Source organism: Thermobia domestica, chromosome 1, assembly GCF_964235325.1.
Source record: "Thermobia domestica chromosome 1, izTheDome1.hap1.1, whole genome shotgun sequence".
Taxonomy (NCBI): domain Eukaryota; kingdom Metazoa; phylum Arthropoda; class Insecta; order Zygentoma; family Lepismatidae; genus Thermobia; species Thermobia domestica.
Genome location: NC_137454.1, coordinates 103,666,756 through 103,810,934, shown reverse-complemented (window position 1 = coordinate 103,810,934; position 144,179 = coordinate 103,666,756). Strand labels below are relative to the sequence as shown.

General features: G+C 35.7%; 1 protein-coding gene across 5 annotated transcripts; it reads right to left on the bottom strand.

Moving 5' to 3' along the window:
- Window positions 1–60,839: 60,839 nt before the first annotated feature.
- Window positions 60,840–141,749, bottom strand: mop (tyrosine-protein phosphatase non-receptor type protein myopic). 5 transcript variants are annotated; one of them, XM_081761312.1, is made up of 19 exons: window positions 141,190–141,746; window positions 134,366–134,568; window positions 130,231–130,408; window positions 125,175–125,319; window positions 122,967–123,079; window positions 120,091–120,267; window positions 117,331–117,572; window positions 113,915–114,047; window positions 111,023–111,157; window positions 110,096–110,330; window positions 107,784–107,983; window positions 99,794–102,676; window positions 98,375–98,596; window positions 96,127–96,270; window positions 90,644–90,772; window positions 88,689–88,873; window positions 73,741–74,045; window positions 72,612–72,734; window positions 60,840–65,209 (listed from the first exon to the last, which is right to left on the bottom strand). In XM_081761312.1, exons 1-19 carry the CDS (start codon window positions 141,274–141,276, stop codon window positions 64,791–64,793), a joined length of 6,258 nt encoding a protein of 2,085 aa, XP_081617438.1. In that variant the 5' UTR covers window positions 141,277–141,746; the 3' UTR covers window positions 60,840–64,790. The 5 variants fall into 5 exon arrangements, with proteins under 5 accessions (XP_081617438.1, XP_081617427.1, XP_081617444.1 ...); XM_081761301.1 differs by having other exon boundaries at window positions 72,591–72,734; window positions 141,190–141,745; XM_081761328.1 differs by having other exon boundaries at window positions 65,057–65,209; window positions 72,596–72,734; window positions 141,190–141,748.
- Between the last annotated feature and the right edge of the window lie 2,430 nt (window positions 141,750–144,179).

Here is a 144,179-nt window from a genome sequence, read left to right as displayed (position 1 = left end):
TGTGTTATTATCCTATATAGTTATATGGTCATGTGTAGGGGTCCATTACCTTTCATAAGATATGGGTATATTTGTGCACTCCTTTAAAAATTTGGGAGGGGTACTTTGGCCCACCCCTTAAATTTTGGAAATTGCCCAATTTAAACATTTGGTATTATAGTACCGGATCCTAACATGTATTATGATAAATTTGGATGGTCCACCTCGTTTCCTTCTAGGGGTACAAAATTGTCAAAATATAAACGTAAGCAATACGTTGTACCACGTGTTTGGTCTTTTGGCCCAATTTATCCTCTTGGATGAGGTTCTATTACCTTATATGGTTATATGGTTATGTATAGGGGTCTATTCCCTATCATAAGACATAGGTACATTTGTGCACTCCTTTAAAAATTTGGGAGGGGTACTTTGGCCCACCCCTTAAATTTTAGAAATTGCTCATTTTATATATTTGGTATTATAGTACTGGACCCTAACATGTATTATGATAAATTTGGGTGGTCCACCTCGTTCCCTTTTAGGGGTACAAATTGCCAAAATATAAACGTAAGCAATACGTTGTACCACGTGTTTGGTTTGACCTAAGTTATCCCCTTGGATGAGGTTCTATTACCTTATATGGTTATATGGTTATGTATAGGGGTCTATTCCCTATCATAAGACATAGGTACATTTGTGCACTCCTTTAAAAATTTGGGAGGGGTACTTTGGCCCACCCCTTTAATTTTGGAAATTGCCCCTTTTTACATGTTTGGTATTATAGTATAGAACCCTAATATATATTACTATAAATTTGGGTGGTTCACCACGTTTCCTTTGATGGGTACGAAATTGCCAAATTTTAGTACAACCACGTGTTTGGTTTTGGCTCAATTTATCCCCTTGGATGAGGTCCTATTACCTTATATGGTTATATGATCATGTATAGGGGTCCATTCCATATCCCCTTAAATTTTGGAAATTTTCCAATTTAAGCATTCGGTATCATAGTACATGACCTCAACATGTATCATGATAAATTTGGGTGGTCCATCTTGTTCCCTTTCATGGGTAAAAATTACTAAAATATAAACATAAGCAATATGTTGTACCATGCGTTTGGTTTTTGGCCCAATTTCTTCCCTTTGATGGGGTTCTATTACCTTATATGGTTATATGGTCATGTATATGGGTTCATTTCCTATCATAAGACATGGGTACATTGACGCACCCCTTGAAAAATTTGGGAGGGGTATCTTGGCTCATCCACTCGGTTTTAGAAATTGTTTTAATATAAACATTTGGTATCATACTACAGGACTTCAATATGTACCACTATAAATTTGGATGGTCCACATCGTTCCCTTTCATGGGTAAAGAACTACCAAAAATCGAATTTCGGAGGTTATTGACACCTATTTAGCACGTTATATGGTTTATTACCTTTATATGTTTATGTTCCCTTTTAAATTTGGGAATTATCAAATAACAAAATTCGGTAAACGTTTTCTAGGACCCATTGGTGTTCCTCTTATGGCCAAATATTCAAAATTTAAATGTTATTGACCGGCTTTATTATTGAATAAGTACAGGATTTATTACTTTTTTCATAAGACACAGGTGTATTTGTGTACCAATCTTAAATTTTGGGAGGGGGTACATTTCTTATTGTCATATCAATAATTGGTAAATGTTCTTTGGGTAAATCATTGTGATCACGTGATCAGTTATTGACCTATGATGGGATTAGGAGTCCAGGACATTGGTACATTGAAACTTTGTAGGATAATTTGAGAATGCGTCATTGGTATTGATTATTACAGCCAAATATAAACGTAAGCAAGACGTTGTACCACGTGATTGACCTTGAGTTTTAGAAATCTGATAGCTAACCTTATTGAATCTTATGACTCATAGTCTTAAGGGAATACATGCTACAACACTGGCAAAGTTATTGTTGATGCAATTTGATTGGCTGATCACTACCTTTCCTGCAATCTGATTGGTTGATCACTATCTTTCGTGCAATCTGATTGGTTGATGAGTTTTAAATCTTTGCTGTATTCAGTTTTTAAGTTTTGTTTTACATTTAAAAATCTTGTTTTACATTTTTAAATGTAAAACAAGATTTTTAAATGTAAAACAAAACTTAAAAACTGAATACAGCAAAGATTTAAAACTCATCAACCAATCAGATTGCACGAAAGATAGTGATCAACCAATCAGATTGCAGGAAAGGTAGTGATCAGCCAATCAAATTGCATCAACAATAACTTTGCCAGTGTTGTAGCATGTATTCCCTTAAGACTATGAGTCATAAGATTCAATAAGGTTAGCTATCAGATTTCTAAAACTCAAGGTCAATCACGTGGTACAACGTCTTGCTTACGTTTATATTTGGCTGTAATAATCAATACCAATGACGCATTCTCAAATTATCCTACAAAGTTTCAATGTACCAATGTCCTGGACTCCTAATCCCATCATAGGTCAATAACTGATCACGTGATCACAATGATTTACCCAAAGAACATTTACCAATTATTGATATGACAATAAGAAATGTACCCCCTCCCAAAATTTAAGATTGGTACACAAATACACCTGTGTCTTATGAAAAAAGTAATAAATCCTGTACTTATTCAATAATAAAGCCGGTCAATAACATTTAAATTTTGAATATTTGGCCATAAGAGGAACACCAATGGGTCCTAGAAAACGTTTACCGAATTTTGTTATTTGATAATTCCCAAATTTAAAAGGGAACATAAACATATAAAGGTAATAAACCATATAACGTGCTAAATAGGTGTCAATAACCTCCGAAATTCGATTTTTGGTAGTTCTTTACCCATGAAAGGGAACGATGTGGACCATCCAAATTTATAGTGGTACATATTGAAGTCCTGTAGTATGATACCAAATGTTTATATTAAAACAATTTCTAAAACCGAGTGGATGAGCCAAGATACCCCTCCCAAATTTTTCAAGGGGTGCGTCAATGTACCCATGTCTTATGATAGGAAATGAACCCATATACATGACCATATAACCATATAAGGTAATAGAACCCCATCAAAGGGAAGAAATTGGGCCAAAAACCAAACGCATGGTACAACATATTGCTTATGTTTATATTTTAGTAATTTTTACCCATGAAAGGGAACAAGATGGACCACCCAAATTTATCATGATACATGTTGAGGTCATGTACTATGATACCGAATGCTTAAATTGGAAAATTTCCAAAATTTAAGGGGATATGGAATGGACCCCTATACATGATCATATAACCATATAAGGTAATAGGACCTCATCCAAGGGGATAAATTGAGCCAAAACCAAACACGTGGTTGTACTAAAATTTGGCAATTTCGTACCCATCAAAGGAAACGTGGTGAACCACCCAAATTTATAGTAATATATATTAGGGTTCTATACTATAATACCAAACATGTAAAAAGGGGCAATTTCCAAAATTAAAGGGGTGGGCCAAAGTACCCCTCCCAAATTTTTAAAGGAGTGCACAAATGTACCTATGTCTTATGATAGGGAATAGACCCCTATACATAACCATATAACCATATAAGGTAATAGAACCTCATCCAAGGGGATAACTTAGGTCAAACCAAACACGTGGTACAACGTATTGCTTACGTTTATATTTTGGCAATTTGTACCCCTAAAAGGGAACGAGGTGGACCACCCAAATTTATCATAATACATGTTAGGGTCCAGTACTATAATACCAAATATATAAAATGAGCAATTTCTAAAATTTAAGGGGTGGGCCAAAGTACCCCTCCCAAATTTTTAAAGGAGTGCACAAATGTACCTATGTCTTATGATAGGGAATAGACCCCTATACATAACCATATAACCATATAAGGTAATAGAACCTCATCCAAGAGGATAAATTGGGCCAAAAGACCAAACACGTGGTACAACGTATTGCTTACGTTTATATTTTGACAATTTTGTACCCCTAGAAGGAAACGAGGTGGACCATCCAAATTTATCATAATACATGTTAGGATCCGGTACTATAATACCAAATGTTTAAATTGGGCAATTTCCAAAATTTAAGGGGTGGGCCAAAGTACCCCTCCCAAATTTTTAAAGGAGTGCACAAATATACCCATATCTTATGAAAGGTAATGGACCCCTATACATGACCATATAACTATATAGGATAATAACACATCATCAAAGGGAATAAAATCGACCAAAAACCAAACACGTGGTATAACGTATTGCTTACGTTTATATTTTGGCAATTTTGTACCCCTAGAAGGGAATGAGGTGGACCGCCCAAATTTATCAAGATACATATTAGGGTCCTGTGCTATAATACCCAATGTTTAAATTGGTCAATTTCCAAAATTTAAGGGGTGGGCCAAAGTACCCCTCCCAAAATTTTAAAGGAGTGCACAAATATACCCATATCTTATGAAAGGTAATGGACCCCTATACATGACCATATAACTATATAGGATAATAACACCTCATCAAAGGGGATAAAATCGACCAAAATCCAAACACGTGGTATAACGTATTGCTTACGTTTATATTTTGGCAATTTTGTACCCCTAGAAGGGAATGAGGTGGACCGCCCAAATTTATCACGATACATATTAGGGTCCTGTGCTATAATACCCAATGTTTAAATTGGTCAATTTCCAAAATTTAAGGGGTGGGCCAAGGTACCCCTCCCAAATTTTTAAAGGAATGCACAAATATACACATATCTTATGAAAGGTAATGGACCCCTGTATACGCCCATATAACTATATAAGGTAATAACATCTCATCCAAGGGGATAAATTAGGTCAAAAAACCCCGAAATTTGAATTTTTGGCAATTTTTTACCCATGAAAGGGAACGACATAGACACCCAATACTGATAGAGGTACATACTATGGTCCTAGGCTACCATACCAAATTTTTAGATTTGGCAATTTCCAAAATTTAAGGGGGGGTGGTCCTATGTACCCCTGCCAAAATTTAGGGGGTGGGCCATCCAAAAATTTAAAGGGGTGCACAAATGTACCTATGTCTTATGAAAGGAATGGACCCCTATACATGACCATATAATCATATAAGGTAATAGGACCTCATCCAAGGAGATAAATTAGGTCGAAAACCAAACACGTGGTACAACGTATTGCTTACGTTTATATTTTGACAATTTTGTACCCCTAGAAGGAAATGAGGTGGACCACCCAAATTTATCATAATAGATATTAGGGTCCTGTACTATAATACCCAATGTTTAAATTGGTCAATTTCCAAAATTTAAGGGGTGGGCCAAGGTACCCCTCCCAAATTTTTCAAGGGGTGCATTAATATACCCATGTCTTATGAAAGGTAATGAACCCCTGTATACGCCCATATAACTATATAAGGTAATAACACCTCATCCAAGGGGATAAATTAGGTCAAAAAAACCCGAAATTTGAATTTTTGGCAATTTTTTACCCATAAAAGGGAACGACATAGACACCCAATACTAATAGAGGTACATACTATGGTTCTAGGCTACCACACCAAATTTTTAGATTTGGCAATTTCCAAAATTTAAGGGGGGTGGTCCTATGTACCCCTGCCAAAATTTAGGGGGTGGGGCATGGTACCCCTGCCAAAATTTAGAGGGGGTGGTCCTAGGTACCCCTAGGTCATTGACCCCTGGCCAAGGTCATTGACCTTTGACCCCGGTCATAAAAGAGAGTGAGGATGAGTCATTCGGGCATAACGGGGCCACTACTACTATACTGAATGTTTACTAATGCACTTGCACAAATGTTTTCCTTATATATATATATATATATATATATATATATATATATATATATATATGGTGCCTTCCATTTCAACTCAGGCAGAGCATGTACCATCACCATCTCAGATATTGTTGAAACTTTTTTTATAGCAACTAGACATGTTTTTAAGAGACCCATATTTTTTTGTTTTGTCGAAAAAAATTTTCCCGCCAAGTAATGGGCCATCAAAGACGGGGAGTACAATTTATGAATTGTAGAAGACATGAAAAATGGTTAACTTCGGAGCCTCACCATTCGGCTATGGAGACAGGTAGAGTTATAATTCTTGTTGTGGTATGTACATAGGGATATAAATAAACTATATTTTATTATAGTTTGGTTTGCGCATGCGAATCTTTTTGTATATAAATTAACAAATGAACGTCAATTTATGTGAAAAGTCGAAGTTTGCGAATTTTTTTCGAGCACTTCCGGTTCGAATTTTAAAATTCTGTTTTCACGGTTGGTAAGACCTGGTTACCCGCTTTCCGAAAAATTTTTTGTGTCGCTTCTGTGTGCAACCGTTTTGTCGCAAAAAATTCGAGAAATTGTAAAATTTTCAAAAATCGCCATTTTTGGGCGCCATTTTCTCGAAAACACCATCTTTTAAAATTCTGAAATTTTGTCAGATGGTTCAACTTTACATGAATAATAAACACACCAAATACCATTCTCGACCAATGCTTCATGAATTAACTGCAGCCTTTTAAAGTTAGCGAAATTTTGTTAACTTTGATGTCACAGTTAGCAACACTGGGAACAATAAAAGTGCAATGGTTTGACGATGTTTGTGGTTCACATTCATTAAATGAAGAATAAAAAGTTTTCTTGACTGTTTTTTTATTATTTTTTGATCAAGAAGGCTCTCTGAAATAGTAAAATGAGCCTCCTCCGTTTTCTTAAACCAAAATAATCTGAGGTGGAAATTACGATTACGAAACACACAAATTTTAAGTTTACTTGAAATGGCCATCCAATAAATTCTGATGATCTACAAAAAGCCTGAACTATTACCTCAGTGATGATTTGGAATGCTCCAGACAAAGTCTCAATTAAGTGCGATGTCATTATAGTGATCGAAAAAGGACAAAAAGTTAAAAAAAAAATCTAAACGTTTTCTTACGCGTTCCAAAGAAATTTACTGACTTTTTAAACAGAACAATCCCAACATAAGAATGGATCACTCGGAATTTTACAGTATTCGACTAAAGTGGGTCAGTCCGCAACCTGCGAGGGAAGTGTGTATGTGTGTGTGTGTAATGTGCAAATTTTAAGTTAGCTGCTACTGCGTTGCTTCAAATCAAAGATGCAGCCTGTATTGAAACTGTCATGAGTGACCTATTTCCTTTAGTAGTATGATCCGTAGAAAATGACAACTGTCTTCTTCAAGAATGTGGTGAATGTCCTTGAATGGAAGGAATAAGTGTGGAGTCTTTAATTATTGATCCTGATGAAAATGAAAGTGTTACGTATGCCATATGGGAAAACTATAATCTCGTTAAAAAACTGTGCCACTTTCTGTTTTCGTATCGTACATTGCTTGTTTAACTGTAAGAATTGTAATTCATGACTACATCAAGAAAATCCAAAGAGAATTAATTGCTACCGAAAAGCACCGTATAAAATTTCAAGATACAAATTCTATTTTACTTCATGTGGACTTCGCTGAAAACTGGACTGTTATTCTGCAAAGTGAAATTCAGAATTATCACCGGAATATGAAACAACTGACAGTTTTGTTGTAATAAACGACGATAAAACACACGATTCGGCTCATGTACTCATAGCCATAGACAAGATTCTAAAAATACTCTATGGCGAAAGAAAAGCGAAAATATGTTTTATAGAAAAAGGTTTGAATACGAGAAAATAAGTGTGTACAATTACCCAAACCGTGTCAGTGATTTCTGATGGTGCTGCATCCCACGTTAAAAATCGCTTTCAGATGTTCGAGATGCAGACAGGTCCGATAAAGCAGTGGTTTTGCAGTGAAACCGGCCATGCAAGGGTTTCTGCGACGGTATTGAGGGGGGGAGGTGTAGAGAATGTGGCAACGACGCATAACCTTAGACAAATACAGATACACAGTATTAAAACCGCAGAAGAAGAAAAAAAAACGAAATGAAATCTTTACGTCCCATGCTTATGCCGGTTAGGCTAAAGGAGACGGTGATTATGAGAAATGAATGAAATGGTGGAATGCAGAAAGTGGGAGGAAACGGGATAACCCAGAGAAAACCCATGAGCACAGTGTTTGTCCATCACAAAGCCCACACGGCGCGAGCCGGAATTGAACCAGGGACCCCAAGCACCGGAAGTGAACGCTCTACCACTGAGCCACCGCGCCCCTACTAAAATCGCAGAAGAATTCGTGAGTATAGTGCAAGTACAAACTCCGGGTATTACTCTCGTTTTGTTGCCTGGAACTGAATCCGACGACTTCCGGAAGAAAAAAAGGGAAAGTATGCGACCGGTAACTGGTATTCAACGAAGTCATCTTTGGCTTTCGGGAAATGGCGAAGTTTTTATGGCAGTAACGGGTCACCATTAACTAACTTCATGCTTCCCCCAAAATCGAACTTCTGCAATTCAAAGTGTAGATTTAGGAAATCTGCAAAAAGGAACTTTTGTTACATACATATATGTATGATAACCAGTGGTGTGTAGCAGAATTATTATGAATAAGTCATGAATTACGTGAAGTTGAAGTGCTGTGTATGCTTCCACCAGCATTTGTGACTATCGACAATGTGCTACGCAGGGGCGGATCCAGGACGGACTTCGGTAATACTGCTACTTAGAGCTACTTTTAAGAGCTTCAAACTCTAAGATCGGTTTTATTTATATATAAAATGAAAAAGTTTCTTTCCCCTAGATCCACTCCTGAACGAGTTGTGAGTGAGCCAACACCTATTGGAGCACCTGCACGGTTACATGCTATTAGCGAAGAAGACACCAACCAAGCAAATGATTGGTCCATGTAAAAAATAAAATAATAAAAAAAACAGTGAAATTCTGTTTCCGAAGACCATTTTAAGTGAGTGAACTTGAAATTTGTGCGTTTCGTAATCGTAATTTCCACCTCAGATTATTTTGGTTTAAGAAAACGAAGGAGTAGGGGGAAGCTCATTTTACTATTTCAGAGAGCCTTCTTGATCAAAATAATAATAAAAAAACAGTCAAGAAAACTTTTTATTCTTCATTTAATGAATTTGAACCACAAACATCGCCAAATCATTGCACTTTTATTGTTCCCAGTGTTGCTAACTGTGACATCAAAGTTAACAAAACTTCGCTAACTTTAAAAGGCTGTAGTTAATTCATGAAGCATTGGTCGAGAATGGTATTTGGTGTGTTTATTATTCATGTAAAGTTGAACCATCTGACAAAATTTCAGAATTTTAAAAGATGGTGTTTTCGAGAAAATGGCTCCCAAAAATGGCGATTTTTGAAAATTTTACAAATTCTCGAATTTTTTGCGACAAAACGGTTGCACACAGAAGCGATACAAAATTTTTTTCGGAAAGCGGGTAACCAGGTCTTACCAACCGTGAAAACAGAATTTTAAAATTCGAACCGGAAGTGCTCGAAAAAAATTCGCAAACTTCGACTTTTCAGATAAATTGACGTTCATTCGTTAATTTATATACAAAAAGATTCGCATGCGCAAACCAAACTATAATAAAATATAGTTTATTTATATCCCTATGTACATACCACAACAAGAATTATAACTCTACCTGTCTCCATAGCCGAATGGTGAGGCTCCGAAGTTAACCATTTTTCATGTCTTCTACAATTCATAAATTGTACTCCCCGTCTTTGATGGCCCATTACTTGGCGGGAAAATTTTTTTCGACAAAACAAAAAAATATGGGTCTCTTAAAAACATGTCTAGTTGCTATAAAAAAAGTTTCAACAATATCTGAGATGGTGATGGTACAATTTTATATTTTTTTGCCTGAGTTGAAATGGAAGGCACCATATATATATATATATATATATATATATATATATATATATATATATATATATATATATATATATATATAGAGAGAGAGAGAGAGAGAGAGAGAGAGAGAGAGAGAGAGATTGATATAGATATATATTGTAATATCCTATGTGATGTCGTAAACAAACAATTCCACGCATCAGTGTTTACAAACACCACCACGTGGTTCGGCAAGAGGATCTCCTACCAGATGGACCTACAATCACATGCAAACGACGGCTTCTGGCCTCTCCCACGGAGCAGAAGACGACATCGGAGTAGCAGCGCCACCGTCACCCAAAGGACCCTATAAATTGGATGGACGAAGACAGCTCGATACCAGTTTTCTGGTGACCTTCCTCTAGTCTGCTACGGGACTTTTGGAGTAACCTAACCCCAGGCCTCTAGTCTGCTACGGGGCTCTGTTGGCCACTTAACCCGCCTCTGCTTGCTACGGAACATTGGTTCCTTAATTCTACTCCTCTTAGCCTGCTACGGGGCTCTGTTGGAGATCCTGTCTGCTACCTTACGGTCAAAGACCACCTATAACTAACCTTTGATTCTAGAGAGATTAATTTCTATAGTATTTTGTGAAAATATTTTTATAGTGGAAGCTTATATAATAAAACTGATAGTGGGAGTCGATTCCGAACGCTCTTTTTATTAAATGCTCTACCCACAAAACCTATATGAGACAAAGTTTTACATGGTAGAGGCTTTGACCGGCTCAGTATCGATCTGAATACTCCCCTACCGGACAGTATTTTTATTACTTGAAAGTGATTTTTTTTTTTTTTTTTAGGTATGTGATTTTTTTAAGTGTGCAATTAGTGAATCAGACTTGACTTTATTTTAGCGCACGCCTCAAACTAGAACTGGAAAGAACACTTTCCCGGAGGACGGTACAGATATGGAGCAGAATTCGCGCCCTTCTTTTAATGTTCCACACCTCACTAAGTATTTGGGACACGTTACGCAGGATCCCGAATAAAGTTTTACAATATAATATATAGTCTTCTAAATCATTACGTTTGTAAGTTAACATGCAATTTTATTTTAAATGTTAAATCTGGTGCAAAGTAACCTTGTCTTACGGTACTGTAACTTTAACCTAAGTCTAATTATTTATTTTTTTAAAAAAATGACTTACAATATTGAAACTTTAACCTAAGTCTGAATCTTTCTTTTTTAAAAAAGCTACTTACACTACTGTAACTTAAACCTAAGCTTTACTTTGTGAAAGGTGACTTACGCTACTGTAACTTTAACCTAGGTCTTTCTTTCTGAAAAAGTAACTTATACTGAAAAAGTGTCCTACAGTACTGTAACTTTAACCTAAGTCAAAGTCTTCCTTTTTGAAAAAGTGAATTACACTAGTGTAACTTAATTCTAAATCAACATGCACGGCAGTGTATGGCAGTCAAGTTTCGCGAAGAAAATGAAAACTGGCCTGCTCTGTCGTATTATACATGAACAAGAGTTTTGGGTAAAATCGCCCATTTCGAGGGTCTGTAAAAACGATTCTACTACGGGTAGAAACATGATATTTAGAAGTTAAGGAGATATCCGAGAAATGTGCTAACACACCAAATGTCACATCCCTACCTTCAACCATATTTAAGTACTGGACCCCTAAAATATGCAGTTTTCAGGCTCACTGACTCACTGAGTCACTAATCAAATTAATTAGGCACCTTCCAATGAGAGAGAGACGTGAAATTTTGCATAAACGTACCTTGTAATAACTTGAGTATGAAAAAAGTCCGAAATTTGAGGAATGTGCATTGCGAAATTTTTTATGGGTGAAAAATTGTCCTTAACAAAGCAAGAAATCGTTTCACTCACTCATTCATCAAATTCATTGGCTACTTACCAATGAGATAGACACGTGAAACTCTACATAAAGGTACCTTATAACGACTGGAGTATGGAAAAAGTCCGAAATGTGAGAAATGTCCTATGGAAAATTTTATATGGGCCAAAAACTGCCCATAGCCAAGAAGAAATTGCTTCATTCTCTCACTCATCAAATTGATTAGGTACTTCCCAATGAGATAGAGACGTGAAACTTTGCATAAAGGTACCCTATAATGACTTGAGTATGGAAAAGTCTGCAATGTGATAAATGTGGTGTGGGGAATTTTTATGGGCAAAAAACTGTCCTTAGCCAAGCAGAAATCAGTTCATTCTCTCACTCATCAAATTGGTAGGTACTTCCCAATGAGACAGAGACGTGAAGCTCTGCATAAAGGTAACTTATAATGACTTAAGAGTAAACAAATTCCGAAATATCAGGAATGTGCGATGGGAATTTTTTCATGGATGAAAAGCTGTCCTTAGCAAAGCAGAAATCGGTTCATTCATTCACTCATCACATTGATTTGCTAATTTCTAATGAGATAGAGACGTGAAACTCTGCATAAAAGTACCTTATAGTGACTTGGGTGTGAAAAAATTCTTAAATGTGAGGAATGTGCTATGGAATTTTTTTAGCGGTGAAAAACTGTTTCTCGCCAAACAGAAATCGGTTCATTCACTTACTCGTCACATTCATTAAGTACTTCTTAATGAAATAGAGACTTAAAACTCTGTATATTTGTAGCTTATAATGACTTGAGTGTGGAAAAGGTCTGAAATTTAAGGAATGTGCTACGGGAAATTTTTATTGGCAAAAAACTGTCCTTAGCTAATCAGAAATCGGTTCACTCATTGATTGACTCACTCATAGCATTGATTAGGCACTTCTCAATGAGATAGAAGCATGGATCTCTGCATAAAGGTACCTTATAATGACCTGAGTATGGAAAAAGTCCGAAATTTGAGGAATGTGCTATGGAAAATTTCTTACCGGCGAGAAATTGTCCTTATTCAAACAGAGATCGGTTCATTCACTCACTCGTAATTGATTATGTACTTCCAAATGAGATAGAGACTTGAAACTCTGCATAATGGTACCTGCCTTGTAGTGCCCTTAGTAATTGTGTCATCTTATAATGGTAATATTTTTAAGTAGTATTGTTAATTCTCTTTTGTAAGATCTGGCAACATTGATACTTCCGCTTCTGTGGAGGGAAGACGAGGGGGTGACTTCCGCGGGGGACTAGGAAGAAAGAGATTGTGTACCGCATGGCTTCTCGATATCTGTAAAAATGAAGCCTAAAATTATAGTTAATCTAGGTCTCTCGTAGCCATCCTCCTTTTATTAGTAATCAACAGTTTTGACAGAGCAACATTGAGTGTAAGTGAAGCTTTACGGTTACTTTTTCATCATAATTTTGGTGTGCAATTTCCAAGAGGAATTTATAAAGAAGAGCAAGTGGTCTCCCACGTGTTTTGTTACAGCTACAAGTTTTTGTCTGTCAGTGTGTGCCTCTCCATTAATTATATTTCAAGTTTCTGTGTTCGTCCTAGTGACATTCTCCATTTAATACGATAATGGCAATTTTCGTGAAGTTTTTCTTAGTTGTGATAATGTATGAAATCATAATGAAGCACTAAAACTTCTGTGGGAACCCGCCCCATGCACGCTCTGTCCGGTACCATATCAGTGAAGGAAGCAATGTATTCAACCTCTAGCACAGAATCATCAAGAGTCCAGATCTTTACAAGGATTGTAACGAATCGGCAATGTACCTTCCCAGGAAGTAACTTGGTTTTCACGTACAAACGACTTAAATGCTGATTCCCATTCATATATTTGTTACAGCACTACTTCCTTGAACTTAAACATGTTCTTCAACAAAATGTGGCTTCTTTACATTCTAGTGTACTTGTTACTGTACCAAGTATTGGATTCTATAGCTACTTATGGCATTTTAGTAGCAAGTAGCATGTTTATTCCAAACCAATATCCTTTCATATGTGTTGTTGTGAACCAGTGCAGTTTCTTAAGTGAGCAGTATTAGTCTATTAACGAGCAGCTTGTAGAGTGGTGCAGGATTTATGCCAAACGCATATTCAGTTGGAATAATTTAGAGGCATTTTAGTGGCCCATAGCCCAGGTGAATGAGCAGCATGAAGAATCCACCCGTTATTTTCGCCGCCGCTCGCTCAGTGTTTAGTTGGCCACTCGCATTTTAGTGCAGTTGTGTTGTTTACACAAAAGTGTCTTTATCTTATCTTATCTTATTGAGCATCAATCCTGAATACATGCATCATTCATTAGTAAATATGCTTTGTGCATATTCTCAGGTAAGAATCACAATGTTGAATAAACAAGCTTAACGCTACATGTGTTCATGACAGCTTCACTCTCACCGGGGTGGAGCATAATGTTGCCAGTTCAATCAAGAAAAGGGCACAGAATGCCCATATGCGGAATGTAAATCTCATAGTAACAGGTAATCAGTCTCAATGGGTTATTAGATGAATGTGTATAATTTTATTGCATACCTTTTCTTAGTGGTAACAATTTTAATACTGAGTTTGCACTTATGTATGGATAGTGCACAGGTAGGCGCGCACCCGATGGTGGGTATACGCTGGCTAGTACCTTATAGCTATATTATTATCCTTTAAGTCTAGTTGCAGTGTACAACAATTAACAATTATGATACGATATTATCTTTTGCATAATGATCTAACGAATTATTTTTATTAGTTTCAGTGAAATATTTAATAGCGTTAGTAACAACTGTCCTGAAAATGTTATAGTTAGATTTCCTTTTACAAAATAAAATTATCAATTTTACAGTTTATGTATGATTTAAAATTTTAGTTAGTAATTAATGTTTTTGGAGCTTCTACACAAGAACACATGTGGAACGGCCAAACTAATTTATTGAGGCCGTTAAAATTCGACGGTTGGCAAGTTAAATAACTATTCATATGTTTCCTATTTCAAACATATTGTATGACCCATAACAACAGCCATGAAAGAAGAAATTTTGTGAATTATGAACTTTTAATACTGTAACATCATGCTCAAAATATCGTTAATGATATGAGATTTTCTTTTAGTTCAACGTCCCACTGTTATGCTCTTTAGATTAAAGGAGACCAAATAGCCATTTATGACGATTTTGTAAACAAAACTCACATTAAATTCTACAAAACCTCACAATAAAATGTTTCTAAAACGGAGAACGAGGTTTAAGCGAAATTTTGTACAAAAGTAAAAATATTTTTGTATCTGTTTCTCGGTTTATGGTGCTATTTTTTTTTCTTGCTTGCCAGTTTTCATTTAGGCAAGTCGTAAAACATATCAAGTTGTATAACTTTCAGGAACTTGATGGTAGGTAGGCAATCAAAACGGCACCTTTGATGTAGTGAGATTCATAAGTTACATTTGCTGGCAAACCACCCAATATGAGTTTGAAAAGCTATCAAGATAACCAGATCTCAGAACATATGACACTCAAGTACTGAATGTTGTAGAGGCACTCTTTTAAATTGTAGAATGTACTACAGGAAAATAAAAGTGATACTTGAATGAAATAATCGTGAATAGCCTTAAAAGCAAACATTGCTGTTATATACATACATATATATATATATATATATATATATATATATATATATATATATACATTAAAAAAACAGTTTCTTTAAATGAAAAAGATCTATCCCACAGAAGTAAGCATTTTACATCTCTACTGTTCATTCCAAGACCCACAAGACAATTAAAAAAGAATCTTCCTAATACTTCTTTCATTATTCCTATCCATCAATTTTATTTTACGTTCACAACTAATATTGTTACCTAGATACTGAATACTAGTCACCTGTTTATTTTCTCCTCCCAGCTTCTATCTAATTAGCGTCCTCTTTTCTCCTATCCGTTTTAAAATATCTTCGTTTGTTATTCTCTCTGTCCATTTTATTTTTTCCATCCTTCTCCAACCCAAATTTCTTCTCTAACTTCCGTCCAAGACTGAATCATATAACCCAATACTTCATATATAGCACTTGACCAACTTCTTCCTTAGTCCAATATTAAGCCTGCTAGATAAGCTATTAAGCCTATCTTTTCTTGTTAAATGCTTCTTTAGCTATGGTACATCATTGTGAAGAAATTGTCTTCTTCATATCGCCGTAGAAGGAAAGATGAAAGGAAAGCAAGGAAATAGAAGAAGAAGAACACAACTGATCGATGATTTAAAAAATAGAAGAAAATATTGGAAATAAAAAGGGGAAGCTCAAGAAACACAGAAGAAACATTTCCAGGCCCAAACCTAAATTAAAAAAAAAAATCGTTTGTCGCAGGACCTGCCAACAGGCAGTATGCATAATAATAATAATAATAATAATAATAATAATAATAATAATAATAAAGAAAACCTTATTAGTCTTACGATATGCCAAAAGGCAGAAGAAAAGGCAAATAGTAGTAATAGCTTCTGATACAAGATACAAACAAATCCACTTCATTCCGATTACCACAACTTTTATATTTTTATAATTTATTTTCATGTAATATTTTTCACAGCTTTTCCTCAAGTTTTCCAACACCATACTAATTTTCTGTTTAGATTTTGCAATAAGAGCTAACTCTGTCGTGGTTATATTGTTAGTGTACACGCATTTGGCGCAGTTGATCTAGGTTCGATCTCTGGCGATAGCTCATGTGGTTTGAATCCCACCTTAAGCTGTAGGTCACGTCTCATATTAGTTTTTTGTTGAAAGGGATGCTAGATTTCAAATGAATCAGTCAACTGCAATGAGAACGATGACGTCTTGCAAGCGTATGCACTTAATCTTTCTTCCTCGTATCAAAATTGTTTTTCGTCTCTGTTTCAGGAAGATGTCAAATAACGTAGGTAAAGGATGGAATATCCATCGAATTCCTCTTACAGTTATCCGCTGAATTCATCGTCTGTAATTTCTTCCTTTATTAGAATCACGCAAGAGAGACTTGTTAAGATTCTAATGTTATCACTAGGGGTAAAAATTGGTCTGAAAGGGTAGGGGGACGCATGACGCATGAAGGTGAATATGTCTGCGGAAACTTTTCAGATTTCCGGTCCACAAGTGAAGATGCCTATGTCAGTAGTTTCAAAAACTTTTTCCCTCCTCATTTAGTGTTTAAATTTATCTTCATTGTCCTTATCGTGGACTTTGTGATAATAGATTATATGTCATCGGGAAGCGGCGTATGGGGAGAAGTTTGAAAGGACTTCACTACGAATCCCCCCACTTAAAAAAAAAGCAATAGTGAGTAACTTAGACATAATGAGTAACATGAAAAAAAATAGAAACTGAATTATAAAGTGAAAGAAAGTGAATAAATTATAAAAATATAAAAGTAGTAAAAGTAGTAGTAATATAAAAATATAAATTATAAAAATATAATCGGAATGGAGTGGCTTTGTCTGTATCAGAAGCTATTATTACTATTAAGTGTTCTGCCATTTGGCATATCCTAAGACTAATAAGGTTTTCTTCATTCTTCTTCTTCTTCTTCTTCTTCTTCTTCTTCTTATTATTATTATTATTATTATTATTATTATTATTATTATTATTATTATTATTATTATTATTATTATTATTATTATTATTATTATGCATATTGGCTGTTGGCAGGTCCTGCGACAAACGATTTTTTTTAAAATTTAGGTTTGGGCCTGGAAATGTTTCTTCTGTGTTTCTTGAGCTTCCCCTTTTTATTTCCAATATTTTCTTCTATTTTTTAAATCATCGATCAGTTGTGTTCTTCTTCTTCTATTTCCTTGCTTTCCTTTCATCTTTCCTTCTACGGCGATATGAAGAAGACAATTTCTTCACAATGATGTACCATAGCTAAAGAAGCATTTAACAAGAAAAGATAGGCTTAATAGCTTATCTAGCAGGCTTAATATTGGACTAAGGAAGAAGTTGGTCAAGTACTATATATGAAGTATTGGGTTATATGATTCAGAGTCTTGGACGGAAGTTAGAGAAGAAATTTGGGTTGGAGAAGGACGGAGAAAATAAAATAGAGAGAGAGAATAACAAACGAAGATGTTTTAAAACGGATAGGAGAAAAGAGGACGCTTTTAGCCAATATCCGTCGTAGGCTAATTAGATAGAAGCTGGGAGGAGAAAATAAACAGGTAACTAGTATTCAGTATCTAGGTAACAATATTAGTTGTGAACATAAAATAAAATTGATGGATAGGAATAATGAAAGAAGTATTGGGAAGATTTCTTTTTAATTGTCTTGTGGGTCTTGGAATGAACAGTAGAGATGTAAAATGCTTACTTCTGTGGGATAGATCTTTTTCATTTAAAGAAACTGTTTTTAATATATATATATATATATATATATATATATATATATATATATATATATATATATATATATATATATATATATATATAACAGTAATGTTTGCTTTTAAGGCTATTCACGATTTTTTCATTCAAGTACCACTTTTATTTTCCTGTAGTACATTCTACAATTTAAAAGAGTGCCTCTACAACATTCAGTACTTGAGTGTCATATGTTTAGTCTGAGATCTGGTTATCTTGATAGCTTTTCAAACTCAGCAAATGTAACTTATGAATCTCAATACATCAAAGGTGCCGTTTTGGTTGCCTACCTACCTTATCAAGTTCCTGAAAGTTATACAACTTGATATGTTTTACAAATTGCCTAAATGAAAACTGGCAAGCAAGAAAAAAAAAATAGCACCATAAACCGAGAAACAGATACAAAAATATTTTTACTTTGGTACAAAATTTCGCTTAAATCTCGTTCTCCGTTTTAAAAACATTTTCTTGTAAGGTTTTGTAGAACTTAATGTGAGTTCTGTTTACAAAATCGTCATAAATGGCGATTTGGTCTCCTTTAATCTAAAGAGCATAACAGTGGGACGTTGAACTAAAAGAAAATCTTATATCATAAATGATATTTTGAGCATGGTGTTACAGTATTAAAAGTTCATAATTCACAGCATTTCTTCTTTCGTGGCTGTTGTAACGGTCATACAATACGTTTGAAATAGGAAACATATGAATATTTATTTAACTTGCCAACCCTCGAATTTTAACGGCCTCAATAAATTAGTTTGGCCGTTCTACATGTGCTCTTGTGTATGAGCTACGAAAACATTAATTACTAACTAAAATTTTAAATCATACATAAACTGTAAAATTGATAATTTTATTTTGTAAAAGGAAATCTAACTATAACATTTTTAGGACCGTTGTTACTAACGCTATTAAATATTTCACTAAAACTATTCACTAATAGCTCTACAAACAATTCGTTAGATCTGGAAAACCCACTGTCCACAGAAATGCTCACTTTTTTTTCCCTATGGAATGACCAATTTTCTTTGATTCCTGATTTTTATTTCTCTCTTTCTCTTCAGAATACATTAATCAAATGTTTGCGTGTGTGTGTGTTTGTGTTATAATGAAAAGAAAAAGTGAAACGTCAGTTATATCATTAAAGTTGAAACGTTTAAAAAGCACCAAGATTTCCAAGACAAAAAAGACATGAAAACTTCGTTTTTTGAAAAATACTTTTTTGTACGCTTGCATCTTTAATTAACTTTTTATAAATCATAAATTGCTTTTGTTTTATTCTTTACGGGGCACAAACATTGGGAGTACGCAAAAACGATGAAAAGTAGTAAGTCTTTTCCGAAATGTGAGTGTGGAGAAAAATGAAAAATAGCTTTCCAACGGAGAACTAATGAGTAACTATTCAGAATAGTAGTAAGAAGAGTGATATTGAATGTAATTGAAGAGGCACATAAAATTAACAATAAATGGTCTTTATTACACAATAGTTGAACTGACTGTTTGTTGATCCTAGAAAATCACCTCCCGCTTTCCTCCTATTTTAAGTTTGTTGTTAATTCTGGCCACGGCTATATGCATTACTAACTTTAACTCGTATCTCAAGAATTCATTCATCCTCTTGAGTTATAATCTACTTTGCAAGACATTTTTATTTGTGAGGGTGAATATCTCTGCGAAAACTTTAGATTTCCGGTCCACAAGTGAAGATGACTATGTCAGTGGTTTCAAAAACTTTCCCCCCTCCTCATTTATTGTTTAGATTCATTTTCATTGTCCTTATTGTCGACTTTGTGATAATAGATGATACGTCATCGGGAAACGGCGTATGGGAAGAAGTTTTAAGGGACTTCACTACGAAACCTCTCCCTTAAAAAAAAAGAAACATAATAGCAAGTAACTTAAACATAATGAGTTACATGAAAAAAAAAAATAGAAAGTGAGTCAGATCAGATAGTAAATGCTTTGAAATCTGCTCGTAGTTGTTTTTAGAACTTTAGTATGACACAGAAATGTGAATACTTGCCATTATCTGTACACGTCAAACTTTCGTTTATATAAAAATAAAGTTCGGAAACAGGTTTCAGCTTATTTAATAGCATTTTGTAGACACTACGCAATTCACATTAAAAAAATATATATTTAATCGCAGTGGTGTACCGTGTATAACTTTTTCAAAAAGAAAGACTTAGGTTAAAGTTACAGTAGTGTAAGTCACTTTTTTAAAAGGACTTAGACTTAGGGGAAAATTACAGTTAGTGTAAGTTACTTTTTCCAGAAGAACGAAAGAAATACTTAGGTTAAAATTACAGTAGCGTTCTAAGTCACTTTTCACTAAGTAAGATTTTGATTTAGGTTCAAGTTACAGTAGTGTAAGTCGCTTTTTAAAAAAGAAAGATTCAGACTTGGTTAAAGTTTCAATATTGTAAGTCATTTTTTTTTTTAAAAAAAGAAAGATTTAGACCTAGGTTAAAGTTACAGTACCGTAAGACAAGGTTACTTTGCACCAGATTTAAGTATTTCAAATAAAATTGCATGTAACTTACAAACGTAATGATTTAGAAGACTGTATTTTAAACATATAATAGCTATATATATAAAACCAAAAAGTATGTTCAACATACGAACATAATGCTTCTGTGCAGTATTATATTTTCCCTCCAGTATTTATACCTTTTACTTCCTATATAAAACTACATACAGTCTACAAATATTGATACTAGAATGATGATACCGGTATAAGTGCTTAGTATGAATTATCGATATTTGTAAAAAAAAAAAAAAAAATGTATTTTCTGGTACGACACATTAACCACATTCTGATAGTTTAGCATACGTCCCACAAAAATGCCAACTCAGGAAGAGAGAGAAAAAAAAAAACATGAACTGATTTGCCTTGGTTGCTCTTTATGTCCAAGAATATCATTCCAACCGTAATCAGTGGAGAATTTATGGGATTTGGGGCTTTCAGTCTGAAGCCCACTCAAAATGCATGATTTCTTTTCTTTTTAAAAATCTAATGTTAGTCATTGCACTGTAAAAACTGTATAGTTGGAATAACCCAGAATTCTGGGTTGAAAAAGTGACAACCACGCCGTATTGTCTTAGAAATCAGAAAATATGGTTATAATAACAATACGAGAAGTCAAAACTAGTAAAAAATAAAAACCTCTGGCATGACCTGGATTCGAACTCATACCGCGCGGCTGTTAAGCGCGTGCGTTATCCACCAGACCAACCGGAATCTTAGTTCAGGCTGTGTGATAACAAGAATTACAGCATACTTTGGAAGCAATTGTTTAGTCACTGAATTTAAAACAAGTCAATTAAAAAAACTAAACCAAACCAAACATCACCCGGAATATTGAATCAATGCCATTAAAAGCTAGTTTAGTACAGCAGCTATTTATCAATGTTAACGTATGTTTTGAGAGAAATTTTCTTCACTCTTGGCGAAGTGCACTGCAGTTCACTCAGTACACTTCGCCAAGAGTGAAGAAAATTTCTCTCAAAACATACGTTAACATTGATAAATAGCTGCTGTACTAAACTAGCTTTTAATGGCATTGATTCAATATTCCGGGTGATGTTTGGTTTGGTTTAGTTTTTTTAATTGACTTGTTTTAAATTCAAAGTGACTAAACAATTGCTTCCAAAGTATGCTGTAATTCTTGTTATCACACAGCCTAAACTAAGATTCCGGTTGGTCTGGTGGATAACGCACGCGCTTAACAGCCGCGCGGTGTGAGTTCGAATCCAGGTCATGCCAGAGGTTTTTATTTTTTACTAGTTTTGACTTCTCGTATTGTTATTATAACCATATTTTCTGATTTCTAAGACAATACGGCGTGGTTGTCACTTTTTCAACCCAGAATTCTGGGTTATTCCAACTATACAGTTTTTACAGTGTGCTATGCGTATAAGATTCAAGTCCCCCCACAAGTCTAACGATTTCTTAAAAAAAAAAAAGAAAAAGAAAAAAGCCTTTCTGAGTGAAGCCCCTCTCAAACTATTTTTCTGAGATAACTATTTTTCTGTTCGTAATTTATTTTTCAACGAGAAATCCATTCCGGCATATACCTAAATAGGGAATTTACTTAAAATTAGAGGTAAGGTTGTGCTAGAGGTACCTATCGACTATTTCCCTGAATCGACTAAGAAGTTTAGTAGTGTAAAGAGATGACAAGATTTGTTTATTGGTTGGATTGGAGTTTAGTGTCCCTTTCACCACCGAGGCTATGGAAACGCTTTCCTACAGCTTATTGTAAGATCCAAAGTACATAAGCTCCCACATGGAATCGAACCGAATCTCACACACCGAGAAGGACTAGTGCTTGCATGCGTGTGTCACCCAAGAGTACGTACATTCTCTCGTGCACTAGCCAATTCTTGGCTACCTATGAAAATTATTGCGTAATATTGTTAAGCAGTAAGGTTATATTTACAAAATTTTCAATAAAAAGAATAAACCTGCTTGGTTCCTGTTGTCAATACCTTACAGCTAAATTTATTAAACTTTCAGCATCTATGAATTCAGGAACATTAAAAGTACATTAGATCATCATCACTACATAGGAATAGTTGGTTCAGGCGAGCAAAATAAAAATAATAATAAAATAGCAGGCATCTCAAGGAACCTCCTTCAGATTTTCCATCTCTTTCCACTTCAAAAGAGTATCAAGTGAATGAAAGTGGTAAAACTTTCTGTACTAGTTTTGGAGAGTACTTTGATGACGACTGGGTCTGGATCCATTATCAAGTGTGTCAAAAATGGTGACATGTGCAATGTCCGGATTACAACAAATATGCATCTACGTATGTGACAATTGAAGACCTCGAAGGAAAATAATGATATCCCACACTGACATAATTTTGAGATACAAGGCTTTGAATGTTTGGGTACGTATAATGACACTATTGAGAAACCTGTAAGGAATTGACCATATCTCTATCATGTGTTGACCAAATTCTGTAACTATTCGAGAGATAACAGATCTACCGGTTTCAAGTAGCATAGGCTGTTTCACTCATTTTTCACGATTTTTAGGGTTATTGTTACTTTCCTCCGAGGTCTTCAATTGTTAATGCGTACTCTTATCAGACCTTTGTAAGTGTCTAAGAACACATTTGCGCTATTTGCATAAAAATATTTTTCACTTTTGCCCTATAACATGTATTTCTCTGGTTTGTGGTTCACATTCAAGCACAAGAATCAAATAATATTTTACGTCTTTCACTTCGCATGGTTTTGCAGATATGTGTTTTCTTTTAATTTGATTCAAGTATTGGGCATCTTTCTTTCCAAAACATTTTACTGCATTCAAGAGACGATTTCTCGTCTCATTTATTGTTTCAGATGTACGAATTATCCTAATTTTCTTTTGAATCTACCCTTACAACGTACCTCCTTCCAATCCATTCCTACAATAATGAAATCTTAGCTACGAATATTGCCCTTGACCGGACTTTAAACCGACTATTTGTTCTCGAGTTATAGCTATTTTGGTTCAGTTGCGACAAATTTTCGGTGGCCTGTATCTATGAAATGATGAACTTTCGGACATTTATTCCTATTCTCAAATTGCTTCTTTTGTCATCATCTATCATCACTCTGAGATTGTCCTCGGATCACGGAAACACCTTACATTATATACAGGGTGGGCCATTTATTTCGATATTCTCTTGTAACTTTTAAACTAATAAAAAAAAGCTAAAATTTGAACGACGTACCACGTTCAGGGGAAATTGTTTGACATACTCTGTGATACCTTTGTATTAACAGTGTTGCTAACCCAGTATAAAGTATTTTTTTTCAGATCGCACTACGACAAAATTGAAATGTGCAATAACCTGACGTAGCGCAATTAGAAAATATAATTTTATGTCGGTTTTGCAACATTATTAACCCTGCGATATCACAGAGTATGTCAAACAACGTCCCTCTGTCAATATTTGTATGACAAAAACTGAACATTTTTGTCCATTATTTTAAAAGTTACAAGGGCGATAAATGGTTCACCCTATATATATATATATATATATATATATATATATATATAAAGAGAGAGAGAGAGAAGAGATGACATTACTTATCCTTGTACTTGGTCAGATCGGCTTGTTGTTGGAAAAATAATTGCTTAACAGAATGATTGTTTAAGACTATTGAATAGATTAAATAATTACACAAGTGGAAGTAAGACATTCCAGTTTTTAGTAACTGGCACACGAACATCAATCAGATTATTTGAGATGCCACATCCATTCACTGTAACGACATAATTACGAATTCCACAGAAAATTATCTCTGTGAATAAATAAAGCTTTCACCTCGGATCTCCCCGATTTTTAACCTATTGTTCAGCAAAATCAGGTATTTCCTGATCATTTTATTTTTTCTCAACAAAGTAAGCTTCTTGTAACTAAATATTATCGTAAATAGTGTTTGCTTGGAGTTTAGCAATCTTTTTCAGCTTCAATATTGACTCAGTTTGATTATTGTTTATGTGGTAAAGCAAAAAAAAAAAAAAAAAAAAAAAAAAAAAAAAAGAGAGAGAGAGAGAAAGAGAGAAAATCCAGATATTCGAGTGACAGACTTCCTACATCACTAATTTTGAGAGAACAATATGAGATTCTGGTTGAAACAAAGACAAGAAATGATAGTAATGCACTCAGTAAATACGAGTGATTAAATGTATCATTCAATCAAAGGACTTTATATAACTATACAGAACTGTAGTATAACGTGTCGAATTTTTATTATCTATCGTTCTAATCTTGTTCTTTATCAAGCTGATAAAAAGATTAAAATGTGAGCTCACTGTTTATTGGTAGTAGTTTAGCTGTTAATGTATTACCTGATGAAGGTGTCTCTTTCTATCTTTGATTGCATAGTGGCTCAGTAATAGCCTGTGTGTGTAAGCGAGTGGTCTGACGTGTTGGGTTGATGATTTTGAGTTTCAGTTTCTCATCGGACATGAGTGTTTTAACGGTAGGTCGGTAGATAAAAGGGTCCACAGCTTTTCGATTCAAATTTGATTAATACGATGTGCTCCTGAGGTCCTTAATAGTGTTTTCAGAAACTTCCCGTTCGCAAAAAAATCTCAAAAATTTGCCCAAAATTGCGATGGAATTTACATCTATGAGCAGGATAGTAAAATGGTCCACGGATTTTCGGTTCAAATTTAATTACAATGTGTTCCTGAGGTCCCAGATAATGTTTTTAGAAAATTTCAGACCGCAGTAATGTGAAAAAGTTGCCTAAAATTGCAATAGATTGTACCAAGCATGGGCAAGATCCCGCTGCTTTTCGGTTTAATTTTGATCATAATATGTTCCTGAGCACTATTTGGGACCTTAGAAACACATTGTGATCAAATTTGAACTGAAAATCCGTTGTCCCTTTTATCTACACACCTACCATTTTAACCGTCCTCGTTAGTAAGTCCCAAGTAACTATATAAATTCAAACTACAATTTTAAGAAAAGAAATTGCATTCAAGTACAGTCTGTATATCAGTAGGTATGTCATCGTAAAAAGAAAGAAAAATGTCAGAGCAATTACTTCTGGTAGGAGTTATCCCTCTTTAGATCTAGGCCATACGAATTTGTGGTAGAAAATATCGTGTTTGTGCAATGGCGGAGAAATCGCCTTTGGGCACCTCCTTCGGGACTAAAAACAACCTATGTGAGAATCAAGTTTTATAACTTAAAGGGGACCCACCGTACTACAGGGTCTGCGGTACCGTTATCGCCGCCACTGTGTCAGTGGGTTTTCTTAAGGTTATCCCATTTCCTCCATTCTCATTCCACCAATTCTTCTGTAATCATTCACTTTCTTTAATGATTCATTGCTTGTACGCTACAGGGCACATGTTTGAGACGTAAACCCAATTATACCATTTTACTTATTTATTCTATATTTAATAGTTTTTAAAGGAGTTTGGTTTACAAAAACTCTTTTATATATTTACCTAGTTTGCCCGTGTGTCCGTCCGTCCAAGAGTCAAAGAAAATCAAGAACTATTTAATCGAGCACCATCTATTTTGGCCAGGACATAGAGAGCCTTATGCAGAGTCGTTTTGACGTCTGATTAACACCATACTACGGGGTTGACTAACGGATGGTTATCAAAATTGTATTTAGAGTCTCTGATTAGGACGTAGTATTGGACGAAGTTAATCACATGTGACTAATTAATCTACAGCAGAGACTAATCTTTTACTCGCGGTTTAGAGTGCGACACAACATTTCGTATTTCGTAATTCATGTATTTTCATTTTTACAGACTACGCTTGCGCTCATCTACTTTTCCGTAGTTGCCACATTTATTTTACTCACCGATGCATTGGGGTTTTTTATAAGTTAATCATACACAAATCATCATTTTAGTTGTACTCAAAGTAGACCCTAATGCACCTTCCTTAATAAAGAGTTAGTATGCTTACTAACTAGTCTGTGACTAACCTTCGATTAGCGAATTCTCTCTGAATACCGCCCAGAGTGTCAAAGGAATCCGGTTCCATCCACCGGAAGTGGTAGAAATTAGTAATTTCCGGTTTTAACTATGGTTCAAATATGGTAATATACAGCGATAAGCGGTTTCCTGTAATCGATTAAGCATCCCAAGAATACATTTCATCTCCATCTTTAACTTTCTACTAAAACCGGAAATGATACAAATCCAGTTGAACTTTTAGTTTCAATATTGATTTACATAGAAGGTCATACATATGGTCTACATAACATGAAAATGACCAATGTTAGTGTTGAATCCATAGTTTTCGGGGTTTCTAAGTTGATTGGTGGCAGGTTTGGTGAATTTTAAGTCCAAGGTCAGCTCTCTAACACTCCAAGGAAGGAAAGAAGACATATAAAATGATCAAAAATGACCAATATTAGTGTCGAATCCATATTTTTCGCGATCGCTTACATAAACAGTGACATTCCCGATGTTTATGTCCAGTTTAAGCCTCCATTACAAGCCGGGAAGATGAAATGGTGACATGTTAAAAATCGAAAACGACCTATGTTAACGTCGAATCATTAGTTTTAGGCTTTCTGAGTTAATTGCTGGCAGTCTTGATGTAGTTTAAGTTCAAGTTCAGCACCCAGTGAGAGCAAGACCCCCGTAATACTCCTAAGGCGAAATGGGAGGGACAGACATAAAAATTTAAGAATGACCGATATTAGTGTCAAATATATAATGCGTCGCTGAGACGAACAGTGACACTCCAGGTGCTATTTACGTTCAAGTTCAGCCTCCATTAGCACCCTGGAAGGGGTAAAACTGTGACATGTAGAAATAAGGGGGAACGCGAGAGGACGCCGTTACCCTACATATAATAAATAGCTATGGTGTCCTCCAACTTTCTAAAAAAAAAAAAAAAAGGGGGGGATAGGCATAGGGGACACCGTGACGTCATGCGTCCCCCTACCTTTTCAGATACAGTTTTACCCCTGCCGTTCGAGGTCCCTTGGTTGGTGGCAGTTCCGATCATTTTTAAATTCAAATTCAGTCTCTAGTAGGGGTAAGACTCCTAGCATTCTTAGGAACAGTGGAAAGGGGTAACATATAAAATAATAATAATAATAATAATAATAATAATAATAATAATAATAATAATAATAATAATAATAATAATAAAACGACTGCTATTAGTGTAGATTCCATAATTTTCGGAGTTGCTGAAATGAATACCGACACTCTAGATACTATTTATACTTAAATCCAAGTTCAACCCTGGGAGATGGGGAATGTTGACATCAAATAAATAAATAAATAAATAAATAAAACGACCGATAGTTATTCGTATCGAATCCATAGTTCTCGGAGTCCTTAAGTTGATTGCTGATGCTGACACGTTCTATGCCATTTAAGTCTACGTTTAGCCCCCACTTAATTCCATTAGCACCCTTAGGATAATGACAAAGGGTTCACACGTAAAAAATAAAGAAAAACGACAGATATTAGTGTTAAATCTATAATTCTAAATATCGCTGATATTAATAACGACATTCCCGATAACATTAAAGTCCAAGTTCAGTACCCATCGGCAGAGAAGTGAAAAGGAGTGAAAAGTAAAATGTCTCAAATGACTGATGTGGGATTAGTGTCGAATCCAAAGTTTGGGTTCTTTAGGCTATTAGGTTGCAATCGTGATGACATTTAATTCCATGTTTAGACATAAATGCTGAATTGAGAATTTACATGGTCAGCGCTGATGGTGTTGATTGCACATCTATAGATATTTGGATGAATCCATATTCCAGTAACTCCCGAACATCTGGAGTAATTTTAACGAAAACTAGGTAAACATACGACTTTCAATCTGTAAAAAAATACTGTGGGAGGAAGACACCTCAAGGGTGAAAGTTGGAATGAATGACATGAAAAAATAATGCAAAACGACTAATATTAGCGTGCAATCAATAGTTTTGGGGGTCACTGATATGGCAGAGGGTGGGGAGGGGAAGAGAGAGTTGGAAAAATGTCAAAATTGACTGAGATTTGTGTTGAATTCATAGTTTCCGGAGTCAAGAAAAAGTCTGACACGTTTGAAATGGCTTTTTGGAAGATAGTACCTACTCCAACCTGTTTCTTTTTTTTTTTCAAATCATATCAGTTTGAGTAAAGGAGTATTCTGTGGGGGGTAGGTTGTTTCAATATTTATGCCAAAAGAAGAGTACTATCCTTTGTATTTTTTATCATTACACATTCATTGAAATAAGCATTCTAAAAGAAAGGGAATTCAAATATTTCCCATAAACCCATTCTTCCCGTGAGAAAATATGAACCAATACTCTCCCACTAAATAAATTTTAAAATTGTTGTTTAGGGTTACTTTAACATTACCAAATATCGCGTTTTACCAGGAAGCAGTTCCCATTTTACTTTGTTCTATAATCAGGAGAGAACTCCCTTCCCATCAAGTAACTGGGCTATTACCCGGTGTGCCTCCCTCTCCCGCAATATATATATATATATATATATATATATATATATATATATATATATATATATATATATATAATGAAAACAAAATGAGTGAATTTTTCTGAAATATTTAGATGATTTTTCTGAGATGAAATTATTATGGTTTAATGGGGACGTTAGCAATAAGGCTATTTGTCTCCGTCACGATCAATACGACTGCTCAAACACGACTGTTGTTTAAAAGGAACCAAAACAAATACAGAGAAAACGTAAGAAACAAGAGAAATGTTGCAAAATAAAAATAAAAACCATAAAGAATAGTTAGAATAATAAATACGAGGTGTGTTTAAAAAGTATCGAACCTTATTTTTTTTCCTGCGCAAACCAATGAAGCGCGGGAGACTTTCTCCAATATAGATGTAGAGGGGATACTCATGCGTAGTCGTGAATTTTTTCCCGCTTGCAGAAAGCGTCAGTCGCTGGCAGTCGGCCAACGAGTGAAGACGTGTAGCGAGCTGTCGTCGGATTTCAGTTTTTTTTGTAAAATGACAGAAAAACTTGAGCAGCGATATTGCATCAAATTTTGCCAAAAGCTTGGCGATACTGAAGCGGAAACCATTCAATCGGATCAGTACATTCAATTTTGAACGTGAATTCTGGTATGACGAGATGTGTTCGCGAAATTTGATTCAGGCTTTCATCGCCAAATACACAATATTCCTGTGTGTCGTCAGGCTCCCTACTCACCCGACATGGCTCCGTGTGACTTTTGGTTATTTTCCAAGATGAAAATGCCACTAAAAGGGATCCGATTTGAGTCAAGAGAAGACATCATGCGGAATGCGACGGCACGGTGGCTCACCATTCCAAAAACTTGCGTTCCAGAAGTGTTTCCAACAATCGTGGGAGCGCTGGGAGAAGTATGTGCATTACTAAGCAGACTACTTTAAAGGGAATTAGTTTTTCGGATTCATAAATCAATCAGTGTATTTTTAGCAACCAGATTCAATACTTTTGAACACCCTCGTATATGAGATAAAAAAATGAAATGAAATCTTTGAGTTTTACGTCCCACGGTTATGCCGGTTAGGCTAAAGGAGACGGTGATGATGAGAGATGAGTGAAATGGTGGAATGAAGAAAGTGGGAGGAAACGGGAGAACCCCGAGAAAACCCACGAGCCCGGTGTTTGTCCACCACAAAGTTCACTTGGCGGGGGCTGGGATCGAACCCGGGACCCCCAAGCACCAGAGGTGAACGCTCTACCACTGAGCCACCGCGCCCCCTATATGAGATCAAATAACAATATAACAATAACAATAGCACAAAACATTAAAATGTGAGAATTAAAAAAAAATATATTAGCAGCAAAGAACGAAGTAACAAAGGACTAAAAGGGTCCGTATTGTGAGTAAGGTCAAAAACGTGAACGAAGGCAAGATTCAGACTTACAAAACACAGGTCATTCCCCAATGTACCATCAAGAATATGAGACCATTGTTCTCTGAGATCTCAGCATTCATGGCATTCGACAAGAATGTGCTGAATACTCAGTGGAACAATACATTCGTCACAATACGGATGGTCCAAGGTACGTAGCAAGTAACTATGTGTCAGATGGGAGTGTCCGATACCCAAACGTGTCAGGAGCACTTCACCCTTGCGACTAGAGCAAGACGATATCTACCAATATTTCAGAAGGGGTTTAATTGCATTAAGTATATTTTCATTTGCGTGGTTTCAATCTACTTGACAATGATAGTGTATTAAATTGAGAAAATAACTACAGAGATTGGAACGAATGCTCCAATGCAACCCTGGCGAAGGCAGGCCAGGCTAAATTCTTGGTTGCTATGTCAGTGTGTTCGTTTCTCCGAACCCCAACATGATCCGGCACCAATCAGGCAACCCTGTCGCTGTAATTGATGGCATCATGCAAGAATATTTTTGAACGATGTCGCGCTTATTGAAGACAAGCTGCAGGCTCATAACAACGCTCTGAGAGTCTGAGGAAACCAGAAATTAAGCGACTTAATGAAGCGTGAGCATTTCAGCAGTAAAAGCTGAACATAAGGGGTACAAACTGAATTCTTAACTGTGCTCGTCGGTGACAAAGACATAGTCAAGGGAATTCCTATTCTTAGAACCGTCCGTATAAAACATATTGAAATCGGGGCACTGCTCTATCAACGCTGCGAACTCTTGCTGCTATACTTGGAAACTGGGTGCTGTTTCGCATGCAAAGACAAGCTGAGATCCAGTATTGTGAACAAAGCAGTCATGGGGTACAGCAAAAGAGTGAAGCAATGAGGGAGAGGATCTCGCGAAATCTCCACCGAGAAAACTCTCACATGGGCGTGTAGCGCGAGGACGTGCTGCATTGTGCTCGTAAATCTATCCACTATGGAGAGGTAGTCAGGAATACAGCACACCTCAGCTGAATAACTGAGAAGTCTCGCACAAAAATAAGCTAACAGTGATTCGTTGACTTCAACATAAAGACTAGCAGTGAGGCTAATACGGTACCAGTTACTAGTCGGACACCCAGGTGCTGGACTGTGTGGAGTTGTTTTAGCAGAGAGGAGTGAGCAGACGCATAAGCAATACAGCCATAGTCTAACTTGAATTACGGTATAAGAGTAGCAGAACAGTATGATCAGCAACACAAATGCGGCAGGAACGAACACGAAGGAGATTCAGAGAGCGGAAACAAAAAAGTATTTAAGATGACGAATTTGCGGTGCTCACGTCAATCAACGGTCATAGGTCATATCCAGAAAATAAACTGTATCAACGAACGACAAACAAGTGTCATGTCTTGGTCAATAATCCAAGTGCTTTAGCTACACAAGTGGACACATTGAGATTTCTCTGCGGGATATCGATCTGTGTCTCGCTGACCACCGAATAATTCAAAGTCAGCTGAAGCTGTCGGAAGCGACAGTAGATGACAAAGTCGTCAAACAGACCACAGACACGAAGCTAGATCTGCAAGAATTCATAAATAAAAGGTAGGCCAATGTATCCTTCCCGAAATTTGAGTGGAATGCACCATGGTATGTGTCCTACAAAGAAGAAAGAACCAATGGGGACTCATTCATAAGACCATATGATGCAACAAAGGCACATCTTAGGAGATAAATTAGGACAATAACCATTCGTATGGTAAAACGTATCGTATTCCTTACGTATATATATATACAGTAGAGCGTCGATTATCCGAAGTAATTGGGGGACATGCGTGTTCGGAAAACTGGTTTGTTCGGATAATCGAACTGTACTGTACTGCACTGTACTGTACTATACTGTACTGTACTGCACTGTACTGGACTGTACTTCTACAGCCAGTGCCAAACCGACAGAAGTGTGCTGATTGTTGAAACACAGCGATTGGCGGCTTGGCCGGTCAGCAGCGCCTTATGAAGGCCCCATTAGAAGCAATGTTCCGCCAGCGGTGGCTCAGTGCGGCGACTACTGTGGGAAACTTGGTTTGGGAGTGAGGGGGATGATGGACGGTAGGTGGGAGAGTAACAGGTGCGAGCGAGTACACAGTTCGGTTAAGCGGTCGTTCGGTTGACCGACGTTCGGATAATCGACGCTCTACTGTATATATATATTGCAATTTTTAAACGTCAGAAGGGACAAGATGAACCATCCAATCGTACAGAGGTATACGTCCTATAGAATCAATTAGCAACATTTATTTTTTTGAGAATTCCCAAATTTACGGACAGATCAATGTATTGTTGCCAAAAATTTGTGAGAGATACGCCATTGTCTTATAAAAGAGAATGCACCCTTGTATTCATCCACATCATCATATGCTGTAATAAAACCTTATTTTAGAGAACAAATTTTAAAAATGCAACCCAAATTCGAATTTTTGGCAATTTATTACGCTTAGAAGGAGATTAGTTAGGCCACTCTAATTTACACGTGTCCCATAGAAAAATTACGAATTTTAATTTTTGATAATTTTCAAATTTAAGGAATTTGCAAATGTATCCCTGCCCAAATTTGAAAGGGGTGCATCAAGGTAGTCATCTCCAATAAAAGAGAATGAGCCTCTGCACCTTTCCATGTGATTATATATTGCAATAAAGCGACATCTTAGAGAATAATGTTGGTAGGAAGTGTCACGGTAGACTAAAGTCTTTCCAGCCTTAGAACAAAGTAGACGTAAACAAAGCGAAATGTATTACTCCGCGTCTCACACGTGCTTCGGCAGTGAGAGACGTGAACAGGAAGATCGGCTGCTAGCTTAATGTCGTCGCGTAATTTCCAAAGTGTAAGGCTCCGTTGATTGTTAAATAATAAACGCACTGACACTGACTACTGCTATGTTGGAAATAACATTTTCTTAAATCGTTATATAAACGAGATTGTCTCTGTTTCTGTTGTCCTCTTTTGTGTTTTATAGCATGAGACAAAGATGGATTATTGTCACTCATCGTCACCATGAAACTCTGTATTCTACAATTTCAAATGAGCGGAGTAAATACTATATGCATGCGCAGCAAATACTATATGTTCAGGTTGGGTGAGGTTAAAATAAAGCTACATCTGTTGTTAAATATTACATTTACTGCGTTTCTTATCACAAAATAAAGGATAAATTCAAATATTTTTATTCAAATTAATATTTTAGTAGGGATTATATTGCGGTAGGATATTAGTGCAGTGAGACCAACAACCAATCACTAGTCATCGACCCATTGGTAGTCAGGTGGGTTTGTTTACATCTACTTTTTTCTAAAGCTGGAAAGAGAATACACATACTGTGTAGCGTAAGATTTGTAGTTTTTGGTTATTTTGATTAAGATAAACAAGATGTATTGAAAGATTATGAATATATGTCATAAGGATAAAGATTAGGAAGATTATAAGTATACGAATTGAGAAAGATTCAAGGAGATTATTGTCTAAAGATATAATAACAAGGATACAGTTAAATGGAAGAGGAATAAAGAATTCAGGTTATATAATAGTGTATACATGTGTCTGATTTATAGTGCAAATAAGATTCCGGATAGATTACGCTAAATTTAATTAAGCTACTAATACTAGCCAAATTATTCCTTACACATTTCAGAAAGTAACAAATAAGTTAGTACAAAACCATTTATTTCTTATATATTTTAGGCATATTTCTGGCATATTTTACTCATGGAAGGGGTCAATGTGGATCACTCAAATTTATAGAGGTATATTACCTTACTCCTATAGAGCCGTTCGAGTCGAGTCGAGACAGAATTTTCCTGACAAAATTCGAGTCGAGACACAGCTCTTCCAATAGAAAAATATATATTTTTCGAGTCGAGACATCGCTTTTACAGCACATTTTCGAGTCGAGACAGTCTCAAATCTTGTCTCGTGCACATCCCTAGCAATCATCAATTTTTATTTTTTGACAATTCTCAAGTTTAAGAGGTAGGCCAATGTTCACATCCCGAAATTCGGAAGGAGTGCACCGTGGTACTTGTATCATATGAAAGAGAATTAACCCAATATGCATTCAGAGGTTCATATGATACAATAAATCCTCATAAAAAGGATAAATCAGATCAAAAACCCATAAAATTTGAATTTTTGGATTTTTTTACCCATATAATAAAACAAGATAGACCATCCAAGCTTTCAGAGGCACATACCACGATCCCACCAATTTTTGCTAATTCTAAACTTTTAGGATCTTGTGTATTCCTCCCCAAAATTAAGGGATATACACACACATTGCCAAAATTTAGATGGAGTTATCCTTTGTTCTTTGGATTATAACCATCGGATAGTGGCGTAACTTCAGGACAGCAAAGCTGGGAGGCACGGCAAAAAGGGGCCCGAGGGGGATAAATTTAGAGGATTAACTATATGATGTAAAAATCAATTTTTTAGGTTTCATATTATTTCACATTTACTGCACAATATTGTTCTGCAATCTTCTAATCTTTTCAGGTATTTTAAAAAGAAACATTTAGTTTACCACGAATACTGTACTAGACACTGGAATAGTTCTATATTAATTTATATTAATGTATGTAAAAATATCCAAAAATGAAACATACCCTAAGAATTGATAGATCTAATCTAACTAAACAAAATAATATGGAAGAGCGTACAAACTCACGCGTAATTTTTCAGAAAATCGAGAAGAAAGGAATTTCTTTGTAAATCTAAAAGTTGATACCGTGCGATAGCCACGCCATCTATGTAGATGAAAGTGATATTGAAGTATACTCTCATCGAGTTTATGATTATGACACTAGCAAGATGACAGTACAAAGTATGGTTTAGGGGCGGATCCAGGTGGGGGCAATTCCCCCCCCCCCCGAGAAGAGGAAACTTTCTTATTTTATATATAAATAAAATCCATCCCAGAGTTTGAAGCTCTTAAAAGTAGCTCTAAGTAGCAGTATTACAACCTACCGCCTCCCCCAGAAGTCCTTCTTGGATCCGCCCCTGGTATGGTTAATGTGATATGGTCCAAATTTATGACTAACTTTTAAACTTTAATTTTGTTTAATGCTATCCCAAGATAAGGCATAAATCAATCGATAGATGATACCGAGTTGACCACGGTGAGATGCTTGGGAGTGAATTCTTATGCATGCTTTTAGAGAAAATCGAGTTTTTATGGCGCTAAATAGTATGTCGTCCGTGGCTAATAAAAAAACATTAATAATTCTGATTATAGAGGGTGTTCGAAAAGCCTTTATACACCTGATTCATGACATATTCAAGTCCACAGAGAGATTTTTTTGCGAATGTTTGTAACTGCTTTGTTTCCGCTTTGCGTGGAGTTTTGTTCTGCAATCCAGTCGCCAGGTGACCTTGATCAGTGTTCGTAGTTTGAGGGGAAATTTATCTAATGTAGGGAAATTTCGTAGCTAAATTTAGCAGAAAGGAAAAAAGGGATTTTTTCGATAAAATGTGAAAATCCAAGGAAATTCTCCCGCTGACTGATTGACCAATATAAATGCTTATATTTGTTCGTTGTTCTTAAGAAATAAACCAATACAACAACAATAGTGTGTGTGTGTGTGTCTGTTCGAAGTAGCATAACTTGCACCTTTGTTGGCTAGGTGTACTTGTGTGTATTTTTTTTTTTAAGTAAAGGGAAAAGTTAAAAAAAAATAGACGCCAAAAACAAATGTGGTTGACACTTCCTTTAATATAGGTAAATTAATCTTATCACATAATTTGTCATAGGAATTGGACACTCAACAAACTAGGGAAAATTTGATAAAAGAGAAAATATTGTGTCAGTCGAGGGAAATTTTCCTAAGTAAATCTACGAACGCTGACCTGGATGATTGTTGCGTCTTGTTAGCGTTTTCTGAAACAATTGTGTTAACATTATTCCCCATTGAATACGTTTTCCATCGACAAAGCGAATACAGACAGTGGAAGATAAGTTTCCAGTTAAATTTCCGCGTACACTTGTTTCTAATCACCACACGGTGAGGGTGCTTATCGATAAATTAAGATTAATTGTAGATTATATGTGTTTCTTTCTTTTCGAAAGGATTTAATCGAACTTACACTAGTGTATAATAATTTACCGAGAGATCGTTTGTACTCAGAGAGATCGTTTGTACTCAGAGAGATCGTTTGTACTCAGAGAGATCGTTTGTTTACTTGTATTCTGTATGTGAAAAATTACACTGTTAAATAGCAGATTGTATTAATGACACATAATATGCTGTTTGTAAACAGAAGGAGTTCAACAATATTCAATAATTTCCAACTGACAATGAGAGTGGATTAAATTTTACTTCCTTTCTTTCCTTGGTACGATGGGAACAAAATTAAACTTTGATAATAATAATAATAATAATAATCTATTATATAAAAGAGAACGTACAAATCCTTTGTTCCCTCACCACGCTAATACGGCTGAACCAATTTCTTTTATTTTTGGGGGGTTATTAGGATTTGGACCCTAGATGGTTTTTATCATATCACTTTAATTTTTAATTACCAGTGTCTTGAGATAATTGACCATTCAAGTGTCCATAACGTACAAATCCTTTGTTAGTTCATCATAGGTAAAAATAAACGTATTTATATGCAACCCGCATGACCGTGTCACTCGGCGGGTTAACATAAATGACAGGCGATATACAGCGGAAAATAGCTTGAATCTTCTGTTTAAAATTTTTTAATTGATTTGCTTATTTTTACAGACACTTTTACAATATGCCAGCACGTAAGACCAGTAGATTAGGGCGAAGAACAAGAAAGGCTTCATACATGCGAGCATCTCGACAGTTAGTTCATGTAAAAAAGTTACCAAAGTTATACGTGGCCCTATGGCCAAAGTTATAAATAAAAACTTTTTAACTTTTTGTAGTCTATGTTTCATTAATAGATATTTAACGCAACTTTCGATGCTAAATCGTTTGGTGACCCAGGGCCAGAGGGGCAATTTCGCGCTCAAGCTTCAAAGCGAAAAAGTAAAAATTATCTAATTAACAAGGTTTATTGCGTTACGGGGTGACCCCAGCGAAGCGGGGTGAACGCTGCTAGTAATAATAATAATAATAATAATAATAATAATAATAATAATAATAATAATAATAATAATAATAATAATAATGAATTTCTGTATAATATGCGGAAGTAGTGCTTCATTGGATGCAGCATTCACATAAAGAATTCAATTTCTGTGTAAATTTTATTTATTTATTTATTTATTTATTTATTTATTTATTTATTTATTTAGCCTGTTTTGACTTACAATATGGAGAGTATCTCCTATAAGTTCTACAGTTGTCATGCATATAAATCAAATTGTAATTACAGCTTATTACACCATTTGAAGTACAAAATTATAATAAACATCACATGTTAAATTTGTTACATAATTACATCATATTCATACATCGTTATCATTTACAAATTCCTGAACTGAATAATATGCTTTAGAAAGTAACAGAGTACGAATTTTGTTTTGAGTATTAAAATTTACCTCTTTATAATGTGATGGCAACATATTATAAAGTCTCGTACAATTTAAATAAACATTTTTTTGGTACTTAGAGTAATTTTGTTGTACTACGTAAATGTCGTTTAGTTGCCGCGTGTTGTATGCATGAATATCTCTTGTTTGTATAAACATCTGTTTGTTTTGTTTCACGAAGTTTATACATTTATATATGTATAGGCTTGGAAGGGTTAAAATTTTTTGTGATCTAAATATTTGTTTACATGATGTTCTTTAATTTAGTCTGAATATTATTCGTAGTATTTTCTTTTGTATCCGAAATGTTTCCTGACTGCATGCGGCTGACCCCCAAAAGATAATTCCAAAACTGAGGAGTGATTGGACTTTTGCATAGTATATCGATAATAAGCTATTTCGTGAAACTGTATCTCGTAACCTAAAGAACGCAAAACATAAAGTAGTCAATTTTTTATTTAATGTTTTAACATGGGTTTGCCAAGACAAATCATCATCGATGTAAACTCCAAGTAATTTTGTTGCATTAGAATACTCAATTTGTTTTCCATTAATGTTTAGCGAAGGGAAGGATGGATTATTCCCTGGAAAACGAAAGTTAATTGCGACTGTTTTATCTGTATTTAGGAGAAGGTTATTTGCATTCAACCAAGTAACTATTTTGCTTATAACCTTTTCTGTCTTGACCAATACTAAATTTGGGTCTTGTTCAGTAATAACTATATTTATATCATCAGCATATAACATGCATTTTGTGGGGTGTAAAGTTTTTATCAGATCATTTATATAAATTATGAATAGAGTAGGGCCTAAAATAGAGCCCTGAGGGACACCTCTGGTAATTTTTGTTTGCTTTGAGAAGAAAGTGCAGGATCGATTTGATTCAACTTTTGTAATTTGAACAGTTTGGCATCTATTTGTTAGGTAGGATGAAAACCACTGGTTTGCTACGCCACGTATGCCATATTGAGACAATTTATTTAGCATAATATTGTGATCAATTTTGTCAAATGCCTTTGACAGATCGATGAATAAACCTATAACATAATTCTTATTATCGAGTGATTTCAGGACATCTGTAAGAAAATCAAATAAAGCGGTATCAATACTTTTATTCTTCTGAAATCCGTGCTGAAAAGTCGAGATAATATTATGATTTATTAAAAATTTGCTAAGACGTTTTGCCATGACTGACTCAAATATTTTTGAAAATATCGATAGCACTGAAATAGGTCGATAATTTGTCATGACATTCTCATCACCCTTTTTAAAAGTTGGAAGAACCTTAGCATTTTTAAGTAGTGTGGGAAATATGCCGTTTTCTAACGAGAAATTTATAAGGTAACAAAGTTGATATGTGATATGTTTCGCACATTTTTTAATTACAATGGAAGGAACTTCATCCATACCTGAAGAACTGCTGTTTGATAAAGATTTAATTATTCCTATTAACTCATCTACAGAAACTGGATATAAGAACATAGACTTTGTGTTTATTTCTCCTTGATTTGGGAGTTTCTGCATTATTTTTGAGTGATTAGTATTTTTCGTTTGATCAGCTGAATTCACAAAATGATCGTTAAATATATCTGCAATTTGCTGTGGATTGTTTATAACTTTACCATTAAGTTTAAGATATTCTACACTCTTAGGCCTGCTTGTGCCAAGAGTTTTATTGATTATTTGCCACATTGCTTTAGTCTTATTTCGGGCATTTAAAATCAAGCTATTGTTTTGCATTAATTTTGCTGCCCTTATGACCTTCTTATAGGTTTTCCTATACAGTTGTATGTATTTCTTTAAATCATCAGATTTAAAATTACCAGATTTAAGGATCTTATTAAATTTTATCAAATTGGTACTGGATTTTCTAATTCCATTTGTAATCCAACTTTTATCAATGCGTTTCGAAATAGTACGACTTTTTAGGGGAAAAGCAATATTAAAATAATATAAAAATGTGTCCATAAAAGCTTTAAACTTTTCATTCATGGAACTATATTTATATATCTCCTTCCATTTTTCTTGACTTATTAAATAACACATATATTGAATATTTGACTCTGAAAAGGATCGCTTTAAGGCTGTATAGTTTTTATTTTTAACTAATTTATCTATCAATGGTAATTGTACGTATATAGCGTCATGATCTGAAAAACCAGGATTGAAAACACGTGATACATTTATTGGTTGATTTTTCATAATTATGAACTGATCTAAAGCTGTTTTTCCAAATCGCGTGGGTTCATTTATAACGGCATGCATATTAAATGTGTTCAGCAAACCTTCTAACTGGGACTTATACTTCGAGTCAATTAACCAATTAATATTCACATCACCACAAATAATTACATTTCGAGGCTTAACAAACAAATGATTCAGCATGGATTCTAATTTATTGAAGAAAATAGACATATCGCCAGCATAAGGTCTATATAGACATATTATGTAAACATTAGACTCATTTAGTTTCAGGGCCGTTGCTTCAATGTGCATTTCACAGATGAACTGACTTATATCTAACTCAGTATATTTTACATTATCATTTGTAAAGATACAGACTCCGCCGTGCTTCCTTTCCAAACGACAATAGAATGATGCTAACTTAAACTTACTAAAATTCACTAATTTTATTGCGTTGTTATCAAGCCAGTGTTCAGAAAGACATACAATGTTTATATTGTTTAATTTATCTAGGAGCACTTCTAATAATTCAACCTTTGTACCAAGCCCTTGTACATTATGATGATAAATATTTAATGGACCTTTGCATAATTTTTCTGGCTGTGAACTAAAAAAGGAAGTTCTTCCACATTTGAAAAGGAATTTACCATATTTTCATTCCTACTTTCTGGATAAGGGAGGGGTATAGGACAGGTTACTATGTTACGTTTTATAATTTTACTTAGTTTGTTACAAATGTAATCTTTACCATTACGATTTAAATGCATACCATGCCTTGTGTGGTATTCCCTTGGCATACTACTAACATCTAACAGCCTTACATTCCCAAAGTGCTTACACAACCTCTTTAAACTCTCGTTTGTTTTCAGCACTTCTTTGTTTACACACGAGAAATCAGCAAGATCATACCTATAAGGCAAATTTACAACTATTACATTTGTATGTGTCATATAAGGCAACCTTTGACGCAGTGTATCTGTAACATTTTTTGATTCATTTTTTGACACATCATTTGTGCCTCCGAATATAATCACTGTATCCTCTTTTGTGAGTTTATCAACAGATGCCATGATAGGTTGAGTTACTTCTTTAAGATTTGCGCCTGGTTTAATTAAACCTTGTACACCAATATTATTTACCTTATCTTTTAGCATAGAGGACATATTACGACCATGGCTATCAGAGTAAATAACAATTTTACCTGCTACTTCCTTTGTTGGTGTAGATTTCACTGCATTATTCACAGATGACTTCACCCGACCTATTCTTCGTGTAGGAGATATCTTTTCTTGTACTTCAACAACATCAGGTTCCGTCAACACACTATACCGGTTTTGTGTAGGTATCACTAACTTATCAGCTCTTGTAGCATTAGTCAGTTCAGTAACAGGTTCTACAACTGTTTTCACATTAGTTACCTTTTCTGCACTCTTCATTGGTGATGTACATGACAGTTTTGCAGCTGACACATTTTTCACCCTTGCACTTAGATCCTGTGAATTTAGGGTACTGCTCACACCTTTTTTTCGCAGCTGGGAAGGACATTTGGTACTACTGTAAATATTACAGCTTTCACTACTCACCACGCTTAGGTCTACTACTTTTTTGTTACCATTTAAGCCACTGGACTTAGCACCTTTTTGCACAACCTTACTCCACGTATTGTTTACTTCACTTGTGTTAGTGGATTCATTACTATAGTGCTGGTGAAGTTTCTGGACATCATTACTTAAGATCTCAATTATTTTACGTAATGTAGCAATCTCTTCATATATTTTAGGAAATTCATCTAACACTGCTTGAAAGTTTGAAACTTCATGTCGATCATCACTTGTTTGAATTACAGTATCGACACATGAAATACAAGACCATTTATTTTTGATGTCAGTTTTCTTCACGCCGCTACATTTGCCAATATGAAATATATGTTTACAAACATCACAGCGTATACTGTTTTTTACTACTTTTTTACATTTATAACACTTCTTAACCTGAGTTTCACGATTTCTTCCATCAGGTGAACAAGAACATACAACCATATTCGACGCCACACTATTATTACAGATTCCAATTATTAGAATAATTTCATCAGCAAGAGTTGAAACACTGCGTTGACTTGGTACTATTGCTTAACAAGAGAATTGACTTTAAAGAGTTTGCAATCCTATTCATCACATTCATTTGTTAACAGATTCTTACTGGCACTCATAAAATCGAACTTTCTCTTGAAATATCGTCTGGATTGCTATGATAATCTACTTAAATGACTTAAAAGTACTTACTGTTTAGTTGAAACATAGATAACTGGTATAGAGTACATTCTTCCCACCTAAGTCATACTCAATTACGGAGCACACCACCACCACAACTCACACACACTCAACAACACATATAAGCACAACACAACACACATATGCCTTCATGAAAGAGGAAAGAAGCAGGCCCTTTTGACATTTTCACAAGTGACCATGCATTTTTAATTAAGCTACTGCCCTTGAACCGGGAACACAAAAGTTGGACCAATGTTCCCATATAATACTTTCGTAGCTAAGATAATAATTGGCCTAGAACATGAAATAAGAAGTAAGATACGCTAAATCAAACAAAGGTTCAGAAGATGTATGACTTATACATATTCAGTAAATTAAGCGCGACAGAGAAGAGGAGTGGGCAAGAAAAATGGAAAATAGTCCCAAAATATGGTTGTTATTTGATCTGGGCCGCAGTGCTTTATTACTTTGTATTTGACCATCACTGTTCTAAAATTAACTTGAACTATTTATTCTAAATATTTACTTTGTATGTATGAGAAGGGATGGGGAAAGGTGTATGTTCCTGTTTCGCAGAAAGGGGTTCAAACTGTTTTTTCCGCGCTCAGCGTTGCTATGTTTCGAAGAAGAGACAAATAATCCATGTGTTCCTGTTTCGTAGAATGAGCGATTTTATTTTGTGCATAAGTTTGTGGAAAGCCTGTGCTGCACCAGAAGTACTCCGATATTTGTATTACAGGTTGAAGAATTGATTCTATCATAATATTGTAATCAAATCACATATACAAAATGTAACAAACAAATTATTTCATAAATTTTGTTGGTATAGCAGCATACCGTAAAGTGAAAGGGTGTTTCTGCAAAGTGAAAGGAACGAAAAGATAGTGATAGATGGAACATTTAAAAATTTGTTGACGTCTATTTTCATAGTTATATACATTGCACGGAAAGAATTTCGGACATTTTTTCCATTCCTCTTCTGCTTATTGGAAAACTAAAATCAATCATTATACACACCCATGCTTCAGCAAATTAAGAAAAAAGTTGAACCTAATTGCTACCAGTTTCGACTGCAAGAATTTATGACTAACTTTCAACAAGCGGGAATAAATGCTACAAGGGGAAACATCCCAATAAGTGACATTATGCATTTATTTGTTTCATTTTACTCAATCTATATGAAATAAGGTACAAGATATTTGGTTGGCTCCATTTTACAAGGCTGATAATGATATGAGGAAATAGGTTAGGAGAGCAGATGCATAGGTTTCCCTAGACTACTTGGCAGACACCTATGTTGAAGAACTGAATGCAACCTTTCACCTGTAAGTACAGAAATATTTGAAAGTTTATTTTTTTTTATTGGATTGTTATTTGACTCCTTATGTTGTACTAATTTATTAATGTTTCAAGGCAATAAGAAACAAATTTGCAACAACAGAAAAAAAAAAAAAAGAACACAAACAATATCAAGGTTTAACATTTCAAGTTTAATTCATTCCTCGAAGCAAGAACAGTCCGCGAATACGACTGCTGGAAGCAGGAAATTTAACTTTAAGCAGAAACAGTGGAGACGTTTAGACAGTCGTACTCGAGTTCTTAAGAATAGGTTTAGGTCTGGCGATGTTGACCTTATTTCATACTTTAAGGTTTTATCTTATTGTATTTATTTGGATAGCGAAATTAGAATCCAATAAAGACGCGGCTATATTAAGAGTCGCACCTGTTTATTAAATTTATTAAAGTTCATGCCATTATTACTCATTGCAAATATTTTTTACTCATGTGTCGCTGTTTGTTATTTGTTCTTGTTACAGTAAACCACGATTGAACTTGTGCGACAAGGCTCTATTGCGAGCCGCACCTCTTTAGTTGGTATTTTGTTCCTTTCGCCAAATATTTCTAATATTCAGGTGCTACCAAAACTTTTCATGTGATTCTGCGGAACAGAAATATATAAACTTGGCAACGTTGCACACTGATAAGGTATTCTGCGAAACAGGAAGTAGCCGGAGAAATGTACTACTACGGCCTCATCCACTAATCCACACAGAGTTCCACCGGGTCCGTCTCCGTACCCGCCCCCAAGTACTTTGCAACTGGTCATATAGTACCCTCACTCTATAGGCAGCCACTTGCTCACAAAGGAAAGCCGCCCCCGTGTGCGGTTTCTTTTCATACGGTACTGTCCTGTTTGGTTTTCCTCTTCCTTGAAAACTGACTGACGGGCAATAAACTGAACCCAAACTGTTGCCAAATTTTTATTGTTAATTTTACAAGAGCACTTTGCAAGCAGTGTCAAACATTAGTATGCAATGCTCATGACTATATTGTTAAAAATAAATTAGGTAAGGGATCAATTACCGAGACGGGGCGAGTTCTAAAACTAAATAGACAAACTGTACGTAAAATTATCCAAAGAGGCCATCTTACACCAAAGAAAAAGGGAAACAAGAAAGTTCGTTTCAAAAAACTTGACCAGTTCCAATGCGAGTTAATCAGGAGAGAAATATACGGTTTTTATGAAAAAAGTCAACCCCCAAGTATTCGCGAGTTGCTTTTACGCTTACAAACGACTGCAGACTTTCCATATCGAGAAACTACGCTGAGATATATCGTAAAGTCTCTTGGATTTCGTTTCCGTACACTAAATAAAAGGCGAGTGATAATGGAATCTTCAAGGATCGTCGCCTGGAGATACAAGTACATTCACAGACAACCAACTGCGAGCTGCTGGCTATGGTGTGGTGTATTTGGACGAAAGATGGTTTGACACGCATGATACAGTGAAGAAGGGATGGGACGATGGAACTTGCGGTTGTGGGCTTAATACATCAGTGTCACGTGGGAAAAGAATAATAGTTTTCATGCAGGCGGAGAGGAGGGGTGGGTGCCAAATTGTCTTTATCTTTCAGCAGAGAAATGATGAAATGAATTCTATTATTTTTGAGAATTGGTTCCAACATTCCCTCCTGAATAATCTTAGAAGTGATAGAAAATACGCTATAGTTCTCGATAATGCTAGTTACCATTCCAGGCAAGTTATCAAAGTCCTACACGAGCAACACCCAAGACCAAAATCATAGAATTTATGAATGAATTTAATATCCCTATCCCAGATCCAATTCCAGTCAAAATTGTCATACTGGAACTTATTAAAGCAGCCAATATTAATAAACAGTTTGCAATTGATAAATTGACTAAAGCTGCTGGGCATGAAGTATTAAGGCTCCTCCTTATTATTGCGTATTAACCCTTATCCGGGCAACCGGGGCCTCCCAGGCCCAGTAGCTTCATTTTTCTAAAATTTCTCAATAACCATACATATTTCGAAGACATAAAATACTGAATTCTTCTATCTTTCGTCGAAGTTAAAATCATAAACATATCGAGTTGGTAAAGGTTTTTTTTTCTTTTAATTTGAAAATCTTTTCCTGACGTAACCGGGCAACCGGGGCCTAGGAGGCCCCGTATAACTTTAGTGAAATTCCTGTCAAATATTACATCAAATTGTCACATAATTATATATTGAGCACGTGACTATTGTAACCTTTAGTCGGAACAGTATGCGGCAACAGACATTGAATTTTGAGTGTTCTGCACTTAAAATATACGCTGGGCCTGACAGGCCCCGGTTGCCTGTTTACGTTACAAAAATGTCTTGCCCGGGTAAGGGTTAAACCCCATTGAAATGGTGTGGGCTCAATTAAAACACAAAGTGAGGAAAAGTAATGTTACCCCTTCCCTTAGTGCTAGTGTTTGTGACGCTTTGTGGAAGTGTTCAGAAGAAATTAATAAAGAATTTTGGGGCAAGTGTGTGCGGAAAACAATAGAAGTAGTAGGAGGCGACGCATTATGCAGCTTTAACAGGTAATAAGGAGAGATTTGTCATTCATGTAGCGGACGACGACGACAATGATGATGATGACGATGATGGTGACAATTATGAACTCAATAACGGAATCCAATAATGGTAAGTCATTACTCAAATTTTATTCTGATTAAACAAATTATTTCATTTTTTTTTGTTTTTGTTTTTGTTTTATATTACAACTAGCCTGTGGCTAGCTGGGGGCTCCGCTCCCAGACCCCGCATTTGCTCGGCCTACGGCCTCGCTTCTCTTATGTATCAGCCTTTGCATGAACAGTAAATTTCGTGCATTTACTCTTCATATTTCCTGAACTTGACTAGCTAGGGGCTTCGCCCCCCACGGCCCGCCTTTGCTCGGCCTGCGGCCTCGCACTTCTTAAACCCACAATTCTACCGAATTTCAAGTTTCTTTTCCTATTTCGACTACATACGGTACAAGATAATATTTTGTATCCCAAGAAAACACCTATTTAAATAACATGGGGATTTCTTCATCCCTCCTTTAGGCCCCTTAAAAATTAAAACTATTCACTTTTGGCAATTTTCCTGTGAGTTAGTCCCGGAAAACTACAATCATGCCAAATTTCATCATTCTAATCCTGCAGGAAGTGCCTAAACAATTTGAGGTGTAGATGTCCCATATAAATAGCATGGGAAATATTTTTCCAATTGCCCAGAAAACCACTCTAAAGTTTGAAATTGTTATTATTGGTGATTATACACTAACAAAAACGTACAAGCATACCGAATTTCAAGTTTTTGTTCTAATTCCAAGTACCTAAAATATGACATTATAGTTTTTTTTTTTTTAAACGCCCATTTAAATAACATGGGGTAATTCATACCCGCTTGAGGCCACCTAAAACTTAAAAATAATAACTTTGGGCAATTTTCCTTTCGGTTAGTTCCGGAAAGCTACAATCATGCGAAATTTCAACTTTCCACATCAACCGGAATGCATCAACTGGCTTTATAAAAAGCAATCTAAGATTATATATATATATATATATATATATATATATATATATATATATATATATATATATATATATATATATATATATACTAAGAATATAGAACGGTGTCTACTAAAATTCCAAAATGAAATTTCGTGACTTTTTCTTTACCAAACCAATAAATTTAGTAACATTCTCAAGAGCGAATTTGTGTGCGACTTGGGCCGAATTTTCATGCACGGGATAGAAGCGTATTTTGCTTGCGATTTGGTAGCGTCTAAAGCCGATCATAGACATTTTTGGTGGCGAATTTTAAAGTTTTATAGCACAAAATTTTCCAGTCTATACTTATATTTGTACAGATAAAAAAAAAAAATCGTGACCCAAAAGCTAAATTTCGTGACTTTTATGACCGTTTTCTGATTTCGTGACTTTTTCATGACTTTTGTGACTTTCGTGATCGATAGACACCCTCTAGAATAAAGCAGTTCATAATTACTTATAATCTTTTCGGATGTAGAATAACACGGCACTGAATAAACCGGTACAATATCTTGTAGTATTGAACCACTCCCAACAAAAATTTCTGGGTGATCGCCTATCTGCCATAATAATTTCGTCAACAGCGTTTCTTCCAGCTCTGAGAGTGCCCCCGGAGGAGACCAAAATAATACGTCTATAACATAATAATAAATAGAATAGTACTGTGTGGAAATTATATGAACCCCTCCGACCCTATGAAACATTTTTTTTTCTGAAAGAAACACCGTTCGCCAATACGAAAGATTCAGTTGGTGTTCTTGTTGGTGAAGATATGGTGGTTGTCTCATATGAGCGATGACATAAGACATAGATCCGCAGTTTAACGTGAGGTTAGAATATGTCTCCCACTAGGAATCGAACTCACAACTCATCACACAAATAATATGTGGGCTAATTGGTAAGTCTAACCAATCTAGTGTGCTAAAAAGAATATATTTACTGAGGACGGCGCCAAGTGAGGTACAGTGAACTGATATTATTATCCTTAGGTCGTTACAACGCAATTATTAATCCTCCTTCTTCTGTTAAGCTGTTCACTACGTAGAAAATATATTATCATTAATTACATCATGCGTGTCATTATGGGCAGGTCATTTGCCGCAAACTGTAAAGCTTCCATCACAATGATTTGATATGACGTTATAATTATCCGGTTTAATTTTATTTCTCCTCTCCCTTCCTTCATGTCTCTTAGAATACGAATACAGTTCTTCATCAGCCAATGTAGTCTGCAGAAAAAAAAAAAACTGCAACATGCTCATGTAAGTTTATTGTGAAACGACGAAGTCTTTTGGTCCAAAACAAGTGTACATGAGAGAACACCGAGGTTTCTCCTGGCGTGATTTGTGCCACTTAGACGTTATGTTGATTCAATGCGCTGTTAGGCATAGTTTCACAATAAACTTACAGTTGGTGATCAGAAAAATAGAAACACCCGTAGTTGGCAACACGTCAGATGTATGGGTTGGCAGTGGTGTCGTGGCGCCCGCAGCGCCGGACCGCTAGTGGTGGTGTGTTAGGTCGGTCTCCATACTACGTCAGGCGCAGAGGAACAGCAGTGTCCAGTGGCTGCAGCAGACGGAGGTAGTGTAAAATGGGAGACCTCTCAGAGTTTCAGAGGGGGCAAATTGTTGGTGCGCGGTTATGTGGAGTGACTGTGACTACTGTGTTAGGTGTGTCGCGTGGGACAGTGTCGAAGGTCATGACGGCCTACACAACACACGGGAAAAGCACATCGGGGAAGCGGAACAGTGGGCGGAAGAAAACCATGAGTAACAGGTCACGCCGGGTATTAAGGCGCATTGTCACGCAGAATCGTCGTGTCACTGCGGATCAAGTGACGGAGGAACTCAATCAGCACCTCCCCCACCCTGTTTCGATAATCACAGTCCGCCGCGAATTACATGACATGAACTTACGGGGTCGTGTTGCACGGGCCAAACCGCTCATCAGGGACCATAACGCTTTCGCACGCCGCAAATGGTGCCGCGACCATGCAACTTGGACCGTTGAGGACTAGAAACGTGTGATATGGTCGGATGAGTCATCCTTCACCCTATTCCCAACTACGGACCGTGTTTATGTGTGGAGAACGCCCAAACAAGCTTATGATCTGCAGTGCCTCCGCCCAACTGTGAAACATGGCGGCGGCTCGGTGATGCTGTGGGCATTGGGCCCTGTGGTCACTTAGCGGACGAATCACTGCCAATGATTATGTAGCAATTTTAGGAGACCAATTGCATCCTATGGTCCGGATGTTGTTCCCGGACAATGACGCCATCTTCCAGGATAATAATACACCCATTCACACAGCTGGCGTTGTTGCAGCGTGGTTTGAGGAACATCGGGATGAAGTTCAACACCTCCCCTGGCCCGCCCAATCTCCAGATCTCAAAATAATTGAACATCTGTGGTCCTACTTGTGGACGACTCCGGCGACGATTTCCACCTCCATCCTCTCTCACAGAACTGGCCGATCCCCTGGACGAGGAATGGTGTAAAATTCCACTTGCTATCTCTATGCCTCCATCCCACGTCATATCAAGGCGGTTCTGAAGGCGAAAGGTGGCCCGACACCATATTAATCTGGTAAGTTGCAATTTCGTTCAGGTGTTTCTATTTTTCTGATCACCATCTCTACATGCTCATGTTGCAGGTTTTTTTTTCGCTGCGGACTGTACCAAGAAGTTTCTCTCTGACGTTTTAATTGCGTACAATATTGCTATTTTCTTTCCTGCTATACTTAAAATCTCCTCATTGGCTGATACGTTAGCTATTACATAAATTCTCACACCCTAAGGCCTATTTCTCAAAGCTACTAGTTTTGTAATACTAGTGTAAAATTTTTCAAAATCAAATATTCAACAATTACATATACCATGAAACCATGGTAAATTGGATGTACAGGGCCGGATTTCCCAATAGGCCCGGGCCTATGGGCGCAAGCTCCCAGGGGGCGCACGGCCGAGAAAAAAAGTAAAAAATATCTAGAAATAAAAATAAATAGCCATAACAACATATTTTTTGAATTGATTAAAAAAAGATCAGGCTAATAAAGCATTCTGATTTTGAAGTTCATTGGAACAAATAATTGTTGGTCAAGTTGAACAATCTTTTGTTAATACATAAACGGTATTTTGTTAAGCCCAGAACCAAGTAAATTTCCCAAAAAACTTGCAATGATAAAATTGCATCGTGGAGTGGTGTTTAAGCAATTAACATATAGGCCTGATATAATTTTTAAATAAAGGTTTTTAGGAAAGTAACTTTAACCAGACTAGGGGGCAGAAAAAATTATTGGGCCTAGGGGCGCCAAAATGCTAAATCCGGCCCTGTGGATGTATCAGTATTAACATTTAGAAATGAGTTTTACTATTACTCTAGAAATTCTACTTCATTATGTTTTACTACTTGTAAAAACATATTACAAGCTTTGTTGCTTTGAGAAACAGGCCGCTGGAGGCCACTTATTTTCGTATATACTGGACTCGGTATGCACATTCTCTCTCATTTCTATTGAGCTCATGTAAGTAGACGACATCTTCAAAAACATCAAATGTACGTATTGCTATTATTTGAAGCACATAGTTCATCTATACTAAATTTCACGACTTTCTGTTCAAAATAGTTAAAAAGAAACAGAAAACGTTCAATCGATGATGTCATAATTTCAAAAATTGTCGCAATTTACAACGTAGATTTCCAATCTGATGACGCAGTTCGTAAACGTATATATAATATTTTCTACCTGCTTCATCCATAGTGAATGAATAGAAGTGAATTCTCAATGGCATACAACATCTAATATAATGAGATCGAAAATGGATCCCGTTTATATGCAGTACGTTCCATTTGCGATCCTCCGTGTTACGTTTTATATAATTTTTCACAAAAGCATTGTACAGTCATGGTCAAAAAACTTTCTTCCGAGAAGCTCTATCTTTAACTCTTTAAGATTTCAGCATTCTTTATCTTCGTATTAGCTCTTTCTCGTTAGCATATGAATTAAATCAGTGTTGCCAACAAGTTGATGCAAAAAGTCGCTAAATAGGAGATGAAATGACTCCAATTTTCGGTGAAAAGTCACTAAAAAATTTTTCGTGGAATTTTGCCTCTTTCATATATATATATATATATAATATGTGTGTGTGTATATATAAGATACGTGATCAATTCAATTCAAACCATAGTACTAGGCTATCTATGCTACAAGAACATATATGAAAGACATATATAACTAATAATTATTTCACTTTTATACATTTTTAACTATGATCAATTTTGCTTCAGCGAAATCAAAAATGAGTTTAGAAAAACGAACAAAACTAAAGGTCTAGGAAAAAATCTTACACACTTCACTTCTACTCTCGCTTCTACAGATAATCTGTTCCTTTAGAGGCAGTGTATTATTTGTGCCTCTAAAGGAAGCTCTGTAAACTAAAGACCATTAAAAGCTGGGATTGGTACCCATGAGGAAGTTAGAGATAACAGCAATCAAAGTGGGAATATAGAGATAAATGCCATGTACTTTCCCAGCTCGTCAACACCTGCACTGATTCAAATAAGCAAAAGGAAAATAAACATATATCTGAACTGATTCGAGCTAATAGTACTTATTTTAGGACAAGTTATTCGCAGCACAAAAGTCGCTAGATTTGCAGGTAAGTCGCCAAATCGTCATTCCGAAATCACCAAAAAAGTCGCTAATCGGAAAAATTATTTTTTGTCGCTATCCTGGAAGGCGAATTCCCCAGATTTAGCGACTTTTCCCCCAAATTGGCAACACTGAATTAAATTTTGCCTTCTGTGGATGCGAATAAAGATTAAAAAGAAAATCAATATTACTGAACCCCTTCTTAGTCGAATTGTTAAAGTGCGTCATTATGGTCCCTGATTTTATTCCCAAGGACAACTAAACTTTTCCGGCGTTGATCCAGAATCATGAGACCTGAATTAAGAGGTAGTGAATTCTTGTTCCGAAAAACAGAAATAATGGAGACTGTGAGCCGATGCTGACTAGTTTAACGTGTGACATTTTCGTCGACAATAGCCGTTCATGGGCTGTAGATCAGAGTTTATTATCCTTATTGTTGGATAGAAAGTGTATTGTAGAAGTACCCATGCCAAGTTGTTGTTGTGATTAAATGAAACTATTACCGGTACTCGAAGTAGTATTCATGAGTTCAATAAAATAAAATATATTCTAAAGTACGAGTGACTTTGTTTAAGGGAGATCATGCTATGACTCTTTACTCACGTAACTTTGATATGCAAAAATAATTACTTAGTACCAAAACTCAAGATTCCTACTCCCTCTCCAGTTTCATTACTAACAATGGCACAGTGATATTGGAAAATATCTATGCTCCCTACTTGGTGCGAGTAAGTAAAAGAATTGTTAGACAATGTTCATATGTAGATATTACCAGAGCTAAAGTATACAGACGAACAAATTGCTGTGTTGAAGAAGGAAAATAACAGTCAATAATAAATGCATTAAGTGCAGCTTCAAATACATGCAAAAGATGTCAAAGAAACTAGACAGAAAATGTTTATCCTGCAGGAAAGAAGAGATGTTTCAGGTGTTTGTTTTTCGGGCATTTTACGAAGGCATGTTTTTCCGAAAACCATAATCCCAAATTTTAAACTTAAATCAATAAGCAAAATACCTGATTCTTCATTGATTGTATTGAAACCTTTGAGTTTTACGTCCCACTGTTATACCGGCTTGGCTAAGAGACGTTTCAGGTGTTTGAAATGAATGAAATGAAGAACGTGAGAGAACTCCGAGGAAACCCACCCACATGGTGTTTGTTCATCACAAAGTTCACTTGGCGCGAGCTGGGAATTGATTGTATTGAAATAGAATGAGCAACAAACAAAGGGCTGAAATCGAACAATATTAGAGGAACATGTTAACCAATTAAAACAATCAGTTTTGTTACGAAAAGGGTAGCACATACACTGAAAAAAAAAAGCAAACTGCGCAATGGTGGCTGACATGAAAGATATTGGGAAAAACTAACAAGATGGAAGAAGATGAAGTACATAAGAAAAAAGAAACGAGAACAATATTGGATAAAATGGCACTGAAAACGAACTACAAGGGGGAGGGAGTTAAGTTGAATTCGATGGATACAGGTTGAAGAAGGAACCGTCAATTACACTGTTCTACAAATTTTAACTTTTTTTTTCTTTCCAAAACGAAAGTAGGTGTTCTTTATGGTTTCTGACCTGCTGATCACGAATCTGAAGTCAGATATGCTGTATCAGGTCTACCTTTTGAGAAATGTTTAAATGAAAGTTAGAATCAAACTCTATATTTGGTGAATTTATGCATTTTAATAATATTATTACTTTTATGTACAATAGAAACCATTTTTTAAAAAAAATGTAAGCATGGCATATCTGGATATCACAAAGATAAAAGAATGCTTATACATTAGTATTTCATGGAGTTTTTCATTAACAATAAACTAAAATAAAGTTTAAAAAACACTAAAATTCCACATTTGGATTTGAAATGCCTTTATACATTGCCACCCAAACAAAAGTCATCTTTTGATTAAAACGTAGAGATAGATTGAGACATCGTAAGAAACGAAATACCTACGAAGATTTCCTCTTGTGTGATGTGGGGACAGTATCACGGGCCAATGTCCAGCAGTAGTCTGCGAGCATTGAAACACCAGATTTCCCTTTGTATCGCTGCTCCAGGATCTGAATTGATTGATGAAACCTCTCACCATGCTCATCAGACACATCTCCTAGGTTTTCGGGAAAGAAAGACAGGTGACTATGTAGAAAATGCACTTTCAGCGACATATTGCACCCCATAGTGTGTAAGTTTGACAACAACTCCTCAACTAGTTGCGCATAGTTCGCACTTTTGTTGTTTCCTAAAAAGTTTTCTGAAACACTCTTAAGAGAATTCCAGGTTTTCCTCTCCACTTCAGTTAGTTTTCCATCGAATACGTCATCTTTCATCAATTGGCGTATCTGGGGACCAATGAACACACCTTCTTTTAGTTTAGCATCTGAGATGTTTGGGAACTTTGTCTGAATATACTTAAATCCTTGTCCTTCCTTTTCCAACCCTTTAACAAATACCTTCATAAGCCCTAATTTAATGTGGAGGGGAGGCAAAAAAATCTTCTTGGGGTCTACAAGAGGTTTCTCTTTCACATTCTTAACTCCAGGAGTGAGGGATGCACGGGTAGGCCATTCTCGTTGTATGTAGTGCATTTCCCTGGCTCTACTGTCCCACTCACAAAGAAAACAGCAGTACTTTGTGTAGCCTAACTGTAACCCTAACACCAAACCAATCACCTTCAGGTCCCCACATATGTTCCACTTATGCTCATCATACCTCACTTTTTGCAAAAGGAGTTTCAAATTTTGGTAAGTTTCCTTCAGGTTTACGGAATATCCAATTGGAATCGAAGGGTAAGTATTACCGTTGTGGAGGAGAACACACTTCATGCTTGCTTTCGACGAGTCCAAGAATAACCGCCACTCATCAATTTTATACGGTATTTGTAATGCCTGCATCAGTCCTACAACGTCAGTACAATATATGCAGTCATCACTACTGCTGTAAAATTTAAGAAAGTCATGTTGTCTTTCACGGTAGAATGTAACTTTGGTTCCTTTTTGAAGAAGGTTCCAACCTTGCAGTCTTGAAGCTAGAAGCTCAGCTTTTTGTTTGGGTAAGTTCAAGTCTCTAACAAGGTCGTTCAGTTCCTCTTGAGTTATCAAATGTGGTTCTGTGACACGTTCACTGTATGTAGGATCTTCATTCTCACTACTCACACAACATTCATTCTCATCATCACTACTGTCTACTGTCCATACTGCTGGCGGCACAGGCACAGGAAAACCTTCGCCATGTGGGATGGGTCTTCTAGCTGATTGTAGATTTGGGTATTGAACCGACTTTTTACCTTTGGACGTTATTCCCTTTACATTTGAAAGACAAAAGTAACAGTCATGTAAGTGATCATGTGATTCAAACCATAACATTGGTGTAGCAAATGGCATACACTTATGAGAACCACGTAACCACCCCCTTAGATTCACAGCACAGGATTTACAACAAAATTTCGGTGCCCAGGGCTTCCCTACGTCGACCTTTGATGAGAAATACAGTTCGTATGCTTTCTTAACAATAGGCGTTATCTTGGTGAGTTTCTGTTTTGGAGTTATTCGCCCACACACATAACAGAAATTGTCACGATGATTCTTACATTTCCTAGGCATTTTCAAAATTGTAACACTTAATTTCACAATACCAAACGTTTCCAAATGTTAACTACTTTACAATGAAACATCTACCCGTTACGGGTCACAAAAACACACCTTTCAATGTTCTTTGTCTGCTATAGCATTCAAGAGGAAATAAAGCTCACCACACCAACAAGCAAAAAGTAAATATTGATAGTCAGTTGTTTCACCGTCATCCGGTGTTGCCAGGTCTATGTGGGGAAATTTCTTTCCGACGTCCAATTTTCCACTTTTTCCGCCAAATTTCTTTACCTTTTGTGTGTGAGAAGGGGTAGTCATGCGTTTTATATTAATAAAGGCTTGCATTTTATACATCAAGATGTATGAATAATGTATAGTGTCTGAAATATATACATATAAAACATTATTATAATAAAGTTTTTAAAATATATATTTCCCCGAAATAGTTCCACAAAATAGAAAATTTTAACTACATTTCCCCATTTTTCCAGTAACTGAGACCTGATACGCAAAAATGGATATTATTTTCAGATTCAGCAGAAAAAAATCTTTAAGAATCACCTATTAGTTTACAGGAAAGAAATTCAGTGTTGAACAGTGTTATTGGCAATTTTCTCACCTTCAAAGCAGTTCAGCAGAATCAGATGGAAGGAAGGCAATTGAGTGCGATGACAAACCGTGTTGTTAAGTGATTTTTTTGTGTTGACGGGAGAAAGGGTCTTAGTAATGGGCGTTGAGGAGGCCCTGGCATCACTGATACGGGGATGGGTGAAGGTGTATACTGAGAGAGGGAAATTGCTTGTTTTGTTGATCCCTTGAAAATTTTGTATATTTTGAGATTAAAATTAAATTGTACAGTTTGGAGAAGACATGAGTAGACGTTTCTACCCATTCTAATATTGTGGCGACCGTGACAGGACTAGTATATTTTTGAAGTTTCTGTTTACGCGAGTGAAGTAAATACTGTACACGACACCATGAAACGTTTGCAAGAGCAGAGAAAAGTAGCTAGAACTGCTTTTACTAAAACGGAAAATCAACTGAAACAATTAATGGACGGTGATCCGGATAAGCAGGAAGTGCGTGTGTGTTTCGAGTTACTGGAAGAGAGATCAACAGAACTGATGGAGCTGAACTCTAAAATAATGGATTTTTTACTGGACGAAGAACATGCTGATCTGGACAAAGTAGAGGAGGTAGAAAATTACCGAAGCAGATTACTTCACGTCAGATTAAGTTTCGCAAACCTTTTAAACAGTGCGGATAAAGAGGGAAGTGTATGCAGTGCAAGTGTAAGAAAGTTTAAGTTACTCAAATTAGAACTGCGGAAGTTTAGTGGTGAAATAAAAGACTGATTAAATTTTTGGGGCCAGTTTAAAAAAAATGACCAGGATAAAGATATAGCGCCAGAGGATAAGTTTCAGTATTTGATTCAAGCAACTGTTGAAGGTTCCCGGGCTATAAAATTGTTGAAATATTTCCTCCCACTGCAGAAAACTATCCCGAAGCAGTAGAAAGCTTGAAAAACAGGTTTGGTAGAGATGAACTTCAAGTAGAAGTCTATGTAAGAGAAGTGTTGAAACTAGTTATTTCTACTCACAATCCAAAGTAGTAGTGTCGTTGTCTATACACTTGAGTGCTACTTACGTGCTCTAGAAACGTTAGGTGTTACCACAGACAAGTGTGCTTCTATGTTATTCCCTCTTGTAGAATCATGTTTTCCTGAGGAATTTTTGAAGGCGTGGAATCGTAGTGTTCACTTGAATGTAACGAAAGTTGGTGATGCGAAAGAAACACTGTCCAATCTAATGAATTTTCTTAAGTCGGAAGTTGAAGGTAAATATAGAATCAACCTTGCTATGGCTGGTTTCCGTTTGAAAACTGAGGACAACAAATCTCGGAAAGTTAAGTTTTCAAAGAAACAGTGGGTAAAGGATAAACTGCCAACAGCTGCGGGGTTAGTGGCTACCCGGAAAATTGTAGGCGAAGTTAATAAGTGCGTATTTTGTAAGAAATGCAGTTCTTAGCAGCAGTTCATCTCACAGCAGTTCTGATTGTTTCAGTGCTCAGAAAATGAAATTATAATTTCTTCTGTTTATTGTCTTACATATGGGTCTTATTGCTGTAATTGATTTTATTAGATGGTTCTATATAAATACTAAACGATGTCCAAGTAACGTTATAAAGTAGTAACTGCTCCAGATGGTGTCCTCTTCAACTAGGTAAGTTCTCCAGCTTGCCTAGTAACTGCACTAAATGTCCTTTTTATTTATGTTTGATGCTTTTCTCCATCTTATCAGTAGTCCTGTTTCTGTTTAACATTTTGTCCTTTCTTTAATAATGGTATTACAAAGAATGGAGACAGCAAACTCATAATTCGTACAAGAAGTCCTAAAGTCAGTCAAAAGACAAATTCTAACTGATGTACTGGAATACTATACTTCCAAAGAAAAGTCTAGATTCACCTCTCAACTAGATGATGAATGAATTGTCAGAAGCCATCTACTAACTCTATAAATAAAAAGAACGACCATTTACGTCCAAACATAACGCCACAACTACCGAGGAACTTTTGACAATTTTCCACGTAAACTTAAATGACAAAACTTGGGAAGGATTATATATATATATATATATATATATATATATATATATATATATATATATATATATATATATATATATGTTCAATTACACAAATATGTAAGAGGTAGAAATTCCAGCTGAATTTCTATGGGAATTTTTTTTCATTTTGATCGATGGAACCACGCAAGGACGGAAACAATGTCTATTATGAGGGTTTTTATTGTACTTGAATTCCACATTTAAAAAAAATCCACCCGGAGGGAAGAGGAGTTTACTAGGCTTTGTATTGAATGTGCAGCCTCAAATTGTTTTATATATCGAGTCTTGTTGCTATACACATAGAAATAGCTATTTACTTGCAGGAATCTTATTCTGAGGAAGAAATTTCACTAAGATCATACGTTTCTTTAGAACTGTTGGATCTAAAGACACGATGTTTACAACGTTTTTGTTTTTTCGAGAATGAGAACGTCAATTACTTGCAGGAACTTAATATAATGGAGGTTCAGGGTGGTTACAATTAAAGTGCCGCTATTCACGGCGGTCCAGCGCGGGCTGTAATCAACGTATTACATTGAAATTTTGTAAATTTGCTAATGAGACCATGCGGAAGCGAATTAAACTGGAAAAATATTAATTCCACTTTCCACCATCAGGGGGAAAATATAACGCTTTACAGATGATACGCACGTGGAAATGGTTCTGAATGTATGGATAAAATGATTATGTAGGCCGAAGAGGTCAAATAAAGGCCTACCAAATGTAACGCAAACAAGGTGAACGGCAGATGATTGTACGAAATGGTGCAAGAGAACAACATTAGAAACAATAAGGTAACGACAGGTAACACTTTATTTCCATTTAATGGTAACAAAAGGTGCAATAGGAATAACTTTATTAGCATTGTGGTTACAATGACCAATTTACATAACATACTCCATACAGCCAACAGACACATCGACATGTTGCATCCGCAAAATGACGTGGACAACAGTTGCTCGCAGCAGCTTCAGCGGAATTGTTGCGACATGTCACCTTGTGCTGTCCTTGAGATCCGCCAGCGACTAGATATTTCCCCGGTAGGCCCAGGGTTTCAGATATCCCCACAGCCAAAGTCATACGGATTTAGATCGGGGATCTTGCTAGCCACACATTTAGAAGCCCCGGGAGATGATGTGATCAGCAGTGATGGTTTCACGAAGCAGATCTTTCACGTGGCAACCTATGTGCGGTGTTGTCCAGTCTTGCATGAAAACAGTCGTTTCCAAACAATTTCGTGCCTGTAACACATGAATTACATATCGCACTAAAAGGCCCCTATAACGTGCCGATGTCACGGTACAGGTGGCAATTCCTTGGGGTGTCATCTCCTCAAAGAAGAACAGGCCAATAATGAACTGTCCCGTAAATCCACACCACACAGTTACGTACACAGAATGTAATGGCTGTTCCTGCACAACATACGGATAATCCCAGCCCCATACCCGATAGTTTTACGTGTTCACTACCCCTTCTAGTGTAAAACGTTCCTTATCTATCCACAGGGTACCCCACGCCACGTGTCATCCACTTCCATCCGCACAAAAAACAGAAGGGCAAATTCAAGGCGTTGCGGCGGATATTGGGGTTTCAGTTGCTATACTGTGTTAATCCTGTAAGGATACAAATATAAAATGGCCCTAAGAACTTTCCTCACTGTTGACCATGAAATGGCCAATTCCCATAACACCGCCAGAGCACTGGTAGCAGAATATGGAATATGTGCTGCATGGTCCACAACAGCCACAAAACCTCGTTAACAACTTCCGTTGGAATGGGTCTTCTTCCTATTTTTTGGAGACACACGTAACTCACCCTTTGTTTTGAATTTTAGTACTGTCTTCTTTAAGCCATTTCTTGATAGCGGTCCTGTTCTTATTCCTTTCAGGTGCCGATTTTCCTTCAATGCTGCACTGTAATTGCTCTCGTTCTGAAAGACCAACTTCACTAACAGTGCACGTCTCTCTTATCAATAGCCACGTAACTCCTCACGCGATCGTGTATATGAAGAGAGATCTCGCGTGTGTTACGGCCTGCGCAGCGCCACATTTTTACCTGGTAGCGGAAAGTGGAACTAATAGTTTTTGCAGCGTAACTCGCTTCGCATGGTCCCATTAGAATATTTATCAAATTTCAATGTAATACGTTGATTACAGCCCGCGCTGGACCGACGTGAATAGCATCACCTTAATTGTAACCACCTTGTACACACAAGGAACAAGCTAAAACAGGTCCCCCGTTAACACTTGGGAGTAGGTTAGTACAAATATAAATTATTATGCTTTTTTCTTATCCACAGTGAAATACACTATAATATATACAATAGTAATTCTTCTATCCGCTCTTCAATATAACTTGTCTGAATACAGGTATTTTCGGTATACAGAAATATTTCTTGATATAAATTTCCATTTACGTAACATCCAATTACTATCCGCAATTATTATTTAGATCTATTTAGACAGTAGGAAGTTACACCTGAAAATATTTCTGTGCAGCAGATTACTTTTGATGACGCGATTGTACACCGGAAACATTTGAGCTTCGCCATTTGTCATATTTTCGAAAGTATAGTGGTATATCCATCCTTAGACATCCCTTAGTTCATTAGAATAGTTTTAAAAATATTAAAATAAGTTATTTCCAGAAGTATGAAAGAGAAGTTATTTTAATATATTACTAATTGGTGCCTCTTTTTGATGTTTTACCGTATGAGAATTTTTATTTACTGTTATTTTAAAATACTTTATTTTCAGTACAATTTTTGAATATCAACCCAATCATGTTTAAAAAATGAACACTTACTTCCCATGTTGATACAATACTCATATCCAAAAGCTTTCTATATTCACAACAGTAGATGGCATGTTTTAAGGAATTGACTTATAGTAAGTATAACTTAAAGAAGAATATATGTCAATTTTTGATGAGCTCTTAGCTATCGATAATGGTATAGAAATTCTGAACAGAAAGTGAATATACATTATATTCGTTTTCTTTCCAGAATAGGTACTCAAGTGTTATTAGTAATTTCCATTATTTGTCAGACTCAAATTCTTCCTCCAATATGCTGTTAATACCCATCCCTCAAGGTCCTCACACATTTAATCAAAACAATATAAATAAGTACGTATAGTGAAAAAGGGACAAATAATCTCACTAAATTTTGGATAAGGTTGCTATAAAGAACAAAATAACGTAATTTGTGAGATTTTTAAAAATATTCATTCTATGCATATAGTATGTATATTCGTTTTGCAAGTAGTATCTGAAGTACTTTTACAAATAAATACTTCAAGCATTTATCTTCACTCTCAAATAGCAGTCTTAGGAAACTTAAAAACTATATACAACAATACGCAATGTCGACAGAATAACGATTCAAATACAGGGATAATAATATTACCATGTAATGGAGTAAATAATTTACGATTAACTTGTTCCCATGTGAAATTAATATTTCGATCTACCACTTAGCTACTTTCGTATTTAGATATATTTGTAAGAATCAATTTTTACCTATTAAAAATATCGTTTTTTTATACATACAACGTAGAACATATATTTATATATAAAGAATTACAAATATCACACAATATTAGGAAGAGGAAAGAAAGAAATACTTGTATAGAATACATACTCATGGCTGATAAATACAGTTGACACATTTCAGAAATTATTACTGGGCATTACCTCAAATTAGCTGCCATTTGCAAGATATATCTATTCACATAGCTTTTATAAAAAGAAAAGAAAATCTACCTACAGACAACCTTATTTGTGTCAGTCATTTCCGACAATAAACTGTCAAAAGCAACTACTCTAAGAAATTCGGTGAACAATTTACGCTTCTGTTGGAAATCAGTAGTTGTTCGGGCTGGTTTGGCCGACTCAACTTCCACTTAAATAACGACAAAGTCACTCATGTAATCTCCTAAGTTCAGTAGCTGACAAAATCGACTCTTTTTAAATAGAGAATACAGCTCCCAACTCATCCTTTTATAACATCATACTCGTACTGCCTAATTTAATTCATAATCTATGTTATCGATTTTAGAAGTATACAGCATTTTGGTTACTGGACACCAAAAGACTGTATTCCATTTCATATTGGTGAGCTATAATTATTGTATAGGATATTTTAAAGTACAATATGTTCTTCGCATATTTTCTGTGTATAGGTACATGTTTGTAAGCCGTATTAATTATCGCAAATACACAAGATCAATGATGATTAATACTATCTGATTTGTTGTACATACAGCAATTGAAATAAAAGGTATTTATATGCACAGGAGTCACGTGCTGTGTAATATTGGCTACATTGTATGCTGCGGTATCCCGATTTCGATTATTTTAATGAATAATAATTTACAATTTTATTAACATCAAGAACGCTTAAACTCTTCTCTGTCTCTCTACTTTCTTATTCGCCTGTTCTACGTGCCTCTTGTTTCGCTTTGCTGGCCTCAGATAGCTTCCTAACATACATGACTCCTCGAATTGCTACCCGTTCAGCATGATCGGAGATATTTTCCAAGAAAAACCACAGCTCGCATACACACCTTTGGTCCCATACTGTTTGACAGGTAATATTAAATCATCTGCATTCAATGGGTCCAACAGGTCATGTTATGTCACTGTCTTGACATAACATACGGTACAGCATTCTGCCGTAATTTCTCATATAAACTTATGGACTGTGAGCTGTCTCTCCATACTCCTTGCTCGGTTGTTACATAAATTGTTGCACCAATGATTTCTGTTTTTACTCCAAACCTCCCTGCTCTGCAATCACAGGGGAAAGACCTCTTCTAGTTCTTTACCGGTGGTAATGAATAATAATTACATTACTATTACTATTTCAGTTTTCAACGAACAGTCATCAACATATCATATTTGCTAATCAACTCATACAGGATTTACCTTAGCACTTATTAGAAAACGTGTTCGCAATTCATTATAAATAGAGTTAAATATTTCTTACTTAACACAACATTTTGTAAACCCATTCTCATATATTCATTGATACTTTTGGTACTTTTATAACATAGAAGTACAACTATATATTCGAGTAATACTTTCGAATTCCATATTTAAATAAATATAAAGAAAGTATTTAACAAGCAATTCATGAAATTTTTGAAGAGATTAAAAAAAGTATTTAGGATACTGAACGAAGTTCAATACATTTATCTTAAAGAATTTTTTTTTAACACACTAGACAATTTATTAATAACTTTTCACCACCCAACCACGAAAATCAAACTATCTTAATTCCAAGAAAAACAATACAATACAAAATTGTGTATGAACCAAATTTGAAGTCCTAACAATTCTTTACAACTTACACAATTACCATTACACAAGGGACCCAACTAATGTTCTGTTCTCCAGATTTTTTCTTTCTTTTGACAATTTCTTAATACGGCAATCCTTATAATGCAATTTTATCCTATGATTAACAAGTTCCTTTTTACAATAGTTATATACTACTATAGTACTTACAATAGAATGTAAATTTTGCTGAACAGGTACACATTTTAGTATTCACTCTATAATCTGTTAATTATTTAAAGTTGAATAAGAAATCCTTCGTCCACTGATCTACACAAGTAGATATTATTCCACTGTATTCTTTAGAACACACAGAAAAAAAAAAAACGTTTATTTTCACTTATATTTCCATTTCATACACACGTGTCCTTCACTCCAACTTTCATTTTAAAGATAAGTTTATTTCCTACGAGGTGTTGGTTCTTTCAGCTTTAAGCCGTGTAACTTCAGTTTCGATATGAATTTAAAGGAGATAAATACATTTCTTTAATATCTTACCTTTCATTAGACTAAGATCTACTATTTTGTTGAAATTATTATTATCTAAAACAAATTTCGATTGAAACTATCCATAAAAAGGTGAAACCTAAAATTACATTCCCTGATGGTAGTAGAAACGTCTCCATAATATAACATCTTTTTCTACTACAGTTTCTATATTATTTTCAATATTTCTCCAGCTTCAACCTATCTCTTACACAAGTGTCAGCATAACTGATATAAATTTGGAACGCATATTAAACGCGAACGGTTACCAATTGGTAAACTGAAGTACGGCCAAACTCTGTACTGTGCTCAGTGGAGAAACTTCGTACACTAAGAAAATTTAACTAACACACTTTACCTATCAATCGTACTGCACGTATCCACTGCACAAATAGAAGATGAGCTAATAAATAAAATTGTTCAACTGTGAAATTAAATAGTTTCGTGCTTAAACAAAATCTCTTAATTAACAACTTAATTAACATATTGCACTCGAATAATAATGCTAATAATTCCTATTCATCGATACAAATAACTCCGCTAATTCTACCTTAAAAATTACGCTTAATTATATGGATTCTTTCTTCCTCTTCCTGTATGTACTTTTCTGATACAATTATAGACATCATCATCTATATAAACATATAATATTAACAATGCTATTTACTGGTGTATACAGTACAACTTCACGTATCAAAGCACTTATTAAAAAACAATTTCTTCGGACATCATAATAAGTGTACGTTTCAATACTCAGGCTTGAATTTATAAAAATGAAGATATGGGGAAAAAAATAAACTGAAAGCTTAAAAATATCACATATTTTCAACAGTGGAACTACAATAATACAAAGTGAAGCTGTATTTCACTATTCTTGTTGATTTTTCGTATCACCAGCTTCTTTTTTCAGCGACCACAATGGATCTAATTGGCTAAGAGGATCATTAGGGTCTCTGCTAGTTTCTAAAGTTCCTTTACTCGTAAAGTTTATCTTCGAATGTTTTTTCGCCGAAGTATCGCTACTCAAGTCTAAATCAAAGTTCACAGGATCAAATGTACTGAGCAAAGAGTTTGAAGGATTAAGTTCCGGGAGACTCGTTGAAAAACTTATACCAGTGTTGTTTTTCGCTTTGCGTGACGGAGTGCTATGAGAGGAACTTGCCTTCTGAGGTGAACAACTTCTACTCTCTTCCGGTGGAACACTACTTCCCTCTGAGGACACTCGCGAACTATCACTGGGATGTCTTTCTTTTTGTGGAACTTCCATTTTATCACTGTTGTTTGTTCCTGTAAAAACAAGGAAAACAACTTCTAAATACAGGAGAACGTAGTACATAACATATATAACACATTGAAAAGTAAACAAGTCTAGTCTGGTTATAGTAATAAACTAAAAGCTAAACTCTCCGGGGTCACAGGCCATGATGGATTAGGCTGAACACATCTCCATTTTTTTTTTTTTTTTTTTAACGTCCCACAATTATGGACCAAGGCTACGGGAGACGGTGAGTGAGATGGATAATAATGGTGAATGAAGAAAGGAGGAGGAAACTGGAGAACCCGGGAAATCCCAAGCACATGTTGTTTGTCCACCACGACGCCCACCTGGGGAAAGCTGGGATCGAACCAGAGACCCCACGCACTAGACAACTTTTAGTTAAATGATTTATGGTTAAGACCGGTATAATATAATTATAATTAGGAATATAACAAGAAATATAATTATTCAATGTTATTAGCGTTTAACACAAATATCCAAAAATTAAACGTATATCATTCGGTAGAACTAACTGATTTGAGCCAAATGATACGGGTAATTGTCCTGTCATACATCGCCCAACGGAAAGTTGTTCAGTCGGCCATAAGCTTTTATGAGTTAATTTGTTGCTGTTATTATTATTGTTTCGAATGTAATGCGAAGGTACGATTCTTAGTGAAATTTATTATTATTAATAAATGTAAATTCGTTGTTAGATACAAGAGAAAAGAAGAGGCGGAAAAATTCCTATGCCTAGTGTGCGACAAAAAGATACATTTTTTTTCAGCCCATATGATATCTATACAATAATTCCTTTGATTACATTTCCCACATACAGCACTGCGTCTAGCTATGGCGAACCCATTATCACTATTGCTGACTAATTGGATACTTCATTCGATTGAAAATAAGATTCTGAAAGAACGGATACTGAGTACCGTACGCTATTACAGATATATGGACGACGCATTTTCCTTGCACAGTTACAGTTTTTACTAAAGAAATTGAATTGTATCCATAGTAATTTGAAATTTACAGTTAAAGAAAAGCAAGGTAGACTTATTTATTTAGATCATAGAGGACGATATAACAGTAAATTCATTACTAGTGTCCACCAAAAACCTTCAGCACATACCTAATTAATCTGTTCATTCTAAAGGTACCAAAGCAAATATTTGGAAGAGTTTCTTTTTTCGTGTCATTCGACTTACTTCTCTAAAAACAGACTTACAGATACAGGTTGACCATTTATTGAAATTAGGAAGTATGAATGAGTATCTAGTCCCATTATTAATTAACTGGTATAATCAGGGTTAAAAGGGATTTTACGTTCCGATAGAATTGAAACCGACATGAAAGACATAAAATGAGTGGGACTGCCTATTTTTCCCAGATTGAAAACTGCATTGAATAAAATCTATACGCAATAAGGTTTCCGTTCGGCTTTTAAAACTCTCCCAAAACATTATAAAAGAATATTACCCAATTTAAGAGTTATTATACGGATCTCAATGAAAAATCGTGTATTCACGAATTAAAATGCGGTTGGGATGCGAGTTACATAAGCAAAACAAAACAAAACAAAAAAAAAAAAAAAAAAAAAAAATTCTAAAGGTCCGTGTCGAGGAGCATATTAGGAATTCAAAAGAGGTGGGTTAAGTGGCGACAAGGGATGGTTAAGTGATGAATGATTAGCAGTAATTACAAAATTCGCACAGCATTAGTATAGCAACGAAAGCAACAGCACGAGCTGGCAATCTCTAACTAAAGAACAAAAGAGCGCAAAAATCGACTTTGCCATATTGCAGCTTACATCAGCATCATTTGATGTGTGATCGCTGAACTTGACAAAGTATTTCCCAGCACCGCTCTTCCCTTAGTAAGTCCGTTCCTCTTTATTCTCTAATGTTTCATTTTTCTTCTTCCTGTTTTTATCCTCAGTGACCGAGACTCCAGGGGAGAGCCAAAAGCTCGGAAATACAAACAATATTCAGGAACTACAGAAATCCAAGTAGAATGATCATTATTACTTATCAGTTATGCTGACGTTTTAAAATTTTGGGGGAGAACTATGGTAGGTGTGATTTCGTACTTTAAAACCATTACTTTATTAAGTGTTAGTTATGATTTACAATTGGAATAATACCCGTTCCGTTTCCTTAAATTGATGCTTTTTTCTCTTATGTTTTAGTGACATCAAAAAACCAATTTATTTTCTAGAATAGAAATATTTATTTACCGATTTAAAAACAACATTACAAATTTTCTTACAGTTTGAAAGGGAAATTCTATTAATAAACTGACGGCCTCGCCATGACAAGTTGGTTGTCACCTTTACTAGTCAACACAGCAGTGAACCATCCCTACAACATACAAGATATTTTCGACATGTAGATGACACTATTTCTAAATCAAGATGCTGTATAATTACAATATTTACTCCACCGGTTAAATTACACATATAATAGGTTATTATTCATAGCAGAAAAAAAAACTGTTCTAAACTTACTCGAAGACTTTCATCTGTAATTCCCTACCACGTGCGGCTATGATTGGAAAGTGTTTTTCTTGCGTGAATTATGCAATTTTATACTAATTAGTTGCGAACTGGTTTAAAGTATTTTAATCTTTTTTTTTTTTTCTTCTTTTTTCGCTCCCCTCTAAAATTCCCACAACGTTGTTGAATCATGACTCCCGCTTTCCTTATTGGTTTGGGATTTTATGCTATCTATCGAAATATGTATAATTAAAACTGTTTTTGTTCGGGTAGGTGAAAGTAATATATTTTTCCCTAACGCCTGTATGTGGAGTAGTTTTTTCAGTGCAGTTGTTGAGTGTTAATGGTGACATGATAGTCGTATTGTTAAGTGTGTTACAGGTCTTGTAAGTGTTCGTGTTGTGCTTATACAATCTATTTGAGAAATAATAGTATTATTTGTTTATGGGCCTTTTTCTGATTGAAAATATTTGCCTCATTGATTTATCACGAACACATATTCACCCCAATCTCCCCAAAAAAAACTCCTGTTCATAATGAAAGCTTTTAGCGAACTGGAATAGACAAGTAAGCAAAAACTTCAGAAATGAATTAGAATATATTCATCTTTCTTGCTTTGAAATTACTTTTCTTTAAGCTGGAATAAAAAAATATGTAAGCCACGAATTGGTTCGAAGAACAAGAATGATAAATACAAATGTTTTACATATTGCACCTCAATTCTATAAGAACTTTAAAATATTTATTTTGTGATTTCTCTTTTAACTATAAGCAAGGACTGTAAAATGTAATCGGAGCTGCTGCTTTCGTTTCATTACTAATATAACATTCTAAATTTTATTATCAGTATGTCTTCTACGTTAAAACTGTTCCTGGGTAATCTAATCATTCTCGAATCTCCTACACAGAATATATTACAAGCAAGAACGAGCAGAAGCTTCCTTTCAAGAGTCAAATAATTTTAGATGCACTTCGACGTTTATCCAAAGGGGAAGTGTATGTCCATCTCATGATTAAATGTTAACAAAGAAATGCTTCAGCATTTTGAACTATTCAAACATGCACTTTTTTAAATTCTTCTTTCTTTTTTTCTATCTTTCTTTCTTACAAATGACACTTTGTCAGTTAAAAGCAATCATGTACCAGAATATACCTTATTAATGGCTGAATAGAAAATCCTTACGTGTTTCTTTTTCTATTGTTTTCATTGTCTTCCAAATTTCAATTCTTGATAGTGATTTCTAGTGACCTTTATATAAATAATAGTATCTGTATGTCATCAACCAATATCAAATAAATAAGTCATTGTAATATAATACTACATTAAATTATTTTTGGTGTATTACTTGCACAGCGTTATTTACTAAATCTACGATATACCTTTACCAACTATTATATTATACTGTGGATTATCATGTTACACTCTAATTGACTTCCTAGTACGAACAAAGGAATTCTAGCGCAGATGGGTAAATGAATAACACTAACAAAATTAAAATTTGCTAACGTCAATAGATTATACTTAGATAATAGGAAAGAAAAAGAAAAGACATACGAAAAAGACTGGTAATATCAACACAAAGAAAATCCTAAGAGGATTTCTAAGTTGAGTGTCCACATATGTCTACTAACGTCTAAAAATACCTGTGTAATAACATACAGAACCTGATTACCTTCCACGTCCACAAAAGGAACTGGTTAGTTCTTGCTGATAAAATACTCCTAAAATATACGGGAAAAAATGTCTCAACACCGAAATATTTCGAGACAATATTTAGCAGTGGCGGCTCGTGGAGTTTAAAACGGGTACGGCACATCCAAAATATCTATAATGGTAGGATATTTTAGGATAATGGTAGAGATTATTTAAAGAAAGGTTATCTGTTGCTTTTCGTGTACCCTTACTAGTCTTCTATTTTTAGCCGTGATAAATTCCTCTACTACACAATTAATGAAGTACTATGCCTTACTACAATGACAGTATTGGCAGAGCATTTAGCTATGAAATTGACCATCGATAAGCGTAAAGAAGAATAGTTCACCTTCCTTAGTCCTCATTGGACAATTATTAACACCATCACGCACCTTGAGAATGATCACAACATATTATTACAATGGAAAAATTCTAGAACGGGCATCATTTTTCGATTATACAATAATTTTAATCTAGTTCGCAATTTTGGACCATTTATTCTCTTATATATTTTCAAAGTTATCTGAAATTCGCTCTCAGAGGGTTAGTAAAGGTTATTCATGAAACTTATAAACTAAAAATAGCTTTAACCTATAAGGCACACAAATGAAAATGAAATGGAATGAAATCTTTCAGTTTTACCTCCCACGATTATGCCGACTAGGCTAAAGGAGACGACGATGATGAGAAATTAATTAAATGGTGGAAAGAAGAAAGTGTGAGGAAACGGGAGAACTTCGAGAAAAGACACGCACACGATGTTTGTCCACCAAAGCTCACTTAGCGCGAGCTGGGATCGAACTAAGGACTCCATGCACCAGAGGTGAAGGTTCTACCACTGAGCCACCGTGGCCCTTGAGGCACACAATGACCTGAAAACTGAAACCATCATTAACAACACTAATCATATTTGATTGCTCTAGAACTGTTGCCACTAAACCACGAACAGTCCTGTCGGAGACTGCAAAATAACCCCAGAATCTTTCGAATCTTTCTTCCTCGATTTGATATATGGAAATTAATTGATATATCGATATATCAAAATTTGCTAAGTTTTGAATTAATTATCTGTTGTTTCATTACCTTACCTATTTTGGATACAATATGCTTTATACAATGAGACAAACTTTCATCCAGACGTTAATTTTGAATAGTTGTATTGTACCTTTGGAAGTGCTTGAACTTTTCAAATCGTCTTTCAAAACACTGTCATAATTCAAATTACTGAGTAATTTGAATTATGTCTCTCATATCTGGTGCGTGAGGTATATATCGTTGGAAACAAGCTTGCCCCAAGTGGGCTTTGTGGTAGACAAACACTGTGTGGGTAGGTTTTCTCGGAGTTTTCCCATTTTATCCCACTTTCTTTATTCTACCATTTCATTCATTCTAATAATCACTGTCTCCTTAAGCCTACTTGTGCCAAACTATGCATGTTTCCCCACTACAAAGTTTCAAGATTTTTGTGCGAGTTTTATTCCACGTGTCATCTTCATGAATAAAATGTAGGAAAGAAAAAAGTGCAGCTCCTACAGCCCACAGGACAGCTGCACATCTATTCTCACTTTTTACACATACTTTTATTATCTATTAAGTCATGTGGATTGTATTTTTGGACAAACAGCTTACATAACATTAATGCCATCTGCCGGGCGAATTCAACTATTGTGAGAGACCAAAGGTCACTAAAAGGAAGTTACTTTAACCCTAGTTCTTAGCTCTACAAGGTTTTACTCTGTTTTACCAGACATCATACAGCGCCAAATGCGTCAGGTCTCGACATTATCGTGCCATTCTCCATAGAATCAGCCCTTACGTTCCCTCATCTCCCGCAGATCTGAAGGTAGAGATAATGTTAAAGCAATGAGACTGGAAGTCTAAAGCTAGAATCCAGCTACTGCTCTGTCGCCAAGTTAAGTCTAATCCATGAACGTGCATAACCACTGTTTCTTCAGTTCCACTCCCAAATACAGCTCGACTTTGTTGTAGTGTATAAAAACGAACATTTAGAAATTATGTCACTTAATGTATTTGTATATTATTGTTGCAATTCCACTTCTTTTTAGATAATGGGTGGGAACGTGACCTATATTAAAATCTGCTCCTGCTGATCAATACATTAAAAAATCCCAAAATCTCAAGCTGATCAATGTTTGAGTTTTACGTCCCACGATTATGCCAGTTAGGCTAAAGGGGACGGTGATTATAAGAAATGAATGAATTGGTGGAATGAAGGAAATGGGAGGAAAAGGAGAACCCCGAGGAAACCCACGCATACGGTGCTTGTCCACCGCAAAGTTTACTTGGCGGGAGCAAGGTTTGAACCCAGGACCCCATGCACCATAGGTGAACGCTCTACCACTGAGCCACCGCGGCCCCTAATACACATTCAGAATATTATTACTGATTTATAAAGGGTAATCGGAACTGTACTTGTATTTTTTATGTAAATAAATTCGTTTTGATTTCAAGAATGTCAAGAAATGTGAAACAATCAATCAGACCAAAATTCAAGAATTGAGTAGGTAGTGATCTAGGTCTATTTTAGGACAATCTTCAAACCGGCTGACCAAAAAGCAAATATACAATAGTTCATTAGTAGTAAAAACTGAAAATGCTGAGGGGATACGATGATGGAACTGTTAGTGTAACAATTACCTAAACTAGCTGCAAGATGTGATAGTGTAATAACTCAAAATTATCAGCACTGGATTGGACGAGGTCACTGTAATGACTGGTCGCTTAGTTCACCTGACCTTACGCAAATTGACTTCTTTTTCTGAGGCGTAGCGAAATATAAAGTTTAGGGCAGAATTCCCCGAATTGTACATAATATAAAGGAGTCGTAACAGAAACATTTATGGACACTGATGCATACAGAAAGCTGTGTCAAACAACAGGGTTTAACATCTTAATTTTAATACTGACAACTACTTTATGTTAGTTTGTATCGTTTACCATTACCCTATCACTACATTCTGTATACTTATCTACCAATTGCACACTATTTTTGGGGTACTCAGTGTCTGTATTTTCGGTTTTGACAAGCTGTCTAATGAAACTAACATACGGCGGCTAAAATATCTAATAATTACGGTCCACTACCAACGATATAAGATCAATTCTCTTCGTATCTAATTAACAACTACTTACTACAACTATCATAAAAAAGGAGACGAAACTACGAACTAGCATGCACTAAGATATTAACTGAAAATACCTAACCCCATTTTTTCAATACCAGACTGAAGTTGGCTTAGACCCACAGGTCCAAGTAGGAAATCCTCAGATGGATGCCGTGTATGAGATTTTCCGCCACGAGCAATCTTGTCTTCAAAAGTTGAACGACTGGTCAATATCCCTCCTGTACACAAGAAATACTTATGAAACTTCGTTTTTTTCCTTTAGTGAGAAAAGAACAAAACGAAACTAAAAACTAAACAAACTGGTATATTAATTATAGTTCTTACAATACTTATTAGAAGTGTAGCTGGTAGAAGACACTTCCTTCTTATTGTAAAGTATTACTTTCGACAAAATATACAATTATTTTGCCTGCTGAAGCACTACTTAACTAGGTAGTTCATACTGTAATATTGCAAACTTCTGATGAGCTGTTTCCAAATCTTGTTTCAGAAATTTCAACCTTATAGTGGAAATAAATTCATAACTAGCATATCTGTACGGGAAAGTAAGTTTTAATTCTAAAATGCTGAATTTTATATATATATAAGTATTTTAAAAAACTGATTTAACGTCTCTTATTTACTATTATGTCCTGCAGGTTAAAGGAAAGTCCTGCAGGAATGATTATGAAAGAACTGGAATGAGAATATGGGAGGAAACGGGAGAACCCCGAGAAAACCCACAGATACGATGCTGTCCACCATAAGCTCACATAGCCTCAGATGGAACCAGGGATTTCTTGCATCTAAGGTGAATATTCTACCATTGATCTGCTGTATTGCCTGGACTTGCAAGTGATTGAAATATAACAATCACTTGATACTATTTCTATATAGAATAAAATATTCACATAATGATTACATTGATCCATTAAAACTCAAACACAGATAGGAACATAAAGACCTAAGTAAGATTCATGTAACCTTGAACATTTATTTTCGGACTATTTTTCTGTTTCATTTTGTATGATTTAAATAAACATGGAAGTTTGGTTTATTATTATTTCGTTCGTAATACGCAAGTGAGTTTAAAATTTCCGTTCAATTCAAAGAAGAAAATGAATTTTAAAATTTTCAGCAAAATAACTCGAATAAGTATTTGAGAAAGAATAATTATTTTCTTAGAATAATATATATATATCAAAGTTATGAATGGTCTTTTTGCAATTCTTTATTAATACTCACTTTTCATTAATAAATCCTGGGCATAATACAAAACAGTTTGATAGGCAAATTTCAAATGTTCTCTATCACGCAGCGAACCTTTTCGTTGTTGACTCATCAGTACTGTTGTTTGAACAATGTCGATTATACCGTGTCCTGCGTTGATTTCCGCTATTGCTGCTAACACAAGGCAAAAAAGTCCAGTGCGACCTACTCCAGATAAACAGTGAACTACAAGTGGATGGGATGAATTTCGCTGTTGCAGACTGAAATTTAGCGCTTCAGATACGAAACTCAAAAATGGTCCAGGTGATGCTGGAAACGAACTGCAAAACAAAAGAACACGAATATTAACAAGGAGAACTGAATATAGTACTAGACCAAAAAATGAATAAAAAATAAGGAAATCAATCAACGCCTTTTAAAGCATTTTCTTTACTCAGCACTTGAGAAGTACTGTCTTTAAATACAAAAGTAAACCAAAGTTATTTAAAAGTAAGACAAATTTCAAATAGAATTCCAGCTAAAGCCATAAAACATAAATGATTTTCTAATTTTTAATTCATAAATGTGGGTAGAGCATGTTAATTTAACGTCTTAAAGATCTAACGCCGGAAACTAGATTCTAGTTCTTCTGTCAAGTTATGTCCTGTATGAGTTCCGCTCTAAATGTTAAATTACAGTTTCGTTTCTCATATTTTTCACTATTCTATCGTATCATATGGAACAAATTGGTCAACAACCGACTAAGGATGACCAAGATATAAAAATACCATTCGTACAAAGACATTCAAAAGTAGTATTCCTTACAAAACACTTCTTTCCCAGTAACTCTGATGAATTCACCGACATCTGTATATTAACGTTTGGTTTGCCTATTCTAATTATTCCATTTATTTGAAAGGAATAATAATAATAATAATAATAATAATAATAATAATAATAATAATAACCACCACCACCACCACCACCACCACCACCACCACCACCACCACCACCACCACCACCACCACCACCACCACCACAGGGACGACAGTACTTAAATTGCATTAAAAAAATTCGAAGTCAAAAAGCAATCGATTTACGATTTTCCTTCACTTCTTGCCCTTAAACCAAACCGTATTATTATATACGTAAGCAATACATATATTTTTTTAAACAGAAATACGTATTATAAATTTATTAATAGAATATTTAATAAAGTCGATATTGAGTTTCTAGCAACGCATCCTTTAGCCTAAATAATAAAGGCATTCACGAATAGATATTACGAATACGACACATTAAAACACACGAAAGAATATTTATGCTGCCACACATGGACAAGCTGAAATTCATGTGCAGGTATATTAAAAAAAAAAAAAAAAAAAAAAAAAAAAAAAAAAAAAGTGAGCCCCACTGCTTTCTACAGAGAAACTTTTACATTCACTCGCATCATGTAATCGACTCGGCCACAGGAACAATAAATAAATAAATAAAAAAGTCCCAGTATGCCTTTCAACTTGAGGCACCCTTACATTTCAATTAAGAAGTCAACAGACTAGGACTGGATTTAATGTCTTTACGATATTTGAAACTAGACTTCGGACAATCATAGTTTTACCTGTACTTCTAATTCAGAAAGCATTTTACATTAAAAATGCTTCAAAATCAGAAACTCTACTTGAACCAGAAATAAGTATATCTACTATCCACAGAAGCCTGAAGACGATTTGGATGATCTTGTATCAGACAGAATATATTATTTTGACACTACCTAGTCAAATGATATGTCTTCTCTGTATCTGCATTCCATTCCATTCCGTTCAGTCAAATGAGAAAGATTTCCCTTTCATCAAGAAAAGTCTGTATTTCATCCTGTTCAGTTCAATGAGAAAGGATTATCTTTCATATTATTTTTAACATCTAACGAAGTGACAATCATGTTTTCAATGAACATCGGCTAGTTTTAATGATCAAAGAAAAAGCATGAAGTAAAGAAAAGAAATAGAGGAAAAGAATATAGAACGCAATCTGGTTGATAAGATAAGAAAGTTTTCTTTTGGGAAGATTCAGAGAACCTATTTATACAACTGGCTATGTACGTATCACTAAGTTTCTAGATATTATTCTCCTACTAGGAAAAAATTATGCTCTGATAAACAAACACACGTCCATGAGCGTTTATACGGGATCTGGTGAGGCTTAATTTCTTAGCAACTGTACATTATATCCTGACTGGCCTATTGTGACTTACTAAACAACATTAACTTATCAATTGGTCCATATCTAATAATCATTCCATACGTCTTGAACAACGAGCATCATTGGCCAAAATTATAAATGAAAAATATAATATGGTGAAAAAAATGAAGTAATGAAACTTATGCATGATAAAGGAAAAAATTGCTGATGTTAAAAAGCTTAATAACTATTCCATTTTATTTTTATTTCACTATAAGAACCATTGTACATTTCTTCATGCCATATGCAGAAAGACCACAAAGCTTTGAAAAGACTTTTAACACTGAAAAGTATCACTTCAACTTTTTAGATCTTTACTAGGAAATACTTATTTTCCAAAGTCGAAATACGTCTCGCCAAATCGCCATCTCACCATTAATAGGGTACTTTATATAAATCGACTCAATTTGAGGGATAAAAACACAAAACAGCAAACGGAAAATTTGCAGAAATGAATTCAGTAAAATACAATAACGGACACTCAGAAAAATGCAGTTACTTGAATGTTTATATAATTTCCAACTGTAGCAGATATTTCAATGCATATTATGATTACCGATTATGAAATGATTTTATATACATACTATCTGACCCTGCACTGTCTACTCAGCGCCTCGTTCTGTTATGACCATGAATCTCCTTTTCACTGTGCATGTCTCCTTATTCACACAAGTAAAGGATAGGAGACTTACAAAAGAAGTGAATTGCTATGTACGGATGTTGGAGTGAGTTTGTAGCAAATTTGTAGAACATGATACCAAGTGAAAATATTTTTTATTAATAAATCCATATCCGTCCAAGTACGCCTCATTGCTTCTCTTGAATCCTTTGAAGTTGCCAGCATGCAATAGCTTTTGCCATTCAGATTTAAGCAAAGCGCCTGCAATGTCCGTCAACCCGCCATACGTAACTTCTCTACTGGTAGCCTAATACCATAGTTTCGGCCTGCAACAATATTAATCTTATGGGCTCAAAACGGCCCCTAAAATGTTGAATATAACAATAACAAGGTTTTTTTACAATTTGAATAAGAACTGGACAATCTACACAAACTTTGGAATCGACCAGCGAAAACGGCATGTTTCTAGCACTTGTGGTTTTCGAGATCTCATTATCGAAAGGACTGGGGACACACATATAAACCTAGCATTTTAATATGTAGATAAATGACAAACTACGGTATCTAGGTACGATCAGGCCTAAGCAGGATCATTGGGTCTCTTTCTCATGTTTGTCTACTTGTTTGTCACCCTACTCTGTACTGACCTTGTTCTGGCCTAATCGTACGTCGACACTGTACCATCTAGATCTGTAATAGCATTCGCATAGGAGGGGAAGAAAGATACGTTTTTGTCTCTACGGTTATCTACGTATGAATGGCAGTGCAAAGGTTTTCAATATAGATGATAAATAACTGTACTACCTGTACAAGCGGCCGAGAGTTAATTTAATTGTACACAGAACCCTATCGCATAAGTAACTCCACTTCTTCCTAGTCTAGGCAAAAGACAAGGCAAAGTGGTTTTCAAGTCCCATTTCCGAATCTACAAGAATAGTAACGGTAATGGGAGCTCCCTACCACTCAATCACTGTACGAGTAGTACAACGAACAAATAGAATATGCTCCCAATTAAACTGTAGGGACGTTTTTAATACAGCTCTTTAATTTTAACAATGCTTTGCAAAACGAGGGAAATGTATCGGATTCCCAGCATTATTATGCAGCAAATACTTACAAATAACACTTCCGAAGTGTAACACTCCGATTTTGATAAAATTTGGCAGGTTGATACTACACATGAAATAACCGAATACGTGTTTTTTTTTTTCTGTGGAAAAACGGTTTTAAGGGGCAAAAGCCCCCACCCAAAATTCTGAAATTTGAGGCCCAAAGGCAAGAAGAAGTGCACCGAATTGAATTACATTGTTCACAGATATTGTAGTACGTAAAATGAGATAATTGAGTTTCGTATTTTCCTGGAAAAAAGCAGTTGAGTGAGGCACGGACCTTCTAAATCGTTGATTACGAAATATCAAAAGTGCAAATAAGCATACATTAGAAGTTCCTAAAAAATATGGAGAATTGCGACGAAACTTCGTATAGGGACAATTTGCATGGGGCCTAGACCCCATCCGAAAAAAAAGTATTACCGTAAAAATATTACCGTAATAGCGCAGGAAGGAGTGTGTAACGTAATCGACACATAAATGAAAATATTGTAAATTAATAATAGAAATTTGGTAGGTTATAGAATGAGGACAGTTACGCATTTAATACAAGCGCCTCTAGTGGCGATTCTCGGAAGTGCAAAACCTTCCTCCTGGATGTGGAAGGAATGATCGCCATTGCGGCTCTGAATTCTTCAGCTGATAGTGGTGGGAAAAAGGCTCTCCTCAATAATGATAAATTTACGTTGTTTTCGGCTTCTAAATTATTCTAAACTACATTACTTTGAAAAGCAGGTTTGCTATTAAAAATGAAAGTAACTTTTCAGGCGATGCGTTTGGCAATTAGAAAAATAGGAGAGAAAATTTCATATTATTCTTAACTTCATTTTGTGCCATGTTATATCTATATAAATTATATTTTTCTTTAGTCCTCATATCTATAACTAATATCAATTATGTTTAATATGCTTAGTATATGTGTCTTATGTATTTACGTATGTTTCTTTGTGCTTGTAACTCAAGAAAGGTAATTTTGATAGTTAAGAAGTTTCGTGTGAAACTAGTGCGAACATGTGCTAATCGGTTAGCTTCAATAAGCTTTAAAGGCTGTCAATTGAACTGCTTTAAAGGAATTTTGGAAGTGAAATTAATTGTCAAATTGAACTTACTACGAAAAACATTTTATATTTAGTGTATTGGAAATTTAAAATTGAAATTAACATAACCAATGCGAAAAATTGAAACACAGCCAAAGAACATTTTTCATTATATAGCTTATTTGACTTGTTGTTGTTATACGTATATTATTTCGTTATTAGTTATAATAAATAGAGGACTAAATTTAGATAGTGTATATCCAAATTATTTCCATGCAATTCTCATTCCGCCGCCACTTAATTTGTATGAGCAACATTTTTTTTTCTTTCTTTCGGAGCTTTAACCTCTAAATTGCTACATACAAATTATATATTTTAAATTCAGAGCCGCAATCGCCTTGTGATAGCTTTGGTGTAAAGGGCTACACATTGTGCGTGCATGGAAATAAAAAAGAATTTAGTAATTATTTGTAAAAAGGGTAAAGTTATTGAAAAGTAAGGTAACATGGCACGACGAGAGAAATTACTTATAGAATTTTCTGACGATAGTGAGAACATGTCTGAATATGAAAGTACAGTAGAAGGATCTGAATTGAGTGCAGGTAAGGATGAAGGCCGCCGTAGAAATGAAATGGAGGGTACTTGTAATATAGGAATTCAAACCACATTGCCAATTATGGACCATGTGCCAGTAAGGGGTGCATGTGAACCATTGAATTGTTTAAATCAGTGTGTAGGTAATTATTCTGAAGGGAGTTCTTCATCTTATAATGAAATTCAAACTACTGGGTGCGACTCTGCGCCGCATTTATTACGAGCTAATCAATTCAAACCTCACAAAATAATGTCTACCTTTTCTCAAATGCAAATGGGTGCTCATGCTCAAACTTCTAATATTTTGCAAGGGCAGAGAATTAGCATAAGAAAAGTGGGTTCAATCGAGGAATCACATGTAAGAAATTTTCATTATCCCGAAACTCAATTTCATGGTTGTATGTTATCTGAATCTATCCCGTATTTTCCTAGGTCTAATTTTGAAAGAAGTCAAAATTTAGATTCACATGTAAATGTTAATATGCCTCGTGGCACAGATGTACTTAGGGGTGACACTGAAGAAACTCATATAAAACAACCCTATGCAGATATTAAGAGTATTAATATATTTCAAAATCATTTAAGTAATAATCTTGAAACTGGTAGGCCTATTTTAGGTAATGATAACTTAGATTTCACTATGGCTAGACCCGCCTTAGCATGTGACTTTCGAAAGCATGTATCCCAGAGTGCCTATGTCGCATTGCAGAAACAAATTCATTCTTTACCTGTGGTGGACGGAACCGAAAGTCATTCTTCTTTCATATTTTTGGTTCGTCTTGACGAGATAATTAGGCGGCAGGAAATGACGGTAGAGGTAATTTTAGTTGCGAGTTTAGAACAAACTCGTGGTGAGTTTAATCGCACCTTATATTCCTTCTTGAGTATATCTAATAATTGGGGACAGATTTGTTCAAGTTTGCTTGCAAGGTTCGTATCTACAATTAGTAGAACTCAATTTGTGAGTCAGTATTTTTACAGAATTATGTTAGAGCACGAAAACATGTATACCTTCTTGCAAGAGAAATTAAGTATTGCCAATGTTTTGGGTCTTCATTATGACGATCACGTGTTTTGCGACATAGTAACCAATTTAGTGCCTCCGCATATTTATGCGAGATATTTCACAAATCAGATTCCTACTACTGTACCCGAGCTTATGACCATTGCTCAATCTTGCGACCACTTTATCAGGTATAATAATGATTATTGTAAATTAAAGGATAATGTAAAGTTCGCTCAAAGTATTTTGAACTTTTCTAAACCAATGGATTTTTCGGATAAAAAGTCTTCACCTCAAAAATCCCGTATGGAAAGGAATATTAAGTGCTTTCGGTGCAAACAAACTGGACATTTTCAGAACTCCTGTCCTTCCTTATCCAAAGTTACATCTCAAGGAAAATTCTTACCTCGAACCTTGTTAAATCATCTAGAAAGGGACAAACAAGTGCTGTTTATTCCAGTAACAGTGGATGGTGTTTCAAATTCCTGTATATTGGACTCGGCGTCTTGTGTAAATCTAATAAGTAGGAAATTTCTGAACCTTATACGTAATAGGGTACAGGTAAACATTATACCCACCAACTTCACCACTGTGAGAATAGGTGAGACAGTCGTAACGCTCCATCAAAAGGTCAAAATTACCATCAAAATTAGTAATACAGACTTTCACTTATGGTTTTACGTAACAAACTCTACCCATTTCGATCTTCTATTGGGAAATAAGTTCATCTTGGACAATAAAGTTATTATAGACATATCCCAAAAGAAACTTGTTATCACCACGTTAAACCTTACAGTGCCTTTACACTGGAGGGAAGATTTAGTGCCTGCTAAAGTTGTGCCTTCAGATATTTCTTCCAGTAAGTCTAAACCTGTGCTTAGTCAACCAAAATCCGCCTATTCCAAAACCAAGGCGCCTGTCCAAAGGGAAAGGAACTATCATGGTCACACCATACGGAGTTTGAATGACGATCCTAGGAAGGAAGGAAGGAAGGAGGGAGGAGGAGCCAGTCCAAGGACAAACCGCAGGTAGCACCATTCCTAATCAATTATGTTGTTTTAATAATGTTTTCAATTCCAGGGAATTATATAAGGACACCAATAAAAATTACGAGTTAGTCGAGAATGAAAATAATGAGGTAGATAATATTGAAATTTCACCTAGTTTAAAAGATAAGCATCCTGAATTGGTAGAATATGTCCAAAATTTATGTAATTCTTATCCAGATGTTATTTCGAATTCTTTGGGCGAAATTAAGGATTTTACTTATGAGATAGAAATGGAAGATCCCACTCCTGTTAGATTACAACCGTACCAAGTTACAGGAAGTAAATTAAAAGAACTGGAATCCCATATTGATGAGTTAATAAAAGAGGGCGTTTTAGAAGAGGTCCCCTATTCTCCTTATTCGTCTCCATGTTTTTTGGTGACGAATAACGACAAATCTAAACGTTTAGTTGTTGCCTTCTCAGAAATTAATAAGAAGGTTAGGGTAACCAGTTTTCCTAGCCCACATGTAGAGGCTACCATAGCCAACTTAGGCCAAGATACTCTGTTTTCTCGGTTAGACATTCGGAAAAGTTTCTTTCAGATGAACATCTCTGAAAAAAGCAAGAAATATACTACCATTTGCACGCCCACACGCTTGCTTGTTCATCGTAAACTCCCAATGGGGTTCAGATGTAGTACATTCGTTTTAACTAGCTTTATGCACAAGATCTTTGGTGATATGATAGGTAAAAACTTAGAAGTGTTTTGTGACGATTTTCTTATACACACCAAAGATGTGGAAACGCACAAGCAAATATTAGAAGAAGTTTTAGAAAGACTGCGTAAATGGGGTATAACTGTGTCGAAAAAGAAATTATCACTCTTTCAAACAAAGATAAAATTTTTAGGATATGAATTTGAAGGTGGCTTTTCTAGAATAGATCCCGAGCGTGTAGAAGCTGTGCAAATTCTACCTCAGCCTAAAAATAGGAGGGGCGTTAATCGCATTTGCGGTTACTTTAATTATTACAAGAACTACATACCAGATTACGCCGAAATTATGGCTCCTTTGCATAAATTACGTTCTGTAAAAAATAAATTTCATTGGGGACCACAAGAACAGGAAGCCTTACAACGAGTAAAGCAGGCTTTTGTAGATCATGTTATTTTGCGTGTGCCTGATATGGATAAACCTTTTGTTATTCATTGTGATAGTTCATTTAAAAGATTTTCTGCAATTCTTTCGCAGTATGATGAGGAAAAACTTCTAAGACCTGTAGCTTTATTTTCTAAGGCTGTTCCTGAGTCCGATTGGTCTAAGAACATTTTTGAGTTGGAACTTAAATCTCTCTGTTTGGCACTCCAGAAATTTGAAATGTATTTAATTAAACCTTGTACTATATTTTCTGACAACTCTTCCTTAACATGGTTATTGCGTAATCATAAAAGAATGAGGAAATATGGAACTTTGATAGAGAAAATATCGCGATTTCAATTTAAAATTATTCATTTAAGGACGTCTCAGAACTTTTTGGCAGATTTCTGGTCTAGAGTTAACAATGGAGTGGAATTTCATAATTTTGATGATCAATATAACGAAATTCAAGATTTTAAAGGACAAACAGTAAATTTATCTTTGGCTAATTTCTGGAATGCACCTGTGTTCAGTCGTCCTCTTAAGGAATTACAAAGTGAAGACCAAGAGATAAAAGGAATAATGGAGCAGGTTAAGCAGGGTCAGCTTGCTGACAAATACAAAATAGATCATGGCATTCTTTTTATCAAAACTAAAGGAAGGAAGAATCAAGGATGGAGGATTTTAGTGCCTGAAGTCATGAAATACAGCATCATGAAATTCTTTCACGAGGATGAAGTGGGCGGATGTCACACCGGCTTTTCACGGACAGCAGCCAAGATTGCCCAAAGATGCAGTTGGAAGAATTTATTCCTCGACGTTAGGAAGTACGTCCAAGGATGCTTGCGATGTCAAACGTGCAAGGATGGTAATAGGAAGAAACAGGGTGTTTATTACTCACGAAAAACAACCAGACCTAACCACTGCTGGTATTTTGACACCGCTGGGCCGTTCCCGAACTCAGGACCGTTTCGACATCTATTTATTGTTTGTGACGCTGCATCCAGGTTTGTGATAATAGAACCACTAAGATCTTTAAGCTCCAAGGTTATTTGCAGTAAGCTGGAAAACCTTTATTTTCTTCTGGGAATTCCTAATAAAGTCGTCCACGATCGTGCGCAGATCTTCACAAGTTTCTACATGAAGCAACATCTTTTTAGCCTTGGTATTCAGGACATTACTACAGCTCCTTACTCACCTAGCAGCAACCAGGCGGAGAGACAGATTCGATCGATTAAGAACATTCTGAGAACGTATGTTAATGAGCATCAATCAGATTGGGCCCAATATATCAAGAAAATACAGTATACGCTCAACATGTGTGTCTCAGAATCGACTGGATTTGAGCCGGCGGAGATCTATCTTGGTCGTAAGTTGTCTTCACCCTTGGATGTTCTATGGGAATTAAATTTGGAAGAACTAGATGGTACTCCTGATAAAGAAGAGAAAATGGCGAAACTTGTTGAAAACATTGATCGATCTTGGAAGAGGAAGCAGAAATGTTACTCTAAAACCAGAGACTTGCCAAATTATCATAGACACCAATTAGTTTTGGTTAAGAAGTTCCAAAAGGCCTCAATTATCAAACATTTTACACCTAAGTTAAGTCCTTTATTTGAAGGTCCCTTTAAAGTTTTGAGCAAACCTAATTTAAATACATTGTGGTTGCAAGATGTTGCTAATCCTAAGCGTATCATTAAGAGAAATGTTAATCACGTTAAGCCTTATAATTCAGTAAGCCAAACGTAAAATGTAGTTGAAAAATTCTTTTTAAAATGTAACCATAATATTCTGTACAGTTATTTTGTGTGTTTTTCATTTTTGTATTTTCCAGATATCTGGCAGTGAAGTGTATAGTGTCTTACGAGGGACCCTATCCAAGTGCGACTCTGACTTCGAGTCGAGACTATGGTCGTTGGATACCTTGTCCCAAAAGAACATAACACGAAAAGTGATACATCCTCGATCGCAACCGTTGCAGAGATATAAGCGTGAAAAGTTCGAAATTGAGCTCCATACTATACATTACAAAGTCAGCTTCCGGGTCAGATTTGGCGGAAACGGTCAGGTAAGGAAACTCAGCGAATACATATCAAAGTAGTGTTGGGAGCCCACCACCTTTTGAATGAAAAAAATGTTGCCCCCGGGGCACTCGCAGGGTCCCAAGCGGGTCCAACTCAAAATTGGCAAATGGAACCGGGGGTCAAGTAGCATATTGTATGAAAGCTAGTGTTAAATAAAAGAAGACAGAACAAATCTCAACTCTCTATGATGACCCTGTGCAAACGGGCAACTGGTCAAAATGTCAAACAACCTACATCAGAAAATATATGGCCACTGTGAGAGACTCTGCAACAATTTGTTTAACTTCAATACCTTGCACTTTTAAACGTGTTTTTCTGTCTTGTTATTGTCACAACTTAACGGATTTAGAAGAGTGGCCATATATTTTCTGATGTAGGTTGTATTGACATTTTGACCAGTTGCCCGTTTGCACAGGGTCATCATAGAGAGTTGAGATTCGTTCTATCTTCTTTTATTTAACACTAGCTTTCATACAATATGCTACTTGACCCCCGGTTCCATTTGCCAATTTTGAGTTGGACCCCGCCTGGGACCCTGCGAGTGCCCCGGGGGCAACATTTTTTCAATCAAAAGGTGGTGGGCTCCCAACACTACTTTGATATGTATTCGCTGAGTTTCCTTACCTGACCGTTTCCGCCAAATCTGACCCGGAAGCTGACTTTGTAATGTATAGTATGGAGCTCAATTTCGAACTTTTCACGCTTATATCTCTGCAACGGTTGCGATCGAGGATGTATCACTTTTCGTGTTATGTTCTTTTGGGACAAGGTATCCAACGACCATAGTCTCGACTCGAAGTCAGAGTCGTACTTGGATAGGTTCCCTCGTTAGTGTAGTGAGATGTGAAAGAGTGTATCATCTTATCATAATACCGCGGTATTTCATCCATCTAAGTGTTGTGTCCATAGTTGTAAGTGGTCGTCGCTGGAATTACTGTATGTATTATATATTTTTTTATTTGGCAATGGTCATAGTTTATTATCCTTTATGTGCCGATTAACTTCTGTAGTCCAAAATATATATGTATTTGTACATATATATTTCAGCGGGGACAGGGAATGTTTATGTAACGTAATCGACACATAAATGAAAATATTGTAAATTAATAATAGAAATTTGGTAGGTTATAGAATGAGGACAGTTACGCATTTAATACAAGCGCCTCTAATGGCGATTCTCGGAAGTGCAAAACCTTCCTCCTGGATGTGGAAGGAATGATCGCCATTGCGGCTCTGAATTCTTCAGCTGATAGTGGTGGGAAAAAGGCTCTCCTCAATAATGATAAATTTACGTTGTTTTCGGCTTCTAAATTATTCTAAACTACATTACTTTGAAAAGCAGGTTTGCTATTAAAAATGAAAGTAACTTTTCAGGCGATGCGTTTGGCAATTAGAAAAATAGGAGAGAAAATTTCATATTATTCTTAACTTCATTTTGTGCCATGTTATATCTATATAAATTATATTTTTCTTTAGTCCTCATATCTATAACTAATATCAATTATGTTTAATATGCTTAGTATATGTGTCTTATGTATTTACGTATGTTTCTTTGTGCTTGTAACTCAAGAAAGGTAATTTTGATAGTTAAGAAGTTTCGTGTGAAACTAGTGCGAACATGTGCTAATCGGTTAGCTTCAATAAGCTTTAATGGCTGTCAATTGAACTGCTTTAAAGGAATTTTGGAAGTGAAATTAATTGTCAAATTGAACTTACTACGAAAAACATTTTATATTTAGTGTATTGGAAATTTAAAATTGAAATTAACATAACCAATGCGAAAAATTGAAACACAGCCAAAGAACATTTTTCATTATATAGCTTATTTGACTTGTTGTTGTTATACGTATATTATTTCGTTATTAGTTATAATAAATAGAGGACTAAATTTAGATAGTGTATATCCAAATTATTTCCATGCAATTCTCATTCCGCCGCCACTTAATTTGTATGAGCAACATTTTTTTTTCTTGCTTTCGGGGCTTTAACCTCTAAATTGCTACAAGTGGACCGAAGCAAATGAAATCGTGTGTAGATATTATATAGCCCCAATTTAAAATAAGGCCTTTCGTGTTTCTCAAGTGTCCCCATCCGATTTGCTTCAAATTTGGCACATCAACAGCAAACTGGAAATAAATCGACACGTGTTTTTGATTATGCAGAAAAACATTGTAAGAGTTAAAGGTGCCTCCTGAAATACTATAAAAAACGCTATACTATTTGTGCTTGTAGTTGATGTGCCAAATTTGAAGAAATCAGAGACACTTGTGAAACACGAAAGGCCATGTTTTACATATCCAATATCTACAAACAATTTCATTCGCTTCGGTCCACTCCTTCCGCCACTCAACGCCTCGGTCCACTCAACAATTTTTCTTTCTTTTCACGAAAATACGAAACATGTATTCCCTTATCTGACCACGAAACACGTATTCCCTCATCTTACCTCTACAATATTTGTGCACATTTCATTCACTTCGGTCCACTTCTTGCCGTTCGGGGTCAAATTCCAAAATTATGGACGGGGGCTTTTACCCACAAAACAGTTTTTCCCCCGAAAATAAAAATAAAAAACGTATCCGTTTGTTTTTTGCCTATTGTTCATACACAAAGTTTCGTTGCAATTCTTCATGTCCTTTACACACACACACATCTGATATACTGTTACTAGCCCTTTGGTATTTCGTGATCAAAGGTTTGGAGGGGCCCGTGCCCCACCCAACCGTTTTTTCCAAGAAAATACGAAACCCGTATTCCCTCATTTTATGTCTACAATACTTGTGCAAAATTTCATTCGCTTCGGTTCACTTGTTCTTGCCTTTCGGGCGTCAAATTTCAAAATTTTAGGTGGGAGCTTTGGCCCCCTAAAACAGTTTTCCGTAGAAAATAAAAACCCGTATTCATTTATTTTTTGCGTATTGTCTATTCGTTGCAATTCTTCATGTCCTTTACACACATCTGACATACTGTTATTAGCACTTTTGATATTTCGTGATCAAAGGTTTGGAGGGGTCCGTGCCCCACCCTACCGTTTTTTTTTTTTTTTTTTTTTAATTTTATTAGGAAAATATGAAACACGTATTCCCTCATTTTACGTCTGCAATATCTGTGCACAATTTCATTCACATCGGTTCACTTATTCTTGCCTTTCGGGCGTCAATTTTCAAAATTTTGGGTGGGAGCTTTAGCCCCCTAAAACAGTTTTTCCGCAGAAAATAAAAAAAAAAGTATTCGTTTATTTTTTGCGTATTGTCCACACACAAAGTTTCGTTGCAATTCTTCATGTCCTTTACACACATCTGACATACTGTTACTAGCACTTTTGATATTTCGTGATCAAAGGTTTGGAGAATCCGTGCCCCACCAAACCGTTTTATTCAGGAAAATACGAAACCCGTATTCCCTCATTTTATGTCTACAATATCTGTGCACAATTTCATTCACTTGTTCTTGCCTTTCGGGTGTCAACTTTCAAAATTTTGGGTGGGGCTTTAGCAACCTAAAACCGTTTTTCCACCGAAAATAGAAAATATGTATTCCTTTTTTTTATAGCAATATTTATAAAATTTATTTACCAATATGCTTTCTACATATTTTACAAACATTTTTCACAAGCTCAGCTAATTTCATTTGTGAGGTAAAAAGAAAAAGATCGTCTGTTGGATTGAATTTTCCAGCACGCACGCACACACACACACACACACACACACACACACACACACACACACACACACACACACACACACACACACACACACACACACACACACGCACGCACGCACACACACACACACACACACACACACACAAACAACAACAACAACGATATTATCTAGTAAGCAACATACTATTCGTTTATTTTATGTGTAGTATCTACCTGCCAAATTGTACAATCCGCGGCAAAAAACCTGCAACATGAGGATGTAAGTTTATTGTGAAACTACGGCTAACAGCACAGGGAATGAACATAACGTCTAAGTGGAACGAATCACGCGTGGATAAACTTCGGCCTCTTCCCGTGCACACTTATTTTGGAGCAAAAGACTTCGTCATTTCACAATAAACTTATATGCTCATGTTGCAGGTTTTTTGCCGCGGATTGTACCAAAATCGTAGTGTTACACTTCGGAACTGTTGTTACTTGTTAGATGCATTTACTCTTGCATTGAACTTACCTGCCAGGCCAACCCGTGAACTGCAGATGAACCACAACCCTCATAGCTCTTGTCTCGGTAATACAAACAGAAATTATTCTTTCCACCCAATTGGTACGTATGTTTGAACTTTGGAGTGAAATCTGCATCTTCCCTACGAATACATCTTCACCTTTCTCCACGGGCCAATAGATCTGCTTCTGAAGCTGTGCACAAAGAAAGAAATGTTTACATTTATTTATTTATTTTTCAAAAAGTAGAAACCACTTAACATACTTCACCTGACTTCTATTGTAGGGCTCATAATGGTCTGGTCTCCTGTAAATAGTTGAAAAGTGACCAAAAGCACACGAAAAAGTTACCGAGAAGTGACCAAAATCTCATCATGCATCTTTTTTCCTTTGTCAATTTCTCCATCACCTCCCTCTCTCTCTCTCTCTCTGTTTGTTGTTTTGTTTCATGTTTTCTTCTTTACTTCTTCTTTTTGAGCTGCTTCCTTTCTTAGGTTTTCTAAGTATGCTTTGTAGTTAATGTAAGCAGACTTAGCAGATGTAAGAAGTGGAACCAATTCTGGCCTATTTCCGAATTTCTTCATCCCAGATATTATATTTAACTTTGCATTGAGGGTTCTCAAAGCCATGAAATATTCAAATTCATCACCTACTCGTAAGAACATACAGGAAGCATAACACGAACATGACGAACATGATGAGCCACACAAATACACACACACAACGTTGAGCGGAGCGTTAACTATTACGAGAGAAAACTTAAAGACTATTATGAGAGAAGAAAGAATAGACACAGAAGAGTTCTCAACCCCACCTTGAGAGCTTAAGCATCCACCAACCATCCACTGTGCTTTAGAAAGAATAAAAGCTGAAGTGAGAATAAAGTGCTGACTATTTCCCATGTGACAGCAAGTACTGAAGCTTTCAGGAGAGTAATGTCTTTCAAGTAATGTCACGTTTCTGTCTTTCTCCATTTATTTTTATATTTTTCTTAGAAAAGTGCCAATGCAAAACATAAATCACACGAAAAAGTCACTTTACCTCCCAAAAAAGTAACTTTTAGTGACAAATTAAAAAAAAAAAAGTAACTTTTAGTGACCAATTTTAAAAAAGTGACTCGCTATGAGCCCTGCTATTGTTTTTGAACTCAAAACTACCTCTATTCGTTCAATGTTTGAAAAAGTATGTCTTATTTATAAAGTATCATAACCTATATTGAATTAACTTTACTTCCTAAAATGTACAAAATGTACTATTTCGAACTGGAAGAGATTGAACTTTGTTCCTGTAACAGTTATACCTATATATTTTATGTAGAATCAACAGGAATCATTTCAGTACTACATTTAAAAGAAGATTGGTTGAAGCTTAACCTTTTTTTTTTTCCTCCGGACAATATATGACACACACATAGCTCCTCTTGTTTAAAGTGGGATCCGAACTACCACTTGGATTTTACACTTGATTATGCCACTGTTGGAATGATGATAGCACAACTCAACTCAACCCTCGACCATACACCAATGGAAGCACGTCGATTAGTCATCTGGCTACGAAGGCGAATTTCACAATGAAGGAAATAGTTCAACGCTAAAGTACTGTGAGACTGTAATGTTACAATCGCTGCCACATATAATTTCCTGTCAATAATTACAAGATGGATGGACGGGAGAAATCAGTTTGTGGTGTGAAGGTATGCCCAACAAAAGCTATTTTGGTTCTTCAACAAATAAATGTTTAAAATTACATATATCTTTGTGAACAATATAAAAGTTCAGTAATTCAAAAATTTTACTCTAATGCAATGTGTACAGGTTACCCTGTCTAATGTACTCACTAAATAAATAAACTTGCATCCCAGAAAATTTTTCTTTTAAGTTACTGTACAAACAATTCAACTGATACTTTTTTAAGACATAAAGTAACATATTCATGCAATTGTGTATTAGTCTACGCTGAACTTACCTCTGTATCATTTAGAAGGCACACTATGACTTCAACTTGCTGTTCCCAAACCATTGTCCAAAAATCAGCGTAAGTTGAAGGAAGGGGTGTCTGCGTTACTATAAATGGCGGGCAAAGTGGCGTCAATCCCTGAAGTTTAAAAACAGAAACTACATACAGATTTATGATTGCAACACAATATGGTTTTCACTAAACTACCTGGCGATACCTTATCACGATATCATACATTCAACTGAGGGATTGTCTAGTGTTGCCAACACACAACGAGAAAATGAGGCTAAAATCGAAAGCTAAAAATGGCTAGCAAAAAGCTTCCGCACTGAGACAAAACTGAAAAACTAACCGATTTCTACAATAATATATACAATTAAAGTAAAACTCACCTAACAAATAAAATGTCATCGTCATTATTATCATAATATTGAGGCTAAGCCTCAGCTTCTTTTCTCTCCGTTGTTTGCACCGGGGCACGGCGAACTCCACTGAAGGCGGGAACCTTGGTAGAGGGAGGTGGGAAGTCACCAGTCCTTCTTGGAGACGGTCAAGCAGCATAAGTCACGCGGCAGAGATCAGATCGGGTCTCGGGAAAACATTAATGCAACTCGAAAGATGGGTTACAATTGGACGAAATATGTGTTCGTGAGAGAATAGACTAAAGGTCTGGAAAAATAACTGGTTTTGCACAGAATGATGATGATCTTACAGAAGCAAAGACTATTTTAACTTATTTGGTATCTTCCGCATTCTCTTCCTTTGAACATGTATTGTCTTTTCATTCAGTAAAAACAATCTCAGGGTCACAAATGGCCGATATTACTAAAGGAGTTATATGTATGTTAGAAGAATGTAATTTTAAAGTGTTATGTGTTATTTTTGACAATAACAAAATCAATCAGAATATGTTTTCAATATTAGCTTAAGATTCAGACGATAAATGCATTTTGTTTGCCCCAATTATTGACCACCAAATCTACTATATGTATTACACTGTTCATATACTAAAGAATATTAGAAACAATTGGATAAACCAGAACGACCAGTGTAAGACTTTCATGTTTCCTAAGTTTCCATCTAAAACTGAAACCTGTAATGTAGAATCTTTGAAGAGGGCTGATTTTAATAATCTGAGAACAGTTTATAAGAATGAAGAAGGTAACATTTCGAAGAAAGTGTTTAAATTAAACTTATAGTTTAATCCTACTTACAGTTTAACGGTGTATCCTACCAATCTGGAGAGGCAGCAGGTATCACTTGCATTAAATGTATTCGATTAAAGCACTACGACAGCAATTACTACTTTCGGTTTTCAAGATACAGCAGAGTTCATTGACATTATTTGGAAATAGAGGCCCATTCTGAACACAAAAAGTAGTGGTTGTGGTCTTCGTGGAATGAACAAATTTGCTTATCCATTTTGCTCTGTTGATGATGATCAATTGCAATTCCTTGAGGATTTGCTCACGTAGGTCAGTAATTGGATGAAGCAATGCACATCTGAAGGGAGGCTCCCTTTGAGCAATGATACTGGGAAAACTTTAATTCAGAGCACGAAATGTCTTTGAAGCATAATAAAGTTTTCTTTGACAGTTTTGGAAGCAAAATATGTCTTACCAGAAATTTCAGACAGATAAGTTAGAAAAACGTTTTAGCCTGTACAGACAATTTAGCGGTGAAAATTATACTGTTAACGTCATCCAAATAATAGAAGCCAAAAGGAAAATCAGAGCGAAGACTGTGCTGGGAATGAGTCTGCAAGATATAGTATGATAAAGCTCAATTTTGATTCCATGAAGTTGATTAACGACGACTTTTGTGAAGAGCTGGAAAATAAAGACAAGGTTATAAATGATTCACATAAAGACATTGATGCTGTTGAAAGTTTATCAGTCGGCACTGCTACATGTTTTTGGATAAGCAGCATTTAAATTTAATACAAGATTAACTGGCGAGCAGTGTTCAGAGCTTGTTGTTAGAGAAGAACAAGACGACGAGTACTTTGAAAACATCAACCGAACAGGATTACCAATGTCATCCGATTTTCTTCTAAGTGTTGGAAGAATTGATTTCAGGATAATGAGTTCGCTTGTGTTCCAAAACTATGAACATTCTTTCCTTCAAACTTGTGAGAAGCAACACAATCTATTATGTAGTTTAATAGTTAAGTAAGTAAGTGCAGACAAGGCTAATAGTGCAATTTTTGCAGATAAATGTAGTGTTTATGGTTGTGGAAGTGAGCAAAATTGCCAGTAAGGTTATTAGTGTGTTGAGTAACATCTTACTATCCAACTACAAGAAAAAACGCAATGACTTTTTGTCAGTGAAGGCAGGAGACACAACAAGGAAGCTGAAAACATTCAAATAAATCTGTAAAGGTACGTACATGGTTTCTATTTTATATAAAAATTTGTAATGCTAATGTTAAATAATTTGTTAACGTTTTCAAAGCATTATTTCTGTGTGTTACAAAGTGTAAAAACAAACAGTGTACAAATAATAGAATCAAAGCGCCAGTCCATACTCTTCCCTACAACAAAATATCAACAAGAAAAAATATTAAAAACTCCTGTATTTCCGTGCTGCTGCATGCTGTAAGTCACGGCAAACTCCATTCGCCGTGTGTAAGTCAAGTTGGAAGACGACCGGTAACGTCACATGATTCTCGAAGAGTAGAGGGAAGGTTCCCGCCTTCAGTAGAGTTCGCCGTGACCGGGGGTATACACTGTTGTTGTTTCTACTCGTTACAAAACAGTGACTAGAATTTTGCAAAAGAAACAGCACTTGAGCATAAGGTGCAGCCCAAATATCACTCTTAAAACTGAAAAAAGTGTGTCTGCTTTCAAACAGTTCCTGGGTCTGTTTTTGATTATATTAACTTGATTGAGTACACGGTCCACTTTCGTATTCCTATCTGGAAACGTTAGTATGGGAAAAGCCAATTAAACTAATTTTAAGCATGTACTCTCCCCTACAGGATCTTTGCACTAATTTACTTCTTACCAAAATTCTTCAGTTTAAGATTTATTTACCCCTTCAAGAAGTTTATATTCCGTCACTGCTTTTCAATTTTATCGATATTATCTTTAAATCCTAAAGCTAAAGCTCAGTCAATACTAAACTGTTTTTTAAAAAATAAGTGAAATCTTTCAATTTAACGTCCAATGATTATGTCCTTTAGGCTAAGGGGGGCGGATGATTAACGTATGTGAATAATAATGGAATAATTGGTAGAATGATAATGTAAGAGGAAACGGGAATATCCCGAGAAAACCCAAGGACACGATGTTGTCAACCACAAACTTACTTGTCCGAAGATCGAATTAGGGATCCTTCGCACCAGAGGTAAGCACTGAGCCACCGTGACCCCCCTTGAAGGCTCGAGTTAGAAGAATTCAAGATGATAATTTAGGACAGGCCTTCAAATATGTTTTGCGGAAGAAGTCCTCTGTAACAGGTTGCTAACGTCATTGAGAGAAACACGAAGCAAAGCCTAACATAATGTTACGTAAAATGCTTACAGCACATTATATATTTAAAGTGTGAGAATATAATAAGATTTAATGTAAATATATATATATATATATATATATATATATATATATATATATATATATATATATATATATCCTACTGATCCTCTTTTCAATTTGTCGTGGTTCCCAGGACCCCGTGAATCACAGACTGAGTCCGGACCCATTGCTTACACCCAAACTACATGAGTTCCCATTGAAAATCGAACTCAGAATTCCCGCGCCGAAGACGCTTATGCTAACCATATAGCCACGAAGAAGTTCTGTACCCTAAATATGTACCAAACACTGGTTTCTTGCACGACTACTCATTTTAATGGCATTTCAGTTTGCCGGGATGATATAAATCTGTACGCAAATTGTGGGCATGCACAAAAAAATTCGGATTTCTCACTTTTCTTCAATCTTCTATCGATTGCACATTGTTTGATTGGACAACGCTACTATCAATATAAGATGTTCCCTTGTCAGATTGGTTTGATGTATTCCACTACCTGCAGTCCACAAAACAGCCAGCATAATACGGTGCAAGTATTATTGGGCATGAACTACCGAGCAGTGGATATGTGTTATTCTCAGACGATTTCAGCTTCTCTCTCCAGAGTGATTCATGATATAAATACATCTGGAGTGCACACAGAACATATGAAATGAAATCTTTGAGTTTTACGTCCCACGGTTATGCCGGTTAGGCTAAAGGAGACGGTGATGATGAGTAATGAATGAAATGGTGGAATGAAGATAGTGGGAGGAAACGGGAGAACCCCGAGAAAACCCACGCACACACAGAACATAGTACAGATAAGAGAATCATTGAAAGAAATTAAGTTTGGGAGCGGTATTGACCGGCAGTGTGCCGAGGCGCGAAAACCTCTTCATGTGATTACCGGGACGCGGATGCACTATCTTGTGAGATTTACTAAGTATGATTCTCTAACATACTATTCGTCATTCAAGAGTGCTATGAATCTGAATATCAACTTATGGACATATCTGCAGCAGCTAGCAAAATCATTAGACCTAAACTCCACTAAACATGTTTGGCAAATATTTCTGATATCAGCTACCCAGAGCTGTGGATACCTGAAAATAAGATTTGAGCTTTATTCCACACCAATATCTGATATTATAACTTTAAGCATCTATACAACATAATCTGTTACAATGAGATATCACATAGCAGCAGGCGCGTATTTATATATTGTGCGCCCCTATGCTCTAAATAATACCCCCTTCCCCCCAAAATATATATATATATATATATATATATATATATATTGGAGTTGAATTCAGTTTTTGGGGTCGCTAAAATCAATAGTGACAGTTTTAATCCAATTCAACTTCAAGGTCATACTTCACTCCCCAGGGAGGGGGGTGAGATTTTAAAAGTAATCGAAAACGAGATATTAGTGTTGAATTCATAGTTTTCGAAGTCGCTGCGTTTAACGGTATCAGTTTTCATGGTGTTCAAGTTCATCCTCCTTGATGTGGGGGTGGGAGAGGATGACATTTTAAAAATAATCAGATAAGCTGGCTAATTAGTAAGTACTGTAATTAGAGCGAACATATACTTTCTCGCATTTGCGCGGGACTGCGGGTTGCTAGTTTTAAATATTACTTAAGAAATCCAAAATTTTGCCACCCCCTAAATTCTGCCGCCCTATGCTGGAGCACAGACTAGCACTTACCTAAATACGAAACTGCATAGCGCACAAAACTTTACGTGCATTTTATATGTGTGTACTGTAACGAGATGTGATGCACTATATCACCTCAATTAAATATATACATATAATGTTTTCTTCAAGAATGTTACGTTTGTAAACAACGTACACGTTCTATTCTGGCATAACTCATTCGAGTGTATATGTCGAATATGGTTTTTAATTTATGAGTGTGTGTGAATTTGATTGCATAATTTACATATATTTAAGTATTAATTTTTTTAAAGCATACCTTGACATATGATGCATTAATATAGTCGTCTTTTGTGGAAGGGAGTTCTACTCTGGAATGGTCGTATGGCAAAATGTCTGGAAATCTATTTTTCATCGGATAACATCGGGCTACAGATATACTTAGTTTATGAGAATCCTTCTCCTGTAAAAGATTGTAAGAAACAATAATTAACATACACGAACACATTCACAACTTATTACTGCATGGCAAATGCCCATATGTAACAATAATTTATTTTTCAAATTAATGCTCCCTCCTCTCTCTTCTACGAGGTTTGTCAGGAAAGTAAAGATATAAACACATTTGCATGTTACGGAGAAATGTGTACTACAGTTGGCAATACTAGCAGTAACCTTGATCCATATGACGAAGATTGAGAGTGATTCGTCAGTATTGCGCGAAGAACAAACGTTGGAAATGGCAGCCAAAATGACGAATCTAGCCAGATATGATGTGCACAATGTGATCAAGTATTTGCAGGCACAAGGACAGCGTCATCGGAGATTCAAGAAAGTGTGTCTGTGTACGGGAACGTAATGAATCCGGCAAAATGTGGCGAAGTGATGCCATGCCTTCGCAGAAGATCGGTCTGATATGCACGATGGAGAGAGAAACGGGAGGTAATCTATTATCACTGTCGACTTTCGCAATCGCATTGAAACAGAGGTGCGTGCGAACGGGCGGGTGACAATCAGAGAATTGTGTGTGATATTTCCTGACGTTTCAAGGAATACCATTCATGAAGTTGTGATTAGGTTGGGATACAAAAAGTTATATGGATGCTGATTCAAGACTGAGGAAAACGAACTCAAATGAATGTGGTGCGTACTGGATTTTCGAACCCGCAACGCAGAAGAGGGAGACACAGTCCTGGACTCCACTATGATAGATAATGAGATATGCGTGTTTCACTATATGCCTGAATTCAAACAGTGGTCACTGCAGTGGCGCATACCATTCTCCAAAAGTCAAAAAGTTTAAAACCTCATTTTCAACCCCCAAGCTGATGGGAACTATTTCCTGGGATCGCCAGGGTATCCTACTGATGAAATTCATACCTCTTTGAAGAACGACTGATGCTGAAACATACTGCCAGACTGAAACATCTTCGACGTGCAAGCTGTCACATAGAATGCTCTTTATTCATGACAACGCCCAGCCCCATTCGACAAATGTCACCACGGAGTTGCATGCACACTCGGACCTAACACGATTACCGTCTGTTTTAGTACTTAAAGAAACATCTTGGCGGAAAACACTTGAAGACGACGATGAGGTAGGGAAGAAGTCACAAAGTGGTTCCAGATGCAGGTGCCGCGCCGGATTTTTACGGTTCTGATATACCGTATTTGAACAGAAGTTTGGACAATCGTGGCACTGGAGAAATAGCCTCTGTACTAGTGTGTCAAGTATAGTTTTCTATGTGTCCAATACAGTTCTTAAATATCTTATTTTTCATCTGTATCTTTAGTTTCCTGACAATCCTCGTAACTTTATACCTCAACAACCGTTCAATGCTGAATTTTGGATGTTTAGCTGTAAGGAAGTTAATTACAGGAAAAATAAACGTTAAAAATATCTAAATTAACACCCTGAAAGCTGACACGAACAACCTTCGTGTTCCATGATAAATATTTCGAAATATATATTTACAATTAATTTAAAAAACACTCGAGTATTTCATCCATATTCTATGATTATGCCCTACAGGAGTCTATGGTGGACGTAAATAATGATAGTCTACATAGTCCAGCTATCCGTTAATTTTTGGTTTTACATTTATGTATTGAAATAACTGACACCGACACACTACACGACCATACTTTTTTCAAAAAAAGCGAACATACTAATGCAAGACCAGCAAATTTATTAATCGTTACGAATCCCATTAATTTTTAATTTACTCGTTTACTTAATTGTTAATTAATAAAAATGATTTTAATTGAATTATTAGTTTAATACAGTTATAATCTGGCATATTTTGTTAAGTTTAACAATCACTAAATCTTTTCCCAGAGCAAACCTAATCGGATGATTATTTTACACTTTCAGGAACCAATCCTGCTGCCTTCGACTACCAGACACTAAATCAAGGGCTTCGGCTTCATAAGATTTTTGCATGTTCTTATATTTTTCAGCGAGAACATACCTACAAGTTCCTGTTCTCCCACAAATTAATTTTAAAAAATCTTAATTTTTTAGTAAATTTAACTGATTCTTTTCTAGAAACCAAGTTCATAATTACCTGCAAATCCTGTAATTCCTTCCATTTCATATCCAAAGGCGTTGGTCCATTCAGACTTTTCTTCGTAAGGCCGTCCACAAACTTTTCGTACTTTTCAACCTCTTGAGCGAATTGGTTTAAAAATTCCGGATCAATATAAGGATCTTTAGTCATTCCTTTGAAGATTTGTTTGTTTGATGCATCACTATCCTTCCTTGGTCCGATTTCTTTCGTAGGTACAATCTGTCAAACAATTTCAAAATAATTATATATTCTAAGAGTATAACTAATAACGTGACATGTTATGATAAATTTTTGTTCTTTTATTGATGATTATAATATAGTTTGAATCACCAAATTTAGGATCATCCTATCAAATCTCTTGCAATCATGGATACGTTATAGAAGAATAAATTTATAATTAGATATGGTATATAATACATTTTTACTGCAAACAGATCCTAACGTAAATAAGGTCAAAAGGTACTCATCTTCCTCTTTTATATTCTGTTACAAGTTTTAAAAAAATCATGTTAAACGTCGAATTTTAGCTGACAGCTGTCAGCATTGAAGACAATAAATAAGTGAGAACAAAATTTTAGTGAAGCCTTAAAATAAAACCTTCTTTCTTACATGTCCTGACAAAAGTGACAGTTATCAGCGGGATTTATTACTGAAATTGGTTGCCTCACTACTTTATATTACTTTCTTTTTTGAAGGTTAAATTCTGAAATAGCTTAACGTCAGAAATACAGATTCCAGATTATTTATGTATGCAGTATTAGCACTTTCGTTGAATTCTGCATCAGATATCGAGAGGAAGACGAAAGGAGAAAAATTTAAGAAAAGAGAGAAAGCTGAGCAATGATATATTTATTCTACTATATCGTCCCATAACAATTACCTCAAGAACATCCTGTCAATACACTCTAACTGAAAATGCCCCAACTTTATCAGTATTCAATAATAATAATAATAATAATAATAATAACAATAATAATAAAATCCTCGACTCTCAACTTCCTTCCCAGTACCATTCTAGCCTTCATTACATACAGCAACCAATAGCTACAACTCAAAAAAACTTCCGTTTACCAAAAGTTTCCCATAAAATCAACAACCTCATTACGAGAAATGGTCCTTTGAAAAATCCCACATCTTTATCGAAGAAATGCCAGAAAGTCAGATGCAAAATCTGTCCGATATTCGATCCCAGTTTGACCTTCAAACACCCCCACCACAAAGATAACATTTTACCATTCCAATGGTCATATAAAAAAGAAATTTATAAGACTAGATGGCTATATAAAAAAGCAGTTTAAGTATAGATGTACTCTCCAACTTAATAATAATTTCTTTCCCTACAACAATCAAGACTAATTTAGATTTTTGAATGTTCCTCGCTAAATATTTACGAAAATAAAAGAAACGTAAACTTACATTTAATTTTTCACTTGAAACCACTGGAGCTGCATCCACTTTTATACTGTTTGATTTTGATGTAAGATGGTCCTCTATTTTCGGTTTTTGCTCTACTTTATCCTCACTTTGTTGTGATACAGATGATGATGATGATTTCACTACTGGTGTTTCACAACCCTGAAGGTTCGTTACGTCCGCAACTTTATGCGAAGACTCGTCTTTCTTGTGTGGGATCAAAGGTGGCTGATTGATTGAAGTATTTGAGAAATCTAAACCAGCAAGAAGATCAATATTAGATGCACTACTTTTCTTGTCAGTACTACTGTCTTCTGTTTTAGACGGTGTAGAAGGTTGTTGACTATAAGTAGTTTGGGTCATTGAATTAGGCATCCGCGCTTGTATATAAGTCATAGATGGAACACCGTTACCATTGCCTGTATTACACACTTGTGAGTTATCTGCTTGAGTTAAAGGCTGACTTTGGTTATTCTGATATCCATATGGCAATGTATAGTATCGACCACTTGTTTGGGACTGTTGCTGAGGATAAACTTCACTTTGACTCGCATTATACTGGGCAGCAAATGTTTGACCTTCTACTGACATCTGAGAAGACGATGTGTGTAAAGTGCCGTAAGTACCAGCGTTAGTGTAATATGATGATCCTGGTCCCATCATATATTGATATTCTACACTACTGGATGCTCTTAAATCTTGTGGAAATACTTGTACACTATGAGAAGGCATTCTCTGACTCGTAGACAGAGAAACCTCTGATGATGAACCACTATCACAAGATGTAGATGAATCTGATTTCGTACTGTGAAACTGCTGTCCATATTGATAATACTGAACATTCGAACTATCAGTCTTGGGTTGAATATTTTGGTAAGTACCTGCAACGCATGTGACAGGAGTCTGATTCACTGTCGCGTCTTGCGATTGCATTGTCGTATACATTGGAGTTTGCACGTTATATTGTCCAAACTGTGATGCCTGGTAATTGTTTGGATATTGATAATGACCAGTTACATTCTGATACCCATATCCTGGATATGTGTAAGCCCCTGTTACTGGTGTTTGGTTTGCTTGTGGGGCATAAGAGCCTGTTCCTGGAGCCTGACTTGTCTGGGAGGTATATGTTCCCGCTACCTGGGGTTGGTTAGCTTGAGGAGTGTATGTTGCCGATGCTTGGGCCTGGTTACCTTGAGGAGGATAAGTTCCAGATGTCTGGGGCTGGTTACCTTGAGGAGGATAAGTTCCAGATGTTTGGGCCTGGCTACCTTGAGGAGGGTAAGTTCCAGATGTCTGGGCCTGGTTAGCTTGAGGAGTGTAAGTTCCTGAAGCTCTGGTTTGATTAGCCTGGGCTCCAAATGTTCCGGGTACTTGAGTTTGCCCTCCTTGTGGAGTATAAGTTCTTGATATCTGTGTTTGATTAGCTTGTTGAGCATAAGTTCCTGATACCTGGGTTCGATCAGCTTGGGGAGTATAAGTTCCAGTCGACTGGTTCTGATTGGCCGTTTGTGTGGAATGTTGTGGATAACCTGACGGTACTGAAGATGATGCATTACTGTATGACTGTGACATTTGGGGGTATTGATTATACTGAGTTGAGCTATAATATTGATTTGGCTGTGACAATACTGGCTGCTGTGACGGTACTGAATATCCTGGGTACTGAGATCCTGAGTAAGTACTAGTACTCTGTTGATAGGGAACTTGTCCTGAAGAGTACGTACTCGGTGAAGCAGGGACTTGATTATGAATACTCTGAGAAGCTGTTCCAGTATAAGTGTAACCAGACTGAGTAGAAGGAATTGGCGCTTGGTTGCTTTGAGAAGATGAACTGCTATAAACTCCAGACGAGTAAGTAGGTTGACTAGATGAGTATGTAGTAGTAGAAGCAGCAGGCACATTACTAACATTTGTGGCCGCAGGAGTACTATAATTAGAATAATGGGACATCATTTCTTGCTGATACTGTGTACTATAATAATAACCTGTTTTATCAGAAACTTCCTTGTCTTTATCTTGATAGTAGGTGGCAAGATGGCTCGGATAAGTCTTTGGAGAATAATTTGCCATTTGTGGACTATACTGATGAGGAGTTGACGACGTAGTTGAATACGAATAGGCACTTGTAGCTTGAGAATATCCTACGGCTGCATTACCGGTACTAGGAACTCCACTGGGTACAGTTTTACTACTGCCATCATCCATTTTCCCTCCTGTAGAGCATACCGAAGTATTCTGATCTGTTCCTTCCGAGCCAACAGGTGCTGGGCGAACAGAAGGAACCCATGACGTACTATCACTCACTGTACTTGATACTGCAGATTTCTGATCTTGATATGAACCAGAAGGCACGGAAGAACTGCCATAACTCATTGGCACTTGACCATATGGATAGTACATACTATACGCTTGAGCAGGATAACTAGCTGCAGCCGATCCTGGTGGAGCACTTACAGTGGAAGTTCCATCAGCTTTTGCATAAGCCCCTTTCTTCATATTTTGAAGATAATCTTTCAACTTCATGCCACTAGATTCCGTCTTCATATCGCCTGGTTCAACTGGGAGAGCAGGTTTTGTAAAACGTTTGCTGCTCTTCAGTAACATTTGCTCTCTTTCCTCATCTTGTACTTTGGTCACACTTTTAACTCTCTGCAACAATTTACTTACATTAGTCTCCAATTTCTTGTAAAACTCCAAACCTTTACTCGATTTCGCTAGTAAGTCTTCATATGCATCATAAGAAATTATTAATGAAGAAATCATAGCTTCTCGCCTTCTTACAATTTCTGCTGTGGCTTTACGAGTTGAAGCATAGCCAGCATATGCATCAGTTAATGCTTTCAGAATATTATCCTGGGCAGCAAGGTTCTGCTCTATTAAATTAACCTGAAACAAAAGAAATAAAATTAATTACAAAAGCATTCACCAGTTATTAAAAAAAAAAAGTCACATATATGTAAGCTAAAACTGAAATTTATAAGTAACATTTCTTTGAAACCATAACAATATTTTGTTCGTTTGTGATTAAATGCAATACAATATTGCCAGACTATGGTTTTGTCCTACTCCTTTTTAATTTCTGTCTTTCTTTCTCATACACCTTTACATTTGCACTCACGTCTGAATGGCTGAGCATCGACCTCAACAGTGAAAATATGTGATTGATCAGCGAGCGGACTGGGGTAGTGTAATGTAACCTAACATCAACAAAGAGTTTTAACACAGTATGATAGCATAGTAAGCCAGAGACCAAGGTTCCATTTTCGGTCCAGTCGTACATTTTTAGTTCTCTGAACGTCATTGAATTTACATTTATACAGGACATGGTGCACGAAAAAAAAAAGTTATTTCCTCCTTTTTTCATACAATGAATATTAGGATTCTTGTCTTAACAACGTCCATCCTAATGTGAACAAAATTACTACCTTCCCGGAGAAAGTTTTACTCTCTTCATATGAAGTCTGCCCACAAACAAATCGAACTTTCAAAAAATATAATCAACGAAATTATCCTCGACTTTCTGCTTGCCAGCGCCACGTAATGGGTTTCTTTTCCAACTATTTTAACGCTAGTTGCATCATCCTACCTTGTGTCATTGTGAGACTGAGTGCATCAGAGTGAAATTGTATTCCGTACTTGTGATGATTCTGTGGCATTTCGAAATGGAAGATTTTAAAAGAGAAGCGTGCGTGTATCAAATTTTGTTTTAAATTGGGGAAGACATTTACAGAAACTTTGAAAATGTTGCAGGAAGTGTACGAGAAAGAATGTGCACGCCAAATCCAGTTCTAAGTGGTTTCAGCGTTTCAAAGCAGAAAGTAAATCCATCGAAAACTAGGAAAAACCAGAATGCACATCAACATCATGTGATGACGTTTACGTTCAGGGAGTGGGGGATGTTATACGGAAAGATCGTCGTTTGACTGTCTGCAAAATAACTAAGATAGGCACAATCCAGTAAACCATCCTGTCATGTGATCCTAGCTACAAAAAAACTGAACATGTATCGTGTTGCTGAATAATTCGTTCCACGGTTGAGAACAAATGAACAGAAAGAAACACGTACGGAAATCTGTGAAGATCCTTTGAACGTGCAAACGAAGACGAGAGCTTCTTGAAAAACATCATAACTGGTGAAGATATGGGTCTATGGCTATAACGCTGAAATACAGGCAGAGTCATCCGAATGGGAGGGAAAATCTTCGCCAAGACCTAAAAAAGCACGTCAAAATTGCTCCAGGTGATACTTATAAATTTCTTTGGTTTTGTGGTGTTGCTTCATTATAAATACGTCCCTCATGGTAAAACATCAACAAAGAGTATTATTTAGAAGAGATTAGGCGTTTGAGGGAGACTGTGAGAAAGAGATTGAAAACTTGGAAAAAAAGGAATATGGATGCTACACCATGACAATGCTCCAAGCCATTCGGGGCTTATTAGAAAGCTTTTGGAGAAAAACTACCACTATGGTACCCTACCCACACTATTTGCTTGTTGTGATACCTGCACACTTCTTTTCATTCCCCACGTTGAAATCTACATTGCAAGGTTGCTGTTTCCAATTCCAAGAGATTTTAAAAATATAGCTACGAGGCCTTCAGGCTATTCCAAAAAGTGCGTTCCTGCAATGGAAGACACGCTGGAAACAGTGTAATAATATTGGAGAGAACTATTTTCAAGAAGATAAATCTGAACAACTTCTACAAATGGGAAATACCATTTATTTAGGAAGTTCGGTTTCCTTCTGGAGAAACCTCGCGTAGTTCTGATTTAGCCTTATACGACTATTTTTTGAACTCTTTCAAAGTTTTAAGATTTACATTAACACCAAGGTGATTAAAAAAAAAAAAGTTCCCCCCCCCCAAAAAAAAAAAAAAAACGAAAACTACCAGAAACTCATAGATATTTAAGAGACCATCATACGAGGTCTGACAATTTCGCGAACTCGTCACCTTGTGGCACCCATACGGTTCGCATTCACGCGTGGCAAATTGGTTCTGGGTGGAGTTTATTTTTGTTTATGCTTGCGTGTATGCTGTTGTGAAAAGATTGTTAGAATTGGAGTAAGAAATAGACTTTTTTGTGTGAAAATGGGCAAGAGTAGGAGTAAAATACATGAAATGTCAGTGCAGGTGTACAGTGAGAATACCTAGACAAAGGTATTGGTGTACAAATGGAATAAATGGTTTGCTAAATGGAGGGAACAAATTATTGATGAAGGGTGAGTACTAGGTAAACAGTAACGGAGGACAAAATTGCCAAAATTCGTCAAACTAGTGAAAATCGGCGACTGACCGTGAGAGCCATAGAAGAACAAGTGTGCACTGATTTTTAGAAAAAGCGGAAACTTTTAACTGAAAACACTGACAGCGCAAGATGTATGCAAAAATTGTGAACAAAAGCCCCAATAGAAAAAAGCAAAAGAATTGAACTCTAGCCAGAATTGCTAGAGACGTACGACTAGTACTTTTTGTTTTCTAAAACCCAGCTCAGGAGTACGGTCAGTTAAAACTAACCAAACTTAACCTCTGCGCTTGTAGACAAAATATACAACAGCGTATAACTATCTACAGAACGGTTAAAATACAGCGCTAAAAATAAATAAATAAATAAATAAATCTACGAAGCACAGCGTTACCAGACCCGATAATTGAGTTAATGCTACAGATCACACCTTAACAACTTCCATGTATCAGTTCTTGAATTGTAATTGTATTTGGCCTTGATTTTGACATTGATACTTTCCTCTGAATCTGCAAAGTCCACAATTCGAATGTGCCAAAGTATAAGGGTACGCGTATCCCCATCAAAAAGACCTGAGTAAGCCGATGTATGGAGCCGGATCACCACAATTGACGAAAGCGAAATACATCAATATGAACCTGCGACAAAGTGCCTAATGGACGTCATCTGATTCCCTAGAAGCGAAATAAATAAATAAATAAAAAAAAAAAAAGTTAGAAATTTTCTGTATGCATTTGTATCCCCTGGACAAACAGTAGTATTTGAGAGTACTCGGGAGTACTGCCAAGGTTGTGTGAAAAAGTGAGACGCAAACTGCAGGAACTTTTCGCTAACGAATCATGGCCCTTGCAACACGACAATGCATCTGCGCACATATGGGCATTTCTGGCCAGAAAGAAAGTACGTTTGATTTATTTTACTTATTTATTTTTACATATTTCTGGGCATCTATAGCCTTAAGCCAGTCACGTATGAGGTATAATGTTTCTCGACGAGAACACAATCCAGGAAAGGAAAGGCGGCGGCTTGAGACCTGTACGTTAGGTACCATGCTGGCATTTCCCTAGTATGAATGAGGAAAACCCAGGAAAACCTCATTCAGAATAGCTAGGTTGAATAAGGTGATACAACTTTTCGACCGAATGTTCCCACTGGGAATTGAACCCGGGACTGCTTGCACCACAAGCGAGAGCAAATGACTGAGACAGCCTCCATACTCATCTGACCTTTTCCCTCAACAAGTTATTTCTTTACTCGATTAAAGAAGTTTTAAAAGGAAAATATTTTGATGACATTGAGGATATTAAGGCTAATACGACAGCTCTGAAGGCCACTGAAGCAGCTGAGTTTCAAAATTGCTTCAAAGGGTGGAGCAGACGCTAGTATCGCTATGTAGATTCCGAAAGGGAACACTTTGAAGGTGATCACAGTGGTATTCAGCATTAACGTAGATACGCAGTATACCTTCTAGAAGGAGTTAACTAAATAACTAACTAACTCTATGGCTTATGGAACCCGGAGGTTCACTGCCGCGTTCACAAAAGCTCTCCACTGACTTCTATCCTCAGCCAACTGAATCCAGTTTCTACTTTGTACTCCTATCTCTGCGAGATCCATTTTAATATTGTCCTCCCATCTGCGCCTAGGTCTTCCTAATGGTCGTTTTCCGATTGGTCTTCCAGTCAAGACTTTGAAAGCGTTTCTACTTTCTTCCATCCTAGCTACATGACCTGCCCACCTAAGCTTCCTAGACTTGATGACCCAAACAATGTTTGGTAAACCGTATAAATTATGTAGTTCCTCGTTATGAAGTTTCTGCCATTCCCCATTCCCGTTCCTCTTGGATTCGAATATTCGTCTCAGGATTTTGTTCTCAAATACTTTCAGTCTATGTTCTTCCCTCAGAGTAAGCGACCATGTTTCGCAACCATATAGAACAACACGCATGATTATCATTTTATATATTTTAAGCTTCAATCTCCTCGACAGAATTCGCGACAAGAGATTTTGAACTGAATAATAGCACGAATTCCCTGCTTTTAGTCGACATTTAATTTCTTCGTGAATATGATTTTCGTCTGTTAATATTGATCCTAGATATTTGAAAGTATCCACTTTATCAAAAGTATTATTTAATATTTTAACACATCCATAATTTGCCGTATTACAGTCCCGACGCACTTCCATGTATTTAGTTTTCTCTGCATTTACTTCTAAACCTATGTCCCTGCAAGCGTTTAATAAAATCTCTGCTTTCTTTCTATTGTTCTGCTGTCATAACGAAGTTAATTGTCAGGCCTCGTATACATATTCAACTCAAGACAAAAAAACATAGTATTTCTTGAATGAGCACTGTAAAGTAGTAGATAGACTAAACACAGTAGTTAACAACGCTATTACTAACAAGTTTTGTTTCAAATCAACTTCAGACTTTGGATAAACGAATATTTGCAGCAAATATATTTACTTTCAAATAAGACAATCATGAAATATTGCTTTCCTACCTCAAACAAGAACATTTCTACGAGATAAATCTTGATTATCAATCTGATTTACATTTTTGATTTCAGCGAATGGCTGATGTTGGGACACAATGCTGCCAACAATACTAGCCTACTGATAGGAGCACTGCCAATGTAATTCAATTTGTTGAAGTCAACCTTTCGCCCTCTTAATTCTTAGTAGTAGATTTATTGGCTTACTTTTCGGAATTCTAGAGTCACACAAGTATAATGTTCAGCTTACTTACGTATTTATCATGCTTCTGCAGCTCTTGCATAAACAGTTTATCCCGATTCTCTCCTTGCAGTGTCACAAGCTGAGTGGTAATATCATCCTGGCACGTTGATTCTCTCAGCTGAGATGCAAGCATTTCTCTCTGTCGTTGCATTTCGTTCACTTTATCCAAAATTCGACGCATTTCTTTCACTGCCGATTCATCACTGGGTGCTACAAATAAAAAAGTAACTGTTAACAGGAGTTTAGTTTTAAAAGGGTTCACCAGTTATTTAATTAATTTCGCAAGTTTGTATATATATATATATATATATATATGATGACTTTACCAGTACAAAATCTACGAATCGTTTCGAAGTACGTGTGTGTGTGTGTGTGTGTTGGAAAAAAAATGTCAGCTGTCTGCGATTGTTCATCGCTATCAAAATGCTTACCGGACAGGCAATTCTTAAGGTATATTTATATTTAAAAAAAAAAAAAAAAGAAAAGAAAAAAAAAAAAGAAAATCCGGAATAAATAGTGATAGCGAAATACGTTACAATGGAACGTCTTCAGACGATCATTGTAGGATCCGAACTATTTTCTTATTTTCCAGTTTTCGTAAGTAGAAAGCACAACCATCAATCAAAATTATAGCTCTGCAAATTACGAAAATTAACAGCAATGTAATTTATAGCTTTATGTCGAACTGATTTTCTTCTTTACGAATTTATTTTAACAAAGGTAAATTTTCAAGTTATAACTTCTGAAGGAGAAGAAAAGTCAACTGACACCAAAGTTATTCTACAGCGAATGAGCTAACAGTTACTTCCATGAAACCATGAGAGACGAAGAAACGTGTGAAGCACGTCTCATGAATGACGTCATGGAAACTCACTCGTCTCGAAGAAGAAGGATGAGTTTACAAATCAAGCAGTACAAAAAACTTGCTGCTTGTGATTTACTGCAGACTTGTTTTTAACAGATCTCAGCTATTTTTTATCCGATATTTGTAATCGTTCATCCTCCATTACCTACTACCACATTTGGATCTCTACTACTCATTGGGATGGAAGACCTTTTCTAATGATTAAGCAGTGCAACATTCGGTTGAGGACATCTTCGCATCGCAGACTCCATACTTCTTTCGCCATGGACTCAAATGGTAGGTAGGTAGGTAATGACAAAATTGTACGGTTGCAGACGGTGACTATTTTAATAAACCAGGTACCATAATTTTCATTTTTTAGCTTTTGGAAAATAATACATCTGGGAGCGGACATTTCATTCACAGCAACTTAATGGTATTTGATAAGTGAGGACAATTCGTAAGTCATGGTCACTCAATCTCCGTGTAAACAACTAACATTACGTATCAGATCTTTAAAGAGAAACAGTTCTCAAAATACAAAACACATCGTATAATGAATAGCAATACTCTATACCTAACGTATTCTTTGCTTTTCTACGCTAGACATTTCCATATAACATAAATAAAAATATAATCTGATGAAAGCAAACACTTTTTCCTAATATGTGTTATTGTTTTGGCAATATAGTTGTATCATCGCCTTTATCAGACACGTTATCTGATGAAGGCAATGACATATACTGGCAAAACAGTGTAGGAACAGTAAATGTTTGTTTTGGTGGTTAATTTTGCCTTTATTTAAGTTATGCATAGTTCCAATGCTAGAATTAAGCAGTATCCCTGATAACACTTTACAAATTCTAAGAATAATGAATGACTTAGTCAAAGAAATAGTTCTGTCTCTGAACAAGAAAATTACGTAATTTGCACATTTAAAATACAATTTTCTCAAACAGTCTTTCCATTTCCTAGTCTTTGAGACAATAAGCAGCATAAGAATGATACGTTATTTTGTGCAATTGGTATTGTTTATTATTTCCATAAATTGTGGAAGTACTCAGTCCATGAGCCGATTGAGCGGCCACTGTCCTCAGGTGTTCAGTTAATTATCGAACAATCAACTGATGATGCTCATTGTAAAAGTCATAATTAATTCTTTATATATGTTTTAGATAAATTCTAAACTCCCGTATGTGGGGATTGATGGTGATTAAGAGGAATACCAATTTTTTCGTTTATCATACCACGAGCGAGAGCGTGGTGAGGGAGAAAGTTTATTTTGATCGCCTTTCATGTTAGGTGGAATGAATAGTAGGTGCATTTGACAATCGAATGGGTTACTTTTTCAATCTATTAATAAAATCCATTTAACATTGTGAAAGCGAATCATTTTCTCTTAGTTTATTCATATACAGTTTTCTAATGGCTCCATATTCACATAAAATTAAAAGAAAGAAGAAAAACGAAATACTTACAATCAATAACACTAATAGAAGGTATCTGCTTCTGTAGTTCCGATAGAGGGTTTGATAGAATTCGCATATTATTAACATGTAGTGTCATTGCGTTATGAAGCGCAGTGTTGGACTCAGAAGCTTTATTATGTGCTTCCTGGTACTTGTTGACTTCCCTCAGAAGTTCTGTGATTATATTCGACTGTTTCCGTTTGCCGATCAGCGACTGATATTCTTTCTCCTTCTTATCCTCCTCCTAGAACAGTTAAAAGAGCATTAGCAAAGATATTTCCATATCTGTTTACCATTAAGTAGATCTAATATTCAGCCTCAAGCAAAATGACTTTGCAAATGCAAGTGCAAGTGCAAGGGCAAAGTAGAAGGTTGGATTCCAAGATATGAGGACTACTGATACATCGTACGTAATCAATGTTTGTGGTTTTCTCGCAGTACCTCCGTGTGATCTTATTTTTCACGAATTTATTAGCTATTCCGTAATCATATTAAAAACGCGCAAAGTAAGTGAAAATTCACAGAAAGTTATCAGTTTTCTTTAACCAATATTTCAATCGTTTCACGATGTTAAAAACATTACATATATATTGTCTCAGAGGATGACACATTCGGAGGCAATAAGCATGTACTATTTATAATTTGGAAATACACATTGCTGTTCATGAAAATTTATCTTGCTGTTACAAGTCAGAATATATTTTAATGTTTCAGCTCACAAAATGAACTGAAACAAATGCACTATTTCTGCTGTTTTTAGCGTAGAAAATGTTATAACTGCTTTTCAGTTCTTAGCGCCTAAAAATCGTTCAGTTTTAAAGAAGAAACGTTACTGATGAGTATGATTCACAGGAAATACAATTATTAAATAAATATTAAATGCATCAATTACAATAAATTCTTGATGATTATCTGGACTTCCTAATGACATCGTACCTGAAGTAAATCATTGACATCCTTCAACATGCCTTCCACATCATGGTAAGTTTCTGCTAATTTACCCATTGCATCTACCAAGCTCTGGATTGCATCTGGTTTCGCATTCATAGCTGCACAGCGGTCCACCAGTTCCTACGGAGTAAAAAGTCACTTTTGATGCAAGATACATTGCCAGATAGTTAATATCTTTATTATATTTAAAGAAATTATTGACTCCAAATACAGAATAACACTAAGAACGCAACTGACTGAAAATGTGTATTTTCAAGACGATATAAATTCAATAGAGAACATCTCTGGAATTCCGAGTTTTTAAAAATGTGTGATTGTACCGTAAATCAAACATAGGTTTCCGGTTTACCATATTGTGTGCCAACTATTACCGTTCTCCGACCACCCACATATTTTCACTCTTGAGGCTGGTGCTCAACTACTCAGATCAAAATCTCTCTTGTTCTTGGATGTGTTCTTTTTTTTATTATTTATTTATTTATTTATTTGTATAGTTCGAGAAAAAAGATTAGGATTAGATTTCTGGGCTTTCGGCATCTATGGCCTTGTTACCCCGTCACGTATGAGGAATGATGTCCCTCAACATTCACACTGCTCAGGAATTGGAGGGCAAGAACGAAATGGGGAAGGAAGGAAACGGCCTGGAACCATTATATGAGGTACCGGTACCATCCCAGCATTTGCCTGGTGTGAATGAGGAAAACCCAGGAAATCACCACTCAGGATGGCTGGCCTGAAGAAGCTTTTACATTTTTTCGACCGTGTCCCTACCGGGAATAGAACCAGGGACCGCTCGCAGTTCCAGAGAAAAGTACGTTGGCCATTTTACACTGAAACGTGGAATAACTGCAAAATGCAATAAATACTAATACTAATAATAATGTAACAGAATATCAGCAGAAATATACATGACAATATTTACAAATCTTGCAAAATGCGGATCGGATTATTCTTTTAGGGATAAAGATATCTATGGTAGTTGGAAGTCTGTTGAGTTCAGCAAGAAGCCTATATATATGGAACCTTTCGTTTACTGCGAATTTAAGTTTCAGAAGATAGAACTGATGGGTTTTGCGTACGGTGCGAATGGGTACCAGGAAATTAAATGTGGGGAGTAGTGAGACTTTAATTTTCAATTTATTACTTTCTGAGGAAACAAAATAGCAGCTCTAGCAACAAGTACTGAAAGATGCTATATTGAGTGTTTTTATGATACTTTCCTTACTTGACTACACAATTCAGGGACTCTCTAGGCGAAGGAACGAAAAAAAAAAAAAAAAAAAAAAAAAGGAAACTGTATCTAGTTTGGAAACATGTGTAAGACAGGCGACAGAGCAAATACGTAAACAGTATTCCATTACAGAAGAAATTAAGGCCTTGTAGTAAGTACCTAATTCTGTCAAATTTTAAATTTTCGTAAATCTATATATAATATTCCTAACGTTCGCACAAATCTTTCCGCAACAGCAATATGTTCACTGAAAGTAAGCTTCTCATCAATAATAACAATAAGGTTATCATGCGCTTGTACATTTTGAACAATTAATATTGCTAATAATGTAGATTTGTTTAATACGATTTTCCTTAAAGAAACTGTAAAAGAGAAGAGAAAAGAGTACTATAATTTAACTTAAATTAACAAATTTCACACCAAAAAGCATTAAAACATCAGCTGTTTCCTCTCTCTATTTTATAATACAAGAATATCTATTCACCAATGGTTGATGCCTGCCTATGACAATTCAGTTATGGTATTAATACTTCTTACACCTTTACTATTGAATTAATTTTCCGAGATACGATATTGAGTATTTTGATTAAGTTGATTAGGTGTCAGAAGGATACAAGGAGCAACCTTATAAGACAGGAATGTTGTACGGGCTTTTATAACACACACACAAAAAAAGTGTCTTTGTTTTATTCTAATAACAGTCACAAACCGAACTCCATGACATTACAGACTACGAAGTGCAATAACCAGCTCAACGATTTATGGTTCACTAGTGAGTTTAGTCAGCACATCACAGCTATTTCCGGCTTTCTAGGCTGGAGTTCGTTACCTTTTAATTTTTTCCAATTGGCTCACAATGCAGAGTTTGCATCAAAGGAACAAGCGTTATAACCACGCTGTTCTATGGAAGTACAAGGAGATGAATGCCAGGGGGAATGAAATTTATGTTATAATAATAATAATAAATCAAATGCATAAACGAATTTGTCTTTGTTTTGTATACAAGCATTGCAAGTTCCAACAACGTTGTTTTCTGCTAAGAAGCAATTCTGAAGTAAGCAAGCCTTGCACTGGTATCATTTGCATTAGCTACAGGATTGTTTGTGACTAACCCTATGGAATATTCTATTTTGCAGTGCGTGATCTGCTATCTCACAAATATGACAATATTGAGTGCGTCTGAACCTGTAAATCTCTCAAGATACTCAAAACTGCATGGACAATTGGCAAATAATACAAATCTACTGTACTTACTGCTCCGTACATTTATATTTCAAGCCATTATGAAGTTCTTTCTTGCAACAAAGCAAGATGTAAGAATAGTTAAAAGCTTGAAATTGACAATGAAAACTTGCCTGAAACATTTTCTTTAAGTTACTAAAATGTGTACTCATAAGCCCTGTAAACATGTTGAAGCGAAAGATTTTGTTACACAGTCATATAATTATGTTAGTTCCTAAATCTTCTTACTACTTGTCGACCTACTCCTACAAAAATCCACCGAATTATCCTATTCTTCTATTTAATTGGCCTATATCCAGACTTAATTGGAAGTTCTCTATTCCTGTGTTTCATGCTCTATTAATTTACCACATTATAGTGCTGTTATTTCCTTTATATCATACAAATAGCTTTGAAAAACTTACCTGTGGCAATTGTTCTGGTTCGGAAAACAAGTTCAATTGATCCAATTGTAAAGAAGTCATAAAAGTAGCCAATTCCTGATCCTTCTCTTCGATTCTACTCATGATTTTCCTTAGCAACTTTGCCTTTTCTTCGCTGAAGAGAATTAGATTTAATTAATAATCATAATAAATGCAAACGGAAATAATATAATGGATTAACAACTTACTAAACTCTAATAAGGAACTCATGAGCTTCCTCATCTCCAACGTTGTTCGCAAGTGCGGGAGACCGAGGTTCAAGTACTGGTGGAGTATATATGATTCAGATGCCACGTTTAACTTTCCCATCTTCCCTGGTGAATTCGGACGATGGATTCGAACAAAAGCAACATTCCTTGCATTTACATTTTTTATTTATTTGTATGTTTCAGCCTTGCATTAAAACAGTTAATACAAGTAAATGTATCTTACAAACTTTAAGTTCTTTTCCAGTTATATAGAATGGGCTCAAAAAGTGTAATCCAAATTATCATTTTATTATTAAAGTCAATCTACCAATTTTTCCTTATTGATCCAATATCACATAATATTAACTATTTGTGTCTCGTTAGTTCATCTGAGAAGTGCGGAAGCTTACATTATTATTATTTGTTAGTTGAAGCTTAGTGTCTTTTCAGCACAAAAGCTATATGAGACATGGACATGCGGTTTAAAATGGAATCCAAACCATGTAATGCGTTCATGCTCTCCCACTGGGAATCAAACCGGGAAACATGAACCCAAGGCACGCACGCTAGCCACTAGATTAGTGGGTATTATTCTGACCTAAGTAAAGTTTACCTGTACGAAATTTAAATCTACGGTATCATAAAACAAAGTTTCTTCAATATATCACGCACCTAATAATTTCATAAAGGGCGAAATAACCAAATATAAATTTGCACTTACCAATGCGCTATGTTTATATTATACTGGTACCAAATAGATTTGTGAATGTGGCGATACATATATAGGAATATCGGGATCAGAATCAAGGAATAAATCACAACCAAAGGAGGAGAACCAGTGGTCCTGGGATTTCCAAACATCTGCACGTCTCGCAACATTCAATCAAGAACGTAAAACTTTTACATATAGCCTCTTTATTAATAGAAAGAAAGGTTTAAATCATATATACAAAAGAGCCACGAATCCATTAAATTTGGATAGGAAGTAGCTTAGCCAAACAATGAGATCACATAATTAATAATTTTAATGAAAAACACAGAAGTCTCGAATAGTTTAAAAAGTCTGTTTTTCACCTATAGGACTTTCGCCAAAAGAAATTACTATAACACTTCATTCTACTAGATATAGAATTTTTGGAATACTAATTATCGGAAATGTTTATGGCATGATGTTGTTTAAACATAGAAAATTTTAGTGTTGATAGCAAAAATTTATGAAATGGTGCATGTTATACATAGTTACAACTTAATTCTTACGCTGATGCCACTGAAGGACTTGCGTCGCACAAGTGCAAGAAGTCGTCCATAGAGATTTTCAATCTTGACTTCCTGGCTGCAAATTACCAGAACGATGTTTTGGAGAAGGTAGTGAAACCATTGAATCACACACTGTTTACTGGCGCAGAATGGACATTCCAGCAAGACTCTGTGCAGGCAGATAAGGCGAAGATGAACCAGCAGTGGGTGGCCAATAATGTTCACCATTTCATAGCCGCTGAGGATTGGCCTTCTGGAAGTCCGGATCTCAACCCGCTGTACTACCGCCTTTGGGACTACTTGAAGAAGATGATCTGCAAGAAATCTCACCGCAATATTGAGTCGCTTAAGACCGATTTAGTAAAAGCCGCCGCTTCCATACCCAACGACGTGATGCGTGCAGCCATTGACGAGTGCCCTCAACGATGAAGATGTGTGTGAAGGCCAACGGAGGCCATCTTGAATAGACTAGTGTTTTTTTTTGTTTTTTTTTCGTTCCTTTGGTACTAAAGTACACGTTGCAATAAAGGATTTAGTGTACTACAAAATTTGGTTTCGTTTCACGTATCTGAATAAAGGACAGAACTACGGCACGATTATGTGTATATATAATTCTATTAACTTTGATAACTAACATACAGGTAGTGGGGCGCACCCATAAAAGAAGCATATATAAAGTAACTAGTAATAATAGAATTTAAACCTAATCAGGACTGATGAAGATGCAAGTTAATATTGAAACTGTTTCCAGCATAACAAAAACATTGCACATTGGTTTAAGTACATACAAATTTACGTTCAACTGTAGAGAAATTGAGCAATTGAGCAATCATTTCACATAAAATACAATTGACAAAAAAACTTACCCAATAAAGCGACACTATTATGTACACTACAATGTTTCAACGGACAACCCCGTCCGTGGTGATAACGTAGAAACTTAAACTAAAAAACACTTCACACCATGGAATTTTATCTTTAACTATTTTAGAGTAAAAATTTTAGACTCTATGGGTTGAAACTGTATGGGTTACATAATATTAATGGCGCTTAATTTGATTTTCAGCTTAGCGTCCCTTTCAGCAGAGAGGCTATATGAGACAAACCTATAGCTTAACGTGGAATCTGAACCATATAGGCTCCCACTGGGAATCGCACCCGGGTCTCCCATGCCAAAGGCGTGTACGCTAACCGTTTAGCCACGAGGGATCTCTGATGTGTTATTGACAATCGAAATATGAATCAATTCATATCTTTATGCTATAAAACAGACTAGTTATATGTTCGGCTGAAATAAAAGCAGTTATTAACTAATCTGATAAAAGAATACTACAGAATCATATTAACCGAGCATTATTCAAGATCAACTATCCTAACACTATTTCACCTTCCAACATTTACTTAAACTGAAACAAATGAAGTGATTTCATACCTACACGAAAGAAACTTCAATTTCTACACTAGCGGGAAACTTAAGCCCAGTCTTCCGTCTATCTGGAAGATACTCTGTCGCTGCCATTGTCGACTTTCTATATTTATTATTTGTAATCGTATAATGGTGCTATTTGTTTGCTAGTGGGAAACTGAGATTTCGGTATCCACGAATCCATCGATAACTTAACATTCTGATTCACAGTACAAAATATCCTACCAAACGTAAATATCTGTGTGCATGAAACCGTAAGTTCTGCTCATGGTAAACATTACAAAACAACTAATAAAAATTAACGCAAACATCACAATTTCTCCTTTGGTAGTTTGTAATAAATTAGCAATACTTTTCCTTATATACGAAAAAATAAATAAATAAAACTAAATTAAAATAATATTCTTTGGTGAATTCCTGCCTGATTTCATCAGTGTAAAAGTAAATAAATACCAAAACATTTTTTTCCATAAAAGATCGCCTTTTTGTTATATAAGGAGTTCAAAAATTTTGAACTTCATATTTACCTGTAAAGTGATGACAATTCATGGGCTTCCATCGGTACCAAGCGCGAGAAAATATCAGGTCCTGACACTTCTGAATCATTTACACTGAATGGAATTCCCTTCACAAGTGACGCTCCCTTGATTTCAGGGAGCGTATCTCTCTCCGGTACTTTTTCGTGATAAATATATTCGTTGTCGTTCCTCGCAGCCTTCCTCTTGCCCTCAACAACATCCATCGTAAATGTCAACGCTTCATTTATAGCCTGGAAAGAAATACAAACATCAATTGGTTTCTTATTTATACATTTATAATCAATGTACAGTCCATTTTTACTAATCTGGCCGATATCAGACCACGTTGTGCAGCATTATCGAAATCATCCCACTGTAGAAAGCTGTTTAAAGAATGAACTGTATTAGACGTAGTGAACAGAAAAGTGCTGAATCACATTGTTGTGCTCGGCACTCAGACTCTTGTAATGACAAGTTACCCTTTCCATACTTGCAAAGAATTCACTTAGAAAACGCCGGTGATGTAAAATTGGTGAATATATTGAAAACTACTCCACGAAAATCGCAAAGATACATTAATTTCCCATTGTTTTCAGACTTTTACCCTTTTCTTTCTGAAACTTCAAACTAAGACTCTATCTAGCTTTTTCATTGTCATTTTCATGTTCAGGACCGTAAAATTATCTAAGAATGGCTGCTTATGTTTCCATTACAAAGTCTGTGTTGAATAGCATAGTGGGAAATTATTATTATTATTATTATTATTTTCGATTATCCTGAAGGAACTTCCAATATATTCACAAATTCTATGCAATTTTCATAGTCCTGTATACATAGGACCTTTGTACTGGTTTTCTTCCAATAAAGTGGTACAAAATTTATGCCATTTTATTCAAAGAAAAATGGGAAAAATTAAGAAAATATAGAAAAATATCGAAGTGTTTCTAAACTATGACGGAATCTATCAATTTAGCGATTTTAATGCTGACACTCCCAATCTGTTTACAAATTCTACATATTTGTCATAGCCACGTACACTGGGAAATTAGTTCTGATTTTTAAGCACAAAATTTATGCCAGTTTATTCGAAAGGAAATGGGAAAACTTTACAAAGCCAGACATCATAGGTTTAGAAACAAGTCCTTTCCCCCCTATTTTTGTATATTTTCCATTTCCCTTCAAATAAAATGGCATGAACTTTGTGCATAAAAATATTATGATGCTAGTGCGTAGTTACGAAGATAGTATAGAATTGGCAAAATATTGGTAGTTCCCTCATCGGCAAAATAGATAAATTTCCTATTCTTCTTTATATATATATATATATATATATATATATATATATATATATATATATATACTTAAAAACTAGCGCTAATCTAGCTTTTTCATTGCCATTCCCGTGTTCAGCACCCTAAAATTATTCAAAAATGGCTGCTATGTTGTGAAAGGTGTTATTGAGATTATTTTACAGGATAAGTCGTTTGACAAAAATGCATTTGAAATGAATTATTTCTCTCCTATGAAATCGTTACAAGTTGTGTAGAAGCATTAAGGCTACTTCTTGAAATAACATATTTACTGTATGCTTTCAGAGTTAATTTCGTCGAAGATTGCACACAACACACAATGAGGCCTACCTGCTCTAGAAGGATCCACTACAGACATAGTTGTTCAATCTTCGAGCGAGTTATGGATTGTTTGTCGAGATGAAGGCACAATGTTCGGGAAACGCTGAATAAATTACTGAATCACATCTTGGACATTGTGCTCATTTAACCACCATTTTTCAAGTACGAACACAGTCACCCCTTGTAAATTTTCCATTCAATGTAAACTTACTTGATTACAAATACAACAAGGTCAAAAGCTAATACTGTTATTAATGATTTTCTATCCAACGATTTGGAAAATGGGAACTGTTATAAATTAAATATTTTTATTACACTGATGAAATGTTAGTAGTTTATAGGATCAATTTTGATTACTAGAATCTTCAGACTATTTTTACGGGCAAATTTCATGCTATTTTATTTGAAGGGAAGTAGAAAATAGTGCAAAAATAGGGAGAAAAGGATTTGCTCCTAAACCCATGACAAAGTCTGGCAATTTTCATAAATTTTTCCTATTTTCTTTCGAATAAAGTGGCATAAATTTTGTGCTTAAAAATCAAATTTTGTTAAAGCATTCGAAGAAAAAAAATCTAAAATTAAATTTAAACTGAAATTTAAAAACTCACTCAATCAATTTAGAAGGCAAAATAACTACAAGTAACATTTTTGTATATAAAATAATACCGACCTGAATGTGTTCCTATGATGTCAATATTTTTCCTTCAAATTTTCATCGATATTTCAGGCACAATAATCGATCGTGATGGTTTATACTTTAAATTCTATAGACGTTCGGTTAATCACATATTAAGCGTACATAACTAACTCAGCATTTGTATTTTAGTGTAAGCGTACATGTATTTCAATGACAAAAAATCAAATCTTAGAACCTATGTATTCCAGTAATCAAATTAATAATACGAATTTTCTACAGAAACTGCCTTATATATAGTCTTTCCACCGTCAATTAATTTATAAATAACAAAGACAATATTAAACTGTAGATGGAGAATATTATTTATCTGCAACTACAGACTTAAAACTATAGATGGAGATCCCCGCGCACTGAAAATGGAAACGATAACATTTAGCTACGCTGAATCCTCCTTTCTTAATCGTTAATTACAGTCCTTGGTTTCATACCAATATAACTTACTTCCGTTTTTTCCATTCCTTTAGACGTTTTGATGGCTTCTTCCAATTTTTCAAACGCCGCCTGATAGTACGCTAGTCTTTCTCCCATCTTCTGTTGTTCTTCAGCTTGTTGACCTTGATACAGTAAAGAAATGCAACCATGATAGGCCATTTTAAATTTTACGTATCTCTTCCAATTCTGAAAAATAAATAAATAAATAGTGCATTAGACTTACGAAATCGTGAAATAACACACATTCTCCAAGATCATGTATGAGCTATTTCTCTTGCGTATGCTGTTGAAACGTGTAGCATAACAAAGGCCAATTACATTCCTTGTTATAAATGGTATGATAAAATGAAAATGACACACGCATTAATAAAATAATGATAAATGTTTTTCTAAAGAATAAAAATTTGGACCTGGGAATAAATGTCTCATTATTAGAGCGCTTACCTTCGATTCCAGGCCATGCACACTTCGATGAACAAACGCGTTTGCAGTTATTTTGGTATTCTACTCACACTACTTCTCTTAACCCTATATTATAAATTATTCTGTAAACTGGTTTTTGATACGCAGGAAAGCAATTTACAACAATGAAAACTGCAACTTGTTTGTGGTGAGAGGTGCAATAACTTGACACATAGTTACAGCAATTTCAAAAACCGTATTTCACTCCATAACGGGGGTTATTATCAAGGAAAAGGCAAAGTAACGATGTAAGGTAATAAAATTATTTTCAAATATTACTTTATTCTTTTCATGGAAGAGTTAATAACGGCTTGAAGCATAAAGATGAACTTTTGTTAAATATACGAACGATTACGAACAGATACTATTAGATGCAATTTGAATGAAGATAAAAAGCTTTACCTCGAACATTCATTGAAGTTATTACCATATAGGCTTTTGATGCACAACTCATCCTATTGTCGGTTTTTACTAGTAGTCTCGCTGCTAAATGAATTTCATGTTGATTTATTATTATTATTATTGTGATTAATACTGAAAATTAACGTAAAAGAGCTGATATTCTGTAGTTTTTTTTTTTTTTTTTTTATGTTGCTGTTTTACGAAGAAAATTACTACATGTACTACTCTAACATCTTATCTTGTTTAGAATTTTCTACAAGTAACTAATATGGTAAAGATGAATTAGTCACACTTCTTGTAACCACGGCTTGTATCATTTGGTAATTTTCTTTCTTTCTATGACATCATTTTGAAACGTCTAAAACAGGAATGATTTAGTTTAACGTATTATTTGTGAAGACTTTCAAAAGAATATATTTATCTTCATGTATTAATACGTAGTAACAGAAAAGATAGAAAAAAAAAAATATATATATATATATATATATATATATATAAAATAACAGTTTTCTGGATACAAGAATTGTGCATTAATCCATCTTGAGTGTATTATTTGTTGAAAAATCTAAACAAGATTTCGTTGTTTTAGTGCAATTTTTCTTCACGTAATTGAAAGATTTGAAAAACTGGAAAAAAAAAAAAATCCGGTTTTTCACATTTAATTTTCTGGATTAAGGTGGATCACTAGGTGTTCTCGGTGCTATGCTAAACGCTGCTTGAATAGTGCGGCGTTGCCAGGTAGTGTCGAGTGTTTACTGATGCCAGATAATAAAGGAAGTAATCATGGAATTCTGCTTGGATACTTACTGGAGAAATTAGTTTTAGACCCTTACCGCAATTCACAGCTAAGTTCCGCTTCTCGAACTGCAACGCTAGAATCCAGGAATTAAACCTACAAATTTGGCTACAGCGCATTATGGCGTTCTGCGCAAGTTTCTTATCAAAATCTATTTCCTTCAATGTAAATTAATATTTAAATAAAATGTGAAGAATAACACGAAAAGCGGTCAAACAATACATCTATTTTGTAATAAGATCGTTACTTTAAAGTACTTTACACATTCAAATAAACATTTCATAAAATGGAGCATTTCTAGTAAGATCTAACAGCAAGTGCCATCTTGTGTGCTCATTGAAAAACGAATCAAATAGTTTCTTTTATTTGTTACCTTTTTCGGTATCAGAAGACACAACCAAATGAATCAGTGTCTTGTGTTATAGCTGAAACATACAATATTTATAATATGTAACGTTTCATTGCACAGTAGTTACGGGAATGAGCTAAAATATGTAGTGACTTCCGGGTAGTGATCCACCTTAATCATAAAAAACAATTCTTCAACATGAAATACGTTTAGCAGTGAGACTTTAGCAGTCACATTGTTGAAGAACAAGTTATCTTTCCAAACTGTATGTGGTAACAAGCTTTAATGGATATTTGAGGTAAGACTTTCTCATATATGAATATATGAACTGATGAATACAGTAAACTTCTAATTATATCATATTAATTATATATATTGGGGGCTAAAAATGAACAAGAGAGACTCATTTATGAAAGTTTGTTTAATCCTTTAACAAGAAAAGTTAAAAATTTAGAAGTGTATTGGTTAAATGATGAATGGGAAGCAGTAATTACAAAATTTATACAGCACTGACATAATAAAAAGCAACAGGAACTGGCAATCTATCACTAATGAACAAAACAACATGCAAATCAACCCCGCCATAAGGCAACCTACATTCTCATCATTTGTCGCGTGATTTTGGTTTTGACAAAGTGACTCTTTCACTACTCTATCCTAGAAAGTCTGTTCCTTTTAATTTTCCTCATGTTTTTATTTTCCCTTGTCCTGTTGTTCTCCGTGACCAAGACTCCAGGAGAGAGTCGAAAGCTCGGAAGTGCAAGTGATACTCAGGAATTTCATAAATCTATTAAGTAGAATAATAGTTAATTGTTAAAAGCTCCAGGCAGTTTAGATATATAACCAGAGGTTCAATCAATTTATTCTGATTCTTACCTTAAAGATTTTGGAGCCAACAGTTTCAGAAACAGATCCCTGATCACCGGTCCCTTGGGTCAAACTATTCAGAGCTAGGTTATAGTAGTCCACAATCTGCGCAGCAACTTTAGCTATAAAATAATGAAAAAAAAAAAAAGTATATTATTGTACAAGGCAAAAGGGCCAGTAAACGCTTCCCGGTCCTATATATTCTTTTGTTCCTGACTATACAAGGAAGCTTAAGGAAAAATTCATTTCATTATTTTTTATGCTCAAAAAATAAATAAATAAATAAATAAATAAATAAATAAATAAAAAAAAAATAAGAACTCTCTCTGTATGTTGGTGAACACTGACGAGATACCAATTCCCTTTAGTCAACGTAACCAACACAAAAAAAGCATCTTTTTATTCCAATTCTATTATCACTGCACCAGGTGTAGCCAAGACGGACAAGTACCAGTAGACAATATCGCTAATCGCAATTTATTTAAACAAAACACTCTTATATGTACGGTTTCTTTCAATTGTTTATGGAATTAGGTAGTTACATTTTATATGTTTGAGAAACTATAATCAGCAGTCGTCTCACGAAACGTAGTTCTCCGATAAGAAAATCAATGTTGCTGGAACTGAATATTTTACTTAGAACATGGTTTCTATACAAAATTGCATTTGCTCACCCTGAGTATTTAAATGAACTACTATCAACCCTTCGGAAATTTCCCGGTTGAAGAACAACGCATTAGCCACCCTAAGAAACTATTCTCTTAACTTTCAGTGCGCACCTATATAAGCAACTTCAACTGGTTGTTCTTTTCTATAAACATTATTTGCGCATAGAAAACTTCATCCTAAGATTGGATTGTAATATAAGGATTATTGAACTATGGTATACTGTGAATTCAAAAGCAAATAGCACCTCAAGGAACATCATGCATTATGGGAGAATTCCTAACTACAACAGCATCTTCGCCAAGAGATAATCCTTTGAAGCTGCTGCCCCCTTGCAGTATAGTGTGAAAAGTAAAAACGTGAAATTTTATAAGTGAAACACGATAAAGGACGCAATCATAGAAAGTAGTTATATATTTATTTCATTATTATTTTGAAGTTGTGACCTATAAGTTTTAGGGAAATTATTGTTTTTAACTGGAACTGCCAACAGATCTTCGTTGTCCTGGTAATGTATTTTTTCTTTCTATGATTGGAGGTGTTCCGTAGTCGTGTTATGTTGCATGCGTAAATTTTCGGCATTCCGAACTACGGTTTATTTATTTATTTATTTTTAAGTGAAAATTTAGCTACAATTACAGGTCGTCCTCTGGAGGTTCAAACTCAGCAAAAATTTGGAAAATGAAATATTTCAGTTTAACGCCCTGCGTTTATGCCCTTTAGGCTAAAGGGAACGAATGATTAATGCACGTGAATGATGATTGAATGTTTGGTGGAATAAGAACGTGGGAGGAAAAGGAGGACTTGAGAAAATCCAGACATCATGTTGTCCATTACAAAATTACTTTCGAACCAGGAACCCTACGCACTAAAAGTAAGCGCTCTACTACTGAGCGCGATTTTGTATTACGGCAGACATTTCACCTTACTGCTACTCCACCCGAACGATTCAGTCTCTGTTGCAAGCATAGAATACCAGGGCACGCTCCTGTACATGCTTAACTACATCAGTCTTACCCTTGTGATAAAAATATATTGGTCCGTTTTTTTTGACATGTGCCTCGTATAATCACGGGCTTATACAGATATATTTCGTTTTAAGGTGGAAAAATATGTGGCGAGCCGAAAATGCTACATCGTTATACAAGCTTGTCTATTAATGATATCGTAAAAAGAAATTAGTGCAACTAGAATATACTATTGTCTGAATCATTCTGCATATAAATAATATATTTTTGAAAATCATTAACAGTATTACTAGTTGAAGGGATACCTATATGAGTATGTTCGTATGTATTTGGTTGTAGGACAACAGAGATATATATATATATATATATATATATATATATATATATATATATATATATATATATATATATATATATATATATACTACTTTGGAGTTCCTTATCGAACTGGAGTATAACCACCTTACAATTATATTAGCACATTTTTGTTTCACAAGAGTATTACACTTGTCTCCTAATTCATGTCGTATCCCTGCAAAGCAACCAAATTTTTTAATGAGAATCAAAACTACGGAAATCATACCTATGATGGTAGACTTTCTGTTGTCCATCATACTCTTCTCCAGAATACATTCCTGAGCTTGGGCTAATGTCAAATGATACATAAACTGCAAGATATCGGGAGACAGATCAGAGCCTCTTGACTGTGGATATGTATCCTTTAAATGCTGAACAAAGAAAGAAAGGAAATAAATAAAAAATGATCTGTGGGTTACAAGTAAAGTAAGTACAGTGAAATCACATATATAAAAGAATATTCCTGCATACAATAAATTCTCATGTACACCACACAACAGTATATATCTTTAAGAAAATCGTTCATGAAATATTTTTGTCTTATAATCAATGTTTAAATTCAATTCATCTAACATGTAATATATTTTTTATTTAAAAAAAAAAAAAAGCTATATTCTTATTTTTAATGTACGTAGCACGTTTACTCTACGTACGACTCAATTTGTAAACAAACTCAAAACAATGAGCAAAGTTTTGTTTTTCCTTAAAATTTGGATGAAGCCAGGAATTATGTTTGATACGCATGGTTCAGTAACTTCGATTCACCCCCCCCCCCCCCAAAAAAAAAAGCACAATATTTCGGTGACAACAACATTATGTGACTAAGAGTAATTTTTATAGCTCATTATAATAAAAGGCAAACGTGTGAATAAGATATTTATTGATTTCTTCCACCAGGTAGAACAACAATTTTCTAGAACGTTTAAATGAAATGACTGAGGTGAAGTTTTGATTATCTCTGCACAATTAATATACAACCATAAGCGTTGTACATTGTATCCGATGCGTAGAGCAATTAACCTGCTATGAATTATTATCATTATTTCTGGTCTTAAACTGACTTTGAGAATATTATATAAACTTTCTGTTTCACAGTGTTACTAACAAAAGCTAAGTTTTCTCCACGATATCCTCACCTACACCACATACACTGGAATAGACTTCCCACTGTAAGTGTAATTTATTTCATCTGTAACGTCCATTGCCTTCTGACCTTTCACATCCTTTTCTTGATATTTTCAACCAAACATGTATTTCATCTTGTTCTTTGTGCAAGCATATACATTCCTAGCATTCTGCCCATGGAAGGTTTGTTTGGTCAAAATATTTATTTTTTTTTCGATATTTGAAGAAAGAAAAAAAAAGAGAGAAACTACTCTTTGGTAGTCTATTTAGCACTATTTAACAGAGGATTGGATTACGTTAAGCGTCCTCTTCAGCAGCGAGGCTATATGAGACGTGGCCCTACAGCTTAACATGGGATCCGAATCCCATGAGCTCAGCCAGTAAGCGATCCCGTCTCCCAAGTCGAAGCACGTACCGTATAAAATAGCCATGGAGAATCTCTAACAAAGGATTGGACTTCGTCTTTTGTAGCATCCAGTATTCTTCAGTAAACACTTTTCGTGAGATTTTTCTTAACTCCATTGAGTCTTTATTTTCTTCACAATAGCATTTGATGATTTCTTGCACAATTACAAACTAAGGTAAACTACAGTTTTAGCTATGTAATGGTAAACTTATCAGTTCTCTTTCTGATACAATATTTTACCACGTTCACGTTACATTTTGCACAAAATAACTCTCTCTTAAAAGTGTCCTCACAAAATAATTCTTCCTTATGAGCAAACCAAAATATGGCATACAACTACTACGTTTCTTTCAACATTAGAAATTACCACTGCGACTGTTTTCCATTTCTGTAGCTACACAAATATACTGTCCTTGAATGGTCAACGGCTGCGCGAATTTAAGTTAAATTTACGTTTTATTACTACTTCTGTATTTTTATACACAAGTATTATTGTCATATTTCGATTAAGTAAATACTATATATGTACTAATAAAATTATTAGTACCAGTGTATGTATTGCATTTTATCTTATTTCCCTCGTTTTACAATTTTACTTTGGATCACTATATGAATGAAAACTAAAATACCGTATTTATGCGATTCTGAGACTTTTTTTATTTTTTATTTTTCTGCCTCCAAAATCAAGGTGGGTCTTAGATTTGAGTTATGAAAATTTAGGTCAGATTAGATGCAGTTTTGCCGAAAATTGCTAATGCCGTTAGTCACGATTCTGTAAAGAATGTGTATTTTGTGTGTACGAACAGAATGCAGAACTAAAATCATGCATTTTTTTTTTACGGGAAATAAAAACCCTTTACAATTAGCCCGCAGAACAAAAGGAAAGAAACGAGTTTAAATAACTGCTGAATAATTGTTTGTGTGTGTGTGTACATACTGGTATATGATAATATGATACCGATAATAGATTTCTATAAAACTGACGCAAGCAAGTGTTGTACCGTAATTACATTAGAAAAAAAGTACCAGCACATGTAAATGGATATATCGTAAATTCCAGCAGTTCTTATCTTTTATTTTACCGTAACATTATTTGATTTCTCAATTTTATTAATGTTTTTTCATTCTTTGAAAATCTATGCAGTGTAGTTTCTTTTATTATTATTATTATCGCCAACGGTACGTCTACATTCAAGGATTTTTTCCCCCAACTTTTCCTTCTAAAATTGGGGGTGCGTCTTGCATTTGAGGGCATCTTAGATTCGCGTAAACAAGGTATTTAATTCTATAAAAATATGTACGTAAAATAAATGTTATTCTCTCTATTCTCAAGGTACTAAAATACTTACATTGAAAATCATAACAGTCGAAGTGAGAGGGTTGGGTGACAGTGAGAAGCTTAGTGTCTCTCTCAGCACTGAGGCAATATGAGACGTGAACCTAGAGCTTAACATGAGATTCGAATAACATGAGCTCCGGAAATTGGACGGATCTCCTGCACTGAAAACGCGTACGCTGATCATTAATTACATACGAATTACTGTAATTATTTGTAATTCTATTCTCCCCATAGAAAGTTATTAGTGGGGGAGGGATTTTCTTCCAAAAATATAGTAGAGGAATTCTCCTGCTTCCCCCCCCCCTTAGGATATCGCACCTGTTTCATTTCATGAAAGATTTAACAAAAAAAAAAAAAAAAAAGAGAGAGAGAGAGAGAGAGAGAGAGAGAGAGTACTTTCATATGAATACAGAAAACCAAGTATTCATAATTATAATATACCGTACATTAAATAGGAGAGCTACAATTAACTTCCTTCCACAAGTTTTTACTTTTCCTCTCTACTTATATCCTCCTCGTAATAAACTCGAGAATCGTGGTCTACACTTTTAGCGTCCGTTATTTCTGCGAATATTCAGTTAAATAATTAATGACTGAACGAATAAAGAGTTTGCCTTTATTTAAAATTACAATTTCACCATATAGATCGTGTGATCAGCAAAGGGAATCGATGATTACAGGGCAAGCCCAACAACGTAGCTCCACTACGTGAACGGAAATTATTATGTAGATCCCAGTTACTTTTACCATTATACAATGTTCTAATTACGTATTAATGCACAGTACAATCTCTGATTTTCGTTAGTTGAAATTAAAAAAATAAAATCCACTTAAGTAGCGAAGAGCACTATTAAATGTAAAAGCGCACCTAAAAATAATCAATTATTGTCCAATCTTCGTGTTGCATCTATTTACTTACAGAAGACTCCACAATCTTAAGCAGTACTCAAAGACAGAAGTCCGACAGTGAATTTTATGCTGTTCAAAACTTAAAACTCATCTCTTTCATTCCATGATCCTACGTCTAGCCAAAAAAAAAAAAAAAAAAAAAAAAAAATATTTTTCTTACAAGTTTCCCACTCAACAATTCCTGCAGCCTGTGCATTTTCTAATGTAAGCAACGCTCCCTGCATAGTATGCCCCGTGAGTAATAACGCATTTAATTTTTCAGAGCACCTCTTTAAATAACAGCGATTAACGTGGTTACAGTTTCGACCGCTTAAGTTTGTTATACTCCCTAGTGCAACTTTTGAGTGGAGTGACACAGTCGAGTTTTCGAGTGGTATCCATAAAGTTTACTGTGTGAGTGAAGCGTGTCAATCCTTCTATTATGGAACAAAGAGCGATCATAGAACTATACTGTAAATTAGAAAAAACTCCCTCAGAACTGTACCAAGACATGCAGAGGGTTTCTGATGATTGTTAATCTTAGCCATGAGCAAATGTTCCGTTAGTTTTCTACAGAGTGAAGAGAATTCCCAGAGCAGTGGTTCCCAACCTCTTTTGACTGACGGCACACACGACTGAACACCCACATCACAATACGCTTGATTTTTTTTTTTTTTTTTAATTAATAATAAAAACTATAATCCTGTAAGACTATCAACTCCTATGAAGTAGTGGCTATGTAGTACTGGGCATTGTGGCTGCCACTGTAGACGATGACTGATACATTCTATCTCAAAATTGATTTTAGCTGATTAGTAAACGCTTCAATATTTTTTAAATTCTATAATTTCGCGACACACACTAGTCAGATAAGTGAAAATATGAGAAATGCTAAGGAGATCGTTGCTTGTGACAGGCGAATGCCTAAGCTTCTTGTTATGAAGCTTGGTGTTGGTAAAGAAACTGACAGGTTAATCTTCTGGATGTCTTGGTGTAATTCTGTAGCAGTTTTGTCTAATATAAAGTAAAATTTTATTACGCTCTTTGTTCCGTGATAAAAGGTTTGACACGTTTACTTCGCGGTTGCCACTCGAATACTGTTGCGTCACTCGACACGAAAGCTACATCGGTGAACAAAGCACACATTAGTAGTCATAACTGTAATCACGTTAGGCATTTTTATTCAAAGAACTATTTTTTTTTTTTTAACTTATCGGGCGCATCGTCTGTATGCTTGAATATAATTCTCATTGAATTCGGTGATAAATACATGATGTAGAATTCATGTTATGTAATTATATAGTTCGATTTCTCCGCGAATTAGGAAGTGACTTTCAGATCCATATAGTACAACAGGCAGAATTATGCTTTCATTTTTAATTTCCACGATAAAACATATAATCAGATTTATCAATCTTTTCGCTCTTCAATTCCTGTTTAAATCTGATTATAACTTTTATCACTTCTCATTTTACACACGATCAAATAATTACATTTTACTATTGAATAAAACGTTCCTCTTACCTGGAAAGCCCATGCAGCACACTGAAAATGTGTACACGATAGTTTCATTCCATCCGCCGACACACGATTATCGGATGCACCAAGCTCCGTATGAAGGGCGCCGATGTTGTACAAAATGCAACCCATTTCATATCGAATATCAGCAACTGCATACACAACGCCGGAGTAAACATCTGCCCTATGGAATTAAAAAAAAAAAAGTTCGACTTATATAATTATACTGTTTTAAACAAAATCTAAGAAACTAAAATTACAGTAAGCATTTTACATCCTTACTGGAGTTCAACCGTAAGAATGGTTGTTCAAAGCAAAACGAATAATAAAATAAATAAATAAAAATGCCATCTCCACGACGTTGTAAATGTGTCGTGGGCACCTTCAGCAGGTGCACGGAAAAAGAAAATAAAAAGCAAATATAAAATTACAAGGTAAAAATATGAGAACATTGCCTAGATCCGTAAATTTAAATTCAGGCAGAATTTAAATTCAATGTTTTTATATGAATTTACGGAACTAGGTAATGTCCTTTTTATTAACTTGGTGGTACTTGTTTCTTTTCCTCCTTTCGTCGCTTGCCGAAGGAAACAGCGGCGCCTCGAAAATGTAGTGGAAAAAAGCAATTAATTTGAATGATAAACTCAAAGCTTTTCATTTGAATCTACATTCTCTTCACATCATATTTTATCAATGAACCACAAACAACAAAGGCCTCACGATTTACGTGCTACACGAATAGTTGTCTTCGTTGTACTATTCTCGCACACGATAATATGAAATCCATTAGACTCTAGTTTCTACAGAGAATTATTTTCGAAGTTTCCTGTGTGTGGTATCTGCAAGAAACTGAATTATGAAGTTTCTTTATATATATATCTATATATATAAACTGATAGCGAATGATTCATGTATATATTAATGGCTAAAGGAATTTGCAGATAAGGAACTTATATATGGACTTCTTAATTTTCAGCAATAATCTCACTATTGGCAAAGAACTGGTTTATAGCATTCATAACACAAATAAATAGATCAATTGCATTTTAATTATTGGTGAAGTAGGTACTACATAACACCTGAGTTTAATCCCTTAATTATGTGGAAAGAGACTAATTGTTTCTATCAGGACTTTTGAAACACATTCGGCGAAGAAAAAAATAAAATTGTCTTGGTATATACCTAGTTATATCATAAATACTGTCACAAAGTTTGGAGTGGCGCTGTAGGCATCCGGAGTGGCACAGTGCTGCCATCTGTGTATAAAGCGGAAGATGCATGTAGTGTGTGTTTGACTATTCATGACATACATTGATATTGTACTGAGTTCGGATGGAGTGGGGCGATTACGAAAATCGTGTAGCAGTAATTGCACTACACAAGGTCGGGAAGACAGCAGGTGAGATTTTCAAGCTCCTGAAACCCCTACAAATCAGCAAGCGATTCGCGTATCGCGCCATACAGCGATACATTGACACTGGAACGGCAGCTGACCACGCAAGGAGTGGCAGACCACGAACGGTACGAACCCCGCAGGTTTAGAAAGCAGTCGCAGCAAGAATTCGAAAAAATCCTGTTCGAACACAAAGTGTGAGGGCTGCTGAGATTAACATCAGCAGAAATTCCATGTCTCGTGTGCTCAGGAGTGACCTACATCTACGGGCGTATAAGAGGCGGACTGGTCACTTTCTGACCCAAACATTAATGTAGCAGAGGGTCCTTAAATCAAAGAGACTGTTGCGACGTTACACCAACAATCTGCACAGAAAGATTCTATTCACTGATGAAAAGGTGTTCACAATTGAGGAGGCCTACAACGCCCAAAATGACCGTGTGTATGCCACGTCATCGACTGCAGCTACTGAGGCAGCTCCAAGGATTCAGAGGGCACACATCATTCTGCCTCAGTGATGGTTTGGTGGGGAGTGAGCTACTCAGGCACAATCCATCTGCATTTTTGCGAACAAGGTGTTAAAACATCTGCCAAGGTGTACCACGACACAGTGCTAACACCTATAGTGAAACCACTGTCTGCTACCATGTTCCCTGGAGAAAGGTGGACCTTCCAGCAGGATTCAGCTCTAGGCCACAAAACGAAAACAACCCAGGACTGGCTGGCAGGGAACGTCCTCGATTTCATTTCTACCGCTGATTGGGCTTCTAGCAGCCCGGACCTTAACCCGTTGGACTACAAACTTTGGGCAGTCCTTCAGGCAAAGGTCTGCCATAAACGGCATCCATCTGTCGATAGTCTGAAATAATCCTTGACCCAAGCAGTGAACAATTTTCCCATGGACGTGGTGCGTAATGCCATTGACCAGTGGCCGAACAGATTTCGTGCCTGCATCAAGGCCAAGAGGGGACATTTCGAAAAATGATTCGTGCGTCAGGTGTACAACATATCAATGGAAAATATGACCAAAATAAATTGCCTTGGTGTCAATACTCTCTGTGTTATTCACATTCAAACTTGTGACAGTATTTATGATATAACTAGGTATATGTAAGTACAAAAAAGTAAATAAAAGTACATAGAAAGTTATATACTGGGGTTGATCAACTGAAACCTGTTCGTTGAGCGCAACTACAATACGGTGTGATGAAAGGAATGTGTAGTTCTAATGTTATGTCATGTTATATGTCCTTGTTCATATACGGTAGATATAATGGTTCCATATTTTTTTGTCGTCACACGGAAACAGTTGAAAGATGGTGTTCCACATTTACAACCTATTCAAAACAAAATCAACCTGATGTCAATACAGTTCCTCACTACTGAAGAATGTCAACCAGCTGAAGTGTTTCATCGGATGACGGACCTGTATGGTGATGAATGCGTTTCGAAAACAGGTGGTCACGAATGTTTCGGTAAGGACGAGCAAGAACAAGTGATTATTCCCGTCCAGACCAAACCCAATACAATTCGCTCCCTTTCGAAGCAACTCAATATGAGCGTTGGTACTGCCCATACGATACTGAAGCAACTTGGGTTATCACAAAGTTTACGCAGAAGGTGAAGTGAAGGCCACTGTCTGTCAATGATTCCAACGCCAACCTTTCCAATTTTCTATGAACAGTACTCGTAGATCGGTCACATAATAGGGCAAATGTCTGAAACACTATGGTGACATTATCTGAAGTTCAAACGCTGTGAGATACACTCACCATGGATGTGCTTACTTTGTTGGTTGGTTGGACTGCACTTTAGCGCCCCCTTTTAGCTATCTACAGCTTAATGTCGAATTCCAAGCCCATGAGCTCCCGCCAGGAATCAAACGCAGGTCTCACGCGCCGAAGAACAACGAGCATGTTAAACCTTTACACTGTGAAGAACCGGTAGTTAGATCATTAATACCTTCGCAAATATCACGACCTCTTTTTATCACATCCTTTTTCAGCGACCCCATAAGTAATTTCCGATTTGTGATGTGATTTCATTTTAAGTTTAGTGTCCCTTTCAGCAGCGAGGCTATGACACGTGAAATTCAAACCACATGAACTCCCGCTGAGAATCGAACTCGGGTCTCCCACGCCAAAGGCGCGTACGCTAACCGCTTAGCCACGAGGAACTCAATTTCCGGTTTGCAATAAGCTTTTTGATCATTGCTGCTTATCGCTTACAGTAGTATATGCGGGTAGTCTTCATTTTGAAATGTATTTCGCTGGATTTGTTGGATTTGTATTTTTATTTTACTTCAATATGGAATTTCATTCTTCTTTTACTGCAATTGTTTTCTGAACGATCCTTTAATATTCTTTGCTGTATTTGACAAGTATGGACATAAAAATATTAATATCAAAATAAGAAATCGAAAATAACCTTCAAGATTTTCGGCTACTATATCCTAATTACATTTCTCGTTTTCACCTTCCACTCGCGACCCCTCGGTTAAGAACCCGTGCTCTAAAGAATATACTTTTCTTTACTTGTTATTCCTTTGCTCTCATGGACTATCACAACACTGAATGAATACCGAAATTAGAATAACTCACTGGACAATGGACAATAGATAGGAGTCAATAGATTCACCCACACACCTTTCGCTTTTCGAGATCGCATATGTAAGGATTTATTTTATTTTTATTAAGGAAAGTAAAAGAGAAACGAACTCTGAAAATTAAAACAGAATAAAGTACTTACCAGGAGAAACTCACTGCTGCTGGACCATCTTCATGCATTGGAAATCTGCTCTGCAAGAAATGAAGCTGACAGTAGTAGCGTTTCAACGCTGAACAACCAGTGACATCTCTGACTGGTCTTACTGCTGTTGAACGCAATCCTTCTAGTTCTCTGATCTCGTTCGAGTACAGTTCAGGATCTTCATGATAATAATCACGAATATACTGCAAATACAATCATAATAATTATTTAAAAACACATATCAGCTATGAACAATCTATATTGTATTGTACCTTTACTGATAACTGAGAGCATAAAACCCAAAACGTAATATCAAATTATATGGTTGTTAACACTGTTTCAGTTGATCAATTTACCAACACTTCTGTATACAACTAGAATAAGTCAGGGTCATTTCATAAAATGACCCATTGGTGACTTGGCACTTTTAGAAAATAATAATATAATGTGAGTAAAAAAAATATACTTTGTGTACGCGTCAGATACGTATTATAAATCAAAATCATTCCTATTTCACTGGGACGGCCATTTTCTAACACAATGTATCGCAGTTTTTCTTCTGGTGTAACTGTTTGCTAGGGATGATCAAAATCTCAAAGAACACAAAACTGAATAATAAATTATTTTTCAACTCAACTATATTTAGTAATGACTGCATAGTTCTTTCAAAACTACCTCCTTCATAATGAAATTCAGACTCAAATTTGGGACATAAACTGTTAAGTGTGGAAACTTTTAAGTATCTCCTCCTTTCTAAATATTTAGTGTAAGGCTTCATTATTCTTAAAGGATCAAATCTACCTATTACAAAGTGTCTGTAAATAAAGAATTAATAGATCGCAAATATGACTAATTGTGGAATATGTTATAGCTGACAGACCTTATCCCAAATAATTTCTATTTAAACCATTAGATACGAGCGTGGCATATAAACATACAGCTAAGTTGCATATAAACATACAGCTAAATATACAGTTGACGACGGCTGTGTATAATTTGAGCTTTAATTGTCAAAACATACATTCAATACTCATTCATACGCTAGGATTGTTTACAGGTTAAAGAAAAAAGCCATTCCTAAACGGTTAAAAATACTACTACTATTACTCTAAAGTTTGACTTCAAAAATGCATTTCATGCATACAGTTTCGTCGAAAGTTCTATCTCAAGGTTAGCAGACCATACAAATGGAACGAACTATGAAAAGAAAGAAATGTTTAATGCAATATATACAAGAGTTAAGTGACAATCAATGGGTACAGCAGTTATTCAAAATGACGTCCCTCTGCCTGGCGACGATTTAGGCTCTTAAACGACGCGGCTAATCATCAATGGCAAGACGCATCACATTCATGTCTATGTCAGCCACTGCTTTCACTATGGCAGACTTCAAGTGGTCCAGTCATGTCAGATTGAGCACACCTTCTCCAAATAGGACCAGATCTTCTAGTCAAGAGGATTTACGTCTGCACTGGACGAAGGCCATTCTTCAGTGGTGATGACCACAATTTTGTTGCGACAAAACAACTCCTGCGTCCGGGACAGGACGTTTGGGCGCCGCCGTTTGGGCGCCGCCATTTGGGCGCGGACGTTTTGGCGCCGGACGTTTGGGCGCAAAGCCGTTTAGGCGCCAGACGTTTGGGCGCGAGGTACATAGTAAAAATCACAATTTACGACATATAAAGTAAGCTAGGCACTGAAAACTAAGCGTCAATCAAGATATATACATTTCCTACACTTCTATCTTTATATCACCTCATTTATCAGTATATTTTCTATCTCTATCTTATTTATTCATCAAAATTAAATAGTTTAATGCGTTTGTGGCATTTGTTGCCTAACCTCGTCATGGATTGATTTTTCGCTTGTTCACGATTCTTGTACTTCTGATCTAATTTTTGTATTATATAAGAAAGCTAGGAAATAAAGGAATCAGACGAGCTGTTAATTTTCTTAATGTTAATTAAAACATATTGATTTAATTTTTGTATTTTTTTAAAGAAAGTTAATAATTACATATTTATGAATATTAAAATTTGTTTTCTTTCGTATTACGTTTGCCAAACTCTTCTCTTCCTTAAGTCCAATAAAGAACTACCAATAAAAGATTGCAGCGTAGTCGCTAACACTCGCCTTCGGTGCGATCGGTTCCGGGTTCGATTCCCGGTGGGGGCACTCGGTCGAAAAAGTGTAACACGCTCTTTCAGGCCAGCCACCCTGAATGAGGTTTTCCTGGGTTTTCTTCATTCACACCAGGCAAATGCCGGGGTGGTACCTAATTTATAGGTCCAGGCAGCTTCCTTCCTTCCCCAATCCTTTCTTCCTTCCCTTTCCCCGGATAGTGTGCTCCCTCAAACGTGACGGGCTAAATGGCCTTAGATGCCGAGAGCCCAGAAATCTAAAAATCCTATATCCTAATCGAGTTGAGGGAAAGATATTTTGCATACATGGTGTCTAAGACATATTTTGCATACAGGATGTCTAACACATTGAGTTTAGGAACTGTAGTATGCCGTATTTCTGGTATCACTTTTTTTTATTAACATTCCAATATAAAAATCAAAACTTAACACACATTTTTTTCGTCCCATTGTAAGCATTTAATCTGCATTAAAGAAAGTGGCGAAAGAAAGAAAAAAAAAAAAAACAACGATTTCAAAGTGAAAAATAATAGTTAAGTGTACATATATTGGTCATTTAGCCACTAGAAATGTGTTTGACATTCACACTTATTGCGTAACTACAGCAGAAGGCTGCTTTAAGTTTTTTAATGGAATAGGCTCACTATGTATGTAATGCAATCATATGTAGTCTGGTCGACTTACATTTGGCTTGAAAAGCTATCAAATAAAAAACACACTTAACTTTCGTTGAAACTTAAATTTACAAAATTTAATTGTTAATTCAGTTTTTATAATTTTGAAATTCCAGTATTTCTAGTATGTAAAAACAAAATCCAGTATAATTCAAGGACTTCCACTACAGTAGACACCTTGTGATATCTTGATTCGAACTTAGTACTCAGCGCCTAACATAACGACTTTTTAACTCGCGCCCAAACGTCCAGTGACCAAACGGCGGGGCCCAAACGTCACGTACCGTCCTGCGTCGTTTTCGCCTTGTGGGCTGGTGCTGACTCCTGTTGGAATACCCAAGGCTAATTTTTTTAACAGAGTTGTGCCAACAAGTTTCACCACCTTGTCGGGAATGCTTCTTTTTTCTTCTTCTTCTTTCAAAAATGGACGTCAGTGGGACCCAGGTACGCCACACTCAGCCAAACCATCACTGATGCAGGGTGATGGCCTCTCTGAACTCAATATTGAATTCATTCTCAAGCATGTATACTTTACTATGTTTTTATCACTGAAATGTATCCTTTGTGTTTCCAAACTGGGATATATATATATATATTGTTTATATCAAATACGTAAGTAGTTAAATGAGAATGATAAACATGATACTTATTTTAGGCGAGTCATTCATTCTGATCAATACTGTATATGCAAATTATAATTAAATACATCAAAGAGTTAATTTAATATATGGAATTAAGTCTTTTTTTTTCTTTTTTTTAACGGAGACTAAATTTTAAAAAAATGGTTGCACTGTTTGAAATGAATTTTTGAACATAATTACCATTTAGATCAGTAAGCTTTTTAACATTTCATTTATATTCTAATTCCTATCTTAATGGAGTTAAGTATTTTGATTCAAATGGTACAAAATTCATGCATCCGCTTGTTTCAATATAGGAAAATTCTATATTTTGCCTATTCTGAACAACAAAAGCACACTGACAATGTCCAAAAGACGACATTTGCATTATTGCTCTTTCATTTATAAAATTCTTTAAAACAACACGTCCCGTGTATTTATACAAGAAACTCATTGCTAGGTCAACTATTCATACTCACTTAACACGCAAAAGAAATATGTTTGATATTCCACACCATAGACTTAAGCAAACCACTGCGTCATTTTCAGTATTAGCTCCAAAGTCATGGAATGCTCTACCAAATGTAGTAAAAGATGCTAAAACATTTAATTCCTTCAAGAAAACGTTAAAAATATATTTACTAAGCCACAAAATTTACGTTCAGGTACCCATGATTTGTATTCTATCACTTCAACCACGTAAATGAAATCAGACTTGACGTACTACACTTTTTTTTTTTAATTATTTAATCATGCATTGTAGAAATATTTCATCACTCCCCACCCCCTGCACTGTCAATGACAAGCATACCTTATTTTGTCTCTATGTTACAGATCGGTTTGTGTTCGTTTTCATGTTTCTATTTGTATGTATGTACTTTTTCCATTTGTCGTATTTGTGTGTGTGTGTTTTGTTAAAAGTACCACTGAATGTATTTGTATAACTAAATGTATTTCCTTGACAAGGATTAGGTGGTAGAGCAGCAATACGCGGAACCTCGCCCGCTTGAATAAAGCCTTTTTCAATTCAATTTTAACAGTCATTTTAGCTAGACTCTCCTAAACAGAAACTAGGGATTAACTGCCGCGGATAGCGGCCTCGAAATACAGAATTCACGGAGAAATGAACAGAATTAGACGAAATGTCAGCATGAGAGTAACAAAAAAGGTAATAACGGTCTTCAGTGTAGACTGATTAATTAGGGAGAAAAAACGAAGTTAGATTCTAGACTATACGAGTTTGCGAATTGATGTAATATTAGGTAAACAAGCAATAGAGAATGTTATGACAGTGTTTCAAACCCACTGTCTTATTAACTAGTCTACGACGTATATGCTGCTGTAACGGAGGAAAATACAGAAATGTAAAGTAGTGAAATGGGACAAAAAATGTGGATACTATCCCACTTTATGCGTGGGTTTTGGGGGGAAGGCGTAAAATCCATAGAAGAAATATGTTACTTAATTTTACAATAAGATTGCACAAGTAATGACAATACAAAGATATCTTACATATATGCTAAGCTAGAAATTCAAAATGAAAAGTGCGCTCTTTATCATATAGGACTGCATAAGAAATACGTGATGAAGTGAAGTGTAATGCCATCTCAAGTCAGTATACAAAATGATCATAAAAGTATCGTAAAGCTGTGCAATCCACAAGACACGAATTTTATGTCATATAAAGTATGTTTTCACTATTTTTCGTTTATGTATACACCCGCCATTGCTTACGTGCCTGCTCCTGCCCTGACTCTGTTAGCGAATTCGTGCATTTCAAAGGACACCTAGCACCAACTTAGTTTGTGTTTTGCGCATTGTAGTTGTTATGCCATACGTCCACTGTACTTATACTACGCCCTTCTGAAGTCAATCTGTAACTAGTAATGGGACTCATCATTTAGTGCATGTTATGCTAAAAGAAATGCATTTTTCATTAATATAAGAGAATGAGATAGTGCGCAGGAAAGAAGTATTATTGTACAAGTTTTGTAATTTTTAATATCACAAGGACATGTGTTTAAACGGTGCACCATCCCGAAACCTACTCTAAAAGTTTACGTAATACTGTAAAGACTCCTTGTTTTAGTAATTTACAAGTAGTGTGTAGTTTGCAACATTTAACAGTTGGAGGGTACTAATTTTTTGCGCTGTTGCATACGGATGTTGGAATAAGTAAAGGAAGCGTGAAAATAAGAAATATTTGATTAACAATGAAAAGTAAACGCTACAAATGAAACGGAAGTTATTGCAGGTAAGTTATACTAAAATACCAACACGTAAGTACTAATATAACGTTTAAACACATTCCTGAGTGTCTTATCCGGGGGTGCCATTTGCGGAAGATTTGCCGAAACTAAACTACAGAATCATGTCAAAAATTCACTCAATCCGTAAAGGTAAAATATAGTAGTGCACAAAGAAGCTGTGTTGGGGTGAAGTGTTATGGCATCACAAATATATTTCACAATTATTATAGCTCATGGATCGCGAAATTTTTTGTACCGCTGCGCTCCTCTCATCGAAATCTACAATAATTATGAAAAACACTTGCGATACCGCACAGTTCACCTTAACCAGAAATGGATCTTAAAAACTGAAAATTACCTAAAATTCGCGGATAAACTTTACAACAGACCCTAAAACTGCACATCGATAAATAGAACCACTTGAAAATGTCATAGTACAGCAAGGTCGGGTTAGCTTAGGGGTTTGGACCCATAAAATTAATAGAGTAATTTCTCGTGTCTGCGTAAGGATACCAACTGCAGCGGGCATTGTCAAGTCCACACAAATTCGCTTCTCTAGGGCACACTACTGATTTTTCAGGTTGCGATATGACATTCCAACTTAAAAGGGAAATGGTACTAACACTTACGTAAAAATAAAAATAATCGGTGCAACTACCCCTTAAAACTGACATAAAACACAAAAGCATTTAAACTATTATACAGTTTTATCGGTGACTGTCCTAAACATTACTCAATACGCATAGCTGAACCCTTTCTCACTCTAGCCGGCAATATTAGCTAAATCGAAGTAAATCACTACTCAGTTACTAAACGCAAGTAATATAACAGTTAAGTTACATTAATGAAATTGAGTTTATTTAACTTTTTAAAATTATTTACTTCAGACGAATGCAAAACGCTTGATCATATTCGTTGACAGGAAATCTATGTTATCAACTTTGACCTGATCATCTGACATTGATTCATGTCTGGTGATATTGTTTTCAAAAGAACAATACATAACACGTGATAAATCACTAATGGATCAAAAACACATAGCTAACTTAATTTGTTTTACATTTATTGTTTTTTAAAATCAAGAACACGCCAAGAATTCTAAATCTAAACTAAAATATACAATTGAAATTGTACAATTACCTGTTTGAGCTTTGGCCCGAAGTTAGTGCCGTCTGTACTTGATTTTAACTCAAAACTAAGCATCGGCAACCGAGGTACTGCTTCCATTTTTAACTTAAAATGTCCTTCCACTTGAATTATTAATAATAAGGAAAGTTCATTGAAGTTTATTCACTTGCGACGTTGTCTACGTCAAAACACTAAATTTCTAACATTACCCCACAGCCATATTTGAAAAGATGGTTAAAGAACGGCAGTGATGACAAATTGAGTCCTTTTACCAATTCATATAGTGCACGTCTCGTATGTTCCGATTGAGACTTCGGCCCGCAAACATTGCGGAACATAAGGAAACGCAAAACATGCAAATAATAATAATAATAATAATAATAATAATAATAATAATAATAATAATAATAATAATAATAATAATAATAAATCAATTATAACTGCTGCGTTTAGTATCAGAAATTGAAACCCAGATTTTGCAATGCGATGTCACAAACCATTACAGAATGGGGTCATGGAGTAAAGTTGTGGTCTATCCAGGAAGAAATTGAAACTGCAGCAAGCGGCTTCGAATGAGTAGAAAACGTAGTTATGAGCCCTCACTACTTCTCGAGCATGTCAGATTTCAGTGTTCTGGGAGCGGGGAGAAGGGTAGTGTAGGTGTGGCCATTCGTCTGTCAGTCGAACTCGTCCTGTAGTGTTTCCACTTTGCATTAAATATCGTTATCGGTACTTAAACATTTTCCTCTTGTTTTCTCATTTGTTAGGAAAATTCTACCACATTCTCATAGGTGACGTATTCACACAAAAGATACTACAAATTCCTTACTGTTCTTCTTGCAGATTTCGTACAGAACGTTAACTTTCTTGTCGAATTATTTTTTTTCCTTTAGACAATTCTTTCATATCAGATATGGTAACCTTGAAATTAGTTCTCATCAATAAAACGTGTAAATTTCGGTTATAAGTTTTCTTTAAAAACTTTTCACTGCTTGAAAACAATCATAGTGAACCTTCCTGACATCCCTACAGACACTGATCTCAGCATAAACGATGAATCATATACTTCTGGGACAGTTTACTGCAATACTTCCGCGATGCTTGAATGACAATGAAGTTGCATTGTAGTCGACTTCGAAACTACCCTGTACTCTGCAACAGCGCTAGAGATATGAATAAGCGACATACCACACACACACAAATACACACACACACACTCACAACGTGTGAACACAGGTTCTTCTTAGAAACGCGCGCGCAGACTTTTGATACCTGCCGGACAGATAGTAAAATTATTCCCGCACTCCACAGTCCATTGACACGGTTTCCAGCTGTGGAGGAGACCTTTCAGTTTGTCAAAAAGATGAAGGGACTTCATAATGAGAATTGCTATGTTGCGTTTCCTGAAGATTTGTTTTTTAGTCTCCCATTGTAAGAAAGCATATTGCAATTTCAGAAACGTATATCACAATACTTCACACGCAAAAAATGCTAATACAGTGGCGTCACTAAAATATTTTGTTTGGGGGGCTGAAGATCTTTTGGGAGGCATACTCTCCAACAACCCAAAAACTCTGTTTAGTATTTTAGAATCATCTTCAATCAATGAAATTCGCTTTTGGGCGAGGGAAGGGGGGGGAGAATATTGTTGCTGCTCTACGCTTTCATATTTTTGTTATCATAGTCATGTTTATTTGTTTCACTTTTATCGTTGCGGAAATGCACATTCTTGTACTTCATCGATTCATTCAAATACGAGGGTCACTACGAAAGTTTTGAGATACACATTGTTGTGGCACAGTATTTGAATTCCAACAATTGCGTTCGGTAGTGGTATCCAGAGCGAAGAAGCGAAGCAAGTTTCAACTCGCCTCGCTTATCGGCATGGCCGTATCGCCTTCACTTGTTTGTTGATGTGAGCAGTATTCGGCTGTCTAGAATGAAGCTCGAAAGGGATCATTTTCGGGCAATGATCCTTTACGATTTTAAAAGTGGTTTGAACGAGACACAAAGCCTTGCCCGTTTGCAGGGGGAATTTGGGTACCTTGCTCCTTTCCGTGCTACAATTTTTCGGTGGTTTGGTGAATTCAGAAGAGGCCGGACATCGTTTAAAGATGAAGAGAGAGCTGGACGTCCGGCAACAGCTGTGTCAGATGAAAACATTGCCGGTGTGGAACAAATGATTCGAGACAATCCTCGAACAACTTTCAAGAACATCGAATCTACAGTGAACACTGGATCGCCAGCAGTAACAAAAATTCTTCATGATCATCTTCGGCTCAGGAAGGTTTCATCTCGTTGGGTACCTCACACTTTGACTGAACACCAGAAGCGCATGCGTGTGGAATGGTGTGAAGAAATGCTTGCAAGATTTGATGGAGGCAATTCTCGACGCGTCTCTGACATTGTTACTGGTGATGAGACTTGGATCTATCAATTTGACCCTGAAAATAAACGCCAGTCTACAGTTTGGATCTTTCCAGACAAAAATTCACCCACGAAAGTGAAGCGACCGCGAAGTGTGGGAAAGAAGATGGTCGCAACTTTCTTTTCCAAATCTGGCCATGTTGCAACTGTTCCACTTGAAGAACAAATGACTGTTAATGCTCAGTGGTACACCACTGATTGCCTAACAAAAGTGTTCCAGAAGCTTCGGGAACGGCGTCCAAGAACTGGATTTCGTGAGATCCTGCTTCATCATGACAACGCGTCCGCACACACGGCCAACATCACAATTCAGTTTTTAGAATCTACGGAGGTCAAACTTATGACTCATCCACCGTATAGCCCTGACCTGGCCCCATGTGATTTTTTTTTCTATTCCCCAGGATCATAGATCGCATGCGTGGCAAGAGATTTTGCAGCCCTGAAGAAGCTGTAGTGGCTTACGGGAATGAACTTTCAACATTTGAAGAAAAAGACTGGCAACACTGCTTCCAAAAGTGGTTTTCGAGAATGCAAAAGTGTGTACAGTGTAATGGTGAATACTTTGAGAAAATGTA

What these genes read in the sequence shown, in the direction of transcription:
- mop (XM_081761301.1), bottom strand. Translation starts at nt 141,276, where the DNA reads ATGGAAGCAGTACCTCGGTTGCCGATGCTTAGTTTTGAGTTAAAATCA. An exon ending in TTGGCTCCAAAATCTTTAAG is followed by an intron (nt 120,268 to 122,966) that starts GTAAGAATCAGA and finishes TTTATTTTTCAG; the next exon opens with AATTGGAAGAGATACGTAAA. An exon ending in TGCAGAAGCATGATAAATAC is followed by an intron (nt 102,677 to 107,783) that starts GTAAGTAAGCTG and finishes CTTTTGTTTCAG; the next exon opens with GTTAATTTAATAGAGCAGAA.